General features: G+C 41.1%; 3 protein-coding genes across 3 annotated transcripts; 2 read left to right on the top strand and 1 right to left on the bottom strand.

Annotated features, from left to right (window-relative positions):
• Positions 1-1,433: 1,433 nt before the first annotated feature.
• WDR12 (WD repeat domain 12) lies at positions 1,434-8,548 on the bottom strand (the record flags this gene model as incomplete). The annotated part of the gene is made up of 13 exons (XM_079538790.1): positions 1,434-1,511; positions 2,239-2,311; positions 3,024-3,156; positions 3,948-4,053; positions 4,172-4,312; positions 4,499-4,584; positions 5,251-5,296; positions 6,047-6,197; positions 6,609-6,728; positions 7,520-7,626; positions 8,151-8,245; positions 8,343-8,437; positions 8,508-8,548. The coding sequence occupies 13 exons, from the start codon at positions 8,546-8,548 to the stop codon at positions 1,434-1,436; spliced, it is 1,272 nt and encodes a 423-aa protein (XP_079394916.1).
• Positions 8,549-13,020: 4,472 nt separating this feature from the next.
• On the top strand, positions 13,021-35,691 carry CARF (calcium responsive transcription factor; the record flags this gene model as incomplete). The annotated part of the gene is made up of 13 exons (XM_079538829.1): positions 13,021-13,224; positions 14,173-14,293; positions 16,874-17,003; positions 18,048-18,132; positions 22,274-22,463; positions 24,841-24,961; positions 25,834-25,977; positions 26,385-26,618; positions 27,472-27,634; positions 28,605-28,680; positions 32,791-32,921; positions 33,907-34,273; positions 35,573-35,691. 13 exons carry the CDS (start codon positions 13,021-13,023, stop codon positions 35,689-35,691), a joined length of 2,085 nt encoding a protein of 694 aa, XP_079394955.1.
• Positions 35,692-65,235: 29,544 nt separating this feature from the next.
• On the top strand, positions 65,236-136,331 carry PLEKHM3 (pleckstrin homology domain containing M3; the record flags this gene model as incomplete). The annotated part of the gene is made up of 7 exons (XM_079538865.1): positions 65,236-65,845; positions 74,863-75,798; positions 87,053-87,198; positions 94,126-94,319; positions 105,341-105,404; positions 123,190-123,347; positions 136,154-136,331. The coding sequence occupies exons 1-7, from the start codon at positions 65,242-65,244 to the stop codon at positions 136,329-136,331; spliced, it is 2,280 nt and encodes a 759-aa protein (XP_079394991.1). The 5' UTR covers positions 65,236-65,241.
• Between the last annotated feature and the right edge of the window lie 7,848 nt (positions 136,332-144,179).

The raw sequence follows: 144,179 nt of genomic DNA, 5'->3' as shown, positions 1-144,179 counted from the left end.
AAGAAAAGCTATTTGATTTTAGGTTAAAATGCCCAAATGCTAGGATAATTGCCTCCAGACAAGATGGTTGCAGAAACTTGATAAAACCTTATTTTTAAGCTGTCTTCACTGCTTCTTGTTAAGTCCAGTAGCACCATATGGTCAGTACTTGCTGCAAACTTAAAAAACAAGAAAACTCCAACTTGCATGGAATTTCCTTGTCATTTGCATAAGTGATAGCCTCATGCATTGGCCAAGAAAACATGCTCAAACTAAAGTTAAACAAAAAATAGTGTCAGGCTGCAGTTTAGAAAATGAAGCCCTCAAGCTGTGAGAACAGCTAAAGAAACACAGCTAAACTGAATTTTACATTATGAAATGGATTTAGTTTTGACTCTAGAATTTCTGCTTAGGCTAATTTCCAAAAATAAGCCATTGGACTTAAAGCTCCTTTTCAAAGTAGGACCGATGACTTGAGTGATCTTATTTGCAAAAGATGAAAATTGATTTGTTTTCCAGTTGAGCAGAAGTTCAATGGGATCAACTAACTCTAGGGTTGAATGATGATTAAATAATGAAGTGCTGTGCTGTAAGATTTTTCCATTAATTTCTTTTTATAGGAATTTGTTGATGATTTTTCCCATATGAAATCATGACATTTTCTAATGTACCAGGGCCAATTACTTCAAAAACAGTTTTATGGCAGGATTTTTATGTTGAAAGGGAGGAAGGAAGGCAAAAGTAATACTAAGTAGGTTGTTTCTGTGAACGGAAAGTTGTGAAATTTTCAGGGCAGTCTTCACAAAAAAGTATCTAATTCAGCCATATGGTCGTGAGTTGCATAGTTGGGCAGTAGATCCTGTGCCAGCTTCATCCTAAAGTACTGAAGGAAGTTACCATACCCTTAATTAAGTGGAATTTCTTATTAAAAGGTTTATGTATATGAACAAAATCTACGTATCTCCTGGGTGTACTGAAGGTTTATGTTTAAGAACTGCCAGTGAACCTACTGAAAGTCTGATTTTTATTTCAAGTGAGGCACTGGAGCAACGAACTTAGATAAAAGCTTTAATTTTTTATAAAGGGAATGCAGGTGAATGCAAAAAAAAAAAAAAAAATTTAGTAATAATTTAGTAATTTTTCCTCTCAGTGTCAATAACAGCTTACTGTTAATAAGAGGGCTATACAAATAGCCATTTGAAAGATTTAAATACAAAGTCATCAAAATGGGAAGAAACACCCTCTGCTGTTTCACGGTAAGCATGTGCGAAGCTGCTGGCTGTTGTTCTGCTCTTATAAATTCAAATACGGGTTACCAGTACAAAAAGTAGGAACAACTCTGAACTGCAAGTCTTCGTTCAGATGTTGGGTGTGTATGGATGTTAACAGAGAGTGACTACTGGGAAGTTTGAAATTTAAAAAAAAAAAAAAAAAAGCCTTCTAGCTGTTGACCTTCATGCTCCAACATCAGAGGCTGTGGCTGGGTATCTGTAGCAATACAGTTTGTTGTCTGCACCTCCACTCAATAGCAACTGATGACAGAAAAAGAAAATTGTAGTCAACATCAGAACTATGCAAAATTCCCTAACAATTGTTAGAAATTCTCATTTTTCTCTCCTTTAAGATATGAGAAGAAATGATAAATAATGAACTGTTAATGCATGATGAAAATTCAGAATCCAAGCATGAGAGCAGTTCTGTCTCTGGCTCTCCTCCCAGAATTAGAAGTTTTTGTGGAAAACTTCTAAAGCTCTTTCTGCCTTTTCCTGTTTTCTAACTGGAGCCACATTGAGAGTTTTAAACCTTAGCATAAAATAATAAAAACATTTTGCATGTTTGTATTGTTACAGTAGCAGAACAGCTTGCTACAGAGGATTACAAAGTTCGTCCCTTCTACTTGCATCGCCATGCCTGATGTCTCCATTCTTGCTGCTGCTTTAGTCTCTGGCAGTAAATGGTACTTGGAACGCGTATTTTCTCAGTGAGATGTGCTGCTGTTCTCATTTCTCTCCCCATGTGGAAGATGAATATAATGCCCACTTAGTGCTACGGAACTTAAACTCCCATCCTACCTCCTTTCACAGTTGTACAGGGAAGCACTGCAATGACAGTAACACCTTTTTTACCCACTATCAACCAAAGCAACTAAAACTTCTTCCCCTCTTCTGCCATTAAGCATGTTAAATACCATAAGCAATACTGCCTTTAGCCCATTGCCTAACCACAATTCTTAAGCAGATTCGCTCTTCACATTCTTACCCCTGCTTCTGTCCAGTCCACGCACAAAACCTTATCTTCATGAGCAGCCAAGTCATACAGTGGAGCTTTGCAACTGGTGAAACACAGTTATATACAGTCACCTGTTTGAAATCACGGGAGCACTTCAACTCTTTAACAATGTATGGATATCCACTATTTGTGACCTTTCTGTTGCATTCTCTGTAGCTGTTAGAGTGTTAAACTCTCTTGTCCCCAAAGAGAAAAGCAGCAGTATTTTTCACCTGCTTGAAAACTACTTTCAGACAGAAGGTTAATGAAGGTCTTTCTTCCATGTGGATACTGTTGGACTGTACTTTTTTTTTTCCCAGAAAAAATACGTTTAAGTTTCCTAAATGCAGACCATTACTTGAAATTTGTACGAAAGTGCAAAAGCAGTAGCAAGTGAAATGTCATTATATTAGAGTTGTTCTTCAGAAATAGCACGTTTTGTTCTTTAGCAGAGGAATGTGTAGCAGAACCGCTGTTCTTAACCTCAATAGCAACATTAGGTTCCCAACTCGTGCTTCACAGTCAACGCTACCCTTAATATCAGTGATGTCCTGTGTTGGAACACCACACAGCTCTCATGATTAAGCCAAAGGTCCTCGAATAGATTACAAATATTTTTCTTCATTATGTGCCTGACTCCTGAATCCTAGCAGATTTCCACCATCACCTCAGGAGTTTCCAGTGAATTTCTAACATTGACTTTGTGATTTCACTAGGCTAACTGACACTGCAAGCTTACATGCCTTTGACTAGCATGGGACATGTGTTTATTTTACCTTCTTGTGTCCCACAGCTTCACAATGTTGTCCAGAGAACCAGAGATCAGCTGATGCTCATGGGTGGGTGACCACTTCACAGATGTCACCCAGCCTGTGTGAGAAGTCAGAGACAGGAGAACCAAGGAGCCATCTGGACAGGAGAAAAAAAGAAGCTGCTCACAGCCAATGTCAACTGCAACTGGCCCTTTTAAGATGCATACAAAATTTGGTCAGCAACACCTTTGTGTCTGAGGTAAGTGTCTGTCCCCAGTATTCTGCAATTGTTATCTCAGAAATCAAAGTGAACACACACACACACACAAAAAACCTCACACTAGTTCTGGCAGAAGAAATTTATATTTAAAAAAAAAATAATAATTTCACTAAACTCTCTTCTCAAACATTCTTGGAAAAAAAAAAAAAGCTTTTATTATTAACAAATAAGAGGATAATACAGTTGAAATCTTGACTGGATTTATAGAAGCTGAATAAGTAAACGTGTCTATGGAATAAATCCAGTTGGCTCAGTTCTAAGTGATTAGCACTCCTGTGTAAGAAGGCACCAGAATAGTGTAACAAAATGACTGCTATTTTGCTTAAATGATGGTCCCACCAATTTGAGTGTTGCAGCTTAAACCGACAGACTGAGTCCTTAAATAAAGTAAAATAAAACAGTACAGGTTTGCAACTATGCAGTTGAATGAATGTTATTAGGATTTCTTGTTTGTTTTTTAAAAAAGTGAAAACCAGTTGAATTAGTTTTCTGAATTATTTGATGAGAAACTGAAGTAGTCTTGCACTCAGTTACAGAAAATAGAAGAAATGTCTGTATTTAATAAAAGTTCCCAAATGGCTTATTTCTAGCAGAGGCACGAGAAGGCAAGTTTTGAGATGCTTTTGGAACAACACCTTCATGAACATGCATGTTTATCACCTCCTCACCTTTGCCACGAGGATCCCATAGTCTGATATGTCTGTCAGTACTCCCAGATGCCAGACGTCGACACAGAGGTGAGTAAGAAATGGAATTAAACACTTTGTTTCCTGTCTGTCAAAAACAAACAAACAAGCAAAAACCTTTAAAAGAGGAGCTACTGGTTGGTTTTGCATAGTTATTTTTGTTTAAGGTGGACATCAGTTGAATATAGGAAGTACAGCGATCTCACCAAAGTTGATTTGAGACCCCCAGTCTCAGCATCCCAGAACTTAATGGTGTGGTCCCACGATGCACTGCAGATTTCTTCAGCATCTGACCAGAGCACAGAAGAGATGGCTTCTGTGTGGCCAGAGAGGGTTGCCAGGGGAGTCTAGGATTTAAAAGTGAGATTAGAGTGAGCATAATTAACACACCTACCTTTCAGTAAATAAAAATGTCTGATCTACCTCAGACATATCACCAAAGATTTTTTTCTTGTATAGTAACTATCAACAAAGAGAAATCATATTCTATGGCTGCACTTCACAATCTCCTACAAGCCTGGAGCTCATCTTACCCTTGTTAGTCCCAACTGTTCCGTTTTCTGCTTCTTCCGTGGTCTGTTAGCTGCTTCTTCCATTTCATCCTCTTCATCTGTAGGGACTATGACAGAAGACAGTCAGACTTGATCTAGAGGTTTCCACAGAATTTTTAAGACAATCCTTCCTGATGGGAAATCCCAACAGTAATTCAAGTATGTGGTAAACACAATCCTTCCTTCAGAAATAGCATCCACATAAATACTCCTAAGCCAGAAGAGCATATCTTGTAACAGTAAAAAAACAAAAACATTCAAATGAAAAAAATTAGTCTATGTTACTAGAAAAGACCTGACCATCTTACTTTGTTACTTCATACCACGTGTTCATATTACTTCATACTATGGTGTTAATAGACCAGAAAAATAACCCATAGGCCTTTGCTTTACAGTTTATACTCAAACCTGCATTTTATATAAACCCATCAAAAATAAAAGAAATGGACACAAAGTTTTGTGTTCTAAATAAAATAAACAGCAGCAGGCAGTTCAACGCTATACCTGAAATTGTTACCAATCAAAACAGTGACTTAAGATACTATTTACAGTCTTGCAAAGCTATTGCAAAAAAAAAAAAAAAAAAAAAAAAAAAAAAAAAAAAAAAGCAAAAGTTGTAACTTTTATTAATAAATACCAAATTTTCTTAAAAGAAAAAGGTATTCAGGTATCCATCATTCAGGTTATTGCTAGCACCATTCTGAACGTGGCCAAGAATCTCAGCTTAGACTTACCTGCAGACCAAATCTTTAGCATTTTATCCCAAGATCCACTGCAGAACTGAACAAACAGAAATGTTTTGTTAACAGTTGTTCCTGTCAGACCTCGCAAGCCATACCAAGCACGGTTTCTCCTTGAAAAATTAACCAATGGATTGTAATACATAACAATTCTGCACCCCTCAAATGGGACAAAAAAAAAAGGTACAGATCAAATTACTCTTTTTCCTACGCTTGCAGGAAGAGTATCTATAAAATCTCTTTTCTTATTACCAGTACTTTATTTTTTCATCTGTCTGATAGAGTCAAGATGACAGAGGCAACTCTATCTTTGGTATGAATGCTTCTAAATGTTCAAATCCTGCAGAAAGAGAAAATACCTCTTCCACTATCAGCTTTTTCTGAGTGTTTCTCTAGAAATACTTTTTCTGATCCAAAATTACTGTTGTAATTTACACAGAATTTGAAAATAGTTCATTATAACACACATTCATATGTGTAAAATGCAAGATTTCCGTAAAAGTAAACTTTAACTTCACTCTCAGAAATCAAAAGCAGCACTATTTAAAGTCACTTTCAGCCTTCTGTGGTACTGGAGTAAGTGGATGTCTTTATTTGAAAAGAAGACCTGGTGTTCATGCAGCACTCCTAGATTATCTTAGTAACCATAATTTCTAACAGGAATAGAAATGTATCTATGTCAGTCACAATAATATCATGACTGTCACTAGACAGGAAAAAGAAAGTTTCTTTTGAGATACAGGTTGCTAACATCCCAAAATCCAAAGATTTTCTTCAGGGGGTCACTCACTTTAGTCCTTGTGCAATCAACTGCCACAGAGTCTACACTCCCAGCATGTCCTCTGCAGCAGTGGAGGGCTTTCACTTTGTTCTTCTCCACGTTCCACTCCCAGAGGAGGATAGTTTGGTCCATAGATGCACTGATTAACAGGCAGGATAAACTATCTGAGGAAGAAAGAAGGCATGTTCACCCTCAACTTTGCTTTCAAAAATATTTATAGGAATTGTTATAGTTGAAGAAATAGTAGATAGAAACCCTATCTACCAGTAACGTGATGTTCACATCATGTTACCCTGCAAGTAAAACTAATACAAGTAAGTCTGGAAAGGTGGTAGACAATGTGCATGTTAAACTACTACATTCATTACTGTTAATGGAATGTCTTAATGGCACTATTACTTGGTTTACAAAAAACAACTGATAGGGACTGACATAATGACTTCTGGACATGGTTGTGGGCAGCCTATTCTAGGTGTTGCTGCTTGCATAGGGCAGTTGGACCTCAACCATTCATTCCTCATGATTGAGAAATGCTGACATTTCTCTCCCAATAAATTGAACTATTATATACTGACCTTGCTTCACCCACGCCACATCCTTCACTACTTCTGTATGCCCAGCTATTGTCATGATAGATTTTCCTTCTAAAGACCAGATTCGGGCAGACTGATCATAGCAGCCAGTTAGTATCCTGCAAGACACACAATTTAACATTGTTATTTTTGAAGTTATCTTTGTTTCAATGAAACAAGAAATACAGAAGAATATGAACATAGTATCTGGTTACCTGAAATGGCTTTGTTAAAAAACTGTGGGGGGAAAAAAAAAAAAAAAAAAAAAAAAGAGAGAGCAAAGCTATGAGTGCAGGACAAAGAATAGCAATGGTAGTACTGCACGTTCTGGTTGTGAGTCTTAAATTACCTTTTAAATGATGTACGAAATGTTATTGTTCATAGTGTGTTAACAGGTGGATCCTGAAGCATTTTCAAACCATATGTTAGTACAGAAACATGGGCTAGTTGATTGGAAAATTAGTTTTAAAATACATTGCTTAAGGACAATGATATGCTTTAAAGAAAGGCCCTGCACAAAGCTATGCAGTTGTATTTGCTGCTGTACACCCATCCCATTTGAAGTCAAAAGGATTTAAGATTTAAAATAGATACATCTTGCTTCCTTTCAGAGATGGTAAACAGTATTTGTATTACCCATTTCTACTAAGAGTCCTATGTTGAAATATTTGTCTGGTTCTGTGCTGACTTCAACACAATTTCTGAGGTGTTAAAACTATAAAGTGCTTATAAAAGCAAACAGCTGTTGGACTTGATAGGCTAAAACAGAAAATCAAGTCAAAAGCAGAGCAAGGAGAAAAAAATAACAGTTTAGTAAAGAAACAGAATAGCACTCCATTTAACACCATGGAGTCCTGTGCATACGTCAGGAGTAAGAAAGAAAAATCGTAGAACTGGTTTAGCGTGGTACCATTCTTCGGTGGCCTGAACAGAGCTGATCCAGTCATCATGGAAGATGCACTCCTCGGGCTGCGGGGCCATGTATTTCTCCACATACTCGATTTCCACCACTTCTTCCTGAGCTCACAAACAAAGTATTTATTTAGTGTGCTTTTATTTTTCTTAATAACAATCACACTTTAATTGAAGTGTGGTGCAAAGGTACAAGTTTTTTGGGCAGAGATCTTGGCACCAACAATTCCGGCTTAGAGGACCTGCAGCTGTCAGGTGAGTGATGTTGCCTTCTCTATAGCTGTAGCAAATTATGGTTAATAGCAAGCTGACAGCAGAAGCTATCATCTTCACTGTTATCGCGTTCCTCTTCTGTATCTACCACTTAAAACTGGTGTCTAAAATATAATTCATAGGGTACGGCTTTCGCGAGGCAATGCTAACTTCCCCCTCTGCCCTCAATTTAACTGCTGTTGCAGGGGCCTCAACACGCGTGAATGATGAACTTAAAGCACGGTACAGAGACAAGAGCTCGGATAACGGTGTTCCGTTGTCCAGAGCTACTAATCTCACACTCTCTCGTTATTTTGCCGTTCAGACTGAGTTTAAACTTGCGGGGACTTCTGGGTCAGTCAGAAAAGCAGCCTCACCGTGGAGATGTTCTCCATCTCCATGTGCGTGACCAGCGGCACGCGCAGGAACTGGCCCTGGATGAGGAAGTCGAACTCCACATATTTGTGGTCCGCTGAAACAAAGCAGAGAGCGTTCCCTTGGAGGATGGGCGAGGGGCCCCGCGCCGAGTACCGAGCTGCTCCGGGCCGGGCCCCTCCCGCGGCACCTACCGGCGCGCGCCGCCAGCAGCTTGTTGATGAGGTGACTGAGGTCGGCGGTCTCGGAGGCCGCGGGCACGGAGAACGGAACGTCCTCTACGGCGTACCTGCGGGCACACGACGCCGTTAGCGGTCCCATCCCGTAACCGACCCCCCGACCCGGCCGCACCGCCTCACCTAGGGTTCTCGGCGCGGAACCTCGCGGTGAGCTGCGCCATGCCGGCACCGTCGCCCCCAGCAGCCCGCGCGCCGTCGCGGAGCCCCTCCCGCCGCCGGGCACCGCGCGTGCGCTGAGGGGCGGCCTCCATGGCGGCGCCGGCGGGAGCCCCGGCGAGGTGGGGCGGGCAGGGCGCTGGGCGGGGGAGGGGCGCGGTGTCCCCGGCGGAGGGCGGTGCCCCGCGCCTCCCTCGCCGTGAGGGGCGGCGGTGAGCGGGGCCGGGGAGGCGAAGGAGGCGAGGCGCGGACGACGGCCGCCGGCCGCCGGCCTGCCGCGCCCCGCAGGAGGAAGCGTGGGGCGCCGCCGCGAGCGCCCCGCTTTCGCGCCTCCCGCCGCGCGGGCTGGGGTGTCCCTTTGGCGGGCCTCGTGTGAGGCGGGCGCCGCGTTGCCCCTCCGGCGTTACGGTGCCGTGAGCTGCTCCCACACCTGCCGTGCACACCCGCTGTGCGCTCGTTCGCCTGGTTGTAACTTGTCGCTGGGGGCGTCGCCGTGCCCGTTACGGCGTTACTGTGTGTGACTCGCGCCCTGTGTGGGGGCTGACCTGCTGGAGAAGTGTCCTCAGGGGCAGCTCTGGAGGGAGTGTTTAATTATGGTAAGCCTTGCGATTTTAAGTCTTTTCTTAAGACCTTTGCGTTATTTTATAATAACAATCGTGGAGCAGCAAGGCCTCCATCCGTGCAGCCGAAGTACAGGCTGACGGCAGGACAGGCAGTATTGCTGTTAGCAGTGCTGAAGGCATGGATTTGTACGATCCAGCTTTTTTTTTTTTTTCCTTTTTTTTTGACATGGTAACATACTGAGGTGTCTGAGGAGATTCCCATATGTCAGTGCAATCCAACATGCTTCTTGTCACTATGAGTTCATCTCTTGTTTTTGTAACAATTCAGCTTTTTTTCTGAGACTGATATCCACGCTGTTGTCTCAGCGTTAAAAGTTAGATGTGGGGCTTCAGGATGCAGCACTTCTCAGGGCCTCATGGCTGGGGGCAGAGCAGCACCCACTGCTGAGAGCACCTGGAGTGCTGTCCTTGGAGCGGATGTGTCTGCGGTCTGCTGCATTATGAGGAGGAAAGGCTTGGAGCAGCTGGGATCTGCCTTTCGTAGAATCATAGAATGTTTGGGTTGGAAGGGGCCCTTGAGATCACCTGGTTCCAACCCTGCTGTTGTAGGCAGGGACAATTTCATTTAGACCAGGTTGCTTGTGGCCCCATGCAGCCTGGCATTGAATGCTTCCACAGCCTCCCTGGGCAGCTTGTTCCAGTGTCTCACTACCCTTACAGTATCAAGCAATCCTGAGCGACCAGCGCATTTGTCTCTGGCACTGATTTGCTGATATCAATGCTGTGGGCTGGATTGCAGTGCATTATGTTGGCTATCTTGAAAATCCTGTCTATGAGACTGTTGATGCTCTGGTGATGGAGTTGTGCTTACCTGTGTGTGCTATGCTTCGTGGCTGCTTACCCTCTTCGTGGAGTTGGACTGAAGTGGCCGCAGATATTGCTTTATTTGAAGCAGAGCATTCCCTGTGGGGCAGGCAGGGTAAGGGAAACGGCCCTGTGGGGTTCAAAATGCTGGGCTGGGAGCGGCCTAGGGCTTTCTGGGGAGTGCTGCCACTGTTGCTCAGTTCTGCACTGACTTTAAGCTCCTACATCTCTCCTGGGCTTCCTGGTAAATGTGTGTTGCTGGTGCGTTCTGTTTGAAATTGTTGTGCACAACTTTTAGGAATAGATAGCTATGTATTATTTACTCATTTATGACAAATATCCATGTATGGATCTATACACAGGAAACTGTCTTATTTGAGGAATTTGTCAGTAATACTTATCTAGCTGTAAAGCATATTAACTATATGCTTTTAAGCATGCATGTAAATGTATCTCTCTAGGATGAAAAAAAATCATCTTTCTGTTTGGGATTGCACAGAAGTGAGGCTTATGAAGCCTGAATGGTTACACCACAGAGTTCATTCCAGGATGGTATGCATGCCCCAATTTCCCTGGGTTAGAGCAGTGGTTAGACAAAGCCACCAAACAGAAACAGACTGAGGGCTTCTTTAAAACACAGAGGTACAACTTGAGGCACAAGGTGTTTCTGGGCTGTTCATACTAGGAAGCCAAAAAACTATCACTGTGTATTTGCTCTATGGCTATCATTTTTCCTTGGGCTTTATTAACCAGCCTGTGAAGTGGAGAACATTGCCTGCTTGGGCTGCTGGTTCATCCTTGTGCAGCTGTCCTGGTGCTCTGGAGAAAGTTTGCAGAGCACTCAGAGCATGCTGTCGTTCTCTTGAGGTTACTTCTAAGAACTGAATCTGCTGCCTCAGCTAAACTGACATATCTTGATATCTTAGTTGGGGGGAACTGGTTGAGTGATGTGAGTGATAATGAAATCCAGCTCTGACTGGTGTGCTTTTTTTTTTTAAATATATATTTTTTTCTTTTGCTTTCAGTATGCTTTATGTATTTAAATTGAAATATCTCGTAATTGCTTTCAGATCCAAAGCTCCAAAATACTTAGTAAAAGTTAATAACTTTATTTAGAGCTTGGTTTGGAATATCCTCACTTGAAAATTGAATGGAAAATTAAATCTGCTTTAGATTAAAGTATTTATTCTATTAGACATATGAGCAGCTTCACTTCACAGTGTTGTTCATACTAGCAGGATGTTTTATTCATTTTCAGAAGCCAAGATACGAGTTTACTTTGACTGTGGTCCTTGTATTTTTACAGAGCAAAACACATTTGTGCTTCCAGCTCTTTCCAAAAGGTTTTCTAGCCTTTTACATTCTCTTCAATAAAGCTGTAAATGGTTGAGAAGCCACAGTCAAGGTGGTCTTACTGAAGAAATTGTCTGTATTGTGAAGAATACAAAGCTGTTAACATACTGCTGCTTGTCTTCAATATAAATACTGGAGGGAAAAACTAAATGCCTTTCTCCATCCTCCACCCAAACTCTAGGAATTGTCTCCTCTTCACTTTGGCATGTTGTGTATGTACTGGAATATATTACGTGCTTTAGTAAACGTCAGGGCTGGGTGAATTTGTCTTTTTGTCGAGCTGCTTATAAATATTTGGGACTGGTCACTCTTTAAAGGCTGTACTGTTTGGATCCAAGCCTTAAACTGTGGCTGTGGCAGTTCACTGTCTAATATTCTCTGTTTGCTCGCAGGTTTGCAGTGGGCTTTTCTTTGGGGTGAGCCAAGTGCTCCAAGTGCTGGGAGCTCTGTTGTTCTGTCCTTCATCTCTTGGTTCACGCCAACCTTTCTTTCCGAACATCTGCTGTTTTTCCTGCCCAAAGCTAAGAGCTGTGGGCTAACAACAGTAACTGCCTATCATTTAAATGTTGCTTTTTACTTCTTCAAAACAAACTCAATATGCTTCAAGACGGCTGCACGACAGATTTGGGTAATTGAAGTCCTGTGTATTATTATAGAAGGAGGTGACTAATATTTTCATAAAGCAGCGCTGGTGTATCTTTAAATATCAACTATCTCAGGATGTGAGGAGATTAGCGCTTGTGAACTGGATGCAAAGCAGAAGAGTCGTTGTATGGCTTATCTGTGTATGCAACAAGTCGGGCAAATTGTCTCACACAAGGCACTGAAACAGACTACTGGAGCAACATGCTGACGTTTTTCTGCAGTGAATAATAAAGTGATAAAGAAGCAAGGGTCTTTATCTTGAGGGATTTGTTGTGAGCGGGCAGCAGGGCTGGAAATTGTCAGGCTAGATTTTTAAGACCAAAAAAAGCCTGCAACAGTATCTTGGTTCAGCCAAAAGTACTGAAATGGTTCTGTAATTTTCCAGGTCATCTTGTAATGGAAGAAAATGGACCGTGATGTCGTTATGGAAAGATCTCATGTTTTGTTTGTAGGCAACCTCAGCAGCACTGGGCAGTCAGAAATTTGCAGTCAGGGTTTCCAGATGAAATACAAAAGTCCTGGTTCTGTAGGGGCTTTTGCATCATCTCTGATTAATTTACAGTTCAGTGTCACATCAGTTTATTTATTGTTCACTTTATACATCGTCTGTCTTTCATAAGAACAGAAATTCCTTCTGTCTTGCTCTTGTGCCATTCAGTTTTGAACTGCTGAATATCTGGATGCTGCGTGTCATGATGGTAATTGTATTTCCTAACTCCCGTTACTGCACTGCAGAAATATTTCATTGTGACAGTGGAATTCCTCATTAAAATAATGCTTGGTGTGTCTCGGTGTAGAAGGAGTTCAGATCACTTGAAACTCGGATCAGATTGCTCAGTCACTACGTGTCAGGTGTGCGTTTGTATTTTCAGCATGAAAATGGAAAACAGAAATGGGACTTGCGGCTCCTTACATAGAAAGACATAGAGCACCATCTGAGTATGACGTGTTTCCTGACCATTCAAACGCTCTTTTTTGTTTTTAAAAGCGGCAATCTCTGCTTGGGATTAAAGTGCATTTTACTCTTTTTCCTCTGAAAGCGTGTGACCTGCATGGCTTCCAGGGATCCATCACTGGGACAGAGCGACTCTCCTGCAGCCTTGCCAATCGCCGTGCGCCTCTTGGGCAGCTCCGCATCCTCAGCTGCGCCTGCGCGGCCGCCTCCACCTCTATCCACAGAGGAGCTCCACCTGCTCGAGCCCAATGGCCAGGCGCTCTGCGAGCTGCAGCCTCTTGGGGCGTCCAGTGCACACATGGTGAGTGCTGCCCAACAGGGCAGGTGGTGAACAGACAGGTGATGGGGCCCTGTGAAGGACCCCTGAAAAAATTCAGAGCTTTTCTTGTGTCTTGAGCAACAAGGTGAAACTTTTCCATGCTCCAGTTCATGCTCCTGTCGCTCTTCCTTAAGTAGGGAGGTCCTACCTCCAGCTGTACTCATTTTATTAAAGAGCAGCATTTGTCATTATTTAGCATTTGTTCTCTTGTGGTGAGATCTCATCCTGCTACCACTGCTGCTCTCTCTGTATCTGCTGGATTAGTTTCTTTTGTTTCGTAAGGACTGGGATATTAGCAAGAAGCCAACCCATTCTGTCAGTCCTTTTTTTTTGAGTTACTTTGCTGGAAAACCTTGATTTATAGTTCTTAGGTGTCTTGTTACAAAGTAAGTGTTCTTTCGCTTAAGGATTGTGGTTGGCACATGTTGCACTGTCATTTAAAGGCACCTCACCCACTTGAACTGTAGTAAATCAGAATCGAGGTTATATATTCTTCTGTCTGCTTTTGCATAAAATGCTGCTCATAGAGCTCAATTTCTCAGGGGTAAGATTGAAGGCTTTAACATGTTATGATTAATTCTACTAGTTTGTGAATGGGATTGCAGTGATTCCAGCAATGAATGGTCTTTGTGTTCTTTCAGTTTCAAATAAATGTGTAATTCTTTGTAGAATCCCCTAAGGTGGGTTTTTTGTTTTTTTTTTTTTCCACCTCCTTTAAAGAGTTAAGGGGTTTTTATATAAGGTGGAAAACAATTTTAACTAATGAACAATAAATAGGTGGATTTCTTAATATGTAAATTCAAGTAAACTTATAGACCGTAATTCTAGCCAGAATATTTTCCGTTCCAATAATAAACATAACTGATCGACCTGCACCCTGATTACCGCGGCAGCTAGCACCACTCATACTTTTGTGTGATCACCATACAGATGATTGTTGCCAGCCAGTCAGAAAATGGCCAGGTGCTTCATGTCATTCCTTCTGCCCAGCCAGGAATGGCCCAGGTGATAATTCCTCATGGTCACCTTCTGGATGTCACTGGCACTCAGGGTGAGTTGAAGCTGTGGGACGTGAGAACTAAATGTATCCTTTGTGATTCTTCTAATTTCTTTATTTTTTTAATGAATCTCTTGTTTGTATGCTTCCTTTCCTTGCCAATCTTAGAAGACCAAAATTCATACTTAAATGATCTGTTTTGATTATGAATGCGGCCTACAGCGTTTTCTGTTGGACAAAGCTCTGTGAAATAAGGATTATTTTGCTCACTTTAGATGCATCATGGGTAAATTGAGAAGTCAAGGACAAAGCTGCTTGTCTTATTTACCATTAATAACTATATTTGTGCTACATCAGAGAACTATCATCAGCTTCAAGTTTTTATTATCTTCTTGATTCATTTTTGAGTTGAAGAGTTAGTTCAAGGAATACAGAGAAGAGAATTCCATGTTGTGGTCTGCACCAGAGACCACATTTGGCAAGGCATCTTTTGTGAAGCCAGAAGTAAAGTATTAGGTAGAAATTCAGTTCCCCATGAAGCGAATGAGTTCTAACTTTTGTTTTATTGCCAAGATTTTGCCCTCAGTGTGTAAAGTGCTGCATCCTAAGTATGTGCTGAGGTGTGCAGCTACAAGCACAAATTTTAAGCTCATCTTGAGGAGCACTCATTATCTATCTGTAAGCCAGGCTGGATGGCTAAAGGCTATGTGCTAGTTTGCATTCACAGAATAAAACTGAGAACTTAGTTGTCGTGTTTTGTCAAAGTCTGAAAAATATGTTAAACTGTTCTGTATTTTCTGGAAGCAAAAAAAAAAAAAAAAGAAAGAAAAATCTCAAAAATTGAGCAAATTCTCCAAATCTGGGTACTGCTTGAGCATTCCTGTGGAAGAAGAGATGAAAGATAAGACTAATGTCTTGGGCTTCAAGTTGTCATTCAGCCTTTTTCACTTAAGGCTGGAATATGATTTCAGGATCCTACATTGAACGTGTGCTCCTGTGCTAATGCTTCTCGTTCTTTCCTCCCTCCCTACCTGCAGGGGTGAGACCACTGTTTAGTTAGCATAGTCTTATATGAGTTTACGCTGACAGTGAACCTTCAGGTTCTGAAGAATTGCTGCTACTTTTTATAGGCAATAATTTGTTACGCTTAATAGTGTTTTTGCATTCACATTTTTCATCCTATGTGGTGCTCCCTGTGCGCATAGATCGTTTTTGCAGTGTTTGAATGCAAGTTCTATAACAGTACTACTGATTTTTTTTCTTTTTCAAGGAACTTACTATGTAATAGACTTTGTAGTTGTTTGATCTTTGAAATGCCATTAGGATGACATGTCAAAGATTAAAGGGGAAGGAGAATAGAGTGTAAGAGCTTGAGTTTCTCTTACCTGCGGGTAGTGGTAATAGATAAAATGGCACAAGGTTCAGAGCAGAGCTTAGGCTCTTGGGAGTGTGTTTGTTTAGAAGGAGCCAGAACTCCAAGCTTTGAGCCTGAGTGATGTCTCTCTGATATACACATTCCTTAATCTTCTGACACGTAGTGGAAGTGCTGAGTCATGGCCTGAAACAGTGATTGTGCACCTCGTAGGAAGGCAGGGCCAATCCAGGGGAGCTCAGGTGCATGCGATGCAATGCAATGCAATGCAATGCAGTGCACTTGAGTGACCAGAAGGGGTCGAGCCCGGATCGGCTCCTACACAGACCTCATTTAAGGGCTGTCAGGGGGAGGCAGTGGTATCTCGCTGGAGATCCCTGCCTACCTTTGGAAGGTAAGCATTTTTTTTGCCTTCGTTTCTGTCCATGGCTGCTGCTTTTGGGTTTGTCCTCATTTGTTGCAGCCGAACACTTTGCCACCCTGCTATTATTGCTATAGTTTCCATCACATTATAGCATTACATGACAGAAGCTGTCTAGCAGGCTGATTTCTGTATTGAGTCAATAACTCACTTCTCTCTCTCGGAATTGGGGAAAGAAGCTTCCATAATTGAAGGGCAAAAATCCCATATTTAAAGAGATGTCTGTTTTATTTATGCCAACGCCAAAATATCAAATATCTGCTTTCACAATTTTCCTTTACAGTATTGCCTACCTATATGCACGGGCTTCAATACAATGCTGTTTTCTGGCTTACAGATTGCTTCCTGGCTGAAACGTTTCTTGTAATGGTGTGTCAGATTCAGTTACCAGTGAGACCTTACATCTCTCACGGAATCAGAAAACAAACAAAAAAACAGAAAAGGAAGTTTTGCTTGTTTAGGTGTTCTTTCTAATGACAAAGTAGTATCATAATCTCCTTTCTTATTTTAAAAGCAACTGCTGTGAGATTTGCAGCAGGATAAAATAGTCAGGCAATCCTATATGGATTTGCGAAAATGTAAAACAGATTTTAAAGTTCTATTTGTTTACTTTGTTATGGGGTCATTAGCAGTAACACAAATATCAAAGTCTGTAAGTACAAACAGCCCTATCAAGTGTGTTTTCCTTGAGCTGCATCTCTCCATAGTTTTTCTTTTGGACATACTCTTATTTCATCATTCAAGTTTTGCATGTTGGAGAAACAAACATTTTATTGTAGTTTGTGATTGCTCTCACTCTATCTTCACATGTTAACCAGGGGGATGTTTTATTTTTATAAAGATGCTTCAGAAGAGAAGTGTGATGATGGGAACTTGCAGACTGTGGCAGTGGCTGCTATAGCAGACAGTGCAAGCAGTTACATTCTCCATCCACAAGCATCTCTCACCATATCAAAAAAATCAGCAACCAGGTAGGTCAGGAGTTGAAGAGATTAAGAATCATTTTGACCTCCTGCTAATACTGCTGAGTTTTCTTATACCTATATACTTTTATATATCAATTAACAAAACTTCTTAAGTTAAAATAGTTCACTTATTGTTTAATTCTCTTTGAAATCTGATTTTGTATCCTTGCTAAATGTTGCCTAGTATTTTAATTGTGAATACTGTGGGATTTTTGGTGCCCCCCCCCCCCCCCCCCCCCGGAAAAAAGAAATTCCTTGTTTTATGAACTGCAGGTCTGCTTTGTATTGGTTTATACTTCTTTGAAATGGAGAAGTAGAAGAGATTAGAATAATCCTGGCACTATAACACAAATTATATATATTCAAGCAACATTTAAAATGAAGTGAAATGCTCTGTGCATGGATGTCACAAACATAGTTTGTGTTACAAAAATGATCCTGGAGAGGAGACACTTTTTGTACAGACAGGAGGGTAACGCATTTGGGTTTTGGAATGATTGATGTCTTAAGCTGCTGCAAGCATGCATTGTTTCCATTCCAGAATTTAGGGAGTAAAGAAAGTAGATACTGACTTCAAATAGTTATTGCAGCTGTTGGTTTTTTTGTTTGTTTGTTTTTGAGACTTAAGGTATACAACATGCAGTATTTAACATGTATTGAATATCTGTTTAATCATTGTAATTCTATCACTGGTCTGCATAAGAAAGTTTTCAAGGTACTCAGCCCAGTGTATTTCACAATACTGAATGATAATAACAGCCAAAATATTGTGAGGATACTGAATGTTCAGAGACCTGTTGAACGAAGAAGGCAGCTATTTAATTACTTAGAAAAAAAAAGAAAAGTGAATTATTTTAATAGTGAAATAGAATATGGAGAAAATGAATCCCAGGTTCTCAAGACAAGTTGATGTAATATATATAGTTTGGTCATATGCTGTAAGAAGTTATGTAATGCACTGATTTGATGTGATAGCAGTAGTTTAGACTAAAAAATTACTTTCTTGAGTGTGTATGTACTGTTATTGCATTTTTATTTTTTGTTTTCCAGAATATTAGAAGACTCCTTTCCCATCCCTCTCCAGCCCTTGCCAACAAATGCACCTGCATGGGCGCGTCGTCTCTGGAACTGTGAGGTGAGCTGCAAGGAATTCTGACTCAATGTCTTTTGCATCAAAATCCTATTTCATGACAGAAGTAATGTTTATGGTTATAGAAATGGCATTCAAGCTTTTGGGTGTTACGAGATTGGACCAGCACTAGTGCTACTAGTAGTGCATTTCATGTGTGAAATGTTATGGAATTCCTTTCTTTTTGGGAATGTCCGACTGTCAACAGCTCCTGAAGCCTAAATTGTGCTTCTGAAATCTCTTATGGCCATACAGTGCTGAGAAAAGCCACTGATTCCTTTTTGCATTTACAATGTTATCAAGTTCATTCATGATACAGAAAAAAAACTGTTGCCTTCTGCTGAGCAGACTGCTTTTCATTAAACTTTGTGAACTTTATATTTGGGAAAGGTTTATACCTCTTTTTCCAATTACACATCAAGAAACCATAAAATGGTCTTTTTCTCCTGTGAATTGTACGGATAATTCACCACACTAAATGGAGAATTTGCAAATGTGGTGAAACTGAAACTGTCTTTATTGCCTGTCATGGCATTTGACTTAAACAGAGCTCTCTATTTGCACGTTGTTAGATATACAGAAATGTCTCTATATGGATGGCTGGGATGATGTTAACAGCTAGAATGCATCATAAACTGTTTAAAAGGAAAGACAGGATGGGAAAGTTCTTAAGATCACCTGCCTCAGCTTCCTGTTACTATACTCTTCCTGATGAATATTTATTTTACTTTCTCTTAATACTTTTTTGAAGGAAAAATCATGCTGTCTTATTCACTTCTTCAGATTAAAGTTTTTTTCCTGTTTTGGCTACTGTAGAAATTGCAGCTATGAGGGATTTAGAAATGCAGCTTCTTTTCCTTATCCGTTTAAAATGATTCTTAACTGAATGTGTAAATATTCCTCCTTTTGTTCTGTCTTTTATTTCACACAAATTATATTGTCCCGTATGTTTGCTTAGACATTCAGAGATCAGAAAATTAGTACTATTAGTCCTTCCATGGTGGAGATGCTGTTCTCACTGAGTAAAGGAGCCACTTCAGGTGGCTGGTTAGTTGTTGAAGTCCAGTAAGATGTATAGTTGCTGTTACTCTAATGTGTATTTCCCCATTTTGACAGACTTGTAGCTTATTTGAGTCATTTATTGCTGGCTTCATTATGGGAGGACTTGTATTACAGTCTGCTGTATCTATCTGAGTCTTATAAGAAACTTCATCTGTTGTGCTTAAAGTTCACAGCAGCCACACTAGTGTGAGAGTTTTTACTTTAAAGAAAAAGGCAAAGTAGTGTCTGTTTGAATGTCTGCTTGTCTGTTCTGAGGATGTAGGCATCTGTTTCTGCTGAAATATTGGCTGTATGCGTTAATCCTCTCTGTTCCCTTAAAAAAGTAAGAAAATAGCTTATCACTCTTCTCCCAGCAGAATTCAGGCCGTGGAGGAGTAATCCAAATTCTCTTCCTCCTTATGTGTGCCCAGCAGAGCTGCTTTGCTGAGTTCCAGTCAGTTACACAGTCCTTGTAAATCCAGTGAGAACTGCTGAGATGTACATGTGTTTTTATGGGCACAGAGACAGTGGAGTTTTGAGGTGCTGTTTATGTTTGCTGTGGTGTCTTGCAGAACGTGTTATTACAAGTAACGGGATAGAAGTATGCAAGTAACAGGATAGAAGGGTCCAAGTACAATCTGGGGATCTGGTGGAGAGAATGCTGTGCCTTTAGTCCCGTCATTCTTGGTGCAGAGCAATGTGTTAACTCACAGTTGCACTTTCTCAATCATTGTTTAGGATACAAACAACCTTGAAGTGGAGATCTCTGTGAATTTTACAGAAGAACTCAGCAGTTGGGGCCATGTCATGGCCCAGTTACATGTTGCCCGTAGTATATCCCAGGGTGTTGCCAGGACAGGGCTCTGAAGCACAGCCAGTGTCGCAGGTGAAGGTGAACACAGAACAGTAAAAGCTGCAACTGTCCAAAATTGGCACTATGTTCTGTGCTTCAGGCTGGTTTCCTGGCTGCTTTGCAATGCTCAGTTTACACTTGCAGTACCTAGGCAGTGTAATGCTTCTGGCATCCTGCTGCTGCTACTTCAGTTGAGAGAAACTGCAGTCTTAATGTACGTACTTCAGTGTATGTACTCTTGCTGAGTGGAGGTCAGGGAAGAGAAAAGGAATTACTTTTTTTTTTTTTTTTTTGTCACTTGAGCCTTGGCTGGAGTTAAAGGGTTGAAGAGAGGTAATTACTTTGTTAACAAAAAGTAGATTTAAAAAAAAAAAAAGGTTATAGAAAAAAAACGTCATTAAAGTTTTCAGTGGTCTGCTCAGAATGCGTTTTCAGCATGCATCAGCATACTGAAATAAGGTATAATTAAAAGTACATTAATTAATCGATGATGCAAAGCTAAATTTGTTTCTTTGAAACAGATGGTCTCATGTATCCATTAGTTGCTGCTTGGGAAGCTCCTAGGGAGTGGGGAGCCTATGTGCTATGTGATTTTCTCTCTCTGCCATGCGTGTTTTGGGAAGATGTTCTATTCTGTGCAGAAGTAAAGCTAGAACAGGAGACGGGGCCCTAACTTGTAATTTCTGCATGAGTTCTATACATTTTCTCTCATCTCTCAAGAATCAAGTCAAAGACCTATTTAGAGTGACCAGATAAGGAAGGTATGGAAAGCTACTTATGCAATATTTGCAATTCCTCCTGTGAAAGGGGATAATCCTAGGTCTCTGTAAAGGTATTTCTGTATCTTTCAGATTATTTCTGTCCACTTATGTTACATACAATCTCTGACTAAGCAATTACTAGCATTTCTTCCTCTTTGCAGCTGTGTGAATGCAGCATATGCAGATTGTTTTATGTACCAGAATGGTGTGCATGCAGCACAGTGAGCTGCTGCTACGTGAGCAGCTGGTACCTCAGACCAACTCTTGCCACTGATGTGTGCATACCCTTATCCTACTGGGCTCGTGCCAGCAGCAGTGTTGTGCTGCCCCACTTCATTTGGAAGAGGTTTGTTTGCTCTTTGTTGACTCAGTGTCTTGTTAACCACAGATACTTTTTTGTCAAGAGGTAGTATTATGCAGTTGTCACTGATATTTTTTTTTTTTTGAGATAATAATATTAGACATCTGCTGTTGCTTTTGTTGTATGTATTGAAACACCTGTCTGCTGCATTTTTGAAAGTGGCAAAAGGGATCCATCAGGTGCTAGTATTCATTCACCATGTGTCTGCCCCACAGTTATGCTGTAAGCTGGCACACTGCTCTGGGTGTTATTGTCAGCTGCTTGGTGTCCTGATCCTGTGCTACAGGAATCAAAGTGAGAATTGTGTTCTGGGTTCACATGGAGGCTCGCTGCTGCCCCAGTGCTGTCAGTGCTTGCTGGGTGGCCCTGGTGTGCCAGCCCTGAACCAAATGAGATGGGTGGCTCTGAGTGGCTGAACAGTTGTTAAAAGAGGTGCTACAAAGTCAATACATTGTTTTGTCACTGGTTTTGTTGTCCTTGTATGGAGCTAAATCTAGATGCAGTTTTTCTGGAGTTGCCACTGCTTAGAAGAGGTCACTGCAACTGTAGCTGTTATCCAGTGGCAAGTCTTGCATCTTGTGTTTCTATACAACTTTGAGAATTAAGAGTGCCTTGAAGCTTTAGAAGGGGGTTGTGTGAGATGTTCAATTCAGAGATAATGCTCTGGGTGGGTGAGGCAGTTGCTGGTGTTACAAACAGGTGTATTCTGCTCCAACTCAGCTCTGTGTGTCCACTAAAGCAGATACATTTTAGCAGATACATTTCCATTACAATTTTTAGCACTACAGAGATCCTCTGTGGCATCATATGAAAATATTCACTTAAGTTGAATTTGTCGAGGAGGTGACTGCAGGTAGAAGCTGTCCTCTGTAAATTAGTGTTGTCAGTAACTCTAGTCTTTCCTGCGGTTTTTGTGTGCTTAGGATCTGATGCCAGTGGAGACTGCTCTGATGCTAGATGCGATGGTAACTGTGCTTGTGAGAGTACTAGTGTGGGGGAGAATGTACAAAACACCAAAAACCTGAGCCTGTGTCCTCACGTGCAGAGTCCCTGACCGCCTTTGCTTTCTTGGGTAATGCAGAGCAGTCAGCTGGGTGAATAACCCTATTATTTCACCTCCTTTCCATGCAGAAAATTGGGGACTCATACCGCGGCTATTGTGTGAGCGAGACAGAATTAGAGAGTGTTCTAACGCTACACAAGCAGCAAACACAAAGTGTGTGGGGGACACGCCAGTCTCCAAGCCCGGCCAAACCCGCCACACGGTTGATGTGGAAATCCCAGTATGTCCCATATGATGGGATCCCCTTTGTCAATGCAGGTAACTAACTTCTTTTGTTTTAATAACTACTTTGAAAAATCTCAACATCAGTTGCCAGCTGGCCACGAAGAAGGATCCTTGTGTTGTTCCTTAGTGTCAGTAAGCTCAAGGCTTAACAAAACAGAAACCAACCAACCAACAAAAAAGTAGCTTGGGATCTCTATCCACGGTGTGAAGGAGCTTGTTTTCCTTGAAACCACAAGCTTTGTTGTGAGTGTTTCTTTCTCCTTGTTGTTTAGAAATAAATTACTTAAGTACCATTTGATGGTGGTTCTTGTGCATGAGCTCTTTAGATGGAAGTTCCATCTGCTCTGCCAAGACTTGGAGTTTCTCATAAGGGTGAGAGCTTGTTCCAGTATTCTTGCCTAACTTGGAGATCCTTGGAAGAGTCTGTTCCATGGGATCCAACATGGTATTTAAACACCTCCCTTTAAAACAGAAATAAAAAATAAGTTAAAAAAGAGCATCAATATTCGTCAGCAGACAATTTTTTTTTAATGAATGTACAGGCTTTACAGGTTGGTAAATACATACTTAACTCACGCAATGCATATGCGAAATTAAGTTCATTCAAATCAAATTTAATATGCTTTAATTGTCACATGTGAATGAGTGGAGCATAGGTTATGTGCTTTCTTTTTTTTTTCCTGAAAGTAACTGAGGAAGTGAAACATTTGCCCCAACTTTATAGCTTCAGCCAAAAATTGTGAGGTATAAGAAAGCTGAGAACGAAGCCAAAACAATCTGTACTTTTATCAGCACCCTCTCTAAATGCATTTGAAACATCTTCAATTTTCTGTAAGATTTGCTTAATAAATGCATAAATATCTCACCCCATGGTGAGATATTTAGAACAAAAGCATGCAGGCTATTTCTTCCTTTACATGCTGCAGACTAGTAGAGACTGATTTTTAAGTTGTAACATTTTTAACTTTGTTTAGACCTTGTACAAGCACTAGGTATACATCTAATGTGTTGTCTTTCCGATGCATTTAGGTATAGAATGGAAACCCACTATGAAGAATGTTCATTAAAAACCTTTCCGTTCTGTAAAGCAGAGGCTGGAAATATGGTTTACTGAGCTGCTGTTAAATCCCAGATAGCTAAATTCTAAATGGTGCAGGAGAAAAGTCTTGCTCTCAAGGAATTTACTCATTTCTGCCTAAGTGAAACTGGTCTGTAGTGCCTTTCCCACTGTGATTCTGCTTCTGTTGTGGGGAAATGAAGTAGAAGAGGAAAGGCTAGATTGTTCCCTATGTATTATAAAACAATATATAAATAAATAATCAAGATCTTGATTTTTAGATGTCTTACAAATTGTAGATAGCCGATACCTTTGTAAAAGAAGATTCAGTAGCTTTTGAGACATATACTAGTAAGATTTAGTTTAAAGGTCTTGAAGTCTTTTCAATCTTAGGAAATTATTGTTCTGTTTTGTTGTTGTTTTTTTTTTAAAGACAGAATATCTGTTCATTATACATTATATATAATCTATATTATACATCTGTTTATTATGTCTCTTTTAAATTTCCCTTCTCTTCATATGCATTGATGTGTATATGTTTTTTAATAAGATCACTCTCAGGCAGTAAATCATTGAGTGTCCAGTGGAAACACCTCATGTTGCTATAGTGATACCTTACAAAGGTTTTGGTCATATCATTTGCTGTATAGGCAGCTCCCTACCTATGTACTGGAACATGTAAATTTTATGTAACAGATAATGTGATATGGGAGAGGGGCAAGTTCTATACTTGACCATGCACATCTTGTTATGCTTATTAACACTTCTGTAAGTGGCATGATTGGAATAAGCCATGTATTGGAATGAGGTTAGAGTGAAGCCATCTTTGTTTAAGCCTGTCTGTGTTCATGGGAGTATGCCATACTGAGGCTAAGTTATTTAACTGGTAAGGTAGGTCAGATTTGCAAGTAAGAATTTTTGGGGCTGCATGGTCTGATGTACTGATTAAAGACCTTTGCTTTTAGCTGTGAGGTTTTCTTGGTTACTTTGGAGATTCTGTCTCTTATTTGTGTTTATTATGAATGCTCTTCTCCTTTGGTAACTAGTAAGGGTTCTCATATTGTAAAATACTTGATCAAGTCGGAACCTAATCTTTTGCCCCTATGTATCTTCTGGAGCATTGTGAGGTGTAATCACTTTAGGAAATGCTTTCAAAGTGCTCCGCATTCCTTATGTGCTGTGAAAGAAACATTTGCAGTGTATTTGAATGCTTGCTACGTTTGAGCGTTCTGTTGTCTAAATAGTCTGATGTTAAATAGAAATAACTTTTTCAGAGTTTTTGTCTTTTCTATATTTAATATTTTACTATAATGACTTCTGTGGTTGCTTGAATAGAATATTTTCTGTTCCCAGGAAGCAGAGCCATTGTAATGGAGTGCCAGTATGGGCCAAGGAGAAAAGGGTTCCAGTCTAAAAAAGCTGGTGAGCAGGAAAGCACTTCTGGCTATCTATACAAAGCCACTTGTCCAGCAAGGTAAGGATTGGCTGTAAAGTTACCATCCTAAGAAAGCATGCTTCTTGTGAGCCTTGACAGCATGCAGTTCGGAGGTAGTAGCTGATATCATGCAGTGTGGTTTCTAGCTTGGTGCCCTTGATAGTTTGAGGGAAGGAGGAAATACTGTGTGGGGCTGAGACTTGACAGGTTGCTGACATGCAAGGTACCAATACATCACTACATGAACTACAAGTGGGAATCACTGGAAAATAATGAGGACATCGTGTGGTGGTGTCCTTTAGTGACCATATTTGATCCTAAGACAATTCTGTCTTGTTTTTCCTTCAAGCTTTTAACTGCAATTGTATCAGTAGATCATCTGAATTTAGCAGATCTTCTATTTACAGAAGTTACAGTTCTTCCTGTTCACTGGGACTTCCTTCTTACTCAACTCCAGTGTTTTCTACTCTTTTTGTATCCTTGAACACTCTCTTGGGTTTCAGTGCCACACTTACTCCCTCTTTACAGACCTAATGGTGCGTTTATCTGGATGGGTGCAGTTAGATATGTATATGTTCAGCTCACATTTTGGGCATGGAGGCAACTCCAACATGTCCAGAAATGGCGCTGTGCTTTTACTCTACTGAGGGAAAGCAAATTTTTGCTGAGGTGCATAACTCTGGCCAAGTGACTTCCATACTGGATCAGGCATATGTGTATGTGTACTCACCTGCATCTCTTTCGCTGTTAAAAGATCTGCAGTTCTCTTAGAAGGTCCTCACCCCTTGAAACACTGCTTGATTTTGTTTTTATTTTTGCTGTGATAGTATGTGATATGAAGTAAGTGGGAATTTTGCCTTCTCACTGAAGGAGATTCTTTCTTCTGTTTCCTCTTATTCTCCCCATGGAAGGATCTATATTAAAAAAGTTCAAAAGTTTCCGGAGTACAGAGTTCCTACTGACCCTAAAATTGACAAGAAAATCATAAGAATGGAGCAGGAAAAAGCATTCAACATGCTGAAAAAAAACTTGATAGAGGCTGGTGGTATTGTCAGGTGAATTTTGCACTTTTTTTTCTTTATATTGAGAAATGATACAAAAAGAGCAATAATTTGCTTGGTTTTCTTTATGTCCTTGATTGCTTTATTAAGTCTTATTGACATTGTGGGATTTTTTGTTAATATGACTCATGGCTCTGGATTATTTTATTTAGTAGATGTGTTTAAATGCTGAGCTGTGGAACTTATGTTTCCATGCAGGGAATAGAAAAAATATTTTTACTACTTGGGGGTTTAACCCGGGTTATCTTGAAACACAGGGTGTGAGAGGACCATAAGCTCGGAAGAGCTGTATCTTTCAGCTCAGGAGGTCACTGTTTCATTTGTAATTGTCAGGCTTTTTCCTCAAACGATTTATTTTGCTGCCTTTGCTTGAGAATTATGAAGACTTTCCTCCTTGCTAGGTGGTATGTGCAGTTACCCACTCAGCAAGCCCACCAGTATCATGAAATGGAAACTTCCTGCCTTCCTTCTTCACCCTCCCATTTTTCTGCTGCTTTTCCTGAGGAGGAGGAGGACATTGGTAGAGATGAGAACTGCACTCTGCCTTCCCGCCTTCATCCCCAAGTGGCAGACAAGATCCGAGAGCTGGTGTCTCAAGGAATAGAGCAAGTCTATGCAGTGAGGAAGCAACTGAGGTACGGAGCTGTCTGTCAGTGCTCTTAGTCTGTGCTATGTGTGGTTTTGAATTTGATTAATTTGATTTGTAAGTAAATGGCATTACTGATGCATAACTGTATGTATTTCCAACATGTTATTAGAATCTCTTTCTTTTTTAGGGATTTTGTCTTCTCTTTCCATTTTATTGTAGACTACTGTTAAGAGCTGCTGTCTTCTTTAAAGTTTGTTGAGCAGATGGGTATTTTTAAATTCCAACTCCAGAGCAGATGCACGGAGAACTGGATCCAAATATCTTTTAACTTGCTCTTATATTGTCATTGCAATCTGGAGAGGGAGATGGTAGCGGCAACTGTAACAAGTAATATTTCTATGAAGGCTTCCTTATAGAATCATAGAATCATAGAATCACAAGGTTGGAAGCGACCTATAAGATCATCCAGTCCCACCGTCTCCTCATCACCATTGCCACCACCAGCACTACACCATATCACGCAGCACGTCGTCCAGGCGCCTCTTGAACACTGCCAGGGACGGCGACTCCACCACCTCCCTGGGCAGCCATTCCAGTGCCTGACCACTCTCTGAGAGAAAAAGTTCTTCCTTATGTCTAATCTAAACCTCCTCTGATACAACTTGTGGCCATTTCCCTGTGCCCTGCTCGTTGCCTGGGAGAAGAGGCCAAATCCCTCCCTTCAGGAGGTTGTAGAGTGCAATGAGGTCTCCCCTGAGCCTCCTCTTCTCCAGAGTGAATAACCCCAGCTCCCTCAGCTGCTCCTTATAAGACTTGTGCTCCAGACCCCAAGTAAATAGCACAATAGATCTAAAATATGCGTATTTTCACTTTAATATTTTTGTCCTTTAATGTGACAGAAAGTATGTGGAAAGAGAATTATTCAAACCTGATGAGGTGCCAGAGAGACATAACCTATCCTTCTTTCCCACTGTGAACGACATCAAGAACCACATTCATGAAGTGCAGAAGTCCCTGAGAAATGGTGATGTGGTATATAATTCAGAAAGCATTCCAGCGACGGTATGTTGGCCCTGGTGTTTCTTTTCAATTTTTGGAGTTTAATACTTTAAGTTTAATACTTAATTTACTTTTAAGTCTTCTAACTTTTAGTTGCATTTCAGAATTCTCTGACATCCTGTTTCCAGTACCAGTATTTTCAGTGGAATCTCTTGCTGATCAAAACTGATTAAAAGTGAATAAAGCCTTTTGACCATATTGAGTATTTATCTCATCAGCATTAGATGGCTATTAGTTGAGTGCAGTGCTCACATGATGACTACGTGAAACTAGAAGGCATGCATCAGAGAGCTGTTAATGGCTTTATCTGGTTGCTGTAAAAGTTACTTCTACTTTTCCACATCTGAAAAGTCGGAATGAAGTCTGCCTCAGGTGCAGCCTAAATTAGCACTTGTACAATTCGTGAGTGTACTTTCTAGCAAGTGAAGTAAGTCTGAAGTAGATACTTCAGAGTGTTGAGTAACTCTTACATGCTGTTCCTTAAATTTCTTCCACCTGTTGAGTGCGAAGAAATGTACAGTGATCCTAGTTTTTCCAGTCATTAGGTTTAAAATCAGCTTTGACAAATTATAGTACTAAGTAGTGCTGTGTCTTTGGGGTTTTTCCACTCTCCCTAAACTACGCTGGGCTAAGGTGAGTGGGTGATATTTGTTGGCCAAATTGTGGTTTGGCAGTTTGTTTGTTGTGTTTTTTTGTTCTGTTCAAAGTCTTCAAGTTTTCATAAGATGACTGTAGCCTTCTTGGTATAGTGTGTATTTAAAAATAGTTTGCAGTATCTTTTATTTTAAACCAAGAACTTCCAACCAAGAAGTTGGAAACCTTCTTCTCTGGAAACCAAGAAAATGCAGTTATTAAAAAAAAAAAAAAAAAAGGCATAGTTTCATATACTATTTTCTTGCATGTTCTGAATTGAGCCTGTGTTTCTGCAACAGAAAAACTTTAACTCTTTCTGAGAACTGTGATCTTCTTTCAGCTACAGTGGACCACAGATGGTGGGAATGTTCTCACAGAAACAGTGACTGTTACATTTGCCTCACCACCTTCCAATGGTAGGACTGTATTAATAACTTACCTTCAGAAATTCATTTTCTGTCCAGAGAGGTCTCTGTTGTGTTTTTGTCACTCAGTTAAATTAACAAGATTTACTTCAGGACTGTTTATGGTTTGAGGCAGGAAAGGGCATGTTGTGTTGTTTTTTTTGGTACTGACCAAACATACAGGAAAAAAATGTCTAATCTTAATGTAATTGACAGAATTATAAAAGCTGTAAATTTGTCTTCTACTTTGTATCCTTAAGCAACTGAAGTTTTTTGTGGGATGATTGTTTTCAAAGAGCAGTTTGCCTTGGATGGAGGTGCTGGTAACACCTGTTATTAGAGCAAATGAGATTCATATCAATCAGGGCACACAGCTGGGACCAACTGGGTGCTTGAGTTCCTTAGTGGTCTGTGCTTGGCACATGCTGACAGTACCTTGCTAAAGGGGACTCGTGCATGTTGGGATTCCTGCTTCTCAGGAATTCATTGTTAATGACTATAGTAATGTGTGAAGCCAAAATAGCATCTCTTTCAAACAATTGTTCAGCCAGGTAACAAGACCCCAGTATAAGAAAGACAGGGAACTGTTGGAGAGGGTCCAGAGGAGAGCCACAAAGATGATCAGGGAACTGGAGCACCTCCCCTACGAAGATAGGCTGAGGGATCCGGGCTTGTTCAGCCTGGAGGAAAGAAGGCTGCGGGGTGACTTCATTGCAGCCTTTCAGTACCTAAAGGGAGCCTACAGACAGGAGGGGAATCAACTCTTTGAAAGGGCTGATAACTGCAGGACAAGGGAAATGGTTTTAAGTTGAGGGAGGGAAGATTTAGGTTGGATGTAAGGGGGAAGTTCTTTACAGAGAGAATGGTGAGGTGCTGGAACAGGCTGCCCAGAGAGGCTGTGGATGCCCTGTCCCTGGAGGTGTTCAAGGCCAGGCTGGATGGGGCCCTGGGCAGCCTGGTCTAGTATTGAATGGGGAGGTTGGTGGCCCTGCATGTGGCAGGGGGGTTGGAGATTCATGATCCTCGAGGTCCCTTCCAACCCTGGCCATTCTGTGATTCTGTGACTTCCTCTCATTTCACTGCAAAAGCTGTGTGGATTTATATAGAAATTTATTTTATCTATGTATTTTAGGTTTATTTTAGGTACTCTATGCTTCCTTTGTAGCAAGTGCTACTCTTACTTCAACTTCAAAACATTTAGTAAAACAAATAAGGGTGTTTGTAAATAAATCTAAATGCCACCCATGTAGTTAGGATTGCACATTGGTTGAAGTGCTCCATTGGATCATGGAGTCTGATAGTAAATTTAAAATGACATTATTCTCTCCATTTTACCTAGATTTGAAGTATATTTCTGTTTCAAGGATATTTTGCCCAGTGCAGCATGAAAGAACTTCCCTGGATGTTTATGGATGCTTTTCCCATCTGTTGTTTAACAAGGATATGTTAAGAGACTCATTAGAGAATTTGATGGCTTTAGCAGGAATGTGACTGCAGCAAGGTGGATGAACCTAATTATCTCCACACATTCCATTAAGAAACTTGCAGCATTATCTTAATGTTGGTAATCTCAGTAGCACTGCTGGCTTGTTTTCTCATTTATCTGGAATGTGGTGTTTATTTTTCCAGACAGCTGGTAGAGAGTTCTATGGGAATCAAAGGTGCACTGCCACAGTTGTCATAATTAAAGATCTGTCTAAGTCAGAACTTAACGTCCTCTGTGGTTTCTTGCCTGAAGAAATGTAGATATGTTTGGACTTCTTTCCTCTTTGGCCCTCTTCACTTCCTGATCTACATTTTTTTAAACCCCCTTGAAGTCTAGCTTGCTGGGCAATTTCTCTCTTGAGCAATATTGTGTACATCAGTGCATTAGTAATTAGTAATAAAGCTAAAGTTGGGCTTCTGTTTTGTTTCTGAATTCTTTTTATAGTCTTTGTTACAAAAATTGAACAGAGAAGTGTCCTGTACAGTTATACTCTTAAGGCAAGAAATTCAGTGTCGACAACTATCAGAGTATGAAAGGTAAATTTTTAGGCTCAATTTGAATGTTTTGTTTTGTTTTTTAAGGAAGTCTTGTTTTTTAGAAAAGGAGTTTGCAATTTGCAATATAAACAGACTTACTGTGTTTAAGCTTGCGCTCCTGTGCTAATATTTCCATTAGTGTGCTTTTATGGAGAGAAACAAAATGGTGGTTCCAACAGCTGAGCAGGGCGAATTTGGTACAAACTATCTGAATGCTGATGAAAGTTCAGGAAGATCAGTTCTTGTCATCTTTCACAGATATCTGATAGACTAACTTGCCTTGAAAAATGATGTAAACATCCATTCAGACAGGTTCTGACTTTAGAGGAGGTTACAGTGTTGGATGTGTTTGGCTTTCTGCACGTGTGCACCAATTCAGTGAATGTAAGCAGACAATCTAACTCCAGCATATCTTGTCTCCAATTAAATTTATGTGAGGATGACTCCACACGCACTGCAAACACAATTATAATAAATGTCTACATGAAAAAAAGAAGCCCAGTTAGAAGAAATCAGTACTTGCTCAAGAATATTAAAATGTAGCAAGGGAGAACAGTACGGACTTCTCAAACTGCTGTTTGTGTATGTATTGTTCTTTATTTTAACTTGTGTAAATTTGTTCATCTACAGCACCGAAGAAACCAGCAGTAACAGAATTAAACCCCAGATGTTTGTTTCATTTTCTGTGCAGAAGTCCATGCCTCTGACTAGACTTCTAGGCATATGAGGAATATCCTTCATCATAGAATACTGTTTTTTGTCTCTTTACTACTAAGTGTAAGAATCGCTGTCAGAATTCCTAAGTCTGTTTCCTTTTGCATCTCTCATGAAGTATGCTGACAAGTGGAATAGAATACCATGGATGTGTTTAACTTCTGGCATTCATACTAAATATCCATGCAGTGTAAGGACTGGGTAGAATTGGATTTGATCTGTTAGATTCGTACCTAGGCTTATCGTGTAGAGTACATTCTCAGAAGAGAACTGCCTTCTCTTCCTACATGTGAATATTCACATATTCATATGGGATCTCTGTATAATATTAAAAAACACCAAGTCTTTGGAGTGGTTGTATTCAATAAGACTTAGACCGTATGTTATTGTCAGTTAGGATAAAGAAAGTGAGCTTACAATTCATTATGTATGATGAGGAACATATTGCTTAGCTGCTTAGATTGCTTAGAGAAACAAGTTGTTTAGAGGGATGGAAGCTTTGTGTGGTTTTTTTTCTATTTTTTTCTAGAGAGCGTTTTGAAACTTGATTCTCACTTTTTCCTGTTCCGTGGATTAATGCACGTGCACACGGCAATCTCTTCTTTCATAGTTACAGCAGTAAAACTGCAAAGCAGAAATTAGAGCAGTAATGTAATTGTGCCTGTATACATCTTAGCCAAAAAGTCCTGGGTATCTCAAACAGGAATGGAATAATCCTACTGGAATTGCTTTTGCAGAAATTGTGGCAAGTCTTGATTTCCCCAAGTCTTAAGGAAATAAAGATAATTATTTTTGCTGTAAGTAAGAATTTGGAGAATACAATGCAGTCTCTAGGCATCAGATAAATGGGCTTTCTTTAAAATTACACTCGATGTGTGTATAGTGCATAGAAGTTTTCCTAATTCTACAAATATGCTTTGGAATGAATGAGAAGAATTGCTGGATTTTCTGTGTATGTTTCTATTTGGAATCCAACCTTTTTATGCCTGCCTGTTATTGAGCCCTTACTGAAGGTGCCTGTGTGGTCACATTATAAGATTGCTGTTTTGATAGAAATGTTTCAACTTTAATTTTAGAATTAGGAATACAACACAGAGAGTAGGGAGCAATTATGTTGCTGTCCAGAATACTTCTTTTTCATTTGCAATAGTTAGCACATCTTCTTATGATGTCTTCCTATGATGTTTTTATCTTGTAACAAACCTTTTTTTTTTTTTCTTTACTATCCAAGCTCTTCTTCAAAAGAGAAGAGCATGTATGTGTAGACATGTCTTAACTACATCCACATTGAGATTGAAGGGGCCTGGCTTGTTCCATTCACAGGGGAGGCTTTTAAACAAGGAAGAAACGGTTCTAACAGTCTGCTTACTGTCTGTGGTACTGCAGAAAGCTCACCGGGGGAGTCAGTCATCACCAAAGCAGAATCCAACCAGAGCACAGAGACCCTGCTATCAGAAAAAGCTCAGCTGTTGTCTTCTCTCTCTTCACTTCAGCCCAAGATACTTGCACAGTTTCAGGTATGGTCAAGTTTTTTAGAGAATGTCAGGTGTTCTTTGTTGGGAGAACTGAAGGAAGCTATAAATATCAAGTTTCCTCTCAACTACTTATCCCAAACACTGGCTGTGAGGGAATGTGGACTTAGAAATAGCTCTCAAGTCCTACTTTGGCCTCTCTTATATTGCACAACTGGCATCTAGCTGTAGTGCAGGAGATTTCTCTGCTTTGTGTCCTCTTTGTGAAGGCAAAACCAAGAAGGTGTGGGAAGTGAGTTTCTGCCTCAAATCAATCACCTTAATAGTTTCACGCACTTTCCAGTCATTTCATGATGACAATGCTGCAAAGTTGAGGAAGGATATGTCAATCATATTCCTTTTAAATCTTTCTCCAGCTTTGTAAGGGAAAATCTGTTAAAATCCCAAAACTGTTCCCAGATCAGAAATGTAAGACTTCCAGATTGAAAAGGTGAGGTGCAGGGCTAAGTATACTATGCTTAAGGAGTTTCTTCTGAAGTTCATGTTGCTTCAAACCTGTCTCTCTTAACTGTCTTTCCTAAGCTATCCTTGTATCTCCTGAAGGTCATAATCTCTTCCATAGAGATACAACCTGCAGTGAAATGCTCTTCTTCTTGCTGTTTGCTTCTCTTGCTGAAGGTAGCCACCTTGGCTTCACACCCCACTATCCTTTAAACCAGTATACTTAGCTTTTAGTGCACATCTCTCATGGGAATAAACATGTATTGAGGAAGGATTTGAAACTCAATATCTGTCCAAAATTAGATTTTTATGGTCCTTAGTAGTTTTCTAGATGCTGCTGGACACCACTGTCTGCTATGTTTCCTGAAACAAGTATAATCTGCAGATGCTGAAGTTGACTCTTCAAAAGAGATGATGTATAGAAGGTCAGAACCTATCTAGTTCCAGCACTGCAAAATGTGTTATTTAAATAGAAATCTCTTCTGCTTTAAATGCTATTATATTTGTACTTCTGCTTTCTCTTTTGCAGGGATTACAGATGCAATCAAACTTTACCTCCACAAATGGGTCAACAGCCCTGATAGCTGTAAATAACCATTCCCATTCCAATTCTGCAAATCTCTTGGATTCCATAGAGAGTGCAGTAACCAACCATCCTCCAGTACTTGGTCAGGGGCACAGTCTGCAAAAAGGTGCTGGCCTAGCACAGCACAGTGCTACTGCCTCTGCTTTTGGGACTTCTCCTGCCACTGATCAGAATCTGGTCACCATGGGCCACCTGGTAGCACTTGACAGGGAAGGGGACTCCAGAAGCCTAGAAGGAGGAATCCAGCAAGTTCTCTTGGGAGATGTGCAGACTATTCCAGTACAGATTGTGGAAAGCCAGCCTGCACTTCGTAAGTTGCACTCTTCCCAATACATGTAAATATAGAAAATACATTGGATTTTGTTCTGTGTGTCCTAAAACAAAGTAGATAAATGTGCTGATTAAGGGGAGCTCCAGTATAGGTTTGTTCCAGCTGATTCTAATTAATATTTACTGTAAAACCACAATGGCTGTAAAATATATTTATGTAATTTTTGCTATAAAAATAGAGACTTAGTTGAACTACTTGCAATCACTTTCACTGACAAAATACCAGCTTGTTAAGTTGTTGTTTTGCTCCAAATCCCAACATTTAGCTAAAACGCTCATCTTCAAATTTTGTTAGGAGAAGTAAGCATGTAAAGTAACAAATACTGAGTTTGGTTAGGAGTCTCTATAAATAATTTTTTTTCAGGTCTTTTAAATCATCATTAGGTTATTTCTGTGTGGCAGTATTGTCAAAGTTAAATGTAAGAGTTCTTCTCTTGGCTGTATTTTTTTTTGTAGCTTGTCTTCTTCCTTGTTATAATAGGATTTCACTGTTCTGATGAGAAACTTTTCCTTCTGGGTAAAGGTTATTTAAGAGAGGCTATCAAATATACCTCCTTCACTCAGTTGTTTAGCCCATTTGTGCAATCAAGATGTAGATGCCTTTCAAATAGTAGTTAATATTTAATATACATTTTAAAATACTAGTTTACATACAAAAATTTAGCCAAATATAAAATTTAAATCATACAACTGGAGGAACTGCACTCGCTGTTCGTCTGGGATTTCTTTTTACTTCTGCTCCAGATCTTAAACTGTCATCACCATCTGGATTTGGAAATTGTGAGGATATCTGTGCCTTTCCTAAGCTAGGTGGAAGCCTTGCTCATAAAATACACCAATCCTCCTCTTTGCTGTTGCAGAGTCCAGATTTCTTTGTCTGAAGACTGGGAGGACACAAACAAGTCTGTATTGATGAGGAATTAATGTTACAGAGCTGATTTGGATGAAACACTCACCAGTTCAGTCAGTGATTATTTCAAGATGCTTTTTCCCCCTGTGTGTATACATGCACTTAGTTGAAGTTATTTTGAATTTTCTAGCCTTTCTCTTATCTAAAGTGGTAGCTTAAGAATAAGCTATTTCCTGATGAGAACATACATGCAGTCACTGAACAGAGGCCAATCGTGCTGAAGTTTAGGCCATTCTTTAAATCAACATATTTTATTGTTTATTTGGTAAGCAGCAATGTGTCTTTTTCTTTTAAATGCATACAGTTATTGGAGCTGAAGTGTTATCGGTGGTATTTGGACTTTAATGTTTTGTTTTGTTCTGTTTTAAGATGAAAATAATACAGAGGCTGGTATCTGTATGAGCCAAGTTAAACAAGAGCCAAGAGAAAAAGCGCTGTCTGTGGAGCCAGATAAAATCAGAGACTGCCAGAGATCCTCCTCTGTTTAAATCTGTGAAGGCTGTAAGGATTTTTCAAGTCAGAGGACTCTAAATGCCTTGGGAAGAAAGGCAGGTACTCTTAAAATAATGCCATTCTTTTTAAATGGTACTGTGACATTCAGACTGGGCGTATTTTACAATAGTTCTGACAGACAACTATTTTGATTTACAACTGATGTGACTCACTGCCAATTCCAAATCTGTTCACTTACCAGGTGAAACAACTCTTCTCTCTTCCATTTTATGTTTTGAATAATTTGAATGCTATCCAAATGATCCATTTTGGTCAGCATTTCTAAAGGTCTTCCACAGTTAGTTTAGAAAGTGGATTAAAATGCTTGATTTGCTTTTCTCCTTGAGATCATGAACTGTTACAGCGCTACGCAGTCCACAGATTCTGCCAGCTCCCAGACTCTGGATTCCAACAACAAAGTTCATGAACACAATAGTTTTGTGACAAAACAAAGGTCTAATAGACTACATTTCTACATGGTGAAGGACATGGATGCTTAAGAAAATGCAGCTTTGACCTGATCATGTTAGTGGTGTGAGGATCAAGGAGAGAAGAAAGGTGAGGATGCCAGGTGAACTTATTTGGATGATGAAGAAACATCTGTGAATTGTAACAGTGAATGTTTTCAGCTTATGATATCTTTAACCCTGTTCTAGCTTTGTAATCATGGAATCATTAAGGTTGGAAAAGTCCTCTAAGATCAACAAGTCCAATCATCAACTAAACCACATACCTAAGTGCCACATCTGTGTTGCCACTTGCAGTCTTTGCAGTGGTACTGTAGCAATAGTTGGTTGTTACATCTAAAAGTAGTCTTGGTTTGATTTTTTTGTTTTAGAAAAAAAAAAGAAAAATTGATGCTGCAGTTTCAGCTTCTCTACCTTTTGCTTTATGCACTTAAATTATATTTGTGAGTCTATCTTAACTTGCTGCTGTTCATGATTGTGAGGCTTACATATACATTACTAACAGAGAGGCCGAAGAGAACAAAGCAGGTAATATAAATCCAAGCAATATGTTCTGTCACCATAACATTCAGGAAACAAACTTGTTTTTTTTTTTCTGTAATAGCAGCTTCTAGGACTGAACTGGTCTGAAGTACTTAGAAGAGTTACCAGGAAGTTTAATCAAACTGAATATGGTTGCGTAGTACCTTTTGGCAACACTTAAGCCAAAGTCATAATAAGAGACAGAAATTGAATTGCATGATCCGTGATAGATAAGTTTCTTTAATAACAACAGCAACAACAAAAAAAGGAATCTATTTAAAGCAGTAAGTGAAACGAAACTGATGCCAATGTAGGTATCAAGTTAAACAGTGGCATTGGTTTTTCAGACATTGAATTTTTAGAGTAGCATCTAAAATATTTTGTGTATAGCAGTACCAGTAGTTCCTTTTGAATTGTTTAAGAAACTGATCACAGAATTAGATATTTTTCTGCATGCTGTACAAGAATGCAGGCAGAAGACTTTCTCTTCTCCACTCTAAAAAAGCAATAAAAAAAAATGTGGACTTATGCTGAGAGAAAATGTTAGGAATATTGTGTGTATATATATGAACATAAAGATTAATGTTTTGAAATTACTACATTTATTAATATGCATTCAAGGCATTCACAAACCTCATTTGAATAGTGGCCATTTAAAACTGATTTTTAACTTTCTTTTCTGTCTTTAAAGCTAAAACTTTGGAAAGTCGCTGGTTGAAATTGGGTTCCTAATACCTATGTAAGCAGCATCTGTTAGATAGTTATGTTGTAGTCTTAACATAAACATGTATTGACTTCTGGGAGGTTAATTAACTATTGCTGTTAATACTGTTAATTTTAAGGTTAATGTTTATGGATTAGCTTAAATCTGAACTTTCCAACAGATGATAAATACTAAGAGCCAGTGTTTCATCATGCAAGTGCATAGAGAATCTTCAGATGTTTGGAGTGTCTGATACTTGTTTCTACATGGACTTGTTTTGTGGTATGCCTTACTCATTTCTGGGTAGGTAAATCCTGTGAGATTCACCCTTGTGGTGGTGGTGGGTTTTTTTTCCTGTTAATTGTGAAAGTATGTCTGGAATGGATGTTCTCTGCTGCACTCAGCGTTCTGGAGGCAGTAGTCATCTTTTCAAATTCAGTTGTTATATACCAGGATGGGTACCTTATTCTACACTGCTCAGTGATTCCACCACCATCTGTTTGTCTTAAATTAATACATTCCAAAGTATATTGCCTTTTCCACTTCTTCCACAGAATTTTTTTCCCTTGTTATATTTATTTTCCTCTTTAAGAATCCCTTCCCATTTTTGAAAGTGCTTATTCTCAAAACAAGTTACAGCTAACCAGCAATAGGTTATTTCAGTTTTGGTTGGTTTATTTGTTTGTTTTCAAAGGAATCAATGTGCTTATGGCCGGTGTAAAAACTTGAGGTAAGAAGTTTTATTTCCAGTGGTTCTTGCTTTAGTTCTCTCATCAACAGATTCATTTTTTAATTGGCTTAGTTCTTCCTACCAGTAGCTACAAGCTAATCCTGTGCTGAACAATGTTTCTGAAGGTACTTCTATTTTTTGTTTAGTATTCATAGCTTATGGAAATTTTGTAATCTGTTTCGAGTTACAGGCCATAAAATTATTTTTTATAATTGATCCTGATTTCCATGATACCTTGAAAACAACAGAAGAAAAGGTTGGGAGAAATTTGAAGATGATGTAGACTGTGCAAAAGCTGGGGGTGAAAGTGGCAATTCTGTTCCTAGGAAAATTTTGTTTGAAATGCTTCGGTCAATAGTTTCCTTCACTTTCACAGAATTCCGCTTCATCTTCCACATGTGTATTCCAGTTTAGTACTGAGTTGCCTTTTAAGTTTGTTTCCTGTTTGAAAGGTATGTTTACTCTTGCTCTGTGTGTGTTGCTGATGGAGAGCACGGGCCGATCACATGTTTAAGCATCTGTATTCACATAAACAACTTAGTTCACTAATGTCCACTTAAGACTTACAGGAAAAAAAATCTCACGCGTACAGGAAAAAAATTACAGGTGAACAATAGCACTTTCAATGCACTTCAATTTGTTTGAATAGAATACTCAAGATTGTTTTTTGTTTGTTTTCCTGAGAAAGCTGTGTAGCTTGGTGCATGGTAGTTGGTTGTGGGGTTAAGTTGGATTTGCAAATGTTTTTCTGATGTTTACTTTGTTTTCTTGTGACTGTTATGGTTCAAGTGTTTGTTTTGCAAACATAGAAATCCTGAGCTTCCATGGCATTGTAAATGAGCAAATTCTTTTCCAATTTACTCTCATTCTTGGTTGCTGTAATGGTGGTTGGTTGGCTTTACAAGAAGGGCTGTGCTTATGTATATGCATGCAAAAAAGTCTTTTGCAAAAGCATAGAAAAGACACCAAAAGGCACATATCTATAGCTCTTACCCAGAATGGCATCCTTTTGAATGGAAACCAGTGGTGTTAATGAGTGCACAGGTTTGTTTCTTTTTGCACTGTTCAAACCCCAAATTTGCTTGTGTGGTATAAAGATTGTTGCAGCTTATACAAAATTTAGAGCCACAAATGTCTGTATATGTATGTATATATATATATATTTATATAGTAATTTAATGTATAGTACTTCTATTCAAATGTAAACTACTTTCTCTTTAAAAAAAGTGGTCTATGTTGTGATTATGGGTATTCATGGGGAGAAATACAAGAGTTACAAGGGCAGTGGTCGCTGTGTAGTAATGAGAACAAGCAGGACAAGTCCAAGGAGACTTGATAGAAGGAAGAAAGTCCTGCACGTATGAAAGGAGACGTCCCTGTGAGGAGGGCTGAGCTGGAGGGAGCTCCTGGCCCTGGAAAGGGTTTGCAAGCCCATCACAAAGGTTCAGTGCAGATCCAATTTCTGGGGTAGTAGAGTGAGGGAGGGCTGAGTTCATGGGGAAGACATACACGTGTGAGAGAAAAAGCCTGTCTTGTCCTTAGAACCAACAGAGCTGCTTAAGTTTTGGGGAGTACCAAAGGCAATTAAATATCTTCTCCTAGTGTGATGAAGAAACAGCTCTTAGGGTTTAAACCCAGGAGATGCCTCTTCTTTACACATTACCAAGGAAAATGCCTTTTCTTCCCATCTAAATTAACTTCATGCTCCCCTCATCCCTCTGACTGCTGCCCTGTCTACCTCAAATACACTCCAACCAAACCTCTCCTCACATTTATTAGGGCTTCGATCCCAGTCCCCTGTCCTGTTTCATCATTATGTTGTTGAAAGTAATTAATGACTTCACTGCACGAGTAGAGGTTTGCTTCTGTCAGTTTTTCATTGTCTCCCTTGGATTCTAAGTTCATGTATTCCTTTAATTATTTTTTATCCTTGCTTTGTGACTAATCATCCATTTTGGTGTGGATAGTAGCTGGCTGTTCATTTGAGTTTGCTGTTGGCAAACTTAGAACATGCTCCTGTACACTTGTTCAAACAGATGTGTTCTTAGGTTAGGTAGAAGGAATCTGGGATAGGAAGTGCAGTGTAGCTGAGGATGAGGCTTTGGAAAGGCACTACTCTTCATGGAACACTGAGAAGATTCTTCCTGGTCTACCCTTTACTTACGAGTAAACATGTGAACCTGTTCCATTCATGATGATAATATCAATACAACCCATTAGTGGATGAAAAAGGCACATATAAAACACACTGTGTTGCTTTTTTAGGTCAGAAGCTATCCAGCAGGTCTATCCAACAAGCACCAACTAAGGTATGATTTGTGGGAAGAGAGGGAAGGCAAAAATTGTATCACATGACAGGAGCGTGGGTGGGTTGGTTTTCTAGAGCTAGATGTTGCATCTTACTATCATTCCATTTGTAACCCATCTAACAAATTACATGTTTATTTTTTAAAGTGATTTGATGTGTTTTCTGAGGAGTCTTCAAAGGAATTATAATAACAGTAATACTTTATCATAGGGGGTATTAGTAGGTGTTTGCCATATAGGGCCACATCCTGTTCTAGTACAGTAAGAGGTTAAAAATCCTCGAAAGCTTTCTGACATCAAGTACTAAGTGTTCTTCTCCCAAGGGGTCTTCCCTGTCTAGAAAATTAAGTGCATTGGGTGCTGCAGCAGTAAAACCTCACTAATCAGTGGTCCGCTAATCTATACTAGATAGAAAAAACCTTGCAAAAGGCATGTATACGACAACTTGAGCAAAACTTTTTTCCGTACTGGGGTTTTAATTAAAATATGCACATGGATTTGTATACGTTAAAGAAACTAAAAACATTGAGAAGCTTGTGTGGTTGACTAATACAGTTTTAGTTACGCTTGACTATAGTTAAATGATGCATATATTTTAGGGAGCATATAACAGGCCCTTTATGTAGATAACTGAAATTCGTGTTTTTACTACTATCATTCTTAGCAATCTACAGTGCAGTTCACTTTTAATGTGCTGGCTCTTGTTAATGACTCTCTGTTCCATCAAGAACTTGCTGCTCAAAACAAATTAGGTTTCTTGCTCTTCCTTCTCATTTTTCTAGTAGAGATTGTTAAGGATGAAAATCTTTTTGTAGTATGGTTATTTGTAAGTATTGAGTTTTGTGTTCTCAGTGTGAAGGAACTTGAAAGCAAACATTTGCATACTATTGGATCTGCCATTCGGTTATTTTTATAATACACTCAGCTTCCTGCAGCATCACGGTGTCGATAGAGCATGAGTAACATTCAAATGTTATCAATATTTCATGTCTGTTCTTTGTTTAAATTTTGTATTCGGTGGTTCCAGCGGAGATCTGGGACTTTGCTTCCAGTCTTTGTAGAATAGTCTGCCTCTACATATTATTTAAAATGTAATCAGGACAATCAAGTGGCGAAGGAGGGACGGAAACAGAGCTCTGTGTGTCAGGGAAGATCAGTGGGAGAGAGAGAAGTGCAGCCCCATGTACAGGTCAGTGTGTTTAGAGTATGCACAAGAAAAAGCACAGCAGTTGTAGAGCCAAACACACACTAGAGTGGGGATGGAAATAAATGATGTCAGAATCCTTACTCTCACCACCTTCCCCATCACAAGAGGGTACCTCCTTTGCATTTGCATTATCTGACCTGTCACCTAACAGCATGTCAGTGACAACATCTGTGAACTAGAGTTTGTTCATGAATGACTGGGTCACATCAAGTCTGGAGATAGGTAAATTGTAAAACAAATTTTCTTTGCACTTGGAATTGATATTATATTATTATATTAGTGAAACCCATGATATCACAAATGGTCAGTTCTCAAGAAAAAGTGAAAGAAGAGAAAGCCTTTAACTGAATTTGGTCACTCAAATTTGTGGCCTAACTGAGCTAGGGACTAACTCTGAGGCTGTGCGTGTATCCTGCAGTACTTCTTGAGCAGAAGAAATCTTTTTTTTTTCCAACTCCAAGAATGTCAGCTGCATTTGTGATCTCAGTGACTGTAGAGCTCATTTTTATCTCTTCAAGCATAGCTTGTGGAATTCTGTTTTCCACCATCAGGGGAAATGGAAGTCAACTTGTATTAAAACATGATGGACCGTGTCCATGCTGAGTGAACTGACAGCATGTAGGACAGCCACACTCAAACATGCTGTATTTAAGCTGTGTTAGGAATGGGAGCTGAGAGAAAGAATAAGCAATCAAAGAGTGTAATGTTAAAAGCAAGCATCCTTGCTTCTCATAGTGTACCCTTTTTTATAAACAACACGAGGAGAAATACTGGTCAGATCTTGAACTTCTTCATCACCAGCCCTCTCTCCACAAGAAAAAGAAAAAATACCTACTCTTAAAGTTTAACAGTGGGTTTGCTAATTAGTCAGAAATCTTCCTGGAAATTAGTTTCTATGCTAGATCTGAGTGTCCATTTTTTATTTCCTGAAGAACTATTGTAAAAAATCAGTTCTACTTTACTGAGGTGCTGTTCTTTCAGAGACAAATGTAACCGTTTCTCAGATATTTCTTTTAAAACTAAAATTAAGTGAGAGAGCGAAAAATTAGAAATTATTTATTTCTTACAAATGACACTCCAGTTTTCTGAAGACTGCAGGTGCTTCCTCCTCGTCTCCTACTTTCATCTCTTAGTTCACTAGTTGTCGGATGTTTTCTTAGGCTTGCTTACATCTGAGAGTGCTCCAGATAAAACCAGCAAGAATCCCGATTGGAAGTAGAAGAGGAAGTAAAGTTTGTACAAAGCTGCTTGCAGGAGATAGAAGGCTATCAAAGATGGAGCTCAGGATTGCAGTTTCTTCTGACTGAAGTGGTTCACTTTGAATGGTAAACATTTTTATGGTAAGCAATTGTTTATAGCTGATCTTAGTGCTGTTTATGCTATGAGCTCACATGTAGTAAAAGCTAGAACGATAACCACATGTATTTGCTTTATCTTCAGTGTGGTAGTTATCTTCTGAATGCAAGCTGGTATAACATCTGTCTTCTTAATTGTTGACAAAGCTGCTACTGCGTCTAAGTTTTTGTACGTGGAAGGAGATGGTGGAAGGTGAGAACTGCTTGACTTCCTACTGAGAAGAGATCATCTGAGGAATGAGGGCTTTACTAGTTTTAAAAGTGCATGGTGAGAGGGAAGGTTTTGCATTAATTGGCATTTCTTTCTCACTATCCAAATCTATTTTAACTGGCAATAAATTAAATTGATTTTCCCCAAGTTGAGTCTGTTTTGCTCATGACTTTAAATGATAAGCGATCTCCCTATCTTTGAATCGATGGGCTTTTTCAGCCTGTTTCTGTGCCTGTTGAGAGGGGATGGGGGGGTGGAAGAGTGGATAAGTGGACAATGCAACTACCACAGCTTGTCCATCATCTGAGGTATGAACCTCACAGGATTCCTTAACATAGGAAATAGTGGACTATGAGTGATGTCTAAACTGTTTCAGATGGATGGGTCTAATGACAGTGTTTCTTCATGGCAGGTGCTTCTCTGGAGTAAATTCTTACATGGTTAACGGTGCTTCCTGGGTAATCCCACAAGTACTTACTGAAAACTTGTATTTGATCTCAAGTCATAATGGCAAATAGTGATCTCTTTGATTGTTGCAAGCAAATATTACTTTGAGTCCTTTAAGCAAGGCACAAAATTGATCACGTTTTACTTTTTAAAAAAATCATTCTATGTATAGAAAGGAGTGCATGATGTTTAAACTGGGGCTTGTAGTTCTAAATACATTCTGGCTGGGCCTTCCAATTTCTGCTTGTTCACCATTTCACTGTAGTAGATCTCAGTTGTGATATCAACTAAGGAACTTGCCTAGCCTATTACATTACTGCTGGAGAGTACAAACAATATTTGTGTTTTACAGGTTTAAACGTAGGGGAGGCATTCTGAGAAAATTATGCTGCTGCAGTACATTCTCCTTCATCTATTCTGGTAGTGTTGCTCTTGCTGATGATGAGGATGGTTGCAGCATCTTCAGAGTGTTATATCTATGCTTCAGAAGGGGATAAAGCTTGGGGTGAGAGGCTTCTTTGGTCTAAGTACTGTTAGGCCATGCACTGGAAAAGAAATAAGCAGAGCCTGGGGATGAGATCTATATCCCAGTGCTTTTCAGAGAGTAATTTCCTGTTGAAATGAGAAGGGAACTTCCTTGGAATGTAAGTTTTGTATATGGGTTCTTATATCTCCTACCAAAAACACCTGCTGCTTTCCACTAAGGGTGTCTAGGCTGGATATTAGATAAGATGATTCACTTGCTGATTTCTGATAGGGGCACTCTTTGTAACAGAAAATCAATTGATAACTTCCTATCATTAACTAAATTAATCTTTCTTTTATTCCCCTTTCTCCTTATCTCACCATGAAAGGAAGATTCTCTGTTAAAAGGAACGTGGCAAATTATTAGGGCTGTCTGTATGAAGGAGGTAAAGCTATCAGTGGTGGACAGAGAGGACTTCTTAGATAATAAATTAGAGGAGGAGCTTCAAAAAGGATTGCACTGTAACTTCAAATAATGTCTTCCAATATAATTAACTATTGATTATTGTTTTAATGTATAATTATTTCTTAAATTTTCCTGTCTATGTCAAGGCCATGGATAGAAATGTATATACTAATTATTTTGTCTCTTGAGGTACTATCAAAGGGAAGGTATTTCTCCATATTTTAACTGTCAGGGTCAGCTGGGGATAATTAGCCACCAGCTGCTCTGGAAGTATGCATGGTTATACATGTTCCACATCTACCAGAAGTCTTTTGCATACTAAAAAAGTTTTCTGAACTTGAACCAAACAGAGTGACTTGGCTTAGAATACTGTAGTTTGGGTCATTAAACTATGGCCCCTGTCATTTGAAAAGCAGCTACAAAGACTACCCTGGAATCCAGCTGGCCACATTCAACTGCCATAGCCTAGGTTTATTAGCTGCAAACAGTAAAAGAGCAACATTTTCGTAGAGACCTTTATATATATTTCTTTTTTTCAGAAAGCTCAATTTATGAAAAAAATGTCTCTTCTCTTTCAGATGTATGAACTTCTTTGCAAAATGATCTGAGGTATCACTAGTGAGATTAGCTAACAGCTGCAGGATGGAACTGTTTTGCTATGGATAGGTGATTAAAAAATATACATATATATATATTATATATTGCAGTCAGTCAGCATTATACTCATTAGTAAGGTAAGGTTTTTCAAATGTTGACCAAAGACTAACACTTCTGATGATATGGTGGCATTTATTCTGAGATTACAAACAAAAGTAGTGATTAAGATACTGCAGAAAGAAACGGTAAATAAAGCACTTCATAAAATACAAATATGTGGTGGATTTGGTTTCTCTTGGCTTTGTCCTGCTTTTATTTAGTGTTCAACTGCTTTGCACACCTTCTGTGGAATCTCTTTTATCCAGTTGGTAGTTTTCACATTAGAGCACAATACACAAGTTCTTCTTGACAAGATACATTTCATCTACTTGCTAACATGAATAATTTGTTTTCAAATAACAATGGTAATTATCAAAAGACACTAGAGAGAAACTTAAGCTGTTCTAAATTTGTCTTTAATTTGTGTTTTGCTTTTGTGATGTCTGAATTCCTGTTTCTTTCACAGTAGTTTTTAGCACACAAGTGACTGTCCTCAGTCACTATAAGCTATGGGGTACTTACTGCAACAGAAGGGGCTTTCAGTAGAGAAACCTAAAGAGCCATAGTTAATTTGAAGTGCACAGGATTTCCAGAGACTGCTAAAGTCACCTCTGGACTTCAAAATGAATAAATAAACAAAAAGTGTTTTTTTTTTAAAAAAGTAATCTTATGCCCCAAAGGTAAAGATCAGCCAGGTTTCCAAAGAGCTTTGACTGACATATACAAATGTAGTATACTTCAGTGCTATGAGTCAATGATGCTTCGTATTTATTACGTGCCTAAAATTATGTTCATTCTTCAATGCCTTGCTAGCTGATATACTGATGGATGATGCAAAGAGGAGATTCCCCAGTAACTGTTTTGCTTAAACATAGAAATAGGCATAACAGATTGTGTGTATGTGTATATCTGTGTATTATATACATATAAATCTACATGTATATGCATATGTATATATAATAATTGCATAAAATTATGTATTATATGTATTGTAATTTATAATTCAATTACGTATATATAATTCTTTTTCCTGTTTTTATCTGTATTTGCTTGACTTGATCTGCTATAATGCATGAGAACAGCAGATTATCTTTATTTTGGCTAGTGGGTCCTCATTGCTAATTCACAATTTGAAATTCTAATCTGCATTTATGCCATGATCATACACAAGGGCAAGCAGTGTCAGACAGAATTGGGGGAGTAGCACAGAGCTAGGTATCCAAAATGCTCTGAAACATTTCTGCTGATTTTTTTTTAAGTCATTTTTTAAAAATTATTTTTATTCTTTGTAGCAGTAGGTAAGTGATATAATAATAAGCAGGGGTTTTGGGGCTCATTCTTTCCCTGGAAGGTCCGTGTTGTGCTGAGTTATTTTCTTTTTCCTCATCTATAGGGGCAAGCAAATGAAACAGGCTGAAGGTGCTGCTGTTTGGAAAACAGCTGTAGAGCTGTTGATTGTTTACAGGGAACACAACCGCCATCCCCCTATTCAGCAGGTGAGAGAACTAGGAAGGAAATGAAGATGGTCATGAGCCAGATTTATGTTCTGTCTTTGTATTAGCACAAAAGACTTCCAGGAACAAATCTGAAAGAAAGCAGAGGTGAAAACTTAGTGTTAGCAGCTGATACAACTCCCTCATCATCCAGCTGAGGGAGAAGTGCTTTCCCAGTCTTCCTTCAGACTGTTTGAATATATTTTACCCCAGTCTGTTTTCTAGTACTAGGCTTTTGAGTGGTGCTGGCCATTTAGGCCACCAGGATTTGAAAGGGAGTGTGGTGTGGTTCGGGCAAGGATGGGTGCACTGTGGTAGACCACGTTAGTAGTGTTTCTACTTAAGTTGTTGTGAGCTCTTTCAGCAGTAGGCTCCTCTGTATACATTAGACAAATAGCAAATTTTAGGAAGTGACTGTACTTTTGGAGTCTGCAAAAGAAAGTATAGCCTTGCACAGTGCACACATGCATAGTTATACACATGGGCGGTTATTTTTTGTCAAAGTTATTTATTGATAATACTTACTACGAGCAATTGTACAAAATCATTTTGAGCAATTTGGTAACGTACAAGTGATGTGACAGCTCTTGTAGTTTACAAAAAAAGACCCTTAAACTATTTATAGTATGTACAGCTGTTTTACAAAAGTGGTCACTTCCTTGAAGTTTCACCTACTCACTTGTGTGTTGGAAGAGCTTTTGGCGTTTAGCATGGTTGTTACCTTCTCTTGCATCTTCTGCACCAATCAGTCATTGAAAACTGTTATAAATTAGTCACAGACTCACACATGTATATCACTCAAGGCAGACTATTTAGGTACTCCTGAATGAGCTTTTGCACAGCTAAGAGGGTCTTATGTTCTGCTTTCAAATGCTGTAAAATGAAAGTAATGGTTAGAAAAACAGCAAAAGGATCAGCCTGAATATTGTGATCTGAGATGCTCTACAGGATTATTTCATCCCCTATTGTTTAAGTTCATTTTTTTCTGTTTTCCTCTTTTATGTCTTTCTTGGTAACAGTGGTTACATTTGCAGTGGTCACAGTGGTCTCCCTCCATAGAAACTGTTGACCAAAGTTGTCTGTACTTGCCTTGAGAAAACTCATGACCAGGATGGCTGTGTGTAATTGCACCTGTGATTTATGAGTAAGCGTGTAAAAAAAGATCCTGCATTTTCCTACCCTGTACATATGTTTGCCTCTTAATTCTTAAGATGTCTGTGCTTTAGCTATGTGCACACAACTGACTCCTAGGATACACTTTGGTCAAAAGTGAAGAAAAGCAGCAGAATTCCAGTATTTTTCCGATATTCGTTACGAAGTTTTTCTCTTCGTTTAGCACTGCCTAACTGCATTATTTCTCTTGTGGTGCTAGAGGGAGCTCTTGGCTTATGCAGTCAGTAAGTCATGGTATCCTGGACAGTTCTTGAGATAACACAGATGGGAAATGTCACTGATAGCTATAATGCACTTTTTTCCATCAGCTGCAAAACAAGGGCTGAGTTTATCCACCTAGAAAATTACACATCTGGCTTTCAGGGACACTCAGATAACAAAATGTTGTTCAGACGCTGAAGAAACAGAGGAAACACCTCTCTGTCATGGCTGGATTTATCTTCACAGCTCCTTGTGAAGAAATAAGCCCTCATATCCCTAGTAACATATGAGAAATTGTAATACTTTGTAGTGCATCTTTCAGGCTTCATGTGACGTAGTGACTTCAACTGAACATCAGTCTTGTAGACAGGCAGAGACATCCTGATGTGCTGCATCTCTGTGTTCAGTCAGTTCCCTGTGGTGCAGATGCAGTGCTGTTCTTCCTAGCTAGCCAGATTTCAGCTATGAGAGAGGCTGCTGCATGGACAAAGCTTATTTGGAGCATACACTGAGAGAGCTCTCTGGGCTAAGAAGCATATTGCTTAAATCTGGGTTGTGCCCTCTTCCTGTTTCAGGGCTCAGCCAGCAGCAGTCAATGAGCTGGAGGGAAGCTGCAGGGCTGGACTCAGTGCATATAGTCAAGGGGAGCCTGCAGCAGGCATCTCCCTGCATGCCTGAGAGACAGCTCAGCAAACAGCTGTGTTGTGTGGTTGAAGCGTTGGAAGATGTGTAATCTCAGACTTGTTAAGGTCTTCTCTGAGGTAATGAAGGGCACACCAGCCTAGTGAACCAGTGGCACCCCAGAAGTGCTTCAGCATGGCAAGCATCAGCAGTAGGCTGAAAGAACACTGCTGCTGGGGACTGAAGAGCACCTCACCAAGCATCCACAGGAAACGTCAGCTGGAATGGAAGATCAGGAAAGGAAGTTGGTAGGATTTGTACCCTGAACAGCCCTTATGTGAGCAGTGTATAAATAAACTTAGCAATATGGAAGGTATTGCTGTAGGCAGGGGTTTGGCTGGTCAGAGAAAAGGATGTGCCCAAGCATACAGATGCATGCAGGCACACTGTGTACTCATGCACAGCAGAGGGCAGTTTTCCAGAGCACTTGAGGAGGCTTGGAAGCATAAGGTAACATCCTGAAATATGACTGTTTGTGGGTTTTTTTGTTTGTTTGTTTGGGGTTTTTTTTTTTTTTTTTTTTTTTTTTTTTAAGCAAATTTAGTTCACTTTATAACCATTTTATCTCTCAGATTTTTTGACTTATCAACTCCTCATCCTAGTGAATGCTACCTGTCTTATGTTTAATTATATTTCATCAAGCCCTTATTAGCCCTTAGTTAGCAGGAGCTCAGCCATCGCTGTGGTGCTCAGTAAGGTTACTGAAGGTATCAAGGCAACACTTAGTAAGTGGGCGATCATATTCCTTCAGAGCCTGAAGAAAACACCTGGCCGGCTGGCCTTCGGCAGCCCGAGTTCTGTGTTGGTGCAGGCGCAGTCTGTCCAGGAGAGGGCAGCGATGCACAGCTGCTGGCGGCCTCCATGAACTGCCTGCACTAGCCACCTCCTGCCCGGACCGCTGCGCTGCTCTTCTAATTGGTTTATTCTAAACATAAAGTGTTTACTGCGGGATAATCATGTATGGTATCACAGTATGAAAGCGTGAGGCTTCTTTCACTCTTCCAGTTTAGGGGTAAGAGGTCTTCAGTGTTGTGACTTTTCTCTTTAATTCCATGTCAGCAAGGAGGAAGCAATATCCTTCTGAGAGACTTTCGGGTGCTGTCAGGCCAGCATTGATGCAACTGGGAGACTTCACCATAATTGCCAGAGTGGGGAAAGTATGATATATTGGATAGAAAGACACAAATGGGTTGGCAGGTATTAGATATCACACAGTCATTGTTCAAAGGCCAGTCACAGTGAAGAGAGTTCAGAGCAGTATTAGAGTCAGTAACGCGCTGTCTTGATGGAATAGGTGTTGTTCAGGAAGCTCTCACAGATTGCTGAAGATGAGAAGGCATTACAGCAAATTGACTTTGTAGATACCCAGACTTAATGACTGCGGTTTTCCAAACAGTAAGTGCTGGTGATTACCATGATTAATAGCTGAGCTTGATTCATGGAACAGAAGATATTGGATTTACCTGTGTGCAGAGGACTGAAGTTTTTCTTTTTAATATATTGCAACACAGTTGTATAAAGCTAGATTACTCACGCTCTATTCCTAAAGGATGAAGTAAGTACCAAGAGATGCTGTTATTTGCTCTCGTGTAGGTGACACTGCAGATAATCTCTGGCCAAGGCAGTCATGTTCCTTTATCACCCAAGTAGTTCATCTCCATGGACACCAATGGCATCATTTTTATTTAGAAAAAAAAAGAAGAGCTGAGACTATTATAGCACATGCTACTCAGTATTTACAAAATGGTGGATGTCCTTAGAGCATGAGCGCAGTAATGGGTAGATACTTGAGGTAAAAGGGTTTGGGCTCTGGGGAAGTATTTGTACAGGCGTTACAAGCAATGGAGAAGGTACATGTGGAATACATTCATGTCTTCACTCCTTATATAGCAGAGAGAGCTTTTGGGGCTGCACAAACTCTAACTGTATCTAACTGTAGCTGCCCCTGAGTGGCTACATTAGCAGAGATCTCAGGAGTGCAGCAGCAACCCAATCTTTCTGCTTTGCCCCAGGTGCTGTTTGCTAATGAGATTAGCATTAAGCAGAACAGTCGCTGTGAAGGAGTGCAGACTCAGACACTGAAGGTCTGGCTGTAACTTCACTTTTGAGGAGAGCAAGTCCCTAGAAGCAGCAACTATAAATAAGCCAACTGTTTTATTTTCTTTTTGTTTATTTTTTTATTTTATTAGAACGGGCAGATTACTTTTTCTGAAGTTCTGACATCTCAGGTTCTTCTAGATAGGGTTGGTTTCAGGTCTCTATTCGCAGTACTGAGGTGTCAATATTATTCCTTATCCCCAAACATGCAGGATTGGTGCTGGCTGGTGTAGATATTGTGTGCTGGTATAAATATTTCTCCTGTCTGTTGTATTAAAGGCTTTTCTGGGGCAGTGAGTAGTGTCCTGAGACCAGGTCAGGTCAGTGTCTGTGACTAGGGGACCTTCCCCTGGCACCTCTTGCTCACTGAAAGGGCATCAGGAGTACAGAGGAGGGCAGGTGTGACAAATGCCAGCTGAGGGCATTGAAGGGAAAGGTTTTTGTAAGCTGGCAAAGCAAGATGTTTTCTAGAGAGAGATGAAAGGATGTGGAGACAAAGCCAGGAAATTACACTGAACTAAACTGAAGTGCACTTACGCAGATTAATAGCTGCTTCCCACCCCATATTTCAATGTCTTCTGCTCACAATAGTTTGCAGACATACAGAGCTGATTTTCTGGAAAGGCATCTTTTGACCCTTCTAACTCCTTTTCATTTTCCCTTAGATTTCAAGGCATGGATTCAATTAAAAAACAGCTCAAATCTACATTGATGAGCTCAAACTCAGTTCAGGGCAAATGCAAAAACATGCAGCCAGCACAGTCGTGTTTTCTGCATTGGTGGGATTCAGATCAGTTTAAGTGTGACAGGATAACAGCAGGAGAGTGAAGCAGAGTAATCTGGAATGAATCTACTTACATTCATTGTCTGACAGCCTCAAATACTTGCAGGATGAATATAAAGAAAAAGGGAGAACTAGTGAATGAAAAAGTAATTACAGGGCAGATTTAGTTGTTCCCCGCTTACTTGTAGTGTTCCCATCTGTTTCATACCAGATACCTCACCTTCAGCTGTGCTACTCTGACTGCAGTTCCAAGAACTAGACCTGCTGGTATCTTACCACCCACCCTATCTCTCACTGCTAGGAGCTCTGCTCCCTTCCAGGTCCATCTCATTTCAGCCTGCCCAGCACAAACTACTCAGAGTTCTCCTTCATGCTGAAGCTCAGAGCTCTTCTTTTTCATGACACAACTTTGGTCACTTTGTCCAGACTTTGGCCATCTTTCTTTTCCCGTTGCTGCAACTTGTTTTTTTCTGTGGTACCAATATTTCTAAAGCTATCAATCAGTTGTTTGGGTTTTGTTTGTTGTCTGTTTTTTGCGTGTGTGTGTTTTGTTTATCTCTTCATTCGTTTTTGCTTTAGGTATCAACTAGATCTCCATTATCCTTTCTAGTCGTGGTTTTGTTTTTGTTCAAATCTCATGTTCGCATACTCACAACAAAACTGTCTGTGTTATCTGTTAGTAGTAAAGAAGGGTAATACTTAATGACACATAAAAAGCAAAACTTGTAATCAGAGGCCAGGTCCTGTGTGTTCTGTATTAACTTCCTAATTTAGATTGCAGATTTCATAGACAAAAGCAGTTCCCCTGCATGTGTATGATTATTTTTCTAAAAAGAAAAAATATATGGATAGTAGCTGTTATTAACTTGAGGAATTATGTACTGAAAACTGATGGCTTTTTCAGGAGTGTGATCTTTGAAACAGAATGCTTCAAAGCAGGGACAGGGAATACCACTGATTGCAGAACACCATGCTAATTTGAGAATGAACTGTGTCCACCCCTCAGCTCTATCTGCCAAGAGTGACAATCAGGTATTGCCAGTTTAATTTCCCCGTGTCTCAGCCCCCTTCATGTGAAGTGTGAGTGCTTTTTGGCTTGCAAGGGTGTTCTGAGATGTTTTGCTCTCATGGAGAGGAGACAGAGCACTCAAAGAGTTTTTTTTGTTGCAAGACGTGTACTTGCTGGTGAACTGCTGAGAACAACCCAAAGTTTCCATGCTTTTTTGTTTGTCTGCTTGTGATGAACCATTAGCGTCAGGACATTTGCTTCAGGGGTGGACTTGGTGGGTGCCCATATGGAGGCATTTATTCCATACGTCATCTAGATAAACTCATTCCTTGTAATGAAAAACAGCACTGGCATCAGCTGTCCCCTAAGTGCCATCCCCAAGGCTGCACACCAAGGATGGCACGCATGCAGGTGCTCAGGCAGTGCTTTGTCTTTGTAGCCCTCAAGTTAGTTGTGCAGTGCAACCATCCATTAGGGCTGTGGCTTTTGAAGGTAAACTGGAAGTTCTACATGAAAGAATAATGGTGCCTGAGGTTTGACTTCGATTTAAACAAACAAACAAACAAAAAAAAACCCCAAAACTTGCATAAGCTTGTGGGAGTCATTTCATTGGTTGTTTTTTTTTTTCATAGCTGGCTAAAAATGAGCCCTGCTGTCCACAGCCCTGTATCTATAGCACTTTGTGTGTTACAGCTGGAAAGAGCTGCACTGTTCTTCTGGCTTATTACTTGTGCGTTGTTACAGTGCACTGTTTGATTGCTGTCTTTTGCAGCGACATCTTGAGACCTCTTGTCCACATGTCCATGTTGAAGTGAGATGTGTGTGCCTTACCCTGTGATACTGCAAAGCACCTCTGAAACAGGCCCCTCACACCTGGCACTCGGGACAATCTGCAGGTCTTCAGAAGGCTTTATCTGTGTGCTCTGGAGGGCAGCGGTGCAGGCCATCAGGTTGGAGTTTCGCGCTGGCCCTCTCTCCACCTCACCGGCAGGTAGGAGCCACTGTCCGCGCTGGACACGGCCGCGGTGCAGGATGCTTGGGGCGGCTCCCACTCGTAGCATCTCCCGAGTGCGGGCAGCAGCACGGGCCTCTGCTGCGGGAGCTCCATCTGGCCGTCGTTCCCCATTACAGCCATCGACGCGTCGTGCCCAGCCGCGAAGGGTCACGGGGTGACGTGAGAGAGGTCGGGCGGGCCCTGTGCGGGGCCGGGCAGCGCGGAGCGGCTCCCAGGAGCACGGGCGGCTGCCGGCGGGCCCGGCCGGGGGCGCCCCGCGTGGTCCCGGGGTCAGCCCCGGTACGGCAGCTCCCGGCCGGCTGTCAGCGCCCATCAGGCCGGCAGGGCTCAGCGGCGGGGGAAGAAGGAGGGGGTTTATTTAGAAGCATTAGCCCGCCCCTCCCCCGGCCCCATTAGCGGCCCTTATTAAACCAACACAGACAAAGAGCAAAGATGCCCTCGTTAATGGAGAGTCTCCGATAATTACTCTGCTCTGCCGCTTCTTTTAGGGCCTGAATGGCCTTTGAATAATGTTTCTCTTGCTGCGGCCGCAGACAATAACCTCGCAGACCGCTTTAAGCGGTGCCAATCCCATTAGCAGAAGAATAGCGGAGCTCTCGGGGCCGGCGGGGGGCGGCTTCGCCCCGCTCCGCCCGGGGAAGGCTCGGCACGGCGGGCGGGAGCGCGGCGCCCCCAAAAGCACCTCCCGGGTGGGGGCTGCCGGAGGGGGCGCTGCGGGGGACGGAGCCCGAGAGACGCTGAGGTCGGGCCGGGGCTTCGCGGAGTCCCTCCGCATCCGGGTGCTCGTGGAGCACGAGAATGGCAGTGCCGGCTGATTTCGGGAGGGTTAAATCCGCGCTGCGCCCCCCGAGCGGGGCTAATTAGTGTGTTCAATAGGCAGCTACCAACCCGAGCTGGAACGGCTCTACCTGAACCGCTCTCTTTGATCTCCTTCCCGCGTGATAAGTGAGAACGGTGTATTGCTGGGCTGGCTGTGGTGTTTAATTTAATCATCTGATGATATTTATTTTCACAAACGTGAACTCAAGGAACAATTATCGGAAAGGTTTCATCTTGCACTGAACGTGCCAGTTAGCGGCCTTTCTGCGAGGTAATAGCTTCCACCTAGGGAGTCCGTAATTAAAACGTGTGAAAAAAGGCTCTGCTTCAGAGGCGGTGGTCTAACGCTCAGCTGGTGTGAGCTGCTGGGTCTTGTAAATTAGCATTCGTCCTTGCACGTGGTGCCGGCCCTAAGGGTTCCAGATTGTTCCCCATTTAAAGAGAGAGATGCTTGGACTGTGGTCAGAAGGAGCCAATCTTGGTAGTGTACAGTCCAACAATTCGGGGTTTGGAGAAGAGTTCTGCTGTATTTGTGGGAGTCATTCAGATTAAAGAAGAGCACTCAGTCCTACAAGCTCTTACAGAAAGACAGCAGCTGAGTTACACTTTCAGAGTTAGCTGAAAGAACTGTGTTCTTCTTTTGGCATTGACTTCAGCTTTTGTTAGAGGTTCTGAAGTCTAATAGATGGTCAAGTAGTGGGCCCATGTGTGTCTTCGTCAGGTGGGCACACAGTTTGTTTTCTCGTGAGGTTTACCACCAAAGGCACTGGACTGTGTGCTGACGGCTGTTGAGTGAAGGCACCAAGCTGGATGTCAACACAACAACCACTGCCAGGTCTTTAGCTTGCAGCGGCTCCTATCATGCAATATCTTTAAAGGGTGAAAAGTGCTGCATTCTAGCGACATTTGTGGACACAGAGGTGGCGGGTTGATGGTTAGACCTTAGTGGTCTTTTCCAACCTTAATGATTCTATGAGTCTGTGATCTGAAATGTATGTTCTTCAGTATGTAAAGTTAAAAGAAGGACATTTTCCAAGGTTCAGATTTCTTGAGAATGGGAGCCTGTCATACTGCAGCCTTAAAGGATAGGGCTGGCCATTTGTTCTCCCCAGTGTCACACAGGCTGTGGGATGTCTGTTGCATTAAAAAAAGGAAACAGAGCTCCCTGCCCAGGAGGGCTCTGTTGTAGAAAGCTGTGGCAGAGGAGCACGTGAGGAATCAGAGATGTGAAAATGTCATTTAGTAAGGGGATGAAGTCTTCTCCTTCAGGTGAAATGGTTATCATTGTTTGGTCCCTATGACCAGTGTGAGAAAGATGTGCACAGATGTTTGGATTAGGTGATCTCAGAGATCTTTTCCAACCTTAATCGTTCTATGATTGTGTTTGGTGGAGTCACCATCCCTGGAATTGTTCAAGAGCTTTGGAGATGAGGCACTGAGAGCCATACTTTAGTGGGCAGTATTGATGGTAGGTGGACGTTTGCTCTAGGTGATCTTAGAGGTCTTTTCCAACCTTAATGATTTTATGATTCTATTCTATGATTCTCAAGAAAGCAACGTTTCCCCATTGCTTTCTTATCAGTCCTCTTATGAAAGGTACCAGACCCCCCTCACAGTGCTGGCTGAGGATCCCCGTTAAGGGTTCGGTTCAGCAGCTTGGTGCAGCACTACCTCGCCAGCCCCGTGCCCACGAGCACAGCCTGCGGCGTCACACTGCTGGGTGCTATCGGGCACGGGGCTGAGGTTACCGGGCTTCACTCAGTTAAGTGTGCCTGCGGGCTGTTTTTGCGCATCCCGTGTTTTTGGGTGGGGTCCCGCGCTGCATTCTAATGTAACGAAGGGTTTGCGACGGCCTCGCAGCTTGGCTTTCCCCGTGTGCCGGGTTGCACCGGAGATGCCCCCGCTGCCGCAGACGACGCTCGCTGCACCGACCCATTCCGGCGCGGAGCCCCTCGCGCCGCCGCCTGCCTCGTGGCCGCCCAGGTGCGCGAGCCTCGGCCTCTCCCCGCCCCCACGCTCGCGGTCCCTTTGCCGGACGCGGGCGGCCCCGAAGGCGGCGGCAGGAACCTTGGTGCCGCGGCGCCGTTTCCCGCGGCGGCCGGGCCGGGATTGCGGCAGGACGCGGCCGCGCCGAGAGGGGCCGTGCCGTGCCGTGTGCGGGCCGTGGCTGCGCGCCGGCGGATCCTCTCCGCTCGGGCCGGCCCGGGCCGCCGGGAGCCCTTTCCTCGCGGCGCGGCGGCCAGGTAAACCTCGCGCGTCCGCTGCGGGTCGGGCGCTCCGCGGGGCCGCCTTCCCCGGAATGCGGGGCGAGGCCCGCGCTCAGCCGGCCGGCGCCCACGGTACGGTCTCGGCAGCGGGCCGTGTCCCCAGGATTGCTCCGGCCCTGCGTCTCTCCGCAGTTCTCGGCGAGCGTCTCGGTTTCGTTCCGACCGGTTCCGCGATCTTCTCGTGCGTCACTGAAACCGCAGCTTTTGTGCCACGGGCGCCCGGGCGAAGGCGGCGCCGAGACCGCGGGGGGCACCGGCCGTGTGGGCTCGGGCCGGCCTGGGGTGCCGCAGAAGGGTGGGTTTAGCCTGGCAGGCGGAATTGTGGCTTGTGCCTCATCTGTTCTCTGCTCTGCAGATATGGGCTGACTGCCCTGATCCGTTAGGATTTACAGACGAGTCTAATTTTAGGCGCTGCATCATCCTACCGAGTGACTACAACAAGTTGCTATATGTAGGAACAAAAGTATCTGCCTCTCGGTGGGACCAACACCTACTGAAAGCGAGTAGTTTTCATCTCATCACTTACATGGTGTGTTCATCTTGCATGGAAAAATTGTGTGCGTTAATGTGAGATTAAAGAATCAGAAATTTAAAACACAAAACATGGCACTGTATAACAAGAAGGCAAGCTGTAGTTGGTGCACCATTCCTGCAGAGCTGTAGCCCACCATGTTGTTAGTGTTGCAGTTTGATATTATGTTTTGAGGTTTCTAATAGGTTTCTGCAAAGATCTCTTGTAATAAAGTTACAGTTTGAATTAGAGAACAGCAGGTGTCTGTGCTGGAAGAGTCAGCTGATGACAGCAGCTGTGCTGAAGGAGCCTGAGGGGGCTGGTAGCTGGAGCAGGGCTGCTGGGACCAGGGTCACTGTGCTGTTGTTCCGAGAGTCCTTTGTACTCTCTTTCTCCTATGCCTCATCCCTAGAGGTAAATGCGTCAAAACATAGTGGTCCCTGCTATCTGAAAGATAAGGAAGAGGGCTTAGATTGAGGTTAGAAATGAATTTGAAATGTAGTTCCATCAGCATCGACATTCAGCCACCAGTAGGTGAGGGAAGACCTGTGTCTGCCTTGCAGTGTCCCAGCAGAGCTCCCTGGGTACCACAGCAAGGAGTTGATTGTGTTTGCAGATCAGGGCTGCTCAGAAGTTTTGGAATTCAAGTCTGTATTTTCTTTTGGCCTTGTTATAAGCTTGGAGAAGAAATGTCTCCCATGTTCTTTGTGGAGATGCCTTGTTCCTGGCTCTCGTTGCCTGCAGGCAGTAGCAGCTGTTACTGCCAGGTGTGGGGCATGCTGGCCTGTGCTGGCTCAGCTGGGGTATGCTCGTTACTCCCTGCTTGGTGCACATCAAATAAACTGTTCTGCAGAGCTAACTGAAAGTTAATTGTGTAGGCTGGCATAGTTGGCAAAGGATTCACTTACTGCATTACTATTTATACTAGCTAGTGTGCCTCATCTAAAAAAAGTCCTAAAGCTTCTTATTGTCCCCTTGTCCTACTTATAAGGAGATAAATATCTTTATCTGGCAGCCCCCCTTGTATGTGTCCTTCATTACTTAAACATGGCCACCTCCAGGCAGCAAGGGAGGCACGCCGGGCAGAACATTGCTGCACACAGCAGCTGACAGCTCAGCAGCCTGATTTCCAGCAGCCTCTGGAAATGAGTACTACAAAACAACATCCTTAGGAGTGACATATGCCTTTCATTTCTGTTCAGAGCTCATGGGGACAAAAAAAAAAAAAAAAAAAAAAAAAAAAGCCTTCATTTCTGATCTCCGTTAAATACATAAAAGACAAACAGGGTCTTCAGTGTAGTTCTTCTAGAACATATGGACTGGAGAGATACTCACTATTTCAGTTGTGCTAACCAGAAAAGTGTATTAAAAATGTTTCCTGTCCTTAGTCATGTACTAGTTGTCCTGTTTCCTCTCAGCACACAAGCTGGTACATCACAATGGAATATCTAATCAGCCATGTGTCTTGCTGCGCAGGTGGAGATTTGCACGGTGCTTGCATACCCTGCACTTTGTTCTGGTGTGCACTCCTCAGCTTAGATTTATTTCATTTTGATTACTTTTTTCAAAGTACAGTTAAAATGAAAGGTATATTACAAGCACTGTTTATTATTCGTTAACGTGTGCTCATTGCTGGATGAGGTATTTATAGCTGTGCTGTGTTAGCTTGCCACACAGACAGAGAATGCATAGAAAGTTTCTTTGGTAAAGCAGTGGGGCAGATCTGTAGCTGAAGAAGTCTGTGCTTCCACGGAGTGATACCTGTGTACCCTCGCATAAATGTCTGCTTCCCCTCACAGAATGCGACGTCCTGCTTTCACTCTGTTTTCTCACCTTTATCTCTTTTTCCATTTTTCTTTTTCTTCCTTTAGTGAGGAAAATCTCATTGCTGCCCTTCAGGGAGACCATAGCAAGCAGGTGATCTTGCACCACAGAAGTGGCTGTGCTTACATTCAGTTATCTTCTTGGGCGCCTGGCCCTACAAGCAAGCATTCCTGACCAGAAAGCATCTTTCTCCAGTTTTTGTAAGCTTCTTCTGAACATCAATGGCTTGTGCCTGATTATCAATCAAGAAGTTCTTCCATATGACACCATAAAGTAGAATTGTCTGAACATTTTAAGCAGTTTATCACTCAGTTGGATACTGGGGGAAGAGACTTTTCAAAAGGTGCCTTAGAAATGTCATTTAAAGTCAATTCTTCAGGCCATGTAAGACCGTTGAATATCATATGGCAGTCTCTTTCAAACTCCAGTTGCCTGTTCCATATGAAAAAGTAATGTAGTTTTGTCTTTTTTTTTAATTTTTTGTGAGGCATTTAGTTCAGGGATTTAAATGGATCTAGTAAGTTTGCGTGCTACATTACTCGGGATAACGCTTATCTTGGGCTGGGAGAATGAGAAAGCTGGTGGTCAGAACATTGAGAGTGTTTGCTGAGTAGGCCTTGCTATACTGAAAACAAAATATCATCTGCTGTCTAGTTATAGCAGGGAGATTATGCAGTACCTTACATTTTGCTGCCTCAATTTTTCAGCTTCATTTTGCCAGCAGAGTATGAAAATGGTGGTAAAGACTTCAGCAGCTACCTGTTCCTATAGCTACCATCATCCTCTCTTCTGTCAACTCAAGTGTGCCACCTGACAAATACAACACAACTTCTTAATTTAGAGGTAGCTCCCTAATGTTTTTATTAGGGATTCTGCACAGCATACTGGTTTTCAAGGACAGTCACTGACCTAAGTGCATCCCATTTAGATTCTGTGCAGTACTTGGCTGATGGGACCGTCAGAGCTAAAGCTTGTAGAGCAGAGCCTGTAGGCTGTGATTTTTCAAGGTACCACTCAAAGAGAGTTTACAGGCTGAGGCTGCTCAGTCTGACTGACAGAAAAACTCATTGGATATCAGCTGCACCAGCCCCAGTGGTTCTGCTCAAGGTGGTTTTATGTCCATCTTTTCTTCAGATAACCTCTTAGTTAGACTGAGCTTGTTAGAGACATGAGTTGGGCTTGTTAGTGGTCTAAATCTGCAGCACACAAGCAAAGGTTACAGTGGCTGCATGAATCTGCTTTGCTACCAAAGCATTACCAAATGTTCCAAAATAATGTTCTGTTCTGTTTTATTGCATGCAGAAAGGTTTCAGCCCACAGTTGCTATGCAGCGTGTGGTAAGTGCAGCCTATTCCCTCAGCAGGTTCCAAGGTGCAGAGAAGGGATGGGGTGAGCTCTCCAGGAACTGAGGCACAACTACTGTCTTTGCAGACAGGTAACCTGTGAAGCTCCTTTTGTGGTCTTGGGAGACAATTCTCAGAAATACCAAATTCTCTGCCAGAGAATTTGACTCTAAGAGTCATTAGGAATCAGTGAAACCATATTACTTATGTATTTCTATCTTTTGTCTGGCTGGGCACTCCTCTTCACAGAATCACAGAATTGTAGGGGTTGGAAGGGACCTCCAGAGATCATCGAGTCCAACCCCCCTGCCAAAGCAGGTTCCCTACAGCAGGTCGCACAGGTAGGCATCCAGGCAGGTCTTGAACATCTCCAGAGAAGGAGACTCCACCACCTCCCTGGGCAGCCTGTTCCAGTGAACAGTTCCTCTTGTTTATGTGTTTCCTCCTGAAAATTTTGCTTGTGCATGTCATTGATGGTTCCTTTCTAATTCTCTCTTCAAATACAAGAAAAAAAGGAGAAGACCCTTACTTATCTATTGTGTATAACTGAAACTCATCACTTTATGTATACGCCTCTATCACTTGCTCTCTGAGGAGGTCCTGTGAGCAGCAAAATCAACCTGGCTGCTTTCTTACTAAATCATGTCATCGTGTCTCCTTTCTTTTCCACTTCCTGGTGTTTTCACATCTATCTAATGCTAATATGCTTGAAGAGACTTGAGTGGTGGCACTTCTGAAAAGGAAGACAGGCTAGGTTTTGCTTGCCTCCCCTTTAGCAGAAAGGCTGAATTTTCCTGTTTTCTACCCAGTATTTAACAAATGCAAGAACTGTGTCTTTAAAGACTCTACTGCCATATCTAGTTGAATTTGCCTGCATAATTCAAAAGAAAGGGAAGGAGAACAACTGGAAGATAGGCAGGATGGTGGTACAAACCCTTTTTCCTTAGGCAACCAAACAGAAAGATGTCTGATACATATCTTGTGGGGATTACAGAGCTAAACAGATCTTTGTAGTCTTGTTTCTCTCCTGCTCGAGCTGGAATGAGCAGTCCTGGTCATGATGCTTGAGCTGGGGGTACATAGTGGGTGCTGTCAGGGAAGTTTGTCACTTGTAGGTTTACTTTCTGCCCTTGCCTCTTCCCTGCTAGTAATTGCAGTGTGCACCCAGATATTCTTCTGGAAGATGGGATCCAGAAAAGCACATCAGGAATTGAAAATATCTGTTCCAGCGTACATTCCCTGGCATTTGTCATCCATGGCTTTCTTCTGTGGCCACATTGCTCTGTCAGCTTGGTTGGCCCTTGTGGCTTCTTGAGGCCCTGTGTATCCCTAACTAAAAGGAAACTCTATATCTCATGTGGCAAGACCTGCAGTCACTGCTGCTTGCCTCTTCTATGAGTAATGTGGACGTTATGCTCTCGTGATAGTAAAGACTTAACTCATGTTGTGATTATTCATTATCTGACTGTTGCACATCTGTGGACAGAAGCTGTATCCACAGTAACTATTTTTCAGCTGCTACAAACCGATGCTGAGCAGTTTTTGCTAAGAACAATGCATGCCTTCACCAATTTTTGTTAAGATGGCTTTCTTACAGCTGCCTGTAGTTTTTAGTAGTCTGGCTGATGCATCCCTCTTTGTTGTGTTCGCCATCCTAGGCTGAATGTCCTTGGAAAATTTCAGATGTTTCTGAGAAGCAATACGTGAGGCAATACATGTGATAGTAATTTTAAAGGAGTTCATCCTAATGTTTTGTTTTCCTTTTCTGCTCTTATGTGAAAGGAGCAATTTCCACTGTTTTCTCTCCTGGAGGAGATTCAGATGGATCTGTTTACTGGCATATCAGAGCTTGCATTCATTTGTCACAAATCCCTTTAAAAGTCTGAAAGAAATCATTGCTGAATGTCACTGTCAGAAGATGCCAGCTTGTGCTTATGGAGATTCATTGAATCCCAGTGCTGAGGGAGCCACTGCACGCATGGCACAACTCTTTCTCTGACCTGAGGAGGCTCTAGTGTAGTAGGATGTGATCTGCCTGTCACTGCCACTGAGGTCACATTGCCTGTACCTACTGAGCAGGACTGATCAACAAAGGTAGGGGATATGAGTGTTGCCCTTTGCATGCCATATGATGCAGGGCCTGCCACCTTCTCATGATCCTGTGATTCAGCATCTCCCCGAACATGAGGTCAGCTGTAGTTCTACAGCACTCTGCGTGGCTGCATGACTGGAAATTCCAGTCTCTAGGATCCAGAGGAACATGCAGCTACGTGAGGCAAAGCTTCCAGCAGTTAAGAACAAACCTGTTAATGTAAGTGTCTTTTTTTTTTCCTGTCCCTTTTCACCTTTCTTGATGATTTAAAATAAAGAACTGCATGTGCTATCACTGAAATTCTTCCTCTGCAGTGTTTCGGTGGCATGTCACAAACCCTTGTAGAGTGATTGCTGCTCTGGTGCTTATGTGAGAGCCGGGCTGTGTTCTCTGCCATTTCAGGAGGTAGTGCCTTTGTGTGGTCAGCCTGCAGCTCTCTTGGCAAGGGGTTGTGCTGGTGCTGCTTTTGTTCAAATGAAAACCTTTTGCGGTTTTGCAATTTCCAAATGCCATTCTTACCGTAAAGATATAGCATGGGAGGATGTGGAATAAGTGGATGGGTTGAAACACACTGTGTTGCTCAGCCTGCTGGAGCTCTGAGGCACCACGAGCAGAATGTTGCTCAGGGGTAAATGGCAAGAATGACCTTGAGAGTGAACTTTGCTTCTTTAAGGTGACGTGGATATGGTTGGAGTGGCTTCATTTCCCACTGCCATCAACTAGTACTACTGCAAGCTTTGCAAAGAGTGTTCCCATACTGTTCTGATTTGAAACCACTCTATATGTATTTTGTTCAGCACTCCATTTTGATTCTGGCTCTTCCATTACTGTCTCATTCTTCAGTTTGTCTTAGTCCTGGTTTGCTGTGAGAAAAGTGAAGAGAATCCCTGCAAAAAGGTGGGGGAGAAAGATCTCAGTGTAAAGCCCTGAAGTTTCCAGAGTTATGTATGTGGTTATTTATTTGTTTGTTTATTATTTATTTATTTATTTATTTTAATTTGAATGTGCTTAGAGAGACGATGGTCTGAAATGCTGATCTGTGACACAGGAGACTGAGCTGCTGCTTTCCAGCACAGGACCGTTGTGGCCACAGCAGAGGGAGGGAGGAGGCCAGCGAGTGCCTGTGGAGGTTTTGTGCTCCAGGACTCTGTGCCCTTCTTTGGGGGGTTCTGGTCTCCTTCCTTCCTGTGGCTTAAGGAAGGAGACTCTATTTAAATGGCTTTGCGAACTTAAGTTAGGGTAAGGCAAGGCAAGTCGACTGTTCTTGATTCAAAAACAAAAACAAAAAAAAACACCAGGAAACAACAGAACCCAAAAAAACTTTAAATATAAGCATGATGTGTGTTTGATGCTGTTTAATAGATGTTTTTTTCCTGCTAAGTGTAAATCTTCGTGGGTCTTGGTGGCACTTAGCAGTATTCACAAGCTAATGAGCTGCTAATTATCAGCCCTGTCCAGGCTAATTAGTTCTGCTAAGAGTGTATTAATCTAGACAGAGCTCTGAGCTAATGCAGCTTTGTTGCTTTTAGGCCTCGAACTGATGTGGCCAAAACCGATCTCTTTGACTTTTGGCCATCCTGCGTGTGCCTGTTCCAAGTGCTATGAGAGCTGTTTTACTCCTGGCACCCAGTCTCTAGGTCCCAAGAACGTGCATGCTTGATTTTTCCCTATTTGAACCTAGCTTCCCTGCGTGTCCCTCAAGCACGGCAGCACCGTGGATGGAGCTTCAAGAAGTAGAGGTTAGAAGGCAGCAGGCATGGTGAGACAGAGCTTGGCAATGAGACACCCCCTTATTGCACCCCAGGGAGTGTAATAACCCTCCCTTCCGTCCTGAAGTGAGCTCAATACAGCTCTTCAATAGTTCCAGCCTTAAAGCTGGAAGCTATTAAATTCTCTATTAAGACTTTCCAAACCAGCTGCTGGGAGATAAAGATCTGCAGCTTTATGACAGTATGGGTTATGGTATATTTTGTTTTGCTCATAGGATGTGTTACCTTTCTGGGATTTAGGTTGCCACACTATTTCCCACAGGTTCCCAGCAATACTCTAGAGAGAAATGTGCAGCAGTCGCTTTGCAGCAGCCTATTAGCACTGATTTATTAAATATCATAGTTCTGTTTACACAGACAAGCAGCAAAGTAGTTGTTGCAAACTAGTGTCAGTGTCTTAAGACAAAGAATGCAAGTAATCCAGGAGAAAAAAAGTAATTGAGATCAGTTGGCTTGCTTTGCAGTCTGATGGGAAACTGTACTAAGTTCCATACATGGCATATTAGAGGGATGCTACTGACATTTGGTTAGTAAGTGGTATCCCTTCATCTGGTGGCCCACCCTGCTCTCTGACCAAGAAGAGAGAACACACTGTGACTGTGGAAAGAATGATGCAGATAAACATATTTATCTGGGAAAAAGCCCATGCTGACATGATGCTTTGCTTTGCAGGTGAACCGTTTTCACTATGAGCGTGCTTTCTAGAGTGACTACAGCCAACTTTGTCATGAATGTTCCGTCTCACATCTGAAGAAAAGGGTTGGTTGAGTTCCTCTCTGCCAGTACGGATTGTGGTTGATATGTGGACTTGTCCTACCATCTCTGAGTTAGTGGTGTGCAAAGGGCAGATGTGAAGCACCCATTTCCTTTGGGCCCACTGGCAGCACAGGACATGGAAGCTCTTGAAGTTGATGATATTAGCCCTGCCTTGGAAGTGACTGAAGACTTTTTCAATAGTTTTGATACTAAGCTTGAGAAGATTGTGCAGCCCTCTGGGGTATTTGGTGTCCAGGAGGTGCCTGAGCTGGTTGGGCATGAGGTGTTTCATCAGATAACAGAGAGCAGGAATCTAAGGAACGTTGCCTCCTTAGCCAAAAGTAGCCTCATTTGGGATCACTGCAAAAACGGCCTCTTGGAAACGAAAGCCCAGACAGCACTCTCTGCCAAAGATCAGCATGTGGTGCGGAGGGGAACAGCTGCTGACAGCCTTGCTTGGGCAGGGGAAGGAGAGACTGCTGCTTTTAACATCTTCAACATCTGCCAGCGGAGGAGGGACAGGCCTCGGTCAGTGAATGACATCCTGGTGCGGAATGAAGAAGCCTCCACGTTCAAGCCAGGACACAACCGCTCACGCTCTGATATCAGCCATGTAAACTGGGGAGTCGTCTTCACTGGCACCTCTCTGCAGCAGCCAGCTCTGCCAGGTCAGGACAATAACTGCGCTCTGCTCTCCTACCTGGCACTAACCAAGGGACAAGACATCCAAGGAAACACAGGTTTGTATGGATATGTTATTGTTTCTGTAGAAGTGGAGGCTTTTCCGTTTGTTTTTAATATTTACCTCCAAAAGAAGCTAGTTGTTTCAAAACAAACAACAACAACAACAAAAAAAAAAACCCTATGAGCTAACTCCTAGGATGATGTAAAATGGCATGGCTTGTCTTTGATACAGCTCTGTTTGGTGAAGAGGTCAGTGTTTAAAACAGTCTTCACTTCTGTTTGAAAAACTAAGCTTGTTTCACTTTTTGCTCCTATTTCATTCATTTTTTTGAGGAAAAGTCATTTCCTAAACTAAACAAAAAAACAACTTTACATGCTAAAGCTATTGGGAGAATGGCAAACTAAGTCAGCTTTTATGAAGTAATGAAAGAGCAGCCATTAAAAAGAGGGTAGGTATATGAAGTTTTACTGTGAAGCCTGAGATCTCTGTTCTGTTTCTTTAAGAAATGCTGGCTATTCAGTCTGTAAACAATTAACAAAAACTCAAGCATGCTATTTGTGCCTGTCAATAATAAGGCTTCTCTGCCAGCACTGTGTGGCGTACAGGAGGTCCTGTTATCAGATTGAGGCAGGCATCCCCAGTGAGCTGTCTGAGGTGATATTTCAGCAGGTGATAGTTTTTCCTTTTCCTTTCTCAAGCAGCACGTGGAAAAGGTTGTGCTCAGGGCTTCAGAAGTATTCAACCACTGTCTCCATCTCTATGATTTATTTTGTGAATGTCAGAAGTGGACTGAGCTCAAAGCTGTATTCAAAATACCTTTTGTAGAGGAGTCTCAGTAGGGTTGATTCCTGGGATCTTAGAAGTGAAGAAGGAAGGGTGGGAAATGGGCTGATAAGAGTGGCTGAAGAACTTCTGCCAGGACCCTGCTGCAGCCCAGCAGCAGTCAGTACCTCTAAGATGCTCAGCTCATGCTTTCCTACTGCTTTTTGTGAAGGCGTGAGGCATCTGTCAGTGCTTGCTGTGTGCTCTCCCACAGCCCTTCTGCATGGGATGTCTGTCTCAGAGTGATGGTACCTCCCTTGGGAAGTGAGACCTGTGGTCTGAAAATGAACTTCTAACCTGTTTCCCTGGCATATTCTGTTCTGTTGCTGTGCAGGGTTCAGATGGTAACTGTGGTATTTCTTCCCTTTGTATTTATTGGAGAGCCTACCTTAGAGTTTGCTGCTACTTTGAGCTGAGCTTAAAACAGAAAAGCAAAACCAAGAAAGTCAGTGTTGCAGGAATGTGTACCTGGGACTGGTAACTGTACTGCACAACAGACAAAAAATGTATATGCAGGTTGGCTGAAAGCTGCTGGGGTGGTGGAAGAAGTCATGGAGGCATCCTTCTCCGGGTCTTTGTAGATTAAACCAATGCATATGAGGTATGGAGAGCAGCTTGCAGCTGTTCCTATTAGTCCCCGTGGCAATGAGGGACTTCCCTCTGGAGCCTGCAGAGGTCTCCCTGTCCTCCAACGCTGGCCAAGTTGCAGCACAGATTAGCTCTTCACAATCACAATTATTATTTTTTCATCATCTTCATATTATATTTATTACTCTGAGCTTATCTGTTCCTGCTGCTTACTTTCTCATAATACAAATAAAATGAAACTGGATCCGCTCCGTGTTCTGTGAAGGAAAAAGCTCTGAAAGAAGCTGTGCCTTCTGGGGTTGTATCTTCTCAGGCCTGCTGGCAACGCAGCTAGTGTACCAGAAATGAGCACTGCAGAGCAGTGTTAAACAGTAAGTGGAGCTAGAAAAGAAGGAAGTTGCAAGCAAATTCAAGGCAGGCTTTTGTATTTCTGGGCATGTGTCCTGGCAAACAGAAAGAGAATACTGCTTCTGTAGCATCTCGAGGATGATCGCTTAGATCATTAAAACACAGTGCATGAGTAGTCATCTTTGTCAGTCATGTGGATGTTTTCATTCAAACACAACCAGTCCTAGGAATGTGAGTGCTATAATGTTTTTCCCTGGTAGCTGCTTATTTTGCCTGCCATGCCTGTGAGCATGGGGCACTGAAGAGCTTTCACTGAGTGGAGGAGCATCTGTGTGCTGAAAGTGTCCCAGCTGCAGAGAGCTGATGGCTTGGTGCCTCTTGCCAGCAGGCTGTGCAGGTGGGTACTCAGACAGCCCCCCTGGATTTGGCACTACTGTGTCAGGATGCTGCATCTATGGTTTGGTTGCAGTGCTGCAACATGGCAAAATAGTCATGTTGAAGAAAATGATTGCCTTAAAATGGCTAACAAGACCAAAGTCCACTGATTTTTCACCTGCCTCTCTCTTATTCTGCCTCTCTGATTTACACTGTTTCCCTTTCTTTGCATCTTTTTACCTGTCTGGGAACCTAGCCACCATTTATAACATGGCAAAGGTCTGGTCATATCTTCAGGAGTACTACAGAGAATATTTCAAAAGAGGTTTGGTTCCCAACTTCATGCAACTCTTGGATATCTGACATGTAGTGGAAATGCTAAGTCACTGCTTGAAACAGTGTTTGAGCACCTGGTAGGAAGGCAGGGCCAACCCAGGGGAGCTCAGGTGCATGCAATGCAATGCCATGCACCTGAGTGACTGAAAGGGGTCAAGCCAGCATCCATCCCTTCCCAGACCTCATTTAAGGGTTGGCAGTGGAGGTAAGGATATCTTGCTGGTGATCCCTGTGTACCTGATGCCTTCTGAAGGTAAGCAGCTTGTTTCCTTTTTTTGGTGCCCCCAGCTGTTGTATTTGAGCAAACTCTCACTTGCTGCAGCCTAAGACCTTGCTGCTCTGCTGTCATTGCTGCGCTTTCCATCGTGTTACATTGGCAAACTTCTCTATATTTTTGAGGAGGAAAAATATATCTAAATTTCTGTTCGTGAGCAACACAATAGTGGTTCGCAGACTGAGGATTGCTACTGATCTTTGAGTTTTACAAAGCTGCTTTGTCCTACTTCAGGCATCACGTTGACTTGAGGGATTTCATTTTTCTACTACTACACTGACCTTATGTGGCATAAAGCAGTCTCAATTCCATCTTAATCAAGCACTGCCATGCATGTAGTACTCAGTAGCTGGGTAAGGAGCAGATTGAAGGGATACTGCTGAAGCGCATGTGAATTGGTGAGGGAAGTTGTGAGGGTTTTCTTCTTTGCCTAAATTGATTGCTTGTGAAAGAATGACATAAGCACATCATTGTGGTGTTAATGTCATTCACAGAAGCGAGTAGAGCAAGCAGAGCAAGCAGGCTCCTGGGCCTACAAATTTTCAGCAACACTTGCAATCTGAGTTCAGTTGAGAATAGGTTAATCCTTAAGCACAGGAGTTATTTATGATTTATATCTCGCTGATATTTGACATGGCTGTCAAGTGTGATACAGCTTGGTGGTGATAGTAGGGAGTCTGTACCAGAAATCAGCAAGTGTCATCTGCTGGGGAAAGATAATGTTTAGGTTATGTCTGTAAACATTTTTATGCAAGTGCATAAAAATTACAGCCAGAGGCTGCTGAAATCACGGTCGTAAGACCTGCAGGGTCTGGCTGCTTTGAGTTGCAAAATCATGTCATAACTGAGAGCTCCTTGGAGCCTTCGACTATCCTCTTTGACTTTGGGAATTTGACACTCAAATTGTTCTTTGATCAGAAGGGGAATTTCTTCCTGAAATGTAATTCTTAACTTTTTAATGCAAATTGACAGGAAAATGGGAGTCATTGAAATTAAAACGAAATCCCAATCCTAATTCATCTCTCTTCAGCTTTGTTAGAAAATTACTTAATCTGCTTGAAAAATAGAGGAATCTTTGTTCGCCAGATATCCTTGCCTTCAGCAGCAGCAGTGGCTGGCATTGTCTCTGTGCCAACGCTGCTAGCTCTTGCAGCATTTAGTAGTACGTATTGCTGCACTGAGTTGGTTCCTGGCAGTGGGTCACAGAGCAGGAGATGGCAGAGCCATCAGTTGCCACTGTTGTCCTGCTCGGGATGGAGCCTCAAAGACAGCTGGACAGAAAACGGAGAGGTTGTGCTAAGTAAGGGAGCTGCTGCAGAGTGGGAGTGGCCAGAGTTCTGATCTTGAGCGATGTGAAATGCTGAGGGTATGATGTGAAGACCTCACAGTGGCACACTGCTGATGGCCAGGTGAAGCCCAGATCCTTCTGGTCTACTAGAGAGATTTGTAAAGTCTAATTACTATTTGTGGTTTTGCAAAAACACTCCATTAGCACTGTCTTTTGTCAGCAGTAAGTAGAGGTTGCACAGTTAGAGCGGACCAATTGCCACAAGGATGGTAGAGCGTTATAGCTGTGTAGTATTGTGTAGAACACAGTAGTGCAGCCATCCAAAAGGCAGATGTGTGGAAACAACACTTAGCACCTTCCTCTGTGAAGAGCAGGAAGCCTCAGACTAGTTGGAAATAATCCCAGAAAGCATTCAGCCAGTTGGAGCATCCAGTGCCCTCGGAAGGCCAATCTATTTTCAGCATTAAAAGGTAGGCAAGGGAAAGCTGTGCTTGCAGAGATTTGGAGCCTGTCAAGATTTGAGGTATCAAAATTGTTTAAAATCCAGTATGAGTCGGATGCCCTCCACTGGGCTGGGGTCCCCAGGTGCTAAGGGCTGTCTGCATTTAGCAAGGGACAGCCCCTTTTCCCAAGAGGTTACAGCTTAAACAAACCATGCAGTAAAGGCGGCAAGACTGAGCAGAGACACAGAGGGATGGGATGAGGTGTTTTGCCTAAGATCAGACGGAAGTGTAATCTGGATCATCTTATCTGCTAGATCAGACTTCCCCTCTAACTGCTCTGTCTGATTTGGGGAGTGCTGCACTTGCCCCCTTCTGGCTCAGTCCTGGTTTCTCATTGGGCACCCTCCGAGCTGAAGGGGCTACAGGGGCTGACAGAGCAGCAGCAGTGCCCTGTCTGCTCCCCTGCCTGGGGGGCCTTGGGAGGGCAGGTGCACTGGAGGCTATGGGAAGGGGTTGCGTAAAGAAACTGACAATGCAGGAGGATTACAGTAAAAGGCACCAGCGAGTTAGGTTGGGAGGGTTATGTCCTATGGAGTTACAGCACTCCGTAAATCTTAATAGTTTTTCATCTCCTGGGGGTAGTGCTGATTGCTTCCAGTGATGTTGTTGTGATGACTATCATAACTGAATTTTCACATTTGTTGCTATTACAGTATGTAAGACTTTTCCCTTAGTGGTGTTAGTGGTCACTGGCAATGTGAACCAATGACTCTGTTTTCATAGCTTTGTCAGTCATTTTATACTCTTTCTTCCTTCTTTTTGAAGTAGAATTGAGTGAATTTATACAAGGATCAGCAAATGCATTTTCGTTTGATTTTTCTCACTTCTTTTGCCTGCAAAAGAAGCACCTACAGAGCCAGATGGAAAATGGATGGGAAGAAAAGATGGTGGTTTTAAGTGGGAGGGCAGTGGGCATCACAGATCTTAGTCATGCCAGCTGAGGGACAGTTAGTTCCTAATCCTGCAAGCCCCAAGCAAGTCACTAGTTCTGCTGACTTAAGGAAGAACTCGTGTCTAATTTGTTCTGGCAGCAGCAGCATGAGGGTGTTCTGTCGGAGGGCTTCCCAAGAGCCTTGAGAACAGTGTGATCAAAAACATACGGCATACAGGAAAGTGTCCAGAAAACACTGTGCAAAATGGAGGTAAACAAAAAGCACAAGCAAATGAGTTGGCCAACTTGATTTACGGAGTTAGTGGCAGAGCTGGGAGTAGGACCCAGCATTTTCTAGCTCATATCTCTGGTTGAGATTGCCATGCCAAAACTGTACTTAAATTGGGAAATGGTTGGAGAAAAACTGTTTTTGTGTTTAAGGTGACTTCCACAGGGTTCTGCAGCTATACTCTCTGACCACATGTCTGGCAGTGCTGTCTCTCGCAACTCGGGAACCTGTGGGACAGCAATCCATCGTGATCTGAGAGAGCGTTTCAGGTCAGAAAGGCATCTGCTGAATTCTACACAAATTTGAGGTGAGGACTATTGACAAAAGCTCTGTGATTTGTTCGTGTCTCTGAGGACCAGAAAATCCAGACAGGAATACCGCCTCAAAAGGCAAGTCATTCAGAAATGAAACATTTCCAAGTTACTTGGTATTGCTGAAATCAGAAATGCTTCTGTGGTGCAGAGCAGGGCATGTTTTTCTATGACACAAGAATGTCAGTTGTTGAGGAACATGGCATCTCCTGGATATGCTGAGACAACCTTTGCGCTCCCTCTCCTGTCACCAAGCATGGAAAGTGGTAGGTGTGTGCTGAGTGCAGGGTGCCTAACTCTCTCCCCAGAGGAGAGGAGAGATGCTGAAGAGCATATTGTCCTGTCCTTAGTTGCTGAGTTTCTCTGCTTCCTTCTGCCTCCTTCCTCCTCATCACTTGAAACTATAACTCCAAATGGTCCAGGCACGGGCCATTTACTGTTACTACTTCCACTTTTTTTTAATACTTCCTCAGTTTATTCTCCTTGTTTCTGTAAAGAGAAAGAGCTGCAGTGGATTAGTTTCTGTTTTGAAGGCAGATGGAGAGGTGGGAGCATTTTCTCTCTGAGTGGAAAGGCATTGTCTGGCACACTGCATGTGGAGGAGATCTGGGAGCAGAGGGCTGTAAGCGATGTGTGTGTGGATTCAGCACATCTCCGTCAGCGTCTCCTGCCCTGGCCTAAACAATATGATACATTTGAATGTTAATCAAGTTGGCTGCTGGTTTTGTCTCATTTAGAGTGGAGCTGAGCTTGAAGGAGGGAGTGGGGTGAAGAAGGGAGGAGGGGGTGCTTCTGTGAATGGCAGAGAGGGAGAGATAGCTTTTCTGTAACTCAACAAAAGATGGGCAAACGTGTGTGCAGATGAAGGAGGGGTGGCTGGGGGAAGGTTATGAGTTGTCTTATTATGGAGAAGCTTCAACTGTCATCTGTACTTGATGGAAGCGAGAGAGATTGCAGTTGGAGCTGCAGAAGTGCTGCCTCCCTGATTGGATTAATAGAAAGGGAAGATGACTCTAGAATGGATGCCCATTATCTGCACTACAAAGGGATTAGTGTGGGTTTCAGATAAATTAATGGCTTTTGAGTTAGCGCAGAAATACTAATGAATGTCAGGGCCAGAGATAGATGGTGAACAAAATTGGTTCTCTGTTAGTGTGTGTATGCACATGTGTGTATCCGTTTGGGATTATGAGAGCGTGCTTTTTCTCTACCATTGTAAGTTTTAGATTGGGCTTTCAGTTTTCACATTTAGTTGAGGTATTTTTGAGTAGCCTATTTGTCTGCAATGTAAGTTTTATTTTCAGCTTTTTATACCTGCTGCCAAAACAATGATTTTTCAATTGCTATGATTTTAGCCATATATGCAGAAAGTCTTTCCAGATACATTGAAAAGTGCTTTTTTGAGCATGGTGTTAAGGGCAGTCTCCGTTCTCTATATATGGGCTACATGAGGAAGCTGAGGCCAGGCTGGCAAAGCAAAACTTAAGCATCCATTTTGTTTGTGTGGATGGGAGGTAGCATTTTCCCCTCACTTTTAACTGCCTATCTCAGGTTTGCATACACACATTAAGTATCCCAAAACAATTAATTCTCATGGATATTGATTAAGGTTGACTGAAACTTGTCTACTTAATCCTTTAAATGCTTTTCGATGGGCTTCATTGAGAGCAGTCCAGCCAGCCCTCCTAGGAAGCCTGGTGGGGATGAGGGACTGTACACACAGCCACATCCTGAGCTCTTTGCTTCCAAGCTCTGTCAAACCCAGGTACTTTGCTCTGCATTGAAGGCATCCTAGGCATGGTCAGTGGAGCTCATGTTTTACACTTGATAGAGTGTGGGCTGTTGACCCGAGCAGTAGCTGGTTCAGTGGTGATGCTGGAAATGTTTCCTGCCTCCAGCTGCCTACCCCATCCCTCTGAAAGGCTCTGGGGCCAAGGGCAGGAACTGCTGGTGAAAGGGCAACTGTGTTACTGCAGTTTCTGACTCTTGCGAGCCAAAAGCCATCGCAGGTCCCATCACAGGAAGGGTAGAGTCCAACAGGGCAACGCTTCGCTCCTCACAGCTGCGTTGTGCTGTGCCAGATGTTAAACTCGCCATTGGGGCGTGGCAGCGAACTGCACTGGGATTTACCCCGGTACCAGCAAAGATGGGCACGTCCATCCCAGGAGGAAGGAGTGCTCGCACCTGCTGGCAGCGCCTGCGGTGGGGCACGGCTCAGCTGGCGCAGGTGCAGGCTGCCCCCTGCTGGGCGCGGCCGGTTCCAACGGCTCTAACGGTCGCGCAGCTGTGCAGCTCCACGAGGCGGGCGGCGCCTGCGGGGCTGCTGAGGGAACGGCGGGGGAACTGGAGATCCTTCGCTGGGCAAGTTTGCCCCCTGGGAGTGAGACCATTTAGATGGGCAGCAAGGCGCTGTTTTGTCGTCGTCGTCTTTTTTTTTTTTTTTTTTTTTTGTCCAAATGTATTTTAGTTAGCTGTAAATTAAACTAGTTTTCACTAAGTAGTAGCTGCTGGTGATGGTAATTGGCAAGCAATCTCCTTGCCTTTACTTCTCACGAGCTTTTTCCTTTTTTTTCATTCCTCTGTCCTCTTCAGAGAGGATGTGAGAGTGCACTTGAGTTCAACCCAGGTCTGTCATATGACCTGGTGGGCCAAGTATCAAATTTGGTGGTATATTCACTGTGAAGTATACCTAGATGACATCATCTTAGATGCTTAGCATCTTTGTGTTGCCATTGCCACTTGTATGTTCACCTTACAATGCTGTACTCTTCTGGACTAGGTTCTGGGAGGCTTGCACTGTTTCGTTGTTCTGTCACTTCTGATGGATTATTGCCGAGAAATTGCTTGTTTTCTTTTTCCCTGTTTCCCTGCTCCTCTCTGTAAAGTGCTTTGGCATCTCTGAGTAAGATTGTGTTTTATAATCATAGCATATTGGATAAAGGCTATTTCCGTGGTCTTAGCCTCTGAATGCATCGTGCCTGATCAGTAGAAAAGTGTAAGCCAGTATGACTGAGCAAAGTGAGATGTTATTTAAAATGAATTAATGTTCTCATTTTGTTTCTTCTAGAACACAAGCCAACATTCCCAAATATTCTGAAGAAGGGATACTTAGAAATTAGAAGAGACAATGACAGCTACTGGCAAACCTGTTACGCTGAGCTCTCCCCATCCAAACTGTACCTGTATTGCCTGGACAGCAGTGGCAACCAGAATCTTCCCACCATGTACCCGCTTGTGCATTTTCAAAGGGTCACTGTTACTGGTAGCATTGAAGCCAAGGTGGTGGAGGTTGTCCTGTCAGACAACTCTCAGCTGCAGCTGAAGGCAGAGTCATCATGGGAGGCTTTGGACTGGGGGCGGAAGCTCTGGGAAGTGATGCGTGCTTCTGTGCCTGCTTTCACAAGACAGCCAGAGCAAGTGGAGAATGTGCCAGAGCCTGACAATAGCAGTGACCATTCTCAAACTAACGGATTGGTAGAGAAGCCCATGGAACTTTTGCTGTCTATGAATTTGACTGAAAATACTAAAGAATACCAAAATATTCTCAAATCGGGGACTCTTTATAGATTAACTGTCCAAAATAACTGGAAGGCATTTACTTTTGTCTTAAATAGGTCTTATTTAATGGCATTTCAACCTGGTAGGCTTGATGAAGACCCTCTGCTGAGCTACAATGTTGATGTTTGCCTGTCGGTTCAGACAGATACTCAAGATGGCTGTGACTCTTGCTTTCAGGTCATTTTTCCTCAAGATGTCCTTCGCCTGCGTGCAGAGACCCGTCAGAGGGCTCAGGAGTGGATGGAAGCACTGAAAACAGCAGCCAATGCCACTAGAAGTCTAGGTCAGAACCCACAGGTCACGCTTCGAAACAAACCTGGAGATCGACCCTTTGGAAATGATTTCAGGAAGAGCAAGCGCCAGTCTGTGACAACCAGCTTCCTCAGCATCCTGACTACGCTGTCTCTAGAAAGAGGGCTCACAGTTCAGAGCTTCAAGTGTGCAGGTAAGCAACTAGACAGCAGTTTCTGCACCCATTCCTTCTCTGCAGAAACAAACAAAATATCACCTGGAAGAGCTCACATTTGTTTTAGCAGCATTTTAGAGAGCTTTCTACCTCTCACTACAGTCATGGGCACTTTGATCTGTTAATCTTTCTTTGCTCTCTAAAATGTGGAGAAGAACCTATAAGATATGCAAGGACTCTCCAGCATTTGATGCACAGTTCTGAAGCATTAGATTGTGCACACATAGCATATGCTACATGGGTCAGGGCTTCCTTACTAGGCAGATGAGCTGTTTTCAAAGGACAGTGGACAGTGGTCTAGAATCAAAAGAACCTGAATTCTGGCTACAAGGCTGGTTTCCAAATCAAGGACTTGTGTCTTTTTATTAATAATTCTCCTCAAAGTTGTTTTTGGAACTCACTTTGCATTGAGCTTTCTAAGGAGATTCTTTAAAACCATGTGTTATGTTTTCCTAACATACCATTGTTTGGTGACACATGTTCTAGCACTGAGGTTATCTGCTCTTCTCTTCCCTTGAAGCAGAGATGAAAACGTGACCTTCAGGTTCTGCATCTAATTGTGAATCTCGGTTCATTTGAAATGTGACTCTAGTCCTAGGCAGGAGTGTGATTTTTTTCATCCTGATTGGGAATGAGGTGAAAATAGAGGGGACCCGTATGAATGCATTTCATTGTTTTTTTACTTCAGTAAAGGCAGCATTGTGGAGCAAATTTGGAACCTTGTGCCAAAATTGTGGTTTGTAGGCTGGCTTTAGTTATGTTCACTTAAAATTGCCAGCTGCATCAATAGCAGCTTTTCAGTGGGTTTTCGTCATTTGCTGTGGAAGCTGCTAGGAGCTGCATTCCCCCTGGGATGGGGAGCTGTCTGGTTTGAGGGTCTCCTGTTGCTCTAGAACCATACGTGGCTTTCTTGGGCCTGTGCATGGCAGCTGGCTGGCCTGAATCCCTGCTGGAGGAGACCTGAGCCCCCAGAAATACTTGTTGCCTGCAGAGCTGGGTGTAGATGAAGCTGGCTTTCTCTCTCTGTGGTGATTGCCTACAGATATGCCTCCTGCTCACCTCTCCATGGTGCATGGCACTTTGGTTGCTGGAGTATCATAAAGGTTTGTCTCATGGCAGTTATTAGTTTGGTCACGTTGTTTGGGTTTCTGCTTGAATTCAGTTCTGTTCTTGGCTATGAACTCTAACTTCATATCTTGTTTTTCTGGGACTAATTAGGTGCCAAACTCAATTGAAGGTGCCCGAGAACCACAACAGCTCTGATTAACTGCATGTCATTGGGTACCTAAGAATGTAAGCAAACATCTGCCCCCTCTAAAACAGGGGTAGCAGAGGTATCTTACCTTTAAGGAAGCTGTGAGAATGACAGCTGTCAGAAGACTCTGGGCATAGTCAAACAGGTATCTCCAAGATGGAGTCGACCTGGCATGGTACCTAGCAGACAGACCTTGTGAAAGTCAAGAAGTCAGAAGAATTAATAGTCTCATTTTAAGATAACATCCCACATTGTATTCAAGCTCTATTCCTTTCTTTGTATTTCTTTTTGTTTCAAGCTTGGTGGAGGAATATCTTCTAATTTTGCTTCATCCTCTGGCTGAGATCCAGGAGAATTTCAAGGTGGTGTTTCCAGCAGGATTAGCTCCTGTAATGGCAACAAAATGTGTGTCTGCAATGTGAGATAGATTTTAGTGTTGCGTTATGTTGTATGGGAAGAGATTCTTGAGTGGGAAGGAATGGATTTCCTCTACCAAACATGGGACACTTAGTCTGAACTCATTTGTGTTCCCCACAAGTAGTATTCTGACAGTGGCAGTGACACTGTGTCTTTTCCTGATACATGTGAGACTTCCCCAGTGCTCCTGTGGCTCCTTTCAGTCTGCAGTCTTGCTCAGAGAAGTTTGAATTGTGAAGAGCCTGTAAGAAGCATTGCTGCCTCCCGGATTTTGGATGATACTCCTGGGACTATCTGTATCCCCCCTCATCCTTGGGTACATAGCATTTACTGTGGGAGCATACCCTTTGCCCTGAGACTCTCCGAGCTGGTTTGTATAAGTCAGCTGGTACTTCTGGCTGTTAACATAGCACAAAGAAACGAATGATTTTAATTATAATTGAGAGAAACTGAGAAATCTTGTTTGGCTCAGAAAAGTTGTGCTGAGGAGACTTTGGAGACGCTAAGGCTCCCTCCTTATACCTTGCTTCCTGCAGGCAGTTTGTGCTGTTCCCTGCAGCGGGCTGCTGTTTAAAGTGAGGGGCCTGCTGTTGGTAATTACATCTTGCAGGCATTGAGAGCAGTTTTCCCCGGGGCTGCAGGGAGGGGTAAGCTTGGAAAAGGATAAGGAGGGGGAGAAAGAAAAGTTTTGCTGTGAATTCTTCAGCCATTTAGTGCAAATTCCTGTAATTACCGTCTTTGTGTCCTGTCCCAATGGCACATAATACAGCAGAAGCCTTTCCTAATTGAGACCTTACAGGAGGTACAAATCCCTCCTTTGTTCGGCCTGACAAATTAGTGCCAGAAAGTGGCAAGGTCCGAGTGGGAATCAAAGGCAAGCAATACAAAGATGGAACTTAAGGCTACAGTAATAACCCTCTCTAGTCCTGCAGGGGTGGGAGGGAAGGAACAGTAATGACCAATGAAAAATGAAGGGTTTTTTTTGTGATAAATTCCCTTGACATGACAGCACCTCAGGGCTGCTTTATTTATTTAGGAAAAGTGATTAAATAGTAATACAACAGGGCAGACCATTGTCTCTCAGGCTACCCCCCTTCTTACAGACCCCCGCCGCCTTGGCTAATTGATTGACAATGAACCGCTGATAATGAAGGTTGTTGGGAGGACCTGATGGGGAGAGGTTGTGTTTTTGTGTATTTTTTTTTTCTCCTCGTTGCAGTCTTTGTGAGGTTCCCCTCCCTGTTTTTGGTTTTGTTTTGGGTTTTTTTTTTCATTTTTTTTGTTTGTTTGTTTGATTTGCCCTCTGTATCTCCCTTTTCCTTTCTCCTTTAGTAAAGGCTTTTCAAGGGACTGCTTCCACACAAACAGCTGACGTTCACAAGCAGGTAGGGAAGAATGTCTGCACTTCTCTATTGACAAGCTTATCTTGGAGTCTGACTGGCACTTTTCAACTCGTGATATAAGTCAGGACTGTAGTGTCAGATGTAGTCGTGGGGCAGGGGGACAAACTGTTAATACATTGAAGTCAGAAGGTGGAAAAAAAAGTTTGTATCTGCTGAGCAAGAAAAAGAGTCTTTCTGTGGCACTTTTAGCTTTCCGTTGTGGAAGGCAGTTCATCATTTGAAATTGTAAGAAATAATGTCCTATCAGGCTGTTGATAATGTGGAGAGGCATGCTTTTATAAACTCTTTTTCCTTTGTTGCCACTGGTTGTATTTCTGACTTTGAATGGCAATGCATTTAGAAAGCTAAACTAGCTAGAAACTATTGGCACTAGAATGGCACCCTCTTCTGTCCTTCATATATCCACATAGCTGCAAGTTTGCTCCTGTCGTGTTGCTATTATGTAGGGTGTACCAGTGTTCCCATGGTTAGTGTCTGGGGCTCTGAGCTGGAGTGACATTTCAGGTGAAACCTCTTGTCCTCAAATGAGTATGCAGTGAAAGCTGTTGCACGTGCAAGCTTGTAAACATTAGGGTTTATAATGACTTTTTTTTTTTTTTTAATAAAGTGAGTAATGAGACATGCTAAGGTGATCAATTATTTAACTTATTTATTTTACCTGGATTCAAGAGAAATTCTAAACTGTTCATATTACAAATTTGAGGTGGCTTCCATCAGACCGTGCTTTGCAGGTGCAGCATCTTGTCAGTAGTGGTAGCCAGTTGTAGGCACTCCAGTGACAGTCCTTTCTCCCTGTTGGGTTGTCTACGAGCTCCTGGGGAAGGGCAGCTAGCTGTCTGACCTGGAGAACCCCCTCTGGAGCTCTGTCAGGAGCAGAATTCCCCAGCAGCCCTTGCCATTTGCTATTCCCTTGTCTTGTGCCTTCACTTTTCTGCAGATTAGGAAGGCAAATAGCCTCCATCCCTGACTCTTGTTTTTTACATGGCTCCTGTTCTTTAAATGTTTTTCTTTCTTTTCACTTCTTAATTTTTTTTTTTTTTATTTTTTTTTCTCTCCCTATCATCTGCCAGGAGCACTTGTTGCTTTGACAACGAGTCCTAATGGATGTGGGAGTTTCTGCTTTCTGCAAAATGTACTCTACACCCTTTTGTTTCTCTGTGTGGCTTTCCTCACACCTGTTTTGGAGTACCTTTTGTCTTCTCTGCTTTCTCTTTGACTTGTCACTTGCAAGAAGAAAAAACATTGCTATTATGGCACTGCTGACTTGGCTGGCTGAACTGATCACTGGGAGCAGAGTAACCAGTGTTAGTAAATGGGCTATTTCCTGAGCCTGTAGCCCTGTCAAATGGAGCAGCAGGTGGAAAGCTGCTGGCTTTCAAGGAGTCAGGTTGCCTCTAGTGCTGTGATCCCGTGTGTAGAAGGGGAGAGCCCAACACAGTGTGCCCAGCTCATGTAGCCACTGCTCTTGCTCACTTCCTTGGTCTAAAACCAGCTCAACCTCTGGTAAAAGTTAACTCAGTCAAAAATAAAGTGTGTTCCTAATAGATTGTGAGGCAGCAATTATAATTAAAAATAAAGTAGATTAGCTGTATGCCAAGTTGACTTAGTTCAGCGTTCTAAAAAGCCAGGTAGTTGAGAAGCAAAGGTGCTCCTTCCTTGAATTTAACTAATACTTAGTGAACTGTTATCACACCCAGCACCTATTTGATAGCAGCGAGTAACAGAAATACCAATAGCAGGGGACAAAACTCCGCAAACGTAGCACAGAAGTGCTATAATACCAGAAAGTCCTTTGGAAAGCTGTCAGCCCTCTTCTCACTCTTGTAGTTCCCAAAAATAATTGCTGTGGAGAAAAGGTTTCTATGCCAGGGTAACTTAAATTTGTTGAGCGTGCAGTGCTTCATCTGCTATGCACCCGCATGTTTCAAAACATGAGGTTGCTGGTCCAGAGGCTCTTTGATCATGTGGCAGCTCATTGGCTGGCATTAGAAAACATTGCACGGTTTCTCTTTTGTTTGCTTGAGTTGATTAAACCTCTTATCGGTGATCAGTTATGCTCACATAAGACATTCCATTTTCAGAAGTAAAGTAAATGGGCTTTTCAGTTTAAGAAAGCTTGGCTGTGGGGAAATGGCAATGGAAGCATTAGCTTTGTGTAATCTCATAGCAGTTAAGTCCTTCACCTGCCTGCCATTTGTTTGGTGCTTTCGCAGAGCAAGATCTTCTCCTTTGGATTTTGAGATTGGCCTGCTATTGTTGGAAAGGCAGTTCAGTTGAGTACCTGGCCAGTTCAGTGCCTGTCCTGTCCCCCTATGTGCACTTTGCAATCCTCTGCTGCTGTTTTACTTATTTTATTTGCATCAGCCCTGGAGGCAGAACAGCTGTTACACAGGTCTTGGCTGAAAATCTATGTATTTCCCCTGGAAAGTTTAAAGTGAGCCTTTGCTCCGTGCGCTGCAATAGGTTACTGTATAATTCTAATCTTTCCATGAAGAACTCTTTAGGTTTTTAGCAAGTTGTTGTTGCCTGTTTCTTGTGTTTTTTTTTTGTTTTTTTTTTGTTTTTTCCTCCAACCTAAATGTGTTGTTATTTTTGTTTTCCATGGTGCTGGGAAAATGAGCTCAGTTTTACTGAGTGAGCATGTCTACTGCTTGCATAGGTTCTATTCTTTTCCTTGACAGTGTCTTGTTTCTTGTGAATCCCAAGAATTAATTCTGCTGGCCCTAAGGAACTCTTGACTATTTTTTTGGTCCATTTGTCCAGTGAAGCCAGTCAAGGTGTATGTCTTGATGAATTAATTAACAAAGTTTAAACAAAGGAATATCAAGACAGGAGGTCTAAATGTCCAAGTCTCATTTGTGTTAGGATAGACAAAGCTACACCTGGAAAATGAAAATATTTTCAGCCCTGAAAACTCAAAGTCTCCAAATTCTTCTCTGGACAGTAGGGATCACGTCACAAGAACCTGTTTCATTTGCTGGGTTAGCATCTTTTAAATCAAGCAAGTCAGCTCACATGTCAGTGCAGTGTATTATTGGCAGAACTGCTATGTTTGTATGAGAACAGAAGAAATATAAGAGAGGCTAGAGGATGAACGATATGCTAGCTGCTGGGAGGGTTTCAGGTTCTTCACCTGTCCTTCTGCAACACTAATGGGCTTATACATACCTAAGCTGTGTAAATCTGAGCAATATGCCCAAGGTAGCACTGTGCTAGTGATGTGCAACCAAGAAGAAATTCAGCTAACGTTGGTGAAAAATGTTCAGCCACACTTAATTCACAGTTGCTCTTCATGTTAGAAGGAGATACAAATCCAGCTGTGTATCTGAATGGAAACAGGGCTGATTATTTCAATGTATGTTATTAGCCACTTTATTAAGTGAATGGAACTCAGCAAACTGGGGGGGCCTTCAGTGTAAGTAAATGAGTGGATAGTGCAGAATTATGTGGTGTTCAAACTAATTGTAGAGCAAGAATGAAAACTGAATTATCTAGAGGCTCTGTGTGTGAAGTGACCTGGCTGCAGGTGTGGATGTTGGCACTAGCAACCACTCTTATCTTACAAACAGCTCACCTGCTCTTGGCTGTATTCTCATCTGCTTTTCCACTGCATAAACTATGCACTGTGTAAACTCGCCTACTAGGAGTGTCATCATCTGTAGGATTAGGATTAATACTATTAATTACTGATTACATTCAGTCCTCAGTTTACTGGTGGCTGGTGAATTCCAAGGGCTGGCCCAGAGAGTGCATTCATTCCCCACCCCTGTCTAAAGAGTTGGTGAGCTGCTAGTGTCTGCTACTATGTAATTCCCTGGAAAGTCCTATCCACCTCTGTCTGGCAGTGCTTCAGAATCTCAGCAAAGCACCACATGTTGCTGAGAATAACCCTGTAAGGGCATGGGGAAAGAATAGCAAATTAGTTGAGGTGTGTCCTATTCTTTATCAGTGCTGTGGTTCTGCAAATGAGAAGAAAGGAATTTTTAAAGATACTGGGGAGAATGCAGACTGGCCATCTGTTAAAGGATTCACAAACCATAACTGCATGTGAAGCGTGTCTTCACTGCTGTTTTTAATTCCCTTGGAGCAAGTTCTTTGGGAAATTATGGCATCTTGGTCCTTCTCAGCATCTGACACTAAGGGTAAAAGAACCTATATTCTGATAAAATTGAAGTGGAGAAATCCAAATAAAAAGCCAGTTTCCAAAAGTAAAGTTTTATTGCAGCTGTTTGATGCACAGCTAGTTTTTTGGAGGTTTTTTTTGCTCCTAATTTACTGGTGAAGTCTGTATGTGCTGTCACATGGCTTTTTTTCACTCGTGGTTATTTTTTCATTGTTGATCTTCTCAGAGAGGGTGATAGATCTGTGTATTCAGTATGACTGACATAAAGGATGTTGTTTACTACACCTAGCCCTGACAGTCTAAATATTGGATGACTGTATTAAACTAAGCTTTGCTGACTGGAAGAAAGCCTGGGTGCTTAGAGGATGACTCATCTGTGCTGTGCGCACATGAGCTGTTGGCAGCAGGAGGGGATGGGTGCTTCCTGACCCATCTGCCCAGCCTAGGCTGGTGCCTGCAACCAGCAAGCCTACCTAGGGTGGGTGGCCAAGTTATCTTGGGCTGTGTGTTTCATTTTTATTGGCACTAGTCAGGATGGGAAAGCTGTTAATTTAGGGCTTAGTTTAAGGCTCCAGTCAGTAGTTGGGGTTTGCATAGATTCAAGAGGGTTGGTCCATCCTTTGGAGTCTGTTAAAAAACAAACAACTAAGTTGGGAATTGGGGACTAACAAACCCTTCCTAATTTCTGGAGCAACTGATGTAGATTACACTCAAGAACGTAGAGCTGGGTTGTTAGTCTGTCTTCCTCGTGAGTTTGAGTTTTTCTACTGTAAAGAGCACAGAAACATGAGGTCAGCAACTAAAGTGTAATTCTCACTTTCCCTGTTTTTGCTGAGAAGGTAGAACAGTGTTTTATGTCTGATCTAACACTGAAAATTTGTTGCTGTGCACCTTCTGCTTAGTCTGTTTTATGGCTTTATCAAGCTAAAAGCCTTTTGAAGTTTGTGGGTCATTTTTCTTCTTCATATTGTATGTTGTTTCTAAATAAATTAGCTTCTAAGCTAATCTGTCACAGATTTAATTATGGTACACAATCACGAGGGAGTTGCTTTTTCCTGTACTGAGTAAATAACTTTATTGAATAAAGAAAACTGTTATGTGCTTATTTTGAGTTTGGTCTTCCTCTTTCCTTGTTTCCCACTGTTGCTTGCTCCAGCATTTCTTGCTAAATGGTTGAAGAACAGGAATAAAGGATGAAGAATAGCTGTGTGTATCTGCCATGACTGTAAGAGCTTTATGACACCCTAAGCGTGGCAGAAGTGTTTTCTACACTTGCAGAATGGGAGGTATACTGTAGTGTCTTGAATTTGTCCTTCGTGCTGTACCACTCACCACCGCCTTATGTCGAGAACAGAGATTTGTGATAACTGTTTTCTTTTACCTTTTCTCCTTGTAATTCTTTCCTCCTGAAGTCTTAGCATTTGGAGATGAGCTTCTTCGTGTTGATGCTTCTACTCTGCTCACAGAGGTATTATTAAGAGAGATTCATCTGTGCCCAGCAGCACTTCCTTGCTGCTATTTTTTTTTTTGAACCCCTCTTTTCTCTGCTTGATTCTAGTGTAGCTTTGTCATACTTTCGGTGGTGAAAGGTTCAGGATCATTCCTTACCTCACTTTGCTGACAGCGTATGAAGCCACGCTTCTCCCATTTGTAGCTTGCTCTGTAACATCCTTTAGGTAGGAATGATTTTGGGGATAATAATAAAAGTTGGAGTATTCTCAGGATTTGCAAGACCTTTGTACAGAAGTTTCATGGATGCTATTCTGTATGGGCACTAGGAATAGTTGAAAGGGAATTGGTGAAAATAGTGCTGCTTTTTCCCCCAACGTGGGGAAGCTGTTTTCTCTTTTTGTAGGCAAGTTTTTTTTTTTTTTTTCTGCAAATGTAAAAGGTTCCTTCTCTTCAGGTAAAGCTGTTTGCTGAGTTGTGTTTCCAATCTGTGGGATGGTTGGCTACATCCTACTATCTTGTGGAGAGGGATACTGAAGAGTTTAAGCCCAGGAATCTGTACTAGCTTTGCTTTTGGTAAACGTGATGACAAATTTATGTACCTGCACGGCTAGGTGCAGAATTTCCAAAAGCATTAAGCCCTCTTCTGTTCTTTTCTCCTCCTTTTTTTTTTTTTTCCTCTTCCTCTTGCTGTTTTTTTTCCCCATCTTAAAAAAACAAAGTAGCATAAATGGTCTATGCTATAGAAATATGTTTGTCACACACTCTACATCGCTTTGAACTGCATAACATCAAAGAAAATCAGTGCTTTGATAACTTGATTTGAAAGGATTGTAGAAATAGCCATCATTATGAATCACAACAGATAAGAATGGTAAGGATGGTGATTTTCCAGCAGCAAAGATTGTAAGCTCAGGGAAAATGTGAGGTGGGTGGTCAGTGCTGCATTCTCATTTAAAAAAAAAAAAAAAAATCCAAGTACAATTGTTGTGTAGCTTTGCTGAATATGGTTGACTTGGTATGAGGAAGATAGGGAAATACTCCATGTAAAAATTTTTTTCTGAGAAACAAGGAAACAAGCACGGGTGCAGAGAAGTACTGGAAAAAAGGAGAATTGGCTGCATGGATAGAAACTTCTTTTTATAAAGCCACCCTTCCTGAAGGAAGCAAACCCTGAAGTTTCAGAGTTTGTTTACCAAGATCCTGTTTACTGCAGAGCCCTTCAGTTCTGGGCTGGATGTAGTCCTCTGAGAGCAGGAGGAGAATATACTTCTGTGCTTTGTCATTCATCTCCCCAGGAAGATGTTCATAGACTGGAATAAGTTTCTGGCTTCAGGAGATGGCAGGAAAGAATGCCTAAATAGTGCCTTCTCATCTGTGGATATTTTAGCTTTGGATGGTGACAATTCAAATCTAAGAAATTAGAGTTTAGCATATAGTTGCCTTCAGCCTAACTAATGGGAGCTAGATTGCTAAGACAAACCAGCAGCTTGTGGAGCGGCAGGGTATGAAATTAGTGTGTACTATCCCATCCTTATTCCCTAGAAAGTGAATGTTGGCTAATGGAGAACATTTATAGAAGTTTTGGTGGTATTTAGCTGGGAGACATCAGACTCGTTCAGTTGCAGTTGGACTGCATCACCTGGTCCAAACAATTTGTGCTAGAAAAAAACAGTGTGTTATTTAGCAGCTTGTTTCACCCAATGTGAGGGGATTGCTGTGTGTAATGAATGCTACAGCTGGAGTCCATTGGGGTATCAAGATTCATGCTTCCGTGCTTTTTCATGATAAAAGAAGTATCTAGAGGCAACTTACAAGGAGAAAGATTTAGACCTTTCACCACTTCTTTTTACCATGCTGGCACTTGAGATACTCTACTGAGATACTGCTGACACAAATGTACACACTGAGGACTTGCATCTATTTAGCTTTGGAAGGAGGAAGAAACGCTATCTTTTGTATAGTTCTTCATCTTGCTCCTGAGCAGAAGATGGGTAGCATTGTTTCTTTTACAGAGGAAGGGGTTGGGCTCTTCTCCTCTTCTCTCAACAGTGATAGAATGAGAGGTAGTGGCTGTAAGTTGCACTATGGGAAGTTCAGGTTGGGTATTAAGAAAAACTTCTCAGAGTGGTGAGTTATTGGACTGAAGAGGCGGTGGAGACACTGTCTCTGGAGGTGTTCAAGAACTGTGGAGATATGACACTGAGAAATATGATTTATTGGGCTGTGATTCTTTGTTGTTTATGACAGTGTCTTTTAAATGCCTACTATCTCAAAGTTGCTCTTCTGCCTTTGTTTCTTGAGAAGCGCTAAGTACTCTTTGCTCTCTGAACTATGTTCTACACACTCAAGTTAGTGAAAGTTTTTTTCAGCACTTGACAAAGGATATACTTATTTCACTGTTTCTAAGGAAAAAGATGGTGATTGTGGAGTTCTTGTTTGTTTGCTGTTATGTGGAGGTTGGTTGGTTTTGTGTATTTTTTGTTTAAATGACCTCAGAAGAAGGAATAATTACTTTCCTTACTGTGTCCTGAATCTGCACCTCTGGCATACTGTACAAACCCAGTCTTTTCCTCTCTCCTCCAGGCTGTCAGCGCTCCATAGGCTTGTCCAATGGCAAAGCCAAGGTGTGTAGTTACAGTGGATGGTATTACTGCTGTACCTGCCATGTGGATGACAGCTTCCTCATCCCTGCAAGGCTGGTTCATAATTGGGATACTTCCAAGTACAAGGTAATCTCCCTGTAAGTTGATTTACTAGTGAGTGAACTGAATTGCTGTTTCTATCTGAGCACAGACATTTTACTACATGTTGAGAGTTAAAGGCATTATCTGCTGCTAATATCTGCTTTGACTCACTTGCCAGAAGACCCTAGCCTGACAAGTCCATGTACTCTCAAGAAGACAGATATGTTCATCGCAGTTTCCTTAGCCAGACCTATGCAGCTTCTCCAGAGGAGCAGCTGTTCTCCTCTTCTTAATGGTGTCTTTTCCATCATTGCTCATCTAGTTGTTCAAGAGACAAGGAGAGTCAGAATGACTGATTGAGGCTACAGGTTGGTAATGCTTAGTGATGGATACTAAAACTGTCAAAATGCTTGCTGGAAACAGGCTTAACCTGAAGATGATACTTGTAGAAGCCCAGTATGTCTCATCTCATGGCACAAACATTTCCAGAATGCCAGGACATTGCTGTAGCACTTTTTTGGGCTGGGCACTTGAAAATAACATGAAGAGAAAATTCTATTGTTGTTTACTTGCCACACAAGCTGCTTTTCTAAAACTTCAGTGATCTGCTGTTGCTGCTGCCTTAGTGGTTGGTTACTGTATAGTCGGAACTGATTACATGCCTCCAAGTATTATGCCAAACATATTAGCTGTGTTGTTTTGCAGTAACAGAGGGCACGTGCTGAAACAACAATGAACTCATAAGGAAACCAGATTATACTAGAACTTCAAACCTAGCAGCCACTGTTAGGAGAGGCTGTTTGATGTTTTGTGTCTGCGAATATTATTATTATGGGCTATTTGAAAAGGAAAAAAATAACCGGTAAATGCCCTATTAGAGGAAAAGCAGCTCTCTTGAGGAGGAAAATTTGACAGAAGTGAAGATTATTAAAAGGTAGCCAGAGCCTGCCATCAGGAAAATGATAGTCTTGAACCACAAATTGCAAGATTTCTCAGAGCTACAAAGCTCTGATATGTGGAAACAAGAAAACCCAAACCCTCCCTTTCCTGGAAGCTAGGAATAAATATTTAAGAATATTTTTTAATGCCTTTGCCAAAGATTAAACTTGCTAGGCTTAGGGCATTATAAGGAGCCTTCATATGGAACAGGTAGATGGTAAGGTAAGGAGAACTTATATCAATGTATCAGTGATACTGCCAAGAAAATAAACTGGTTAGGTTTCTAAGCTTGAGGGGTGAAAATTATGCTCTATGCTCTGTTTCCTATGGTTTAAGTGTGAGCAGCTGAGGAGAGAAATAAAATAGGACTGGAAGCTTAAGTTTTCTTTGAAAATCTAACATACTGCAACTCTTACAGTGAGAAATTGTTTTGCATTTTGTCTAAACATGTGTAAGGTGGCTTGGGATCACAACCAAATTCTATGCCAGTCTGTACTTTGTCAGTTTCTGTGCCAAAACACTCAGAGATGAATTTAAGAAAGGAAAACCATTCCTTAGTTTGGAAAACATGACAGCATCTCCAACTATTAGGGGGAAGTGAAACAGGGAGAGAAGGTCAAGGGGTCATTATGTGCCACAGTAGCAGTGTCAAAACTGAGCTGAGATCACCAGCTGGATCTCTTCAGCTCCACTTTGTCCATGTATGGGATTAAGTTAACACATTGCTGTTGTTACTTTTGGGAAACCTCTTGGATTTTTTTCCTGTTCTGTTCAATTCCACATAAACATGCTTTTACAAGCATGTCCTTGCTCTATGCCCATGTTGACTAAACAGTGCTTTTCGGAGGTGGGCTGCATATTGCCTGCACTTTTGCCTCCACATCTCCTTCTGCCATTCAGGAGCAAGGTTCAAAGTTCCTTTTTTCTGTATGGTCTGAAAGGTGCTTAATATTGGTAATGAAACGGTATGATTCCTTAGCAGTGTATTGATTAAATGTGCTGATTTGGCAAAGGCAGAGATGTTGTCCCACTTCCTTGAGGTGATCTTGGTAGTAATAATTTCCTATGGGGTCAATTTTAAATGAGAACACTTAATTAGTCAGCATTTCACTTCTGATAATTGGCCATTGTACCCATATAAAGCCATGTGGCAACATTCCAAAGTGAATCTTAGCAACAGATCTCCTAAAGCCAGAGCCATGGCCCTCACAGGTAGTGCAGTGATGTCTGAAAGTAGAGCTGCTGCAGTGGGTGCCTTGTTCCCCGATGGACATAGCACATAAATAGCTTAAATAGCACATCCCACAGAGGAGGTGAGTGGATTAAGCATGCACCACATTTGATAGTCAGAGCTGAAACAGGGCTTTAGTCTTCAAACACTTTGTATTGCACGCGGACTAAAATGTGCCTAGCATTTTACTAAATGGAAGGAAACTGAATGAAGAATTTGAAAAACTGCATTCTTTCCCATGCCTTCCTGGTGCCTTTTTTTCCTTTTTTTTCCCTCTCAAAGAGGTTTCTGGTATCTGTCATACCTGTCGAAGGAAAACAACCAGCAGCACATACTTTAGCACATAGACTTTTATGGTGATATAATGTAATTGGACATGTTTCTCTTCTGTGTTTCATGAAGTCCCGCTCAGCTGAGTACTATTTTGCATCAGTTAAGTAAGTTTTGTAAATGGTTCTTGTCTCGCTTTTGGCAAGACAGGACGCGAAAAAAGCAGAAGCAATAGAAATCTGTTAAGTTGTCTTCTCTTACCACGTTGAAAAACACCAATGCACTTAATACCTGAAAGCACGTGGATAAGAAAAATCCCCTTGGATGCAGTAAAAGCTTTCAAAGGACTTGGTGGTTAGGCATGTGTCTCTTGTCATAACCAAGCAGCAATTCAGTCCTCAGGTACGCTTTTTTTCTTCTTATCTCCCTGCAGTTTTCCCTATTCGTGTTTTTCGTGCTTTTGTGAAGGGAAAAGAGGTAATCTGGTGAAAATGCCTTCCTTTTATTTATGCCAACTGTTTTCCCTGCTTAGATGCTAGTAAGTTCTGCAGTTTGGTTCAGGTAGGTTCCAGCCTGTGCAAACAGGCAAGCACAGCAGGAAGAATCATATAAGTGAACTGTCTGTGCCAGAAGGTCTCAAGGAAGGCTGGCTTCTGATAAATTGAGTTCTGAACAGTAAATTTGCAGTCTGTAGAAAAGTCTGGAAATGTTAATATCCACCCTTCTGTGATTCTTGAAATTAAAATTCTTCTATTTGCCCTGTAGCATTCATACTGGCTTGTCAGTGTGTATTCTGTCCAGTATAACTGAGGTAACGTGAGCATGGTAATACGCATACAAGTATATTGGCCAATAACAATGTGAATTACTACGACTGCCTGACCATTCTCATTATAAGGTTGCATTTTAGTGTCCTGCAACTTTGCTATACTTGGTAATGTTTTACAGATGTGTCTGTGTCAGGCATGCAGAGAGAAAACAATGCATCCCTGTCAGCTGTTGACATGCTGGGCAAAGCTGCTTTTTCCTGTAATCAGTGCTCTGCAGGTACATTGTGTCAGCAAGGAGAAAGGTTTGCTTTTCTCCCCTCAAAGGCTGTGCTCAGGCTGTGCAGCACTAGAGCTGAACAGTAGTAATATTTGGTCCTCTGGGATTGTGGTTTGTACAATAAAAAGGGCATAGGGCTACATGTTGAGCGATGGAGAGGAGCTGCTTTTTGTTCAGCTCTGTACTAATATGAAGTAGAGCTTCTACGAGGAGGGGAAAAATAGGTAATTTTAAATTTTGTGTTGTAGTCCATATGTACTGCAGTCACACAGGTGATTGTGGATCTGGTGCTGCTTTTGTTTCTGTTTTCTTAAAGTTGCAGCCTCAGGAAAGCTCCCCTGTTCAGGGTGAAGCTGCTCACAGACATGGGTGTAGCACTGGGACAGTCATCTCTCCCTGGTTCTTAGGTCAGGAAGACCAGTGGATGAGGAAATCTCAAAGACTAGAGAGACAGTACTGAGTTGAATCCCTTACCCTTTGCTTGGGGGGTGCTACTTGCTCTACCAAGCATTCATGTGCCTCCTAGTGTATCACTGAATACGTAGCTTAATTTTCCCATTGGTGGATGCGGAATAATATTTACTCTACGCTAGGTACCGTGGTTGTCAGGAGATAATTGAGGTATTGCGGCCAAATCATTTAATGATTATGAAAGCAGAAAGTAGTTGTTTAACTTTGGTCTCTTTTGTACACCACAGTTAGTGTTTCTAAAAAACATTAACGATGCTAATGTTTGAAAATTTGACATAATTGTAGAGCCTTGATTTGTAAAATCCAAGTTGTCTGTACACAGCATGTTTCTTGTGCTTCCATTCAGATGGCACAATTCCTTGTATATGCATTGTTTTGGAAAAAAAATGAAAAAGAAATGAGTGCTTAATAGAAATAGAAAGTCAGCTGTTTGATATAGCTTCAGGACCTGGGAAATCTGAGAGGTTATAATCTACCATATTTAAAATTACCTTATTATCTGTGTAGTTATTGGTGGTAATGTTGTCCTTGACATCATTATTATACTTTATTGTGCACTGTGAAAAGGTTATATTTAAAACTAGTTCTCCTTAGAGTGATGCCTTTTATTAGGATATGCAAGGGCTGCACTGAAAGTAATGCCTCCTATTTTATTATGTTGGCCCACAGTGTCAGAGACAGATGGTGGTATGGCTGTAGAGACTGAACCTTCCCACCAGTATCCCATTACGCATTGTTACTATGTGACATTTGTCAGCATAGGGGCAGTCTGACAAAATGGTGTTTGACATGGAAGTGCGTATGAAGCAAAGGTGTGTCACTGAATTCCTTCATGTGGAAAAAATGGTACCCACTGACATTCATTAATGCTTGCTGAACATATATGGAGACCAACGAGTGGATGTGAACACAGTGCATTTCAGCAGTGGCGATAGGGACCAGAAAGACGAGCCACACTGTGCAGAGATGGCCGTGCACATCTGTCCCACCATGAAAGGAAGCGTCTCAATCAAGTCATTCCTGTAAATCAGTAAATTACAACCAAGGAACTGTGTACTGAGCTGAGTATTGGCTTCAGTGTTTTGGAAATGATGGTGGGAACATTTGAATATTGCAAAGTTTGCACCAAGTAGGTTCCACAAACACACAGGAACAGAAATAAGACCTTGCGCAAGTTTTTAGGACCTATTGAACTAATCTGAGGCTGAAAGTGACAGTCTCCTAGATTACGTAATTGCTGGTGACAAGACATGATGTTACCACTGTGAACCAGTGTCAAAACAGCAGTCCCTAGAGTGGTGCATGTGAATTCCATATTGAAGAAAAAGTTCAAGACACAGTTCTTAGTGTGTAAAGTGATGGACGCGGTCTTTTGGGTTAGGAAAAGGGCAGTTCTTCTTTGTTTCCTGGAACTTGGACAAACCATCCACTCTGACTGGTACATCGCAATAATGGCCAGGCTGATCTTGAACTTCCAGAATCAGGGTAGATGAGAAGACAACCTTTCTCTTGCAACAGGATAACACCGGCCCCAAATCTTTTCGGAGATGGTGAAGTACATTGCTGGTGTTGGCTGGACTGTCCTACCTTGACCACCATATAGTTTGAGTTTTTACCTTCTGACTTCCATTTGATGAACGATGGACTGCTAGGCAACATTTTTGTAGCAATGATGCCATTATGCAGCTGTGAAGTTGTGGGTCACCTGTGCTAGTGCAGATATTTACAAGGATAGCATATAGGCTCCTATTCATTGCTGTGAATCAAAAATGGTGATGGTTGTGATGAAAAATAGTGTTTTGTAGCTGAGAATTTGCTCTGTCAAGTAGTGTTGTTGTGGTCCTTTGTTTCTATTGTGGTTTCCATGGAAATAAATAGGAGGCACTACTTTTGAAGTGACCTACATATATTGCTTTTACCAGCTTCCTGCCTTACAACACTGGTGGAGAAATGACGTCCTATGTCTCAAGAGGCAGCGGTGTGCCATTTCTCCTTTCATTAATTTCACAGAAGATAGCATAGTTAGCCCTCCCTCAATTCAACAGTGCAAGCACTGATTTAAATATCCACAAGGACTAATTGATTTGTGGAACACACTATTTCTATAGCACAGTTTCAAGTGATTTGCAGCTTATTGCAGATATCCCATCTTCTCTTTTCCAGCTGTGATAAAATGCAAAAATGAGACATGAGTGTTTTTCATCTCTCACCTCAGAAACAGGAATATCTTTTCTAGTGGGAATAAAACTCTCATTAATTTATCAGGATCGCAGTAGCTCTTTAGAGGTGGATATAGAACAAAGTATTCTCAAGAAAATGACATTTAAAAAATGTCTTGCAAATGAAACATTGCAAATGGGTAATACTGCTAACGTTTAAATGTATTTATCCATAATTTAAAAAACTTTATAGATGTGCTTTGGAGTTGTGTTTTTTTTTTTTTTTTTTTTTTTTTTTTGTTTTGTTTTGTTTTTGTTTTGTTTTTTGTTTTTCTTTTTTTTACATTATTTTAGCCACACTGGCTGAGCATGTAGCAAAGGCAGTAGAACTTTTTCTGGAGTTCTGTATCCTGGGACAGCACAGTATGATTGGATTTGCAGTGTGTGTTTCCTTTTCCGGTGTTGTGATTTGGCACTTACCTCACTCACTTGCTTCTTCCCAAAGGAAAGCAGGCATAAAAATATTAACAAGGAAGAAACTTGATGATCACAGTTTTAAGGCCTAGAAGTACCTGTAGTGAGCTGTGTTATCCTGCAATGAAAATGTGTGGCTGCAAATATTGCTGTACTTTGGATAAGTAAGCAATTATCTCAGGCATTCAGCTTTGATGGGCTTGATGAAGTTTGAATTGGCTATAAGCAGAGACAGTTGGCTCTCTCTCAGCTCTGTTTTCATCTGTAGTTGCTAACAATAATATTTCAGATGCAGAAAATGGCTGACAAAACACAGAAGGGAAGATCTGCTTAAAAAGAGTTACAAGGAAAGCTTGTCTAAACTGGTTGCATGTTTTTCAGGTATCAAAGCAAGCCAAAGAGTTTCTGGAATATGTGTATGAGGAGCCACTGATTGATATCCAGCAGGAAAATCCCATGTTGTACAAGCACGTTGAATCTCTGGCAACTGTTGTCCGCCTGAGACAGCAGTTAAAATCTCTGCGAGCCTATTTGTTCAGCTGCAGAGCAGCAGTGGCTGAAGATCTACGTAGAAGGTAAGAACCACAGACAACATGTAACGCAAAAGTATAGTTTTCTTGTTGTGTTTTTTTTTTTTTTCCCTCCTCATAATCTAGTTCTGAAGATGTTACCCATTTAGAAAGGCGTTGTGCTTGGGTCTGATTTTGCTGGGCAGCTGGGATATCTACTGCCAAAGAAAATGGTTCCAATAGGTTTTATAGGGTCTAAGTATCTGAAGTTGTTCTGAACTCCTGTTAGCCCAGGGGCCACACGTTGTGGTGAGAGTTTTTTACTCCTGCTCAGGCTTCTTGATTTTGCACGAATATCTATTGGAAAATAGATAGTCACAGCACAGCAGAAAATGTTTCTCAGTTTAATAGTTCTGAATTCTTTCCTTGAAGGGAACAAGCTAAAAATGAACAATCTTCTTAAAACCTTCAAGACACAGTGGTGACCTCTAGGAGAAAAAAAAAAAAAAAGAAAAAAAGAAAAAAAAAAAAGGTTCATTTTATCCTAGATTTTCTAAAGAGATTGGGAGGTAGCTATGGCTATGCTGTGTTGTGAGAAGTGGTTACAGGTATATGTAGCTGACCCAGTGGTAAATACATCACCATGCATTTGTGAGTGAGACAAGACCACAAATAAGAAAGCCACTGCTTTGAAATCATCAACTTCTGAAGGACAAGAAAGCAGGTGCCATCAGTGACTGTGTTTTGAGCATAATTTTTAGGGATGGTGGGGATCTGAATTCTCTGAGAGGAAGAGGAGACTCCCAGGCAAGTGTGAGGTGATGTCTGCCATTCAGTGGACAACTGTGCTGTTTCTTTGAGTAACCACATCAAGAACAATATAACAGCAGGTTTCTGGAGGGAGCTCTACTACTAAGTTCTTGCATCAGACCTGCTGGACTGTCAGTATGTGTTTGTATTCTGCACAATCCCCATTATTTTACAGGGCAGCTCGCAGCATTTTAAGAGTTAGGATGCTTTTTTTTTCCTGTTATTTCAGACTACAGTATTATCATGCAGAGCTCTCTTACTCTTCAGCTACAATTATTTTCCTGTGCCATTCTCTTCAACTGCAATCAAACTGAAAGAGAAGAAGGTTTGTGAAGACTGCTGTTAAGAAAAAGTGGCAGAAAAGAAATTGTGTCCTCTGATTAATGGTGAAGAAAAAAATGTCCTAATTAAAATGGACAGGAGGAGTCAGAAGAGGCTGAAGGTACTTAAGTAAGAGAGCAAAAGAAGAGAGATCAAAGAAGATCTAAACAGAGAAGTTCATGACCTGGAGACACAGGGATGATGGAAAGCCAGGAGAAGGAGATTTGAAGAGCCAGAGTTGAGGGAAGGAGATGATAAGGAAGAGAGATCTCAGGAAATGAAGAGTTAATAAAGAAATTGAATCAAAACTGAGGGGATGGATCTTGCCTCCAAAAACTAGAGGTGGCAGGTGCTGGAGAAATGGAGAGAAGACAGAACAGACAAAAATTATCACAGAAATCTGTGCATGATCTTTTCTTGGGGTGACAGGCATGGGGAGAAACAAGGAAAAAAAAAGTCACAAGTATCATGATAAGCATCCTACTCTGATTAGGAAAAAAAAAAAAAATAAAGAGAAGTAGCAGCAGCATGGGCAAATATGTCACCTCCTGTTTTGTGGCTGTACCTGAGTGGTTGTTTTGGCTGGACATTACTGGAGGCTTGTTCTCTGTATCAGAATGAAACACCCAGGAAAGTAGGAGGGGAGGATGAAGCACGTGCTGTTTTTTTTTATTTATGGGCTCCTTCACACTGTCTCAAATTAAAACTCTGTGATGGAGAGATAGGGTGAAAATATTAAGGCACTGATTTTGTACAAAGAAAGCATCTCTGATTTGGTGGGATTTGTTAAAAGCCCTGTAAAAGTCACTGAAGGAATGTTTCAAAAGCACAAAATGCACCTTAGAGTTCAGCTTCTTCTCAGATTGTGAATTCTCCATTGCAGTGAGTTTTGGTGCTCGGTTGATTCTTCAGATCTCCTGAAAGATGTTTGCAGAAATGGAAAGGTAGGAAAGTCCTTTTCCCGGAAGCAAGAACTGCTCCCTATGTCTTTATTTGGTACGTGTAGTATCACAGCTTGCAGACCCTCACTATCAACGTAATGGCTTTACAGAGCACAACTGACAAGTAAATATGTCATTTTAATTTACCTTTGGTTCATCACGTGGGCTGGTTTTTAAAAAAAGGAGTTTAGAAACAAAATGAAGAGACAGCATTCCTAAAAATAGTACCATTTCCGAGTTAGAAATGAAAAAAGGGAGGAGAAAATCCAGTTATCTATCTGGCTCAGAAAACATTATTTTTCTGCTTGGTCTTCACCTAGTATGTGAATGACTATTAATCACCAGCAAGTGAACACAGCATCTTGGAGACCTGTCAGACCCATATAAACAGACTGAAACAAACTGTTAATATTGCTGTCTAGGGAGAACTAAAAACAGACTGATTAATTGTATTGGCACCTTGCTGCCTTTGAGACACTAATAGAGCCTGCCTTTTTAGGGAAAAACATATCACTCTGAGGTTTCTTTTATTAATACTATTTGCATTATCATCATCTTTAAATCTATACCTTGCTCTTGAACTCAGATCACAAAACGAAGATGGCAATGAAGTTGGAAACTCTTGATGTCCTCTGGGAAGACAAAACTGTTTACAGTGCTTACAAGTCATTTTTTATGAAGAATTCCAGATGGTTATAAACCAGGTTAACTTAGGATCCAGTTGGTTTAAATGTAGAAATGTTATTTATAATGCCTTGTGTGCAAAGATAGGTACTGTGTGAACTTTGTGAATCTTGGCATCTGGTAGGGTACTTAGGACTGGGCTTTGAAGAAGCAACTGACTAAGAAAGACTGGAAGAGAAAAGGGAAGGAAAATAGGAAAAGAAGCAGAAGAAATCCTAGAAGTAGCTAACAGCTTACAGTAAAACAGTGGTCATCGTTATTTATAATAGTTTGTTTTCACCTATTTCTCCTCCAGATTTTAAACTTCTTATATTTACAAGGGGGGGAAAAAAAAAAAAAAAAAAAAAGAAAGAAAACTAGTGTAGTCTGAGAGGAGAAATAAACCCACTGGTGCATATCAGCAGTGTTCCCTGGGGATTGGCCTGCTGAGGATACAAGCCAGTTGGTGAGCACCCTGTTTGACAAGAGATGTTGTTACGCCTGGAATGTTATGACCATCACTTCAACATTGCAACAGAAGTAATTTGCCTCAAATATCTTTAACAAGTTCTCACTTGTTTTGGTTGCCTTGCTTGGGTGGATTCTGTTCAGAAGTGTACAAGACAAAACCTGGAACCAACATTGATTTAGTACAAGTGGAGCTATACAAATCCCACCAGAGCTTCCAAGGTAGATGAATAAATTGCACAAGCAAACAAGATTACGTCAATGAAGTGGATAGGTAGGAAAGAGCAAGAATCCTCAAGTCTATTGAATGATTAGATTATTCTGTGAATGGTGCGTTATTCTGGTTTTACTTCTTTTCGTTTCAGGGTGTGAAACAAGCTAACTGTGTTCCTGTGCCGTAGTCTGTCTTCCTCTGTTCTTGTCATTGTTGAAGGCTCTTCTGGGCAAAGGCCTGCTAGAGTGACTTTTTTTTTTTTTTTTTTTGGGTGGCCTTCTGGTACTTCCATGTCTATTGTAGGGTAGTGTAACCTAGGTTTACTTTGGAGCACACTCTAAGCTCTCTTTTCTCTGAACGACACACCTGAACTTGCAGTGTTGGTAGCCCAGATGTTATAGACAGATGGCAGTGGAATGAGGCAAGATACTCTGCAACAGATTATGCAGTATGCTAGTGGTCATTCTAATGTCCTCTGTTGTTCTGCGTATGGTGGTGAGAAACTAAATGGAAAATCTTCCCCGAGATCTGGATATGTTGCATGGTGTGTTATAAGAAAGCCAGATTAGAGCTTGCAGTTGCAGAAGGAAGTTAAAGGTACACCTCCAGTGCTGCACCCCCATGGTCCCGGCTGAGCCTGCTGGTTTGTCAGCACAAAACGGAACAAGCCCAGATTCAGCTATGCTGAACAATAGAGTCCTGTCACTTCCTACAGTGTGGTCTTAGACATATCACTTCTGACACAAGGATGGATTATTTTCAAAATATTTGTGTGGCACTTGGAGAACCTGTCTAAACACATCACAAAATTCCTGATTGATCTTATGCAATCACTATACAACCAAATACTCACATATGTGAAGCTGGGGCTATGTCACGTTGTCTTTCAGACCAAGAACAACGGAAGGTCGTTAAGTCATATTCAGATTGTCAAAAGAGAGTGTTTTTCACCATTTTCTCTGCACCCGGTAAGCCATTTGGAGAGTGGAAAATTCCAAAGCAAGGGAACAAAGACACAGTTTGTGAAAGCAATTGACTGTAAAAAGAAAATTTGAGAAGGAGAGCAGGAAAAGGATGTGATTTCATAGCACAGGGCTATGAGTTAAGTGAAAAAAGGAAATATGTTGCTCAGGTGATTAGGAGAAGAGAGGGAGAGAAATACATTCAAAGAAGATATCTGGATATTCTGAGAGGATAAGACCATTTAGTTTTAAGACCAAATGACACCTGAAAGGAAGGAAGAATGAGAAAGCACAGAGAAGAATGCTTGTGCCACTATTTTATGTAGATACTGTGTGTATGTGATCATTGCACTAGCTAAAATGAAGCATGCTTGGAGCCCTTACAAACAGACCACCTCTTTGTTTCAATTCTTTTTGTTTGTTTGTTTGTTTTGAAGAAGTAACTGTGTTTGTGGGCTTCTTTTAAGTTAACACCCTAAAAATACATTTGACTGAAATTGTGGAGGGCTCAGTATGAAGTTAAAGTAGATCTTGAGCTTTCATTTCAACTTTCTGGAGCAACAAGACTGCTGCCAGAGCAGCCGCAGGCAGAAGGCAGTACTGCAATCTGTTTAAGTCAAGGGTAAACTGAAAGCACACAAGGCAGTGCTCTACCGTTGTAAGCATCCAGCTGAGGTGTGTGCTGGGAGAGATGAGATATATTTTTCCAGTGTATCTTCAGGTTCATGTTAGCATTTTCTGGTCTAGGGATACATCTGCACTTCCTTGTCAAACAGATCAGTAGTACTAGATTTCTCTCAAAATTGTAGTTTTCCTTCTCTTTTTGAGACTAGATTACTTTTAAAAATAATATACTGATTTAAAAAGAAGTTCCTGTTGCTTGTGGAAACTGCATTAAATATTACTTGTGCCATTGTCATTGCAGTGTTTTTATATCAGAACTTACAGCAGGGAACTTCAAGGATTTTTCTCCAACTTGATTTCAAGATTATTTTCAAGCTATTTTGAATTCGAGATGAAATTTGTCTCTAACTAGTTCTCTGCATCCTGCTTTTAGTACTGATGATAGTTGGTTCCTGAGTTTTTGATCTGTAGTAATTCTTTCCTTTCACAATTTTACCTTAACCTTACTGAAATAACCACAGAGGAGAGAGACTTACTACACTGCATTTTTGCTGGAAGTTTATTTCCTGATTTGGGATTGCTGACGAAAGATTAGCTGGTTGAGGAATGCTCACGGGGAATTTCATAACAACATGAAAAATTACTTTACCTGGACATGCTTGGTAATCAATCTAGCACTTAGTGTGGGTTGAAATTATTTAGAGAACGGCTGTTCCCAGAAGAGTTCCCTTGTGAAATTGAAATGGTTCAGAAGTGTTGTTGTTTTTTTTTAATCAAAACCCTAGACTGGGGGGGGGGGGGGGGGGGGGGGGGGGGGGAAGCAACAGACAACAACCTAGTGTAAATACCTCAAGAAGTAAATCATTAATACCTTATAAATTTTATTACTATTTTAATTTTCTTAATTTATTATTAGCTTTTGACAGCTGAATCAGCAGGTTTCCCAGGACCCTATTTCCCTGAGTAACTTTTCTGACTGGAAAGTTGGGGTTCTTTCTCCCAGTGTACTCCTAGGAGCTGGGATTGCTAAGGAAAAGCAATATAGCAGAAGCCTGAATAAAAATATAAGAAATAGCAATGCAAGTAAAACATTCTACTTTTTCTCCCTCATCTTTGTTGCTGTTCTGTAACTTAAATTAACAGACCCATGTATTTGAATTCACTGTCGAGTTACTTATATCCCTCTCCACTGCTTAAAGTAATTCTGAAAAGTTTGAGGTGTGGTGAAAGAGATAAGAGCACAAGCTTCTCCTACCTGCCTGCTGCATGCACATTCACAGCTGTCAGAGGTGCACAAGCAAGGGTTTAAGAGGTTCTGTTGCCTCTTGTCTAGGGGATAAAAAACGTGTTCAGTGTAGCAGGAATGGTGGAAATCAGAGTGTGCTGGCTTGCCTGGTGGTGCAGTAACTTAAAAGTAAATTGGTGGTGGTGTAAGTCGCAGGGCCAGCCTACGAACAGTGCTGTCTGAGGAAATGGACTTGGTATCTGGGGTGCTGTGCCAGCTGTGGGTGTAGCAGTTTCCCGCAGAGGGGTGGAGGAACTTCTGAATGTGGCAGCATGCTAGACTGGTGCATCTGCATCTCCCATGAATCAGAGCGCAACCACGCAAATCTCAACCTGGCCAAACAAGATGCTCCTGGCTGGTACATGAAATCATGGTGCCAGCTTCCCCTTTCCTCCCTGCCCCAATCTCCATTTTCAGCAGGCTTTTTGGTACAAAAGAAACTTGACTGTGCCCACCAGCCAGCTAACTTGATTTCTTTTGATTGTGGTATAAAAAGAAGAGTTCACTTTCCTTATCACATTTGTACTTTGGTTATAGTGTCAGGCTTGAGCAGATTAATTAGTTGAAGCTTTAGCCAAGCTGTCCGGGTATTTAACCCACTGGAGAAAAATGACCCAAGCTGATGATAAACAGGCTTTAAATGCAGAGCAATTACTTAGTGCTAACAAAGCACCATGACTACACACTTTGTCCAAATGCAAAAAGCAAAGCCTTATCGGTGATTCTGTTTGCAGGAGGACACTAAAAGATAACCTTTGTTTGTGCAAATACTTACATGATAAGATCCTCTGAAAGGAAACAGTTGAAATTTCAAGTTCTATCTTGCCTGAAGGCTGATATATATCAAACAAGAAATAATAATAATCGCAATCTGAGAATGCTTAATTCTCTGTGTTAGTTGGACCCGAAGTCTCAGAATGGTAAGTTTCTTTCCTGCTCACATTGATTGCTCTTTGCTAGCACGTTACAATAAAGCAATTAAAAGACCTTTAACCAACAGGACTTTGGATTTCATTGTTTGTGGGGATTGGCAAAGCTAAAGGGCTGGTTGGCATTGAACTTAGTTTGTTCACTGCAGACTTAATTCTGACTGGTAGCCAGGGTTTACAGCACTGCAATCCTGTGACTCATAACTGTTCTGTTTTGCATCAGTGATGAAACTGGGCTGGCAGTTTCCAAACCTCGTGAAAGCTTAGGAGGTGCTTTTAGTGGGACGTGCACTCAATACCATTTGCTTCTCAGGGGTCACAGGTCACATTCTGAAGCAGCAAAAGTTTGGGTTTTTATTGTGATGAGTCCTAACATCTTGCATTTGACCTCTGCCTAGCTCACTCTGAGTTTTTTCTGTGCCTTAAGATTTGACTGAAAGGACACTGTTTATTGAATGCTTTTAATTGACTTTAGGAAAAAAAAAAATCAATGTCTCATAGAGCATCAATCAAAAGATTTACAGAGTGGACGTATTTTCTTTTGCTTTCAAATGACTTGCAAGAGATTTCCCATTTGGTGTTTGTAAAGGACCTTTATGTCAAAAGAAAAACTTAAAATACCAAATGCAAACACATGTTTTGGTCTTTTCAGTCAGAGGACTTAAATTAACCCAAGCGTGTTCAAAGCGCCTTCTCCTGTGAAAAGTAGAGATGTATTTTCTAGTGAATTGTTTCTGAGTGTAGTTACCCCATTCTGCTCTGCAGTCCATGTTACAATTTTAACCACAGATGTGATTCTAGGCTGATTTGGATGCTATGTAATACTTTGTCCAGATGCTAATGCAGTGGCACACTGATTGTGTGAGTCCCATCTCACCTGCAGTACTCTGATGTCTGGTTTCCTGTGTTCAATTTCAATTACTGTTGGCAGAAGGATGAAGATGAAAGACTTGGAAGTCTGCATGAGAAGAAGTATCTTGAGACAAGAAGGGAGAGACACTGAATTATTAAATTATTCCTATGTGCCCTTACTGCAAAATATGTTACAGTCATGTCCGTAGATTTAGAGAACTTTTATGGAAGACCTCTGGAAATGCTGGATGTTATTCATTTTCTTGTTCATTGGATTGTTTAGTGTGGATTTCCTGTCCCAACTGATTTACCTGCATTTTATAGGTTGTTTTCTTTTAAATATGCATTTGTGTCTGGTATTCTAGTGCCTTTTGCGCTTCTCCACCTACTGGAGGTGTAGGTGTTCTCCACCTACTAGAGGCTGACAACGCTGGTGATAAACATGTATTTTGGAGCAATGCCTTCCCAGGTTGCAACAATTGCTCTGAAAGTAATAATGTCTTCCACTTTATTATTTTGGCCTACAATGTCAGAGGCAGATGCTGGTGGTATGACAGCAAAAGTTGAACCTTCTCATCAATATTCCGTAACATTTTGTTGCTCAACTCACAACAGGTGAGGTGAGGGCACATAATTTATATTTTAAGAGATCAGGGACTGAGCTTTTAGACTATTGAAGTGTTTTCATGTTTGTTTTCAACTTTGGCGGACCATAGGAAGATTGCAAATCTGAAACCATATCAGCCCTACTTACTGAGGGTTTTTTAATGCCTCAGTTTCCATATCACAGGAAAGCATTCCTTTAGTGTAATTTCTTTAGTGTCATTCATGTGTGTGTTTCTGTGCCTTACATTAGGCTGAGAGAGTAGTGCCAACTTCTGTTCCTGGAAGTAGGTTTGGAAGGAATGACGAGTGCTGGATGCTGGGTCTGCAGAGTTATTGCTGCACACATGTTTCAGGAGGGGAGGTGGATGTGAGGAGAGGTGTCACCAGGGCCTGTGCTGGCTGAGACCTTTGGCATTGGCCATCACTTGATCCTTAGTTTGCTCTTCGTCAGCATGCTTTTTAGAAGTTACAATTTGCAGGAAATAAAATGCAGTCCTTGAAGGCAGGGGAACGTGATGTTAGTCACTGATATTAGTCATTGACAGTTTCTGCCTTGTGGGCTATTCAGGCTACAGACTTTCTGTAGCCTAGAAAAGGAAATCTTTCATTAGCTAATTATTTTCCTTAGCAGTACTGTAAGGGCGTCAGCAAATAATACACTTCCTGGCAAAGCTATCATGCTGTTTAGTGCCTGTGTGTGATCAGGAGAGAATAAAGGGGAAATTTTAATGAGATAAATTGTATGAGAGCTGAAGAATACTAAAGGCTTTGAAATGCTGCTCAGAGTTAAGTCTTAGCAATCAATTTTAATAATCTTCTACATGTAAATGAGGAATCCAAGTGTCACATGTTGTCTGATACCTGGATTTTTGACTGGTTTCTAGCTATCTTTGACACTGTGCCAAATGTTTAATGAAGGCATGATGTAACAGAGCCACTGAAACACATTCACTTCTGATTGAAGCAACGGCATAGTATACAGAACTGAAAGGGTAAAATGCACTGGGCTAGTGAAACAGCAGCTGAGAAACAGCTGGATAGGGGAGATGTGCTTAGTGAGTTAAGAAAGAGCAGGGCATAATCTTGCTCCAGAAGAATGCCATGAAATAGGCAGCGCCAGTTGTCAGTGCCTTGCTTGCAGAACTCTTTCCTTCCCACTCCAACAAAGATTAGTTTTTTTTCCAAAAACACAAAAAGGGTGGCAGGATTTCTTACTGCTCACTTTAACAGCAGTGAAAAGTCCTAATCCTTCTAAGACAGCTTTGAAAGCATCACCTTAAAATAGTTGTTTAAGGCACCTGATAAGCAGGATGAAACAGGGTGCTTCCATTATTTGTGAGATTCAGTGTTTTGTCAAAGATTGCTGTTGATGCTATTAGGCCTGCTGAATTGTGGTTGAGCTAATTATGTTGTTCCAGTTTCTAAAATCTCTTGAGTTCCTGTGTACTTTGTCATTAGTTTCATATTATCATCAAATTCATATCGATCTTTCAGTATCTTGACAGTTTCTTTTTGTTCATGTCCGGTGGACTTTCTGTTCATTCAGGTCTACCACTGCAAACTGATCTTCATCAGAGCTTTGTTCATGTGTTAAATAAGGTCAGTAATTTGGTTTCTGTGTTACCTGAAAACGATGTGATTGTCATGATTGTAGCGTAGGAAATTCTTCTCTAAACAATATATATTGTAAAGTAGTTGCTATTCTACATATGTTTGGTTTCTTTTCTTTTTTCCGGAAGAGGAAGAGTGATGTGATTATCTTCTCAATGGAATGCCTAAGCATGGTGTTAAGTTTGTCCTAGGCAGATGGGAAATAAAGCTGGTTAGCTGCTTGTGCCTCTGTTCGCACAAAGGTAGACATTTTAATTAGATACTTTTCCCAACAGATGCATGGGTTTTCATAAACTTTTCTTGCTAATATCCACTTGACTTCACAAAGTTGATTTTCTCTGTACTCTTACTTGAACTCCATTGTTCATTTTATTAGAAGTCATTCTAAAGACATCTGTTTCAGTTTCTGTAATTTAGCGTTATTGCACATGTTTGTCAGACAATAGTCAATGGTCCTGCTTGAACCCATGTTTTATGTAAGAAAAATACAACTTTCTCAAATAAGTCTTTGTAAAGTTTATTCCAATACAGATTTTCTGTGTACAAAAGGGAATCTATATCAGTCAGTTTTATGGTGGAAAACGTGTAGGCAAATGACACTGGTGTGGTATTCATTCTCATTGTGGAAATTGTGGAGTAGTTGTGTCCTTGAGGAATGTTGAGAAGTAGTTAATGACAAATTCTCTTGCTAATGCCTTTGTTCTGCAGTCTCCTGGGGAAGGGAAGAAATCTTTGAGTTTCCCAGTCAAAAAACCCTATCTTTTAGAAGCGTTTCAGTGCATCAGTTCTTTTCTTTTTCAGAATCTTTCCAAGAGAGTATCTTCTTCAGCAAATCCATCTTTATTCTCTGGCAGACCTCCAGCAGGTAAGTTCATTCATTAATTCTACTTTTCTCTTACCACCTTCTTCAATGCTAATTGTGTATTCCCACTTCAAGTTAACCAAAATGTAAGTTGCTTTACTTTAAAGCGATCTCTGTGGTATATGGTTTGATATAAAAGTGGGATAACAGGGCATTGGTTAGTATTGAGAGAGAAAATGTAGGGCTGCAGTGTTGAAATAGAACTGGAAATAGGCCACAAGAGAAAACTTTGCTGGGAGAAATTTTCATCTGAAGCTCAACTGGAGACGAGTAGTGACAAGTAGTATTTACTTTTTTGCTTGAAAGAGTAGTTCTTTAGGAATTTGAGTTTGTACAGTCCCTAGTGCAACCTGCCTATTAAGTAAGTCTGCTAGGTATTACAACAATACTAAAAAGGGGAAAAAAAAGTTCATCAAGCACACTACAAAGTCAGGCAGTGTTACTATGACCATGGAACAGATAATGCACCAACAAAACGTGTCTTTGTGTTGGTGTTGATTGAGCTAAGTGAACAGCTTGCAATGCATCTGCCTGAACAGCAGAATTCTGTCACATACAAGATTAAACAAGAAGAAAGAACTGAAAAGGACAGGGAGTCCAAGGTGAATGTGCTGCCATGTTTAGATACACAGTGAGGGAAGCAATGAGGTAAGATTTGCTAGCTGACCAAGGCACCATCTGCTTCTATGCTGTTATCAGTGACGTGTAAAACATGTTATTTTAAGCTTCTTCCACTGATAATTCACTTGTCCAATCTTACTGTTTCTTCAGGGTAACAGGCAGTATAGACAGTTTGAGGTGTTTGGTTGATTTCTTAAATTGATGTAGTTCAAATTGCCCTCAGAGCTGGAAACTACAGAGCCACAGATTCTGCAGGTTTTTTGTTGGCTGGTGAAGTCGTGGAATTGAAATGATTCCATATATAAAATAAAAAGGCTAGTCATCCAAAGCAAATTTCTACATCCTTTCAGCATGTTCTGCTATCATCTCTAATAATCAAGGCATGAAATAGCAAGCTACTTAACTCCAGAGCTGCAGTCTCCCTGGTGGGCCTGTCTATTAGCCCCCAGCACTTTGTAAGCTGCTTAATCAGTTTCCAACACTGGTAGTAGATGTTTTAGAAGCAATCAGCAGCTTATCGAGCACCCTGTGGGAGGGATGGAGGGTAGAAGTCTCGATTCATTCATTGATTTAGCAGTTCCCTTTAGTATGTTTCTTTGTGTTTATTTGTGTTTGCAAAGCGCCTTCTCTTCCCCTGAGGGCCCAAGCCCCAGATTTATCATGTTTAGAGGCAGTATAATTTGATTACCATTTCTACTGGGGTTGGTTAAATTGGATTTACCTTTTAATCTAGCCATATCCTTGATGTCAGCCTAGAAAGGGTTTTTCACATTTCAGCATCTACAGGTTTGAATTCCCATTATCTGTTTTTGTCAAAATGTAACCAAGTTGGAAAGGGGTTGGAAGGCCCTGGTGAGAGAAATACAAGACCCTGCTGTGTCCCCCACTTTGCCCCTTCCTGCTGCTTTCTCCATATGGCTCATCATTTTCCATTCAGCTGCAGTTGAGTTGGGGTGTTTTTTAATCCTAAAAGTTTTCTCTCCTTTTGATTCCTCTACTGCCTATTTCTTCATATCCATGAGCTGCTTTTACACTGTGTCCTGCTGTCATGTATATTGTGTGTGTTTGGAGAATTAACTAAAAGTTTTATTAAAGATTAATGGAAAGATAAAGCATGGTGAGTGAATTAGAAAAGCAGAGAGGGGTAATCTGCAGATATAAGCAACCTTTACCTTGGGCAGTCACAGCTCAATTCTTATTTGTTTCCTAGCCAGATTCTCTTTACAGATCCTGGGAAAACAAGCAATCATTTTCAACCAAGCAGCTGTATTTTAGAAATGTGCTAAGGATCTGTTCTCAGGTACTAAAAAAAAGTTGGAGGTGTCAGATGATCAAGCATCATATAGTGTTACTTTAAAAGGAAACAATGTAAATCTCCATGCTTAGATGTTATGGGTGTGGCAAAGTACTTACTGGTGAGAATGGTTGTCATTTGGATCCAGTTGGCCAGGGCTCTACTAGGGAAGACCTTAACTGAGATTCAAAACTGAGGGAGGAAAAAAATAGACAAGATGCCATCAGTTTTGGAAACTTGCCTAACTCTCAAGTGAGGAGGTACTTTTTGTAATGGCAGGTGTGAGTAGGACCCTGCCAGAGGCAGTAGGTGATATTCTTTATTTGTGTATGTGTGTTTATTTAAAATAGAGAAAAACACACATGCACCCCAGCAATGTTGCATTGCAAACAAGCATCCTAGTGACTACAGCAAAGTTTATAGCAAGTCCATCCATGGACGCTCTCATGGGGAATTTATTCTTAGCTTCTTCTTGTTCTTGTTGTCATTTTAGGCATTAGCAGCTGAGATAACTAAGTAGATGCGTACAGATTTAATGAGCAGAAACTGAGTGTGACAGCTTTCCTATTCTATCCCATTGGTACACTTTTATTTTTCTTTACAGCCCTCCCTATGATTACCTCTCCAAAGAATCATTTGTTCTGTGTCACTGCTTAGCCTGCTGCTAAAACATCACTGCTTCCCTGTTAGCCAGTTTATTTCAGAGCTATTCCAATCAACTAATACTTTAAAGAAGACAACCTCCGGTTGATAGGAAGCAAGACTTCACTCTTCTTCAAATTACTATCTTTAGCAGACGATAATAGACTAAGAAAAACAATTCTTCTTGCTTACGTGCAGTATAGTCCCTTCATCACAAACCTACTGGATGTTGGGAACTTATTCTCTGCTGCTGTTGCTAATGTCCACTGGGTTTCTGGACGTGTGAAGGCGATGCGTGCAAATTGGAATTCAAAAGTATCTGTTCATTTTCTGTGGGTTGGAACTATTTTTGGTGACGCTGACAGATTTTACACTGCTAAACACTGAATTATACAGGAACTGACTCAGGCAAGAATATTGCATTTCTTAGGAAAACTAATTATTGCTATTTAAACTGGATTCCAGATTAGTGGAGCTTTACAAGTAGAAGATTTGAAGTGCTAATTGTGACGAGCTTGAAGTTCAGGTGCTTAATCCACACAGAACAACTAATATGTCATGCCCGTTCTTTATGTTAAATAGTAAAATGTGCATGTTTACAGTGTTTAATGCCACATTCTTCTTCACACTAGAAAATCTTTTCTTTGTGGAAATGATTTCATCCCAGTTAAACTACCATGAAAAGGTATGGTAAAATAAGGGTCACTGTAACAACAAAAATGACTGGATGTCAGGGATGGCAATGTTGAGTGAGATCTGAGATTTGAAAAGATAAAGATACATTTACACAAAAATAATTAGGAAAATATATTTGAAGTTACAGAGCATGGGAATTTAAAATGATGAGTTGAATTGAACTGTATTGAACCACTGTAAATATATTTATTCAAAATATCAGCAGTTTTCATTTTGAAGTGAATTGAGCTAAATGATATTAAAGTCATTTTCATTCTGAATTTTTTTTTATCCATAAAAGGACTTAGTGTAGTAATGATTTATTGATTTTTATATCATGGATTAATTAATCCATTAGCATTTAATTAAAGTATCAATTTAATTCACATCAACTTTCCTGACTGTCTTGCTTTGGATGAACACACAGATATTGTGAAGAACTATGGGGAGGAAGAGTGGACAGTAGTTGCATTGTAATGCAGCACAGGCTGTGCAGTGAATATGAGATGGGTGTAAAAATCCTTAATGGAAATGCTTCTTTGCAGCATACACAATGAGAATGAGGAACTTTTTGCCACAGTAATATTACCAAGGCCAGAAGTTTATAATCTTTGAGAGGATTAAGTATCCATAATGAGAATGTCCACTGTTGCACTACTTAAGGTAAAAAGATTATAAGGTTTCAGAATAGACACTTTATTTGTTGAAGGGATTAGGGAGATGTCTGTCAATAGGGAAGACGTACCAGTGATTTCATCTTTCTTTGACATACTAGTAGAGATTACAGCATCTGATAGGGCTTTGAACAAAGTGAAAAATTGGTCTACAGAAGCATTTCCAATATAAAAATCTTAATGTTTCTGTTCAAGAATTTCAATCACTTAAGTGAAGCTTACATTGCACCTAATTTGAGTTTAGCATATTGTTAGAAAAAGATTAGAAAGTCTTAGAAGAACCAAGAAGTGGTTAGGACTGGTGTACTTTTTCAAGCTTTTAACCTGTCCTGTACTTATTTCATACATCCTTTATGGGTGGGAAATCTGTGTGCTGTTTTCCTAGACTGAGATGGAGGAAGTTGGTGATGGTTTTTGTAGCATTTTGGAAAAAAAAACTGCTTGATTGTAATGAACCAGGTCTGTGCTACAAAGTTTTGATAACACAGCAGTTTCTTCCGGGGAAGTGATAGGAAATGGTACCTAACAGGCCTGTGCTAGTGAAAGCCAGTAGCACGCATGTGGCTGCACTGATTGGCAAAACTGGGTTTTGGGCAAAATACTTTGGGGTTGGTTAGAATTGTTCCTGGAATAAGTGCATGGCAAAAACAAACACGCACACTTAATGGATATAGCTGTACTTACAAAGTACTAGTGCAAACTCAGTTACCTATATGAGAAAGTGTCTTGCTGGCATAATTTGTTTCATTCAGTGAATCAATATAAGATGTATCAGCTTAAACATGTATTTACCAAAAAGACTTACCCATGTAGCTGTACCAGCAGATCCTTCTAAGTTTAGACAAGCCCTTACTTTGCTTGAGGGGCAGGAGGTGGCAAATGAGAAGGGGAATTAAGGTTTTGTCAGACTTGGCTATGCAATCCTGCTGAGATGGCTGAAAATTTGGCTTTCACAGTTTTCTGTGGGAGTTCACTGAGCTCAGCAAGGGCAGCAAAATGCAAGGCACCTCTCTGTCATAACTTCCGTAGTTCACTATCCAGCATGGTAGTGAAAATGTTAGCTTTACGTCTCCAACCTCCTGAACAAAATGTTTGATGCAGTATGTGGAATGGATGCATGTCCTGCCATGTGTTTTGCAGTACTCATCTGAACACGGGCTTAGAGACATTGCTGAGAGTAGAGCTGGTTTAAAGCAGTGGTGGGTTTTAATTGATGTGTCTGGTACAGCTCCTGCTCTTAAATACTTGGTGGGCAGGAGACAAGAAAGAGAAGTTTGTGTGGTGAAGTGAGAAACATATGCATTGCTGAATTCATCTGTGCATTTGTCTAATTCATTCTGAGGCATAGGTGATATGGTCTCTGTGCTGTCAGCTTTCTCTGAGACAGGACATTTGTAGTTGGATTAAGGTAAGGTGGGTCTCACTTTCCTATATAGATGTTTAAAATAATCATCCTGGACAGGATATAAATAAAGGGAGGGAAAACAGTTTTGGAAGGGTAGTCTATCTGGCCTATCTTAGGATGGAAACAGCCTGCTTCCCTCTACTGCAATTGAAGAGAACTGGGAATCACTGTTCAGCTCAGATTTACATCTTAGAGTCATTTGCTGGTGTCACAGCAAGCATATTGAGCAGTTTATGTACATAAAAATTGTGAGTCACCTAGATGGTTTTGTACTTGAGCTATGTAAACACTTGCATCTTGGACCGTAACAGCATAATGTTAATGGCTACGTTTATGCCCTTATTTTTAGACCTGTGCCTTTATGATTGTCATAATTTCATTAGCAGAAGAATATGAAAATAATCCTAGAGTGGCAAAAATGACACAGTGTGTATTTCCATAGCTATTAAAATGCCTGCTAGCAAAATAGCAGTTATACAGTTTGTATGCTTTTCCTGTGGCTTCTTTATCACTCATTTGTGTCACTCCTTGGAGTTTGCTAGCACTGAGTCACCTTTCAGCAGAACAGGAAACGTTTCAGGTTAGCTGATAGTCCAGGCGTGTATGTAATTCCACAAGCTGCTGACAGCTTGGCTTACAATTAGTGGTAATGGCAAGGGTTTTACTGGCATTTCCTTTTTACCACAGTACTTTTGGGGAAAGCAGTTGTCATTGAGAATGGCTCATGGTCAGGTGGAGAGCGTGGCAGAGCCGGCCAGGCTTATGGGGCAGTGTTTGGGCAGGTGGCAACCAGAGGGATGAGTTCATCTGAGTTTAATTAGGTGTGTTAAAGACTTGGAGGGGAAGCGTGGGCATATAGCAAGTTTGCTAATAGATATTTTTCATATGACATATAGGTTTGCAGCAGCTTGAGAGCAGAATTTTCAGCAAGCTTTATTAAATACATGTGATGCTTTCCACATGAATATGACATTTGTGCCACTTGTATTATGTGTAACTTTCTAGTGTGGAACTGTTTAAAACAGCTCTGCAGTGGTACCAGTGGATTGCAAGAGCCTCTGAGATATCCAGAGTTCTTTTAATTTTTTTAAGCTCCTAGAAGAGGAAATAATAATATACACTGCCTCTTTTCTAGTACTCGTTGATATAGACTGTTTTTTTTTTAATTTTTGTTTAGTTTTCTTCCTTACTGTGGGGAATGAAAGGCCCCAGTATTGTAGATCAGTCTAACCTCATTGCTGTACTTCTCATAAAATATCTGTTCAGAGAGGCAGCTGGGCATATTCCAAGAAGTAACATCCCTAGAAATAATTTCTCAGAGAAAGAAAATACTATCTCAGAGTTACCTGCTTGGATGAAAAACGGGTTTAAAAAGTCTGAATATAATTTGTACTAGCTGAGTTTTTTCAGATAGTTCTAACAATTTTCTAAGGATTTTGATTTCTTGTTCTGAAATCATGAGAAGATTCCTCCCTAAAATGGCACTGATCCAGTCCAATGCAAAGCAGAAAAGTTTCTGGCTTTGTGATGTCATTCATGAAATGATGTCTTACTCAGTAGGAACGTAGATTAATGTCTCAGCACGCATGCCTGATGAGTCTTATTTAAAAAAAAAAAAAAAGAAAAAAAAAAAAGAAAGGAATACATATACCTCTGCCTGAATGCATATTTGCTTGCGTGAGTATACAGTCACGTATGTTTTTTTAAGCTGCTTTCTGTTCTCTACCAGCCAAATTCCTGGTACTCTTTCAAGCTTGTTTGATTAAAACAGCCTTTAACCTTTGCTTGAATACCTGTTTTTTAAAACAACCTATAATTCATCCTTGCGACAAGATTAGGAGAACTTAGGGTGTGACAAAATTGACATGTAGGTGCCTGGAAACCTTGTGGGAAAGAGAAAGGGAAGAGGACTCAAGTGCTTTGAGTGCAAAGGCAGAAAGTCTCTTTGCAGGGCTGGCTGGGGAGCTGGCACTGCCAATTTCCAGGCATGTTGTTTATACTGAGATAATTCCATCTTTCTCACTCGCCAGCTTGAATTGAGAGACCTGCTGAATTTCAGAATTTTCTTCCTTTCTTTGAGGAGTAGAGGAGGGTTTGGAGGAACCCTGACTCTGCTTCCTGCTATAAATTCCTTTGGACTGATGGACAAACCTTGTGTATACCCAAGTTTGTTCCACTCTCTCAACCCAAGTAAGACTGTCTTTGCTTGTGCCCTTTCTCTAAATGTGCTTATTGCAGGTTAACATTTGCTCTTGAACTTGTTTTTGTTCTTCCTGCTCTTCCAAGTGTCTCTAAGAATTGTAGTGGCTAACTGGTGGAATATAATTTTAATGCCAAGTAAAAGTACAGCATGTCAAGCAGTCCTGCTTGGAAAAACTGCCAACAGCAGATTTCTGCTGTCACTGCCTGCGGACTGCAAGGAAGTCAAAGCTAGTCAGTGCTTTCTGTTTATTCACATTCTCACTCATTTCTGCTTCAATTTGATTTGTTTGGATTTTGTTTTGTTTTTCTTTGTGGTGTTCATCGCCAGGTTTCCTTTTGGGATGCTTTCTGACCTGTGTGAGCGACAAGTTAGCACAGCATAATGTATGGCTGTCCTACGTGTCTTTCTTTGTGTCAAGGCCAGCACTGGCAAAATAGTGGCGTGTGTGTCAGAGTCAGCACTTTGCACTGGTGTCAGCAGCTGGTCAACAGAGACCTTGGCCTCACTTGCTCCCATCCATCCTGCTTTCACCCATGCTACTGGCTGAACAGGCCCTTGGGACAGCCAGGCATCTGCAAAGACTGTGTGAAGTGAAAAAGAAAGGAAGTTACTGTTGGGAGCTGGTATTGTGGCCTGTAGCATGGCTGTAGCAACCAAAGATGTGTTTTCAGTTAGCCTAGATCAAGTCAAACTGGGTCTGTACGCAACCAAAACATGGCATTTCCCCTCCCCATCCAGTTGGCTGCCCATTTTATGTTCAGTTCTAACCAGGCAGATCCCAAGCTGGAGCTGTGCTCTCCTGAGGTTACTGTTTTGTTCTGGTTTTATTTGTTTTACAGCAACACATAGATTCCAGTGTGCATGCACACAAATATTAAGAAATCATTTTTCCCTTAAGTCACTTGCAATTTAAATAAACAAGGCAGGCAATCTGAAAGAGATGACTGGAAGTCAAAGTGGAGCAAGGAAACCTGATCAGACCTGTATATTACACAAAGATGGGGCAGAGCTGAGATCTGATATCTGCCTCCCTGGGGGTTTTACCTCATGATCATCCTTCCTCCTTTCATTTCCCTTTCCTCTAAACTAAAGATTAATTGTGCACTGAAATCATAACAAGAATTCAGAGTTAAGAATATGGTGAACGGAAGGGAAAAAATCCTCAAGGAAATTAACAGTCCAGGAGCATTGTCTGTTCCCTATGTGGAAATGGTCAGTAATTTCCCAGCCAGGGAATGTGTTTTCCCTTTCTCTGCTTTGCAGCTTTTGTTTATCCTTAGCTAAGCATATTCTAGCATTCTTGTCTCCAGCTCAATGTTTTCATTCTGTCAGTGGCAGAAGTACTGACTCTGCTGAAAGCTGTTAGAGAGTAGAGACTCCATTTTACCCTTGGCATTATAATGGCCAATCTCCGCACTTAATAAGTATGTAAAATACTTGTTCTACAGTTAGCTGAGGGGGAAGGCAAGCACTGTAGCCTTCCAGCACTCAAGTTACTCTTCTTCCAGGCATGCAACAAAGATCATTCATAAGAGAGAAGTGAATTCATCAGAAAATGCTTTCTGAATTGCACAGTATAAGAATTGGAAATAGAGCCTGAAACGAAGGCAGTTGACCACAGCAAAAGAGACCTGAGATTGGAAAAGCTTTCTGGATGTTTTGAGTGTTGAGAATTGTGGAATCCCTGTGGTGAGAAGTTTTTAAGCAAGTCTGTCAGTTGGATGGGCTGTAGCAGGAAGAGTAAACTGGAGTTTTACATATCCAGCCCTATTTTCTTCAGTCGTTGATAGTTCTTTCAAAAGCATATTTCTCATGTGCTCTGGAGGTGCTGGTGATTACTGGGTATTTAGTCCTCCTCCACAAAGCTCCCATTGATGGAATTTGGAGAGGGGTGAACACGGTGATGAATCTAAGCCATTCTGTTCTGAAGTTTTTTATTTTTTCATTCAGTGCAGGAAGTATGTTCTCTGTGATACTCAAGGCAAGGCTGAAGCTTACCTTGAGCTTGTTAGCAAATGCTGCATTAAAAACTAGCTGTCTGTGAAGGGATAAAAAGGAAACAACCAGGAACATGAAGAAATCTTGACTGTGGAAGATGGTGGAAAGCTGTGTACTGTTTGTTGACTACTCCTTCCAATAACTTCTGTCTTCCAGGCATTCTTGTGACACTAACCCCAGTAATTAAAGGACTCTGTGTCCCTTCCGCATATGGAATTGGAGTGAGTGAATGAACTTCATGTCTACCACCCCTTCTGTTTTCTCTGTGCCTCTTGGCCTTTTCATGTCTCTTTGTGTTGCATAAGTGCCTCTTGGCAAATTGTCTCTGTGTTTCAGACAGAGGCAAGTGTGCGTCTGGCCTTGAGAAATAATCATAAATTTTATTCTGTCAGGAAGAGAGGCCAGGACAATCCAGTTGAGATTTGAACCTATAGTTCAAGGTGCTCTAGCAATTTCATATCACTTAACCCATCCCCTCCAGGCAACACTTATGTCTGACATGTAAATCAGACTGGAGGAATAAATGGAACAAATTGCTGGTGCTCCAGAGTAGGGTTATGAGGCAAACCTGTATCTTTAAAGAGAGGGCCTTCCAATAAATGTTATCTGCAGAGAAATACATCAGCTTCTACATAAGTAGTTAATGTTACTGCTTTGGTGTTGGCTTATAAAACAGCTTTATCGCCTCTATGACGATAATGATTAACAAGCTGATTTACGAGGGTGGGGTCACAAAGCCATTCGGTGAATTTAGCTTGTCTCACAGTGGCAGTGAGATCTGAGTTTTACAATGTTTTCATCACTTTAACTGGAATACTTAACCCCAATGGTAGAGCTTTTAGACAGAGGAGTAGCAACAGATACTGCTCTATAACAAAGGTTTTCCTCCCGCATTTCTGATACATGAGGAAAATATAGGTCCAGTTCAGAGAGTTCTGTCTCTCTTCATGGTTTATTCCCCAGTCATACATCCACAGTGTAGTGATGGTGTTTCTGGTGCCTGTGGTTGTTGGTTGTCCCTTCTGTCTAAGCTCACGGAATGTTACAGGGGTTTGTAGTTTTTCTCCTTGCTCTCAGACTGTAGAAAGTCTGTGTAAAATATCCGTCAGCTGATGATCTCCATTAACTTGCGTCTTAACATAAGAATTACTTTTTTAAACAACTTCTGATTTTGCTTTTATTATTGTATGTTGGAAATTACTTAGGCAAAAAAATATAAACAGTTACATTAATCCAGAAACCTTTGATGTGACACTTTCATCGTGGCGCTTTTTAGAATTCAGACTTCTTGGCCTTGGCAGTGTTACATACTGAGCAGAATATTATATCTGAAAGATCAGCAAGCTGCATCCCCTCTGCCACCTGTCTTGACACAGTCTTTATGTAGGTGATTGAAGATACTTACGATCTCCATGCTATGTAAGCGTTTACTACACTTTTTTCTTTTTGAAAAGTTGGTAGAAATGCACGGACGGGATTGGAAGTTTGATGATTCTCACAGAAGTGCACATCATATGGACTCCTGCAGGGATGGAGGTCTTCCTCTTTACCTGTTACTACTTAGCGTGCATTGCTGAAAGGTGCCCTGCCCTCAAAGCAAACACACACTCCCTTGAGAAATGTCTGAAAACTGTACTGCTTTTTTTTCCTCTTCTCCAGAAAGTTCATCACGTCTGATAGATGGGAGAATTAATTTATGTGGCCATGATGCAAGGGCTGTTTATTTCTGTGGTCCTGGGCTAATAGGTGGGCAAGAGGTTACAGAGGCGGTACTTAAAGTGATAGTGCCTTATAGTTGACTCAGTTTTTCTTTTTTTCCCCCCCCTACCTCTAATTGAACTTACAGCCCTTGCAATATTATGTCTTTGGGAATAAAACAGGCTGAGTTTAGAGGGGACTTCCATCCTTATCTAATCTGCATTGATTGCTTTCCTGTGACACCCAGGCAGAAACTGCTATTACGTCTTTTCTAATTTAAATAACTGTCACTCAGGATCTGGAGCAAACTCTTAACAAATTATTTTGCATTAGGGCTTTTTTGAATGCTTTTTTTTTTTTTTTTTTTTTTTTTTTTTTGTCTTTTTCTGTTTTTGCAAACAGAGTTCAGAAAGCTCTAAATTTAGGTCACCATCTCTGAATTAGAAGGAATTTAGAGATTAATTCTGCCTCTGTACCTTGACCATTCACTTTCTTGGTTTGTTTGTTTTTTTTTTACTATGAAAATGTTCATATATTGCAACATTGTGCTCAGAACATTGCTCTTCTGTGGGATTAGTTTGTGCAACCCTCCTTCACGCAGGTAAGTATGTTCTCATACAAGCAATCTTTGTTGACCAAAAAGGGAAGTGACTTGATTCCACTCCGCTGTAATGGGCTGGTTTTTTTGCTCCCCTGTAGTGTATTGCAGGGTAGGAAAGTTAAGGTTGAGATTAGGGTTTCAGGGGTAGGGGCTCCAGACGTGGACTTCTATTGGTGTTATGCTCAGCCTGGAAAGCTGGGATAAGAGACGGAGTCAGGACAGAGCTTGGCATCTGCTGGGGAAAAGGGAACTGCCTCTGCTCTGGTGCAGGTCAGGCTTTGGAGCTCAGAAAAAATGTTGGGAAAGAAGGGGACAGGAATACCTGTGAAAAGTTCTCTCTTGGCAATAACCCTGTTGTATGTACGGTAGGTATTGAGGACAGTTTCTCTCCCTGTGGAGGATGTTGGGACCTACCCCATTCTTATTCTCTAAAAACAATGACTGCCTGTTGTTTCTGAAAACATCATCTTGATGGAGCAAGGTACATTTAGTCTTTTTATAGGGGAGAATGAGGGAACCTCTAGGGGCCAGCAGCTCTCCTGGTAGTGAAACTTTGATCACACATTGCTCTCATGATCATGCTAATGTGATGTGTCCAAAGGGATTTCAATTTAAACAGTAGCCCCTACTGTCTTTCATCTTCTGTCTTCATGCTGAATCAGGAAAAACAGGCCTGTGCATCGTGACCAAGGCTCGTAGCCACTGCCAATACTGTCTGGCCTGCAAGCATTAGGCAGACCCTTTGTTTTTCCCTCCTACCTCATTTATATAGAGCTTAATTGTGGTTTATGCTGCTACCCTACCAACCAGTGCCACAAAGATATACACAAATTATATCAAATTATTTTTATTTGTAAGTTTGTCTTGTATGGAAACCCGCTGTTCAGAAATCATCTAAAATAATTGTCCCTTTTGGCATGTTTTCAGATACTGTGAATCCCACTTTGATTTCTCACTCTGCTGCAGATTTCTCACTCCCTGCCTTACCTCTTGCTTTCCAGTACCACCCAACCTTCTCCAGGACCTCAGCTTTCCTGACCTGCGTGCCAGAGGCTGGGCAGCAGAGCAGGTTGCTGCTTCTGTGGGCTCTCCTGGCTTTTCCTCTCCCATCTGTAGCAGTCCTATCACCTGCAGATATGCTCTCGCTGGTGGGATGCCTCCTTCAAAACATGGAGTTTGTCCTGTTTAGGATTGGAGATGAAATATGTGGTTAGCTGGTGTAAAAAAGCAGTGCCCATTTGCTGTGTCAAATTGTAAGTGCTTTGAGGGCAGGGCCCATCTTTTATGTATGTATGTGTGGGTGTGTATTTTCATACAATTCCTAACATGTGAGACATGAGTCTGTATCTGTAATGTGCAAAGCTACAGCGATAGCTCAGAAAAATGTTTTCCAGATCCTCCGAGGTAGATAGCAGTTCTAATTTGAATATGAGGGCTTTTCAGAGAGAAAACTTTGGGCCTGTGCCAAAGTATGTTACAGCAGTGGTAAGTTAACTGTAGAAGCATGGCTCTATGTTCAGAATCCTTTTGGGATGGGTTCCTTGACCAGTTTAGGGAGAAGAAGCTATGTTGCACCCTTCATTGACTGATGATCATCTTTCATGCTCAATTTAGGATAATTATATTACTGCCTGTGCTAGAAATAATTTGGATTAGAAAACAGAGCTTACTCTTCGTGTGTGCCGCAGCATCTGTATACAGAAGAAAATCTGAACTCAGCAGCATTTCAGTTTGGTTTAAGCATGATGCTGGAGACAGAAAGTATTTTTAAGCCTTTGCAAGCACATTTTGGGACTGCATTAAGATAGAGGGTTATGTCAGTGAAATTTTTCGTTTCTGTTCCTATAGCCCACTATTAACTTACTAAGTTTTGCACTAAATTTCTGCACTGCTTTTGAGATATAACAGACTGTTCTACAGTGCATACTATGTGTGGTTTTACAGTTCCTCTTAATGCTCTCTAGGTTTTGAAAATCCTAGGAACTTCACAGGATTGTGTGCAGTTTTGGGGAATGTCATTTGTGGGACCAGCCATTTCCTTCTAGCTCAGATATTGAAAGGATTTGGACTCATAATTCTCATTAGATTAAATGAAGTTAGGTAATTTTGGAGACCTAAATTCTTTCTGAGTGTATCTGATAAACATGAGATGTGGTAAAGAGGTGGGAGTATTGTGGTGGGATTGTGTGAATGGCAACATGTTGAGGTATGGATAAGTAGGATGTGGAACACAAGTACTAGCTCATTTTTGCTGCTCTGCTTTGGTCAGATCCAATACAGCTGTCTTCCAGGTGCACAGGCACTTCCTAGTGATGTGAAATTTTGATTATTTAGTTGGGTTAAGTATGGTCTTGTGGAGTAAACATCCTCCTATACCATTTCTTTTGATGTACTTTTCTGTTCATGGAATGGGGTGCAAATGTTACCAAAGAGAGCTGAAAGGATGGATCATATACACTACTTTCTAGTTCCAATAGACCTACTAGCTGCAGGCTGTGAACATGACACTGCAATGTCAACGCTCCATGTATGAATAATAGCTGCAGTTTTTAGAGACCAAATTGAAAGACTTTCTCTTGCCCTACACCCTTTCATAACCAAAACATATAATTTTCTCATGGTTTGCAATAACAACCATTGCAGCTAAGCTAATAGATGAGTTTCCCAGACCTACTGCATACTGCAGAAGAGACTTTCCCGCTGTTGAGCTTGCCAAGTGGGCCTGCCAGTGACTTGTAATAGAGTCATTAGGTCTCAGCCTCCACCTGAGAGCTGAATTGCAAGGACCACTTGTGTTTTTACTACTGTGACTCAAGTTATTTTGGATATGCATGAGAGCTGAACAGCTGCATGTCACCCTCTTCCTTCAGGGCCACAGGCCTGATTTGAAATTTGTTGGACACTCGGCATTTAAAGCATTGCCTACTGTCTTGAAGTTAGGGTTTTCTCCGTGCTTTGTATCGGATCTGCTTATGGAGTAAGCAGGTTAAGAATTTCAGCTTCTTCTGAAAACTGAAATGTTCATGTTAAAGCTTAGGACTGGCTCAAAGTGGACTGAACAGACACGTGCTGAGTTAGACTGCAAGCGAACTGTAGAGTCTCTGTCTTTGAAAGCCTTTAGTAACAGATGTAGCAATAAAGAATGACACAGATGTTGCTGGATCCACCAAGATGGCCTCTTGAGGATTTTTTCCATGTGATTTTCTTTATATCTAGCTGGTGCATTACATATTTTTTTTTTTAACACAATTCTTTAATTACCTGTATTTCCTTGAGACTTAAGACCTGGTTCCAGCATCAATTTGGAGAATATCCTTATACTCTATCATCATGGCTCTGGCATGTCTGAACTGACCAGCCCTGGGCATCTGGCTGTCATGAGGATGCTTAGTCACAGGAGAAGGTTTGACAGTGCTCCCTTTCCGAAAGCTATAAAAACAGTGGAAGTGGTACCATGAAACTTCTCCTGGGGATGAGAAATAGAAATATCCCCTTTTGCTTGCTGAGTTAAACAGAGATTAGGGTTTTATTAGGTAGAAACATGAATGACAAAGTTGTTTCCTGTACACAGCCTTGAAGTCTCTGATGAAGTAAAATGACACGAAATTTGCAGATGCTAAAAATAGTGGTAATATCAGTTTGATGTTGCATTTTGTCATCCTCCTATAATACAGTAAAATTGCCTGTAATTCACATTGTAAAATTGACATGCAGAGTTCTTTGAAGACAGGATCTTCATTGTGTGTCTGCAGTGGCCAGAGTAACAAACTAACCCACTACATAGCTATGGCAGGCCATGCAAATAAATAAATAAGGATGAATAGCACCGTCTCCTTGGGGGCTATCAATCCATCTTGGTTAGAATGTGAGCTCTTCAGCACAGGAAATCTTTGTGCTTTGTACAGACTTAAATTTGCCCCTGGTGCTTAAGATAGTAATAGATTATGTTAATTTGTACACTACATTATGTAAAATGTGAATTTAATCCAGAGATTTAACACTGAAGTCCTTGCTGACAGTGACGTGATTACAGGTTTATAGAATTTACTTGCGGCTCTGTTTTCAGCCTAGCATTTTAACTGAGCTCTTACAGCCTGTCAGAGGTGATTGCTGTAGTGTGAAAGTGCTTTGGAAAATATGTATGAATTTTGGTTTACTTATTATCATTGTATGCATATTTCATCTGTTACTACTAAATGGGTCATTGCAGCAGTGTCACCAGCTGGGTAGCTTCACTGTTTCTTTCCTCCTGTTTCCTGAATGCTATCAATTTTGTGTCTTTCCCCTATTCCCCACTTGTTTGATTTTCTGACCCTCTGTAGCTCTGCAGGCTACAAGCAGAAAAAAATATTTCTTCAAAATGAAAAACAAAACCCATCCTGAGGGAGCTAAAATAGTGTCTGCCCATCTGTTATAAGGTTAGAAATATCACTACCTTGAACTATGGCTCCATTTGCAGCATTGTTTATATTTTACTTGAAGGGGATATTCCTACGCCAGGATGCAATAGGAACGTCATTTTTCCTCTAGCATGAGCAGATGTCCTATCTGCAATACTAGCAATAACAATGTTGCTTCCTGTTGTTGCTGTTAACAGGCTTGAGCTGAAAGCAAAGGACGCACAGCCAGTGCCATCAGCATCAATGCTGCCTGCGCACCTTTTTTGCACTCCTTAACAGTTGATGTCTTAGCTAGTGGGCAGGATACTGCCCTAGAGCACAGATTTATTTCCTTGCTGCTTGACGCAGGAGAGGAATGCTTCTGAAACCTCTGCTGTTCTTCTCTGCCTTGACCTTTGCTTTCTCAAGATCGTTTATACTAAACCCGTTTACAAGTTGTATGTTACATACTGAAGGAAAAGGCGCCTGAAGTGAATATGACACATATTTAAGTGTAAATGTCCCTACTCTTAGTCTCCAGGGCACAGCGCTGTGTAAACCTTCAAACAGCAATTAGTGCATTCTTTTTCATTTTTTTTTTTTTTTACAGGAGGTCACTATCAAATCTCATGACACATTTCTATCACTAACCTGGCAGGCTGCCATTCAGACCACAGGAAGTCCAGGAGTAAAGAGTATACACTTAGAGCCTTATTCCATCTTCATTATTTCAGACACCAGCAGAATTCTTTAAAGTCTCTGGAGACTCAATGTGAATGGAAAGTATTTTGCCTGAATAGTACCCCTTATAGAGACATTGTCACTGAATCACAAATTTAGATGAGTGTTGTGGCTAGTGGTTTAATCTATACTACATGCCAGTTTTTTGGTTTTTTTTTCACACAAACACAGGCAGTGCTAATCAGTTCTAATGGCCTACCAGGGTTGTCTGGCAGTGAGAGACTTCTTGATTTTGAAAGCAGGACACTGGAGGGGAAAAAAAAATACTTCCTCCTATTCCAGAGTTTATCTGAGAACGTATTCACATTGACAGTGAGGGAAATAATGTATATTAATGACTTTCAATGGGAAATACAACCTTACTAAAGTAGGTAAGGATTCTGTGCATGAAAAATGTGCAAAAAAAAAAAAAAGACTGTACATTGGAAGTAAATGAGCAGAGACGAAGCTGTGCTTTGTGCATAAAAATTAACAGGAATTGAAAATCATACTTTGTCAGTGTCCATAGCTATTGGTTAGATGATAATGTGGAACCTTAAGTTCTTTTCCTATATATTTTTCTGTGCTGCAGCATGTGAATGCATTGTTGCACTTCAAATGGTTGCTAGTCTTGTGTGTCACTGCCATATAGGGACTTAAAGAGATGGTGCCTTTTCCTCTCTTTCACATTTGAATCATTGCCAGTTCAATGGCTGCTGCTGTCACTTGTGTTTTCGTGGAACTATAACAGTTGTGAAAATATTTTATTGTTATTTTATTGAGCTGTACATAGCTGTGTTTCTGTATTAATGTTTTTTCAGTCTTTCAGGACGTTCTGGTCATTTTTATGGATTCATACAATGTCATCCTTATTTCAGGTTATTGAAGGAAAGCTGGCTCCTTTCTTGGGGAAGGTGATCAAGTTTGCCACCTCTCATGTGTATAGCTGCAGTCTCTGTAGTCAAAAGGGATTCATCTGTGAGATTTGTAACAATGGAGAAATCCTTTACCCCTTTGAAGATATTTCTACAAGCAGGTACTGCAATTAAATTAACATTTGATTCACCTAACATATCCTTGTGGATTCTCAGCCTTATGACGTCTTTTTTAAATAACTGGGGTCTGGATTTGACTAATTCACATTCCCACGCAGCTGCACAAGCTCCTGGCCCAGAGAGGCCACAGTCTTGGAAGTAGATGGGAAGAACTACTTCCCAAAGTAAGTTTCAGAGCAGCTGCTTGAGATGGGAAGATTCCCCAGAAGAATCGCATCGTGTGATTTATTTGAAGATTTCTGAGTTTGCAAAGTGTCTTAAAACACTAAATGGATTCTCTGGTGTGATCATAGACATCTTTTCACTACCTGATGTCACTGGGCCCATGATGTACTGGGATTGTGTGTTGTAAAGCAGTAGCCATTTATCTGGAACATTTTCTCTGTGAAATGTTATGGGTAATTCTTCATTTTCACCATGCACACTCCTCTTTGTATGTATGCAAGTTTTTTTTGTTGTTGTTTTTTTTCATTTTGGTTTTCCCCTTCCTTTAATGACAGCTCTTCTCAGGTAGTTACATAATATATGTAAGTATGTGCCCAGCCCTAAATTAAATCCACGAACATTTATTTCATCTTAAATGGAGTACTGGATGCCAGATTAGGGGCAGGAGTTGCATGGAAGATCTTAAAGCAAAATGCAGGATATCAGTGTAGACTCAGCAGTGCAGCAGTATTACTATTCTTTTTCAAACGTATCTCAGATTTTAAGTAAAGGGGGACTTTTTTTTAACTCAGCAGAAGACTGTATCTGACAGCACCACATTCCTCCACAGATAAATACTTTTTGGTTGTTTCAAAAATAGCCATTTTAATTTGTTCTCCAAAGAGGTCCACTGGAAAGAAGAGAGGAAAAAAAAAAGAAAAAGGAAGGGCCACCTTTGGAAACAATCAGGAGCAGCCTCTTAAAAGGGTTTCCTTAGGAATCTGATTCCTCTGTGCGTGCAAAGATGTTAAATTACAAGTAGCGTGCAAGATGTTAAATTACAAAGATGTTAAATTACAATTACTTTGGGGGTTTTCAGCCTGACCTGACTTTCAATGACTGTTTGCACATTCTTTCTCCAGATTCTCATTCTTCGAAATGCATTGGCAAAGCTGGGAGCATAAACTATACAAGGTGTGCAGCTGAGCTCTATAAACAGTTTTCTGTAAAGAATGTGTGTGAGGGTGCTTGGTGAGATAGGCTGAGTTAAAAAGAGACTAGGATATAAAAAGCATCAGAGGCTTATTAAGAGTGTACAAAAGGCAGTTGAAGATTGATGAGAAAATGTAAGAGCATTTGAGAAGACAAGTTTACCTGAAGTATCTGTGTGATCTGCCTGGGTATTTTTGGTCACAAAAACATTGTTGGATGTATATTGTTTCCATACCCTTCAGCTGAGATAAGTCTTACTTTGCAATTACAACCTTAAAACCTTCAAAATAGTATTTGCCAGTAGTCCAGTGAAAGCCAAAAGAAGCTGCTGTAGCTCCTGTTTTTATGTGAATTAGAAACCAGAAAGAACATTTATTCATGTTTCACAAATGTGGTTGATGTCATGCCAAAGACAACATCTTCTTTAGTGATTTTAATTGAAACACAGTCGGCATGAATGGTTCTTCGATATTTCTCTTTCTTGTTTTGTCAGAGGTCATTTTACTTGCTTCTTTTGTACTCCTTATTGCTAAACCTTTTGTCCTTAGCATTTTCTGTTTCCCTTTGTTAGCTTTTTCATTGTATTACTACTCATGTGGGCACATGCACATCTGTGAAGCTAACCAGATTATGACAATCCCATATTTTCACTCTTTTCTGCCTTTAGGCTAGAGACAAGTCGTAATGACAAAGGAGCTTGTGCATGTTACTGTGCAACTTCATCGTTGCAAAGCACTGAAGGAAAGGCCCGGAAAGAATTTTCACATTTGTAGCCATCTTACACAGATCAGAGAGGTTTTGTACTCAGTGCTCAGGTATAACATGGTTATACTGGTTAGACATAGGAAAAGGTCTCGGTTTCCTGGAATTGCTGTCTGCAGCATAGTACTCACATTTTACACTCAGGACTGCCTGGACTTGGAATTACCCTGGTTGTAGCTGCTGAGTTAAAGAAGAAAGAGCAGCAGAGCTCTGAAGACTCTCTTTCCACGCTTTCACGATTTAGTCACTCACTTCTGAACATTCTGCTAATTCTACCAGCAAACTGGGCTCTTGGTTTGGAAATATTTGAAAGTGGGTACAGCTTTTCTAAACTTCACCTCTGTGTTGCACGTTTGAATAGGGAGGTCAGTTTGTGTGTTTGTCTGTGTTGAGCTGACGTTTGTTTTCCTGGCTACTTCCCTTAATTTCTTTACTCTTTGGAGAAAAGAGTGGCAGCTGTCAGAGAGGCTAGTGCCATTCCGAGGTGGTTTTCAGATGACTGTTACCTTTCCATCTTTGTGGTGTCTTAGGTCACCTTCGAGAGTTCATTTCTTTCCAAAGCCTTTCTCGCAGTTTCAGTCTTCAGTAGGAATTTATTTAGTCTTCAGTAGGAATTTATGAAGGATGGGTCTTCTTTAGATATGTGTATCTCAGAGAAAAGGGGGGGGCCCTCTTGAGGGCTGGAGTTTCTCGTTGGTCAGGTTATTTGCTTTACAAGTAATTTTTGTCAGTCCCTGAGCAAACAGAGTGAATACCTGGGTTATGTGCTCCTCAGGGTTTGAATACACATATATTACATACCCTTCTCTCACTAATCAGCATGACACATTCCTTTGTTGGCAGAGGTTCCAAAATAAACACAATCAGTTCACTTAATTAGCGTGTCTGTGGGCTGTGCTTGTCAGACTCTTTACATCCTGCTCAACAATACAGAGCAACAGTTTGCTGCCTTGAATTTAAGGGTGGGCTCACAAAGTCATAAGCTTTCTAATGATATTTCCTTTCTGTGGCTTTTCTTGGGAGGTGGCCATTCTGCACAGAGCTTAATGAAAGCCTTGATTCGGTAGTTAAACTATTTAATTTTTTTTGTAAATTGGCCCATCCTTTTGGATGCCTCTTCTAATCTGATTCCTCTGTCTTCACTTTCCTCCTTTGTCTTTCTTTCAAGTATTTATATGAATTCATCTAGATTCTTCCTAAATTTCAAAAATTATGCTTCTTTCTGAAGACCTTTACATCGTAAAGTCTATATTTAAAGCCTACTGAGTTAATTATGCATTTCAAGGAGCAAATAGCCAGCTAATGTAAACTCTCAACATCTCTGGATGTTGATTGCTGGAGTTCTGGCAACATTCTGGCAATCAGAGCATCAACCTCCTGTTTCATGTCTTCAACTAAATTTGCCTCAGGCTAAAATTTTCCAAATAAACTTATTTATTCCTACTGTATTCCAAATTTTAATTTTACAGATGTTGTGAAATGAGCTTAAATATTTCGGGTTATAAACATGTTTATTAGAGCAGTTGAGCACTACCCCTCAAGTTTTCCTAGTATTGGTCATTCTTCATTAATGTTGTGTGTCTTAAAATAAAAAGTAATGGTAGAACAGGAAAAAAAAAACTGCTTAGTGCTATAGTTGTTTATGATATGTAGCCCCATTTGTTTTACCTAGAACATTCTTTAACAAGTGTTATATCTTAAAGAATAATGAGAAAAATACCATTGGAATAAGAATGGAATTATTCATTATTATAATTTTCTGTCTAATTAAATAATTGGGTGATTATGGTTAAGATTATTATGTGCTACTCAGTTAATAAAGTTATGCTCTTGCCCGGGTGCTGCCATCCTAGTGACTACCCTCATAGGTAAGACATTGTATTTCACTGGCAAATCTACTCACTTGGTTAAGGCCTGGCAAGTCAATTCCTTGCCTTTTATGTTCTGCCTCTGGATGCACATGAACAAAGGAGAGTGGTTCTTTTGTGTTTGTATTCATTTATCAAGGCTAAACTGTTTTTGCTTTGTGAAATTAATTTGTTCTGAAGATCCGTTAAGACATGTAGCCCTTTAAAGATACAAACCAGAAGACCCAAGTTTAAAATAGATGTGCCACAGAACAGGCTTAACTATATGAACCAGGATGCCTCTATAATCTTTGGCCACCATCCTGTTAAGACCTATGAATGTACTTAACTTACATGTAGCAAAAAGTCCTACTAAGGGCTCTGGGGCTGTGCCTACATTTATACACATGCCACAGTTTTTGCAAGGCTGCAGCTAACTGTGTTGCAGATGCTGTATTGCTGGACAAAATCAGCTCTGAGCATTTGTGAGAAAGGTAGATAGTAGGTGAAGAGATTGACATACACAGCACAGGGCACTTCCAGAAGATACCTGGGCAGAAGTGCAGGGTATCATTTGAAGTACATCATTTTCCCTATTGCTTTGGTGTGTTTTGTGCTAGACAGCCCTTCTCTAGACCCGGTTCCCTTGAGGTATGCTAGTGTTTTAGTACTTGTTTTGTGAAAGAGCTAAATTCGCTGGATGTTGATAGTGTAAAAAGCTTATTCAAAGTATCCTGAAGGGATCTGCTCAGCATAAAGAAATGTAGGCATCAAAGCAGGTGCTAAATTATCTGCATGATGTAATTTCTGTTGAATCTGTCAAAATGGGCTAAAATCTGCTGGACCAAATCTGATTTTTGTCTGAGCAGATCATTGCAGTAACTTTATCTAAAATGCATTACAAGAAAGAATATACAGGCTTTTTCATACAGCATTGTATTTTGGATCTAGATTAGCTTTAGAGATCAGTTTTTCCTGCCTTGTGTCAGATTAGTGTGAATTAGAAGGTTCTGCATAAAAGCAGGCACTTAATTTCAAGCAAGAAGGCCTCTGCAGTGCTACCTGCTGCACTTTCCCCCATCTAGGCATGGCAGCCATCTCACTTCCTGTTTCTGCTTTATGACTGCCGTCCTGTGCCTTCTTCCTTGTTCTAGATTTCCCACTTGCTGTTCAGGACCTTCTAATTTCCTCTTCCTTCCTCATGCAGAATTCCCTTTTGAGGTAGACCTTCGCCATCTTGCGAGCAAGGTTCTTTGTATATCAGACACCAACTTTTCAAATACCCCTGAAAGTCAACATTACAGCTTTTAAGTGCTTGGAAATTCTAAGATTACTTTAAGAATTTAAGTTCCTTTTTTTCCATCTAAGGTCCAGATAGATGTGTCTTCAGCATTACTGCAGAGCCATGAAATCTTAAGTGCATTTGCCTTTTTCTTAATAAAAGCAAAAATCCTAACTTAATCACAAGATTTCAAGACATGAGACTTGTAATGAAGAGTCATGTAATCAAACTGTGATGGTTAAGGAATGTTGTTACCTGGCTCTGCTTTTAGGTTTTCAACCAGCACTTGGTGAATACAGAGCATTAATAGTAAGACAGGTAAAGGAGTTTCGGGTCATGCTGTGGCAGCTCTCAGAGGCAAAAGGTATACAGGTCTGAGCTATGTAAATACTTGAATCTCTATGACATTTCTGCATTTTTGGTGGCTTGCAGGCAGTGCCTATGTAGGAATTTTCTCCCTTCCAAAGTGAATAATCTCCACTGATTAAAGTGTAATCACAGTATGTTAAAAATGCATTCATACTGTCCTTACTGTCTCTTTGCAGACTTCTTGAGGATTGCTGTGTATAGGCCACATTACTTGGTTTGATACCTTTGGACTTGGACAACTTGAGAGTGCAGGGCTGAGGTGGACAGTCAGTCCTTAATTCTCCGTCTGGACAGAAGTATGGAAATACATGTAGATAAGTGCAGCATAAATTCCTGCAGCCATAGCTGAGGGGGAGCTAGGGATGCACGTTCCTCCTTAGTCTGGAGCACAGAGTTCTGTAGAGAAGAGTACTGTAGGATGTCTTTGCTCCTGCTTGACCCCACTGGTGTGCTTCAGTGTTATAACTCAGCCTTTGTACACAACTGTCAGAGGAGAATAGCAGGTGGTTAAATCAAACTATTCTGGCTCAGCCCTCACCTGTAGCCAATTGTTCTGTGAGCACTTAAAATTAAGGCCTGATGGGCATTTTCTCTTCTCTCTTTGATTGTTCTGGGTCTGGTAAGAGAGGAATTGACACCGAGCCTTCCTGTGCTGCCAGTGAGACACTAGTGGTTTTCTGTCCCCTCTTATGAGCTGCCTGCTTTTCCCCTCATTTATGAGGCTTTCATATCTCTCTCCATCTCCACTGAATGTAGTTGACCTTGGCAGAGGTTGCTGGCCTGAAGGAACAAGGACACAGACGTAGGTATGGATGGAAAGCACCTAGGGCACCATGGGCAGCCTAATCGGGGGAGAGGAAGAAGCTCATTCATTCACACTCCCATCTGCTTGGGATGCTTCAACATGGGGATCACTCTGACCATGCTAGTTATAAGGGAGCGTTGAAGCTGGTCTTGCAGTTTTCATGCAGAGACACTGGGTAGCATTACTGGATCAGCAGCAGTGTTGAGTATGGACACCATGTCAGGCTGTGACTGGGGAGGTCTGTGCAGCTGTTGCAGGGATCCAGACTGTGGGTGTTCTCCTTGGTAAGCCCCATCAGTGCAGGCTGGCAATCACTATAAGCCCCTTGCTAACTGCTAGCTGTAACCTGCATCAGCTCCCACAGAACATAACTGGGCTGATGGTTGGTGGCTGCAGTTATTTATTATCTTTCTGTGTGCTTCTGAGCCAGCCCAGAACCCAGCTGTTCCTTATAAACAATGGGCATCTTTAAGCTATGTTAGCATACTGAGAGTAACCCCCTGAGAAGGAGGTATATAGAAATGAAAAATATGATTATGCTTTGGATTGCCATTTCTATTTGTGCTAGCTCTTTCAGCACTGAATTAATTGTTCAGAGTGAATTTGAATTTCAGATGTAATTATTTCATATTTCAGGGATTGGGTAGGCTATAAGTGTGTCATAAAAGGCATTATCCTAATAAGATCCTTATAGGGACAAATCAATGCCATATCACTGCCAACTTTCTTCCATTCATTTACTACATCAGCGTCCTGCGTAGGCAGGCTCGTTGCCATGGTTCCTAGGCAACTGTAATAATATTGTTGCACATGTATGTCAGGCATTGATTGCCTTTGAGGCTATTTTTTGTGTTGCAAGTGAACACAGTCTAGTCCATTTTTCCTTGTGTTCTGCTAAAAGTCTCTTAAGAGTTCTGAAGGGCATGCCTGCAATACTCTTAGCTGAGCAATTCAGAAATACCTTGCAGACATGCACATGTGGATTATGTGGGGTGGTATTCATGCTAGAATCCCTAGGCAAATCTTCTTTAAGCTGCTGTGGTTTGCTCTGCTAATTGTCTTTTTAGTAACGGAGTTAAAGGTGCCTTAATATTTATGGTTCTTAGTGAAAGTATAACATAATCTAAGGAAAGTATAATGAACAACTCTTTTTTTTTTTTTCTTGTTTGTACCCTGCAAGAACGAATTAAAGCAGTAATCTGAAGAGATCTAGGCAATGAAGGGATCCATCCTGCTTCAAATCCTTACTGAAATTACTGTAAAGTAAATACTCAAAGTGAGTAAATTACTCATGTGAGTAAATGCGTATAAGGCTTGGCACAGAGGAAGTGGGTCTGCTGTGGAAAAAAAATAAGCGTATAAAACTAGAAGGGAAAGAATGGCAGGTGAGTATGGTGCTGCAGGGAGACAAGGGAGAGCTCTTTGCCCTTTTCTTGTAAATGTTTCTGGTTTACCTTAAGCAAGTCAGTTCACCTCATCATTGTTTCATATTTGTGAAACAGGAATGGCGGTCTATCTGTCATCCACTGTTTGTTCATTCCAGGACTGAACAGCATAGCCATGATTCCCAGCTTGGTATTTGGAAGCCAGAACTGGTGCAGCCCATGTGCTGTGGTACTAAAGCGATCCTAATGAACTTGGCTGGTCCCAGCAGCTTCATCCCAACAGTCACAATGGTTATCCTCCCAACCTGTAAGATTCCTAGAAGACAAAACTGTCTTTCATATTATACTGTGGGTCATGAATTGATCACCCCCAGTTTATTTTGCTGTTTAAGTTGGAAGCTCTTTGAGGCAGTCCTCTTTTGAGTTGCACCCCCTCCTTTGGGAGTGCCCCCTCTGATCGTACCTGTGAGGACCTGAATAATGGCACAACGTGAGGATAAACAGAAGTATGATCAATTGGTAGAGCAAAATCTAGAATTATTTGACCCATAAGTCTGTGCAATGTGAGGGATTTACCAGTTTACCAAAAATTGACATCCTTATGTTTCAAATGTCCAGGCTCAGATAATAATGTGGGCATTTCTTCAGCACATAAGGAGTGGTTTTGTGCTTTTAATGTAGGAAGGCTTTTCTTTTGTAACTAGTGATAATAAGAAGAGCATTATAATGCCTGTCTAGCTGGTCTGGCTATGGAGAGCTGAGGCCCTTCTCTTAGCACACTTTTCAATGCAATAGAAATTATTTAGAGAAATGAATAGTTCTTTGCACTTATATTACTTCAGTTTTCAAACAAGTAAAATATCATTAAAACTTGAAACACCCTTTGTCATCTTGATAGAATTGGTCAAGTAAAAGAGAAAAGAGAGAAAACATCAAAATAAAGAGGAAACAATTTCAGATGCTGTCTGAAGAGGCTGAAAGTCAGTATGTGAGTAGCAGTCAGTGTTCACCAATTCTTCAGATAATGTTTGAGAAATAGCAAGATACTATTAATGTGCAGTATCGTTTATTACATAAGGAAACAAGAAAAGCCTGAATGGCTGTGGACTCATCGTATATTAACTGTGGCATATAGAAATTTCACAAAAGATGCAGAGATTTTGAGATACAGTAGTACCTGAACCATAAGTTACCTATGAAAACAATGAGGTTTAAGGAAAGTAGGAAGGAGTAAAGAAAGGAGTATACGTAGTAACTATTACATGAGCCTTTTGTAAATCACAAAATCTATGTTTTTTTTCCAGGAAAATAAAAGCATTTGGGCATACTGAGGGTTGAAAACAGCAGCGAAGAAAAACTGTGAAACTCACATGTGAAGAGTTAGTTGTAGAGTGGTTTTAGGGAGTCAGAGAACAGTTTTGGTAGTGGTCTCAGTAAGTAACAACTGGCTGGCAGTTACAGGCAGGAAGATTGACATTTTTCTTCATCCTTCATCAGGGAAGTATTAGCCACATAAAGGCATCTATGTGTTTACTTTTGTGCAGATATTCAGTTTGCCAGTCTGAAAAAAAAAAGCTGCTTTTTGTAATTTTTATTCTGTTCTCTACCTTCTTAAAAAGTAGCAAAGGCAATTCTTGTCTTTTTTTTTGTTTTGTTTGTGAACTCCACCCATGCTGTTTTTTTTTTCTGTCAAAAACTCTACAAAAGAATATGAGGAAAGGCTTAGAAATAGCTCTGTGAGATCGGTTTTCAAAAGGCAGTATCAATTTAGAAGTGCATGTGGAACACCCTTTTTTCCTAACACAGGTGCTGCTGTTCCCTTCACAAAGTAAAGCTGCTGCTAATCCAGCTCCTGGATTCTTTTCTTTGCTTTCCCCATCATTGTACCCATAACTTCCTGGTGGAGTTTCAGCAGAAAGGCAATTGATGGAGCAATTAAGTTGTTGCACTTGGTATTTGAGTTTTCGCATGTGTAAAAGCACAGTGTCATCAAAAAGGAGCTTACTTGGAACTGTGCACAAAGGGAAAAATGTCAGTCTAATAGCAGAGACAGAGTTTACCAGTGACTTTAAGTGCAAGCTCTGCAACTCCAAAGATAGTGATGCAGAACAGAATATGGGATCAACACCTAAGTGCAGCTCAGCACTAATGTGCACTTTAGTGCCTGATAAGCCTTATGGAGTGCAGGTTCCTGCACTTGGAGAGATACTCTGCCAGTGTGTAACCATCTGAACCTGCAAGTCCTGCGTGTTACATCAAATCATTTGAGTGAGAGAGAGACTCTTGCTGCTTTTCTAGGATTTACTGCCTCTGTTTCATAACATCTGGAGAAAGAAGCTTGTGCAGCTAGATACGCAAATATATTATTTGAAGAACAGTGTCTATTTGTCCAAGTTCTTCATGACAAGGAAAAGACTTCAGAATACCTGATGAAGCAGGAACAACAGACTGTTCTTAGCACTAATGGCCCTTCCATTTTTGATGCTACAATGGAGATAAAACTAGACTTCAGGATTAAAGAAGAAGAAATCTGCTTGTAATATTCTAAAGTAGAATATAATTTGGAAGGTTTTTTTTGTTATCACTGGAAATTTTCTCCCAGGGTGAGTGGGAATGGTCAACCATTTGAAATTACCAGGATCATTTGAAACTGACTGGATTTGCTACAGTGAAAAGCAAAGGCACAGATGGCTTGGGCAAAGAGTAATCTGCCATCCATGCAAGTGCAGGTTCAATATTAGCCTCATGTGACTGAGTTTCTTCAGCAGTGAGAAGATAGAAGTATACAGTGAGAACTCACTCAGACGTTCTCTCTCCTTGTCCCTCTGGAGAGCAAGAGGTAGTTTGCACTTCTCCTCAGAGCTCTGTTCTTCAGGCTTTTCCAGGGCTCTTCCACAGTGAAGCAGTGGTGTGGGTTGTGAGTTGCAGGGCAGGCTGTTTGCACTGCCTCTGCTGAATGCCTCACAGTGTGGGGTCCCACCCAGTCAGAGCTTTGGCTGTTGTTCCATCCCTAGTAAAAGTGCAGTCTTTTTTTCTCTTTTGGTTTCGAGCAGGAATGAAAGAAGTTTGTTACTTTTTTCCACTGCTTACTTCTGAAACACGAATTAATATTAATTTAAATGCCGTAAATCATTGTTTTCTCTGTTGATGACCTTTCACTGGGAGGAGCAGGTGTGCTGACTCCTTTAATCCTTCTGGCAACCATTCTAGCAGCAAGTTTTGATAACTTTTGTCACCTCATCAAGTGCTGTGGAGAAATACTGAATGAGCATAGGGAGTGGCAGTGCAAAAGCACAAAATTACACTGCTCATCAATCATTATTCTCTAGCAACTTCCAGAGTGCAGCAAATTGCTGACTAACAAGGGAAAATTAGCTTGATAAAATCACCATTAGTGTCAGGTCAGAATGATGTAAAGTTTTAAAGACACGTCTGTCCTCTATGTCTTTCCTTCATCCATTACAGTGTCTGTTGGTAGAGATCCCAGTTCAGCAAAGCACATAAATGCATGCTTAGTTTTACTCAAATCAGTAATTGCAAGGAGATCACTGTGATGCTAGTCACAAGCACATGTTTATGTGCTTCACTGAGTCAGAGCCATAACATACTTTATCATTTGTGTGCTCAGAAAGAGAAATATCTCTGTGAGCCACTTTCTTGCTTCAAAAACAGTTTCAGACTCACGAGCTGGGCACATTAATGAGAGTATGTCAAGTTCTAGCACAACAGAGCACAGTAGTTAGCATTGTACTTCAGTTCTTTAATCTTGCTAGTTGAATTCTGTCAATTTGTGCTATCTAGAAGTCTGCCTCTTCAGACCTCTGTATAGCCATCTCAAAGCTCATCTGTTACTATTAGTCTATCTTTGGATCCATAAGTAAGTCCTAAAGCCAGCTCACAAACCACTTCTTAAAAGTTATAGGTGAAATGCAGATGTGGCTATCATAGTTAACAAAGCAGATTGTGTTAACTTATGGAGTTCTCCATAACTCTTTCCAGACTGCATGCCAAGTACTGCTATTTGTTTTAAAAGTGGCTTTTATTTGCCTTATGGCTTCTCAGCATTTGAGGCTTGCTGCTTCATATTTTCTTTTTTTTCTTCATAATGTTGATAACTTTAACTTTATTTCAAACAATAAGAAAATTTCCTCTACAAGCGAAAAAAAAAAAAACAACCCAAAAATATGAAAAAAATAACAGTAGGAGTATAAAAATGGATGCCAGGATTCTCGTATAGACTATGGTAGCTGTGGATAAGGAGAATGAGGCATTGCGAGACAGAAATCAGCAGCCTAACAAGCATGCCTTGTTTACATTCAAGAACTGCTCTAGTTCTGTTCTGTTGCTTCCTTTGTTTGATTACACAACAGTAATCTAAGACTTTGTAATTCTGATGCTGTCATCCATTTATTTATTTATTTATTTTCATTTGGTTGTGGAACTGCAGCAATGCAGTGACTTACTGTCATTATACAGTTATTTGCATCAAAAAGCTGAGAAAATGTCCATCTGCTTAGCTTTAGCTCACTCCAGAGATGCCAGACATCAGGGTTGCCAGACATTTCAGTGCTCCACAGCCATGTAGAATTGGAGGCTTGATCTACTATGACATTACATCCATTACCATCTAGTCTGGTTCTTCTGTGGGACACAGCAGAAAATACTTCCTGCCATTCCCCGTTTTATTTTTACTGTTTGGAATTTCTTTTTTCTTTTCTTTTCCTGCTGTTGGACTATTTTACTCCTTCAAGAACAGCTGACCCCTGGAACTTCATTGACAAAACATCTTGACTGTTCCAAATTCTGAAGTGTATCTTACTGGAAATGAATAATGTTATTCTTCATTACAGACCAGAGTAGCAAACTTTTCATTCATAAATCAAAAATTATATATATCCTGTGATAGCTTGAATGCTAATTAATAAGAAGAGATAAATATTAATCCTTGTAAGGTGAAGGAGAAACACTGAAACAGATTCTCAGCAAGTACATATGTATGCAAGTGCTCCTGAGTAGCTTTACACCATCAGAGATGTGAGCAAGACACTGCCCTTTGATACTGCGCACTTTTGAAATGTAGTGTGCTCTTCTGAGCTACCAGAATTTGAAGGAATGCCTACTGTCCACGGTCGATGTGAAGTCCGTTGCATGCTCTGGTCTTATTTTGTCGTTCAATTTTGACGCTAATTTGTGTTTGCAGGTGTGAAAGCTGTGGTGCTGTCTTCCACTCTGAATGCAAAGTGAAGGCTGTACCGTGTCCCAGGTGTGTGCGTAAAGAATTGCAGAAGAAGCAGAAATCCTTCTGGAGGCGACTGAATATGGATGAAAATTTTGAAGAGTCTTGCAACATGTTTGAGTTGTCATATCAGAACACATGAGTTCCTCAAGGCAGTGGCAAGCCTGAAGAGAACCTCTTCCCCAGCTGCCAGCTCAAGCAATCTCTCAGCTTAGCTAGGCAGAAATCTTTTTTGCAAAACAATATTTGATCTTCTTCAGCTATGAATAGCAGCTGCCAAAGTAACCGTAAAGCCTTGTCGGCTTTGGATTATCAGTGGCTAAACTGCATTTTGCATTGAAGTTCAGCCGCTAGCTCTCATGCAAAACATGGTTTACTTGAAATGCTTTATGTCTAGCTAATTAAGCACTTATCTTTTTCTTTTCCACCTCTGGAGAAGACCTTTCCTCAAGGCAGAAAGTATTTGCTGCCATTAATGCATTATTTTTGATGTTGTTCATTTAGAATTGACCAATCATCTACTTATTTATGTGTATTATTTATTATTAGCCTTCGCAGAGGTTCTGGTAAAGTGTGTCACAGAATAGGGCAGGAATGATTTTAAGCCCACCTGTTCCTTTTGATACTGACACATGGTTCCATTTCCCTGTGTTTCCAGAGAGCTATTTTTAAAAGATCAGTGCATTTACATGTCACTCCTTGCAGAGGAAACAAAAGTACCTCTCATCAAACCTTATTCAGGATGTTTGCTAGCATAAGATGCAGAATAATTTCTTTAGCTGTGTTTACATATTTATAACTACCCCAGTGGAATATTACATAAGCAGATAAGCAGGGTACTTGTTGCTTATGTTTATGCTAACTATATATCTGTCAAGCTGTGTCACTGAAGTCCATTCTGCTTTACACTGCTTATTCTTGATCTGTGTGGGGTCACATCCTCATCTGCAGTAACATCACATTCCAACCTCTTGCTAGTCTTGTGTTTGAAGAACTTTTAACTGTCCACGTTGGTTTTGTTTTTATGAGGTGAAATTTACTTTGCATGTTCATCTGACCTGAACCTACTAGATCAATAGTTGGGAAAGTATTCTTGTCCAAGTTACCTAGAATATACCTCCAAATTTGTGAAACATTAGTTTGCTGCGTTCATGTCCATCGCGTGTCCTGAGTTCTCTGGGAGCTTTAGGGGGGTTTATACTTCTCTAGTGATTTCTCTAGTAGAGAGCAAACTTCCTCAAGGTATGGGTTTGCCTCATACACATGGAACACGGGGAAGTACTAAAGATGATAAATATATTATGACAGAGAAGTACATGATGGATTTTATTGCAGTGATGCGTATCATCGCTGATAGTGTTCAGTTCATGTGATTTCACCTTTAATGAGGACTTAGAGATCTTCCTCATTCCAGCTCGTATTCTTAACTTTTTCTCCAGACCCTGCAGTAATATGTGTATTACATACATATTAATGCATTCATATATATATACACACACATATATATATGCAGAAAGCAAATATGGTTTCAGAAGAAAAAAGCTAGTCACATGCATGTGCATTTTTCTTCTCACACATAGGTTTGTTAAAATGCAGGATACTGATCTTTGCTTCCTATATGATATGCAGGCTGTCGTATTCAAGGTAGAAAGCAGTATTGATCATTGAAGCAGCTCACTAATTGCTAAGTATTTTAAATAGAAGAGCAGGGTACATCATCTTACATTAGAGGCTAGAAAGCTACAAACTGCCTTGTATTGGAGTGTAAGTGGTTGCTTTTTCCAGCCTCCCTTGAAGAAAGTAGCTGAATCTGAGCTTTCTCAAATTTCAGCATAACTGCTATATATATATAGAAGCATGTTTATATCTGTATACACTAGACAACCAGTGCCTTTCTTTTCCAGAACTCTTTCTCCCATTGGGACTCTTTGGAAGGAAGTGAGGGTTTTTCCATGTTCTTGGCAGAGTAGTATAGGGATTCCTATATTTAATAAACTTGGTGAATGATGCACCTTTGTCACTAAAATTAATACTTCCTTTACACAGGGACATCTGTGTTTCACGCAGCTCACTGTTCTTCATGTGAAATGAGTTATTTTCAGCTGTCATCCTTAAGGATATAATGTTCCTTCCAAGTTCATTCCCACGTGAAGAACTCCCTGCATGTTCATATATGCAAACACTGAGCAAGTCTTGTGGAATTAGTCATGTAAACAGGAACTACAGTGATACTGGCTGAATAAACAGTACACTCCCACGTTTTTCAATGTGTGTCACTACAGCCCGTCCTGTGGCAAAGCCAGTAACTCAGACTGTCGGAATCTGGCAAGTAGTATTTTGATTTAACTCTAGACATAATGATGGGTCATTAAAGAAAAAACAAGAAAGTTATGTTTTCCATGTTATAATGCTTTAGAACTTAAGATACTTTATGGCACCAGTTCATGTTCCGATTTAGAAAAGTGTTCTTGTGTGCACTGTGGAATACCCTACAGCATCAAGGAATTGAAGATTAGGCATTGCAAAGTATTGATTACTTTTATAGATGCCATAATGTCTAAAGTGTCAGTGATGAGAGTGGCTGGATATTCTAGTAAAATTCTGGAATAACAGTGGACAGCTTTGGAGTTGCTCTCAATTTGTACAGCTATTGCAGAACAGTTTTACTTTGTTATCTGAGACTTAGAGGGGAAGAAAGCTTTTGTTGTCAGAAAATTCATTGGAATTAGTGGTGAGTCTGGAACCACTTGCATTGCCAAGGACAAGGAGCAGAGCAAAAGCATGTTTTTTGATATGCTGGCAGCACCCAAAGCTTTTTGTGAATGGATAATGTACAATATACATTGGAAATTACTATTTTTAATCCAGTGTAATTGTAAATGAAATGGATGCATTTTTCTACCTTGAAAAAGTAATAGAGCTTCTTCCTGTAGCTATAAGAGCAGACTGTAAAGCGGATGCTTTTCTCTCAGGGGTGCCTAGCTCCTATCCAAAAGAAGTTATTCCATATGGATGAGTAGGATGTAGTCTTCTGTTTCTGCCTTTCAAGAGCATAAAGGCCCAGTCCTGCCTTCAGGAATTGTTGGTGAAGTAGGAATGAGCCTTTTTCAATTTTTAGGGCTGTAGGGTGAAAGAATAAATAGAAACTACCGTTCATGTTGCTAACTCTTGAAAGACCTCAAAAGGATGGTTTTCCTGTTTGCTGGAAGCACTGTCCATGCTTCTGTAGGTGGTTTGGATTCTTGCATGACTTCTCTGCTAATGTAATGTAGTGGTGCACACTGGTCACCAATGTACTGTTTTCCTGTTCTGTAGCCTTGTTTACGCTCTGCAGACTTCTAGGTGGGCACCAGCTGGAAAAGTACCTAGGGCCTTTCCAAATTATGCATTTCTGTCCCCCACACACGTGGACAGAGGTGGAATTTGTGTGTATGTGCTTCTAGTCCCATCCTGCCCATGCAAGAAATAAATTTGAACAGTAGCATTTCACTGTGATTCAAAAATAAAATGTGCTGTTAGTCTCCTTCACAAAGAAGGTGCTCCCTTTACTTAAGGAGGAGGATAAATTGATTTGTAGGTCCAGTTACTGCTCTAACTTTGTTGTACAGAGCTTATAAATCACTGTAGAGATAGAATGCTTCACTGCAAGGGACTGTAGCCTGACTTTACAACTATTTAGAAAATTATCATCTCGATTTAGTTAGTCTGAGATTGTTTAATGCAGAATACTGTAGATAAACTTACACAATTCTCCCTATTTTTCTCCTTAACCCAAACTTCTAGCTTTTTAATGTAGATAAACACATATCTAGAGAGTGCAAACTGCAGCTTTTTTGATTTTATCAATCTGCAGAATTTTGGATCCCCCAGAAATCTTTGTCTCTTTTAGTTGATGAAAAATGATGGTTTTATGGTGTGACAGTGTCTTGGCCTAGGAACTGGCAGTTGTGAGGGTTTCTGATAAGAGCAGATGCTTTTTGGTGAGGATCTTGCATTCTGCACAGTATGCCCTGTCAGAAGTGAGTCGTCAGAGTACCTCTAGAGCTGCTCATATGAAGTCTCCTCTTAGTAAATAATACTAGGATACTGTGTGCATTATAATGGATTTATGATCATGTCCTGAAGGACTTTAAAAAAAAACAAAACAACAGAGGATGTCTGCTGATGGGGAAGCTGCACAGTTGTACTTTGATTTTTCCCTATAGCAACAGAAGCCACTGAGTTTCCTGGGCTTTCCAAGGTCATGATTTGTACTGCAGCTGACTGTTGATCTCGCTAAAAGAAAATTAATTGAATAATCATCATAATCTTATCTCTTGTTTCTGCTGCTCAGCTGCAAGCCAGTTCCCTCTTCCTTTCTTTCTTTCTGTCTCTGTCCCTGCCTTGGCTCACAGTGCTGAGCCTCTGGCTAGGCTTCAGCTTCATAGCTGATGACTTTGCTTTTGAGCTAGTCAAGTTCGATCGCTTTCTCCTTCATAATTTGCCTTCCAATTTTCCCTTCCCAGTAGGAGTGCCTTACAGTACTGTATATTAGTTTCTATCTTCCTGTTTTGGATTTCCTGATTGAATCTGCTTGTTTGATTAACTTGTAGGCTTAAACTGGAACTCTCCTGTGGCTGCACATGCTCTTTTGCTGGGGCAGCTGAATAAATCAATTTGCTTGTTCTGTCCTCATGAAGTATGCTCTGCAGGCTGTATATACCAGCTCTGAAGATACCAAGCTGCATGGAAATGCCTCACTTTTGCTTAATCTGGTGCCTTAAATTTCCAACAATGAAGAATTTTGTCAGGAATGCTCTGCCATGATGGAGCATGTTTGGTGTTAGAGCTCTAAACCCTTGCTCATGGCAATTTCCATCTTGCTAGGAGCGGTTAGCATAAAATTTGTTTACTATCTGTGCTTTGAGAGGGAAATGTGAGAAAAGATAGCATTGGGGGGCGGGGGAGAGGGCATTGTTTTTATTACCTTCATTTTGGAGACTAGCTGGGCTTTTTTTCATATACAAATGAGGTTGTGCTAATGTGAGAACATCAGTGCTGTGGATATATAATAATGGCATTAAGACAGGATCAGGTAACATGCAACTTTGCTCCTCCCGGAACCGCTGGCTGGCCTGTGCCATGTGATGAGAGGGTTCCACATGGTAAAGCTGGGTTTGTGGCAGTGAGGGCATTTACTCAAACTTTAGTTTTAATTCAGTCGTCTTTTGTGAAAGCTAAGCCTCTGGGGTTTTTTGTCAGCATTACCTTAGGGAGAGAGTTAACCTGCTTAAATATGAGCATTATTTGTTAAAGTCTACAGCGAACCTCATCCTGTGTGTGTTCATCTTGGGCACGTGTCTGTACTAACTGGGATCTTTTAAGGCCACTTTTGACCCCAAGTAGCAGGATCCCCATTTGGCAGTGGCACTGTTTTCCCTGCACTTTAATAGTGTAGTGAGCAGACAGCCTGGATGATAGATAGTGTGCAAAGTCCTTCTTTACTTGAAAACCCTGGTGTGCACACACTGGCTTGGGTCATATCTTAATATGCAGGTTTCTTCCTGGACACTAAGGTGGCCGTTAAGTCAGCTCAGAATGCCACTTGTGGGCAGCATTGGAGAACTTTGGGCCTGGAAGGCTATTAACTGTCCAGGACCAATGTCTGTTAGGTCTCATCCACATACACAGCTGTAATTGGCTCAGTAACTTATTTTTGTCTAATATGTGTGTTGAACCAATGTAAATCATTGAATGCATAGCACTGTACTGGTGGAGAAAGGATTTATTTCAGTTTTGCTTATGCACTTGATCTTGCTTCAACTAAAGTGTTTTCAGACTGATTTTGAGTGGCACTGATACCTCTGATACTAGGTAGGCTTATACCAGGCCCTTCTGTACTTGAGCCAAGCAAAAGTAAGAATTAATGAGCAAAATGCACATTTGAAGAGGTAAAGGCAGTTTCCAGATAAGCACCAGTCGAGTTGAAGCAGTTTGAGGCCGAGGGAAGCCAGGCATGATAGGCAGAGCTCAGGGTTTGGTACTGGCTCCTTTGGCCTGGCCTTACTTCCCACCAGCGCTCCAGCTCACCTGCAGCACCGTAAGTTTTTTGAAAACAATTATATATGTGTGCTACTTCATCTGTTAATTTATTGGCAACATTGTTGTGTGTGTTTCATTGGTCTTTTGTTTATTTTGTGGGGTTTTTTGTTGTTTGGTTGTTGTTGTTGTTGTTGTTCTTTTACTTCTGACAAGGATTTTGTTTAAATTATCTGCAACTACTAGGCAATGGTCTTAATTTATTATTGATGTGTAATAATGTAATTTAAATTCGGTGAGTTGAATTGCTTGTTGATACTTGAGCAGGGTTTATTTGGATTCACTTGTGACAGCATCAGAGCATCAGTCCCTTCTGTATAAAGGCATCTCTCAATAAACACTACAAAAATTACTCTTCTCCTTTTTAATCTGCCTTCTGCTGGGTACTGCACCATGTGCAGGATAAGAGTGCTAGTTTCCTTATAAGTACTTAGTTCTTGGTAAAAGTCTTCAAAATCTAAGTAAATTATGATATTTTTATTGGGTGTGAGGCAGAAGATCTCTGGAAATGTTATCAATGACTGCATCAGGTTTGGTGTGTTTGAATTTACATTTCAGTCTCTTAAGTGTGTTTGAAAGCCCCAAATGCCCAGATTTTTAAAGGTGCTGAGCTCCAGCATCTTCCAGGAAAACGTATTGGGAGTTGTTGTTGGGCACTTTTGGGTAAGCATCTCATTGGAGCTACGGGGAGGCTGCTCTCCACTACATGGCTGCCATGTGGACCTCTTCCTGCAAAATCCAGGTTAAAAAGCCTTAGACCGTAAGTGAGAGAGGTGCTTCCAAGCTTGCTGTTGGGCCCACTGAAAGGCTGGGAGAACAGGATGTTGCCTACGGCGTAAGCACTTTCCTGCTTAGACAGTTCTCCATCTGATGGATGGAGGAGCAGGTGTAATTGCAATTCTTGGTGGCTGCTTCTCCCAGTGCACCAAGTTAGAAGCTTCAGCAACTTTCCAGGGCTGTGGATTTGGTGTTGAGTTCTGGTAGAACATGGAGACCTAAGTACCCTGTGTGAGGGCCCCCAGAGAAATTTGCACCCAGTCCTGTGCTCTCCTGTCTTTCAAAGAGAAGGACACATCCCCTCCCTCACTGCCCTCCTGCCACTCCTCAGAAGGACCAGAAGTCCACCAGGAATGTCAATCCTTTCTCCTGCAGGCACCTTTGGACATCTCTGTGATGAATTAACTACAGGCAACAGGTTAATGTTTGACGAGGACAACACACAGGAAAACCATGTGCAAGACCTTCTCTTCCTCCTTATTTGCTTTACAAGGTGAGCAAATCCTATTATTACACATTTTTCAGCTTTCACTGCCACTTTGCCTCCCCACTTCACTGTAAGAAATGCTAGAAAGGAAGCATCAACACGGAGCTGTGATTATGGAGTCTTAGGAGCCATGGGAGGAGTAATTTGGTTGTTTCTTTCAGTTTTTTTTCTTGAAGATGGGTGGGGGAGAACGGTGTTGGTGGTTCCCTTCATGGCTTTTCTCCTCTTTGCCTCTTCAGTTCCCTGTTTTGCTCTGCTTCAGTGTATGAACCCATCCACTGAAATGAGTTACTGAAAGGACGTACCCTAGTAACTGTCACAGACAACTTGGGGCTGTGGTTTCAAGCACTGTTGCTCTTGGTTTTCATCAGGAGCTAAAGTGCTGGGATTTTTCTCCCTTTTGTATGCTGTCATTACATGAGAGCTCTGCCCTACAGTGAAGTGCAGCTCTGCCAACAAAACCTTACATTGGCAGCCCTATTCTTAACCCCTGCACATGCGTCCCACAAAAGCCATAGGTTTTGAGTAGTTCAGTTAACCTTCTATTAGTCTTTTGTATGAATTTATCAACTCAGCAGGCCACAAAAAATACCAGTCAGACTGTGAATTGGAGCATGCTCTAGAGGTCCTGTGGAAAATAGAAGCAAA

The sequence above is a fragment of the Tetrao urogallus genome (assembly GCF_951394365.1).
Source record: "Tetrao urogallus genome assembly, chromosome: 8".
Taxonomy (NCBI): domain Eukaryota; kingdom Metazoa; phylum Chordata; class Aves; order Galliformes; family Phasianidae; genus Tetrao; species Tetrao urogallus.
Note: the sequence above shows the minus strand (reverse complement) of the source record. Positions and strands in the feature narration are given on the sequence as shown.